The 108,429-nt window shown below is 49.0% G+C and overlaps 2 protein-coding genes across 3 annotated transcripts; one reads left to right on the forward strand and one right to left on the reverse strand.

Moving 5' to 3' along the window:
* Positions 1-2,845: 2,845 nt before the first annotated feature.
* SPACA9 (sperm acrosome associated 9) lies at positions 2,846-9,564 on the reverse strand. Of its 2 annotated transcripts, XM_044440033.1 has the most exons (4): positions 9,421-9,564; positions 5,032-5,234; positions 4,031-4,178; positions 2,846-2,877 (listed from the first exon to the last, which is right to left on the reverse strand). In XM_044440033.1, the coding sequence occupies exons 1-4, from the start codon at positions 9,562-9,564 to the stop codon at positions 2,869-2,871; spliced, it is 504 nt and encodes a 167-aa protein (XP_044295968.1). In that variant the 3' UTR covers positions 2,846-2,868. The 2 variants fall into 2 exon arrangements, with proteins under 2 accessions (XP_044295968.1, XP_044295967.1); XM_044440032.1 differs by lacking the exon at positions 2,846-2,877 and having other exon boundaries at positions 3,785-4,178.
* Positions 9,565-11,773: 2,209 nt separating this feature from the next.
* On the forward strand, positions 11,774-101,664 carry AK8 (adenylate kinase 8). Its single transcript, XM_044439988.1, has 13 exons — positions 11,774-11,850; positions 13,603-13,687; positions 25,884-25,933; positions 27,163-27,276; positions 32,931-32,999; positions 49,507-49,588; positions 50,979-51,050; positions 51,439-51,639; positions 56,590-56,721; positions 57,580-57,669; positions 72,800-72,941; positions 99,528-99,608; positions 100,906-101,664. Exons 1-13 carry the CDS (start codon positions 11,806-11,808, stop codon positions 101,138-101,140), a joined length of 1,398 nt encoding a protein of 465 aa, XP_044295923.1. The 5' UTR covers positions 11,774-11,805; the 3' UTR covers positions 101,141-101,664.
* The last annotated feature ends 6,765 nt before the right edge of the window (positions 101,665-108,429 follow it).

The following is a 108,429-nucleotide window of genomic DNA, read 5'->3' on the forward strand; positions in this document are numbered from 1 at the left end:
AGGTAGTCAGTGTGACCTCGTGGACAGAAGATTGAACTTGGGCCTGAGGAGCACCCAGTTCTAGCCCCCACTTGGCCATGAAACACTCTGGGTGACTCGGGGTCAGTCACGGATGCTCAGCCTGGCAGTGGGTGCTGTGAGGATAAAAGGGAGAGGAGGACCACCACCTCGTCAGCTGCTTTGTGTTCCTTGTGACAGGAAAATGGTCAGCATCCACGCTGAGTAACACCCGCATGAGGGATAACCATCTGAAGGCTGGTTAGAATGGCTGGAAGTATCTCTGTGCTGTTGCGCAATTTCATAGAAACGGGGGGTCAGAAGGGGCTTCCCGGGCCATCTAGTCTGACCCCCGGCTCCAGCCGGCTCCGCTCACAACATGCCCACCATGTGGACGTCCAGCCTATCCTTGAACGCCCGCACCAATGGGGCCTCCACCACCTCTCGTGGATTTCCTATCCTGCCTTGTTTTGGGGTTTTCTGGGGCCATCTTTGGCTTAATCCCCATTGCCATTAGCTATACCCACCCCTGGAGTGCATCCCCCAGAGATCCTCTCCAAAACTGAATTCTGCTCTTGGGCTGAAAGAATTGTCTAGCTCCTAAGAAGGTGGCTTGCATACTTGACCCAGGAAGACTATTTTTGTAGCTGGCACGGGGCATCCTTTGAACAGTCTATAGATGCTCCTGTCTGGGCTCTTTCGGCTCAGGATTGAATTGCTTGGCTCAAAATGTGAGGCAGAACATAAAGGAATCCCACCTTTATACATATACTTTATCAGTGATTGTAACCAAATATTGGCTTCTCCGCTGCTAATCCAGACCGAAAGAGGGTAGGTGTGGACAGGTCCTCTGCAAATTGCACCCTTTGCCATCTCGTGTGCCCGTCTCAAAATTGCTTTCTGATTCTATACAGTGGTGGTCAGAATTCTAAATATCAGAAGTGGAGGACTTAGAAAATCAAGAGGGGTTTTTTCTTAGTACAATTCCAGATTGTACCTTTCTTCCGCTTGTCCCTCATCCATATTGGATTTTATCCAGGAAAAGAGCCCGATTTCTGTGTGTAAACATAACCCTTTCAAGATAGCCAAGGGCAAATTTCTTTTTTTACTTTCAAGTGTTTGAAATGCTGTTAAGATCAGCTTGTCCATATGGGGAATCAAAATCAATGCCAGTAATAGATGTTTTAATGTGCAAACTGCCATACACATTTGAAATCCCTTAAAATAGGGTGTAAGTGATCTGGTAATTGATTTTGACTATTTGAACCTTTTGCATAAAGGATTTGTGTATGGGGAGATAGTATAGCTGACTGAAAAATCTATTTAAAAATAGTTCAGTTCTGGTTTTAATATTCAAGGGGGTTGCTTTTGCACCTGGATCAAAATGATTAAATATGTATTATATCTGAGAAAGGAAGCCAGCAAGATAGAAAAAGAGAAAAATAAATTAACTTCCATGCTTTCTAGTACTAAGCTGAATGCCTCGGTAGCTCCATAAACACGGCCATAAATAATAAACATTTTATGCTGTAAGAGCTCGGGATGTAGGTTGAAAGGGCTCAATTATTCATTTATTTTACTTCCCGAATGTAGAGAAGAAACCCAAACCCCTCTGTGCATTTTGATTTACTATCTCACTACTAAGGTATTGGTAGAAAGGGCTGGCTTTCTTGAAAAAAAAAATCACAAAGCTGATCTGACATCAGAAGGCTGCCTAACCAGGGAACTTTGGAAACTGCAAAGTCTAGCACTGGTTTTGAGTCCTTTTGACTACACTCGGCTGGCCCCTGGGAAGGTGTTCCAGATACTAGGGGACGGGTGTGGAATGCCAGGCCAGGGGGCAAACCTTGGCCTGCCCAGGGTTGCAGTCTAGCCCAGGCAAACCTCTCTGTCCCCCACCTGTGTTGGTAGGGTGGTTCCCTGGCTTCTGTGCGACGCTCCCCTTCCGAAGGGCGTTGTGGCAGAAAAAGCTTTAAGCCGAACCATGCGGGTGCTTGGTACTTTGGCCTCAGTCCTTTGCTGAGATGTGGCCCCGAGAGCGTCTCACAGTGAGACTGGGCATTCAGGCTGGAAGAGGTTCTGTACCTGGACTACAAGTGTTGTTTGGATCCCCCTCTGAGGGTGGAGTCAGCCCCTGGACAGGGAGATCCACAGCTGGATGCCCCCAGCGAGCACCTTGCTTCCCCTGCCTCCCTCTAGCTTGAAAGAAAAAGGCTTCATTGTGGGAGGCTGCAGATCTATGGATCCAAAGCAATCCCAGTGGCCAGACCCTGGGAAGGGGGTGCTTTATATGTTGATCTTGGAGCTTGTGCATGGCAACAGGGAATCATTTAATAAAACTGCGAACGGCGGGGCCGGGGGGGGGGGGGGACGCCTCTTCCTACCATGGTAAGCCCAGCAGGGCCTAGCACTCTCTTTCCACCCCAAAGTTGGTCGGGTTGCTCTGCCCACTTCCTGTTCTTATCCGCAGTGGTGAGTGATCTTGAGCCAAACAAGTCCCTTCATTTTAAGTTGCCAAAGGGAATAATCACAGACTGGGAGCTCTTGAGATCAGTGGCTATTCTGCAGGCATTTAATTGTATTTGGGGGCCCTGCACTTCCAAGTCTCCTAACTTGAAAAAAGTGGCTTTCAAAAATAATTAAAAGCTGGGGTACCAAGTTGCACATGGGTGGCCTAACAGGGAAGAGGCAGGGACCCTTGATCAGAGAATCACAAGATCCTAATCTACCCCTGTTCTTCGCCCGTCTCATGATAGTTTTCCTTTCATCATCTGATCATAAGAGTGCCCCTATAATTCTAGCAACGAGCCATGCATGCAGGGGAAATGGCTTTATTCAGAAGCATCTTCCGATAGGCAAAAAAGACAGGAGCTAAGAAGCCTGCGGGGAGGGGAGAAAAGCAATCAGACAAAAGGAGGCGAGTTGTGCTGACAAGATCTAAAGTTACACGCTCAATTTCTTTAAAAAGCGTGGCTTTTCCCTCCTGACAAGTGTGAACATGAGGGTGTGTGAGTGAGAGCCGGGCTACTGTTTTTCCTTTTCTAGAGGTGCAGTTAAAAAGTACAATTTAGCCTTGTAATGGAGTCTTGAGGGGACAAGGAAGTTATATAAAAATAGCTCACTCCTTCCCTGGACTTCCCTCCTTCCTCCTCCTGCGACTTGAACTCTGCTGCCTTCTAATGCAGCTCTCATTTGTGCAGTGGCTTCCAGCATCTGGTCCAACCACTGCCAGAGGGTGGCGAGCTGCAACGGCCGGGGCAGTTTGCTGCCATCCGCAAAACCCCATCAGCGGGAAGGGGCTTCCTCCAGCAGCATGCTGCCCTGCTCACCTGAGGTCAGGCACCTGTGCTGGAGGTACACCCCAGGTATCGGACTGTGGGACGTATCGAGCCTCGGCAAAGCTCGTCACTGGCGAGGGGGGCATGCCTGGAGCTGTCCAGTCTCTCTGGCTGCTGTCCCAGCAGTGCTAAAACAAGTGAGCTCGTGACAAGCTGCCCAGTTTGCAGCTTGGACCAAGGGGGCAGGGGCGAGTGCCCCATTCCACAGACCCGGCTTGCTCTAAAGCCAGGATGAGAGGAACATGGCAGGGAGCTGGCCGAAATGTCTTCTCTGGAGGGGAGGGCTAGCATGGGAGGAGATAGCTCTGCTTTGATGCGGGCCGGCAAGGTCTCTTCCCCTGCTTTTTCTTTCTTGCACTGTCATCAGGAAAGGAAGCAAATATAGGGAGACTGTTTTAATTGCCAGATGTTGTGCAAGGGGGTGGGGTTTGGGGTCTCTCTCTCTCTCTCTAAAAAGCATTTTTACCAGGTGGTCTCCAGGGCCCGTCGAGAAACTTGCGAATGGCCCTCCCTAGGCCACCCATCTGTTTAATTTTAGCCGCCCGCCTATTCTCCCGCTCCCGAGCCTTCGCTGTCAAACTAAGAGAGGTCTGGGTTCCCGCGGTGACGAAGGGAGGCAGGCCTGGGCGAGCGCCCATCGCATTCCGATTCGGCAGTTCGGGCTGCTGATAGATGGCCGCCCTCCTCAAACTCACGCTCTGGAGCATGTTCCGAGGAAGCTTCTCGCTGTGGGCGACCCACTCCTTCATGCAGTCCAGGACAATCGGGATGAGGCTGACCACTCCGCCGTAGTGGTTCCGGGCCTCGTCGCAGCTGAGGTGGTTCACCACATCGTGGGGGTACCTGTAAGGCATGCGGAGTCAGAGCAAGAGGGCGGGTCTCTGGGTGCATCACGGGGGCCATTTCCCTTTCAGGGTTCCTAGCCTGGCTTCCAGACGGATGGGGCTGCCTCGCCGATCACATCACTACTCTGCTACCTTCAAGCAAAGCTAGGAAGGCTGTTGCATGTCAGATTCTTGGCAGCTTAGCTTTTCCTTCCTGCTTTGCAAGCAGCTGACTTGCAGCTGACCTCCTGCAAAGCACACCTTGCTTGTTTGAGCAGTTGGTAAGTTGGCTGAGAAGGCTCTACTGAATGACGCGAAGGCCCCCTCATGTCTTGCACCTCTGCTGAAAGTTGCAGTCCAGCCCATTCATGCTGGAGATGACCTGTGACCTTTTCCCAACTGTGTCCCCTCCATCATATTCCACTCCCAACTCCCATAATGCCTAGACAATACAGGCTTTGCTCATGGGGAACTCCTGGCTGTGGAAGGCTGAAAGAGAGGATGACTCTCCATAAGAGGACACACCTCAAGGGGCATTTTCAGGCTGACGGTCTGCACCCTCACCTAACACGTGGGACCGGCAACACGAACTTGCCATTTCAACAGTTGCTAATTTGGCTGATCAGGCTTCATGGCGTGAAAGGAAAACCCTTTATGTGCTGCGGGTGGGGTGGGGTGGGGGGTCCAAATCCTTAACAAATCTAATATTTGTGTAACTTAAATAATCTGCAGAATAAACAGTAAAAAAGTGGGTTTACTTTTGGGTTCTGCACAGCTGGGAAGTACAGACCTGGCATTTCATGAGCAAGCAACCCACCCACCCTGTTCCCTCCCCACCCCACCGGAAAAATGCTCCGTGAATCAAGACCTACTTGGCCCGGATTCCGCTGAGGTCATTGCTATGGCTGACTAATGTCTTGCACTTGTCCAAGAGCGCGTTGGTGGTCGGGTTGCCGGAATGCAGCGTTTCCAGCTTCTGGCAGAGCCTGTTCAAATCCGCACAGATGTTGAGGAACATGAGGAGGATGCGTTTGTCAGTGGAGTTGTTGCAGTGATGTTCCATGTAAGCCTGCACCTGTTGCCACAACAAGAGCAAGGAAGGGTGGGCTGGCTGGAGACCCAGGAGCAAAGCCAGCAGGGTGGAAGCGAAGGGATGCTCCATCTCTCAGTGTCATGGTTACAGGTTCCAAGCCCCACTGGGCTCCAAATGTCCCCCTGGGTCTCTGAATAACCTATGTCACAGGATGGTTGTGAAAGTAATACATCACCCGCACCTTTCTCCCAAGCAACCTATTGTATTTCAATGTATTTTATCGTGTTGTAAGCCGCCCCGAGGTTTCGGCAAGGGGTGGCATAGAAATGTTATAATAATAATAATAATAACAACAACAACAACAACAACAACCGGGGTTCGTGGATAGGTGTGGGAGTTTGAGAGGGGGCGGGGGCTGCTTTCACAAAATGGGCTGCCATGAACCAGTCAGAAAACACTCCCTTTGGAGAAGAAAACCGGCAAGACTCAAAAGTTGCTTGACCAAGACCAAGGCAGAGGTGGGAACCGAACTAGAAAACACAAACCCACTCTTTTGAACCTAAATAAGGTGGTGGTGTCAATTAAAACATTCAAAATGAGTTTGAGCGAGGAGATTGGCAGGTGTAAACAAGGGCAACGTGTTGGAGCATCACATGCTCCTCTGTCAAAAAAAAAAACATGCACATTTTTAGGTTAAAAGAATAGGTCACATTTCAGCTGGCTGAAGGTCTCGCTAAAGCGCTGCTCTTCCAGCTTGAATGGATGAAGTCTGAGCCAAGAAGTTCAGCCAAGTTTTCTCCCATGCAGAGGTCCTTTGGATTGTAGCCGTGTCTCAAAACATTTAATGCTGAGATGTGTTGAGTGTCTGTGCGTAGAAATAATAAAAAACAGAAGAATATCTCCACCTCCACGTGTGCATCAGGGGGAGCAGCCATCGCCCACCACCTCCTCCATGGATTTGTCTGTCACTCTTTTAAAACTATCCAAATTAGTGACCAACACAACATCTCAGGGAGGTAAACTCTGTAGTTTTAACTCTGCAGGCTTCCTTTGGTCTGTCCTGAATCTCCCACTGTTCAGCTTCATGGGATGACCTTTGGGTGCTACTATTGTAAGAGAAGGGGAAAAGTCTCCCTTTCCAGCAGAATTTTATACACCTCCATCATGTCTGCCTCTCTCTAAGCTAAAAAGCTGTTGTAACTTTTCCTCACAGGGGAGTCATTCCAGCTCTTGGATCATTTTTGCTGCCCTTGTTCTGCCCCTTTTACAACTTTGCCGTATCCTTTTTTCAGTGTGGTGACCTAAACTGGACAGGGGCATTCCATAGATGCGCATAAGGAGAGTGTGATATGGCTGTTTTCCTTTCCATTCTTTTCCCAACTCTGCCAAAATACGAAATTTGACTTTTCCACAGCACCTGCATGGTAGGTCGACACTTTCCTTGAACCCAATATTTTTCTTGGTTGCTCACCACTGACTTAAATCCCAGCAGGATCTTTTTTTGCCACAATGTATGCACACACGTGTGTGTCTCTGTGTTGCCTGGCTCGCACAATCTTACAGTGGCTTGCTTCTCTTATCACATGTACCAGCCGGATTTCCCTAATTACCCTTGTTGGGGTAGCCGGCTGTGTCATTTGAGGTTGTTTGAGGCTTGCTGTCCCCTCGAACAAGCCATGTCCGCCCGGGTTTCGACAGCCTGGCAAGCTGGACCCGGGAGGGTAATTAGGAAACCAGGTCAGCGTCAGCTGCAGCACTAACAAGCAGCTGAGGCGGAAGAACTGTGCCACAGCCTGTATTTGTAGCTCTTTATCACAGGATGGCAGCGGCTTGACTGTGGGTGTAATTAACTTTCTTCCCCTTCCGATCGTACTTTGTAGCTGAAGAATCTGGCTGCTTCCAAGGGGTGGCTTGGGTGAAACTGCTCTCGAAAAATGCCCCAGATTAACAGTTTTCTCTTTTGCAGCTCTAACTAAAACTTGAGGTAGCCAAAAGGAGAGACAGTTTGATCAGCAGGCATGCAAAAAGAGCTCTCTGGACCCAGTGAATCTAGGGGAAAAGCTGTCACTGTTCTGCATCCACTTTGCTTCTCCTACAAGAGGATGCGAACGGGGGAAGATGCGAGAGAAAGATGATAATGGGGTTCAGAGGTTGCCGGCTTGTATGCAGAGTTGGACAGTCCTGGCAGCAAATCTCTGTCTTCAGGTGGCTGCTTGGCGGTCTCGGGTCAGCTGTTATGGACAGGCATCCTCCCCGTGCAGCCGAAGTCACTCGCAGGTGATCCGCCTAATTGAGTCCCGCGATGACGGATTCAGCAGAAAAAGGCAAGGGTTGCGAAGACAGGACTGTGTGAACGTTCCTTCTCTTTTTTAAGTGGCCCCGCCGGCTTTCGAACTCGGCACACCGACGCAACGGCGCTCCAGCACCACATGCCTGCACCCATAATGGGAGGAATAGATCAAAACAGCAGCGTGTCCCTTAGGAAGAGGAGGAGAGGCTGTTCCGCGCACGGCGGTCTCCTTCCGGAAATGTGGAAGGAGCTTCTTGACCCATCAGCCGCTGGGGGCTGTTAAGCTGGGGGTGCAAGTCCAAATCTGAGTGGGAAGGGGGGAGCCTGCCTCCTCCCTCCATTCCTCACTGTTGGCCCTGTGGGCTGGGGTTGATGGGAGCTGCGATCCACCCACATCTGGCACGGTCACAGGCAGAGCTGGGAGGGCTGGACACCTGAGGACACATGCCTGGCTTCACCGTGGAAACCTGGCCCATTCCTCCGCTTTTCACTCTGGACCAAGGAAGGTGAGGAAGAGGAGCAGGACAAGCGAGCAAGTGGCAGCAATGAAGGGGCGGCAGCAAGATCGGCCAGTGACCACGGTGGCCGGGAGGCCTACGGAGGGCTTGGCCACACGTTCTCCACCCGTCGCTCACAAGAACAAGCATGTATCCCGAGTGCTTGAAGCAGCCCAGGGAGTCTGGCCATGTGCACTGTAGCTGCACTGCCAGGGCTGCGACAGAAGGTGAGCGCATGTGCTTCAGACGGCCTCCTAAGGCAGAGAGCCAGTGTGGCTAGCGGCTAGAGCACTGGGCAGGCTTCTGGTCCCCTCCTGGCCATGAACCTTTCTGGGCAACCTTGGGCCAGGCAGGGGCTCTCTGCCTAACCTGCCTATGAAATCAGGTGATTCGTGGGCTGATGCAAGATTTGGGTCCAATATTTGAAGACACCTTGGTATTTGTTTCTTAATTTGCATACATCGCTCTGAGAGAGCTTATGCAGCCTTTCTGTGGGCTGAGGGCCTGGATCTTCCAAAGCACAATCCTATGCAGCAGTTAAGTAGAAGCCTCTCTTTGAACAGTGGTGCTGGCTGGGAACCTCAGGGCTTTTTGTCTGTGTAAACATGCCTAGGGTTGCACCTTTGTCTATTAGTCACCTGGGTCTGCAGGAGTGTCCTTAGGAAGCAAAGGTCCTAACAGGGGGTGGGTGGGTCGGTCTGTCCGTCCATCCGTCTCGCTCTCTTTCTCTGGAGTAGATGTAATTAACACAGGCCATGTCTTCTCTGTGTACCTGATGGGTCTTGTTGTTTAACCCGCTTGGAGATTGGCTCCAAGATGGAGAAGGCTGAATGCACCAGCTATTGATACGCCGTCATTTAGAACACGCCTTTCTCAAGTGCAATGCTTAGTACATGAGTTCCTCCTCCTCAGGTCTAAACGTTTTTGCGAGCGGCAAGTGTGGAAACGGAGGATTATGTGTGTGTGTGTTTGCTTTTAAGAGGGTTATCCTGAGACTGATCACTTAAGAGCTGACACATTTTTCTATGCTAGTGCAGCCCCGAAAAATCCCACCTGTGTCCCCCATGGACCCTCGGCTGCCCCTTCATTCATCATTTTGTTTTGGCCACTCAGCCATTATTTTTAATAGGCGGCTTCCCAAGCTATAGTTATGCCATGGGGATGCAGAAGCCAGGCGGGGCAGAGCTGGAAGATACCACTGCTAAACAATGGCCAGAAATGGGCACTGGGGCCTTCAGACGTTGCCCCCCCCCCGGCTCAAGAGGCTGTGGGGGGCAGTTTGCTGGGGTCCCAAGACCAGTGCCACACCAGTCTCCCTTCCTACCTGTCCAGGTTGGAAAGAGAATCCCCTTTTTCTTCTTGCCACCTTCTTCCACCTCAGGAATCCCCCCTCCCACCGTAATGGGCTGGCCCTCCTTTGATCCCAAGAAAAGGCCTGCACCTGTCCAATGCTGGATATGGGCTTGATCTTGTCGTGGGCATTTTCTCGTGTGTGTTCTAAGGCGGCAATAAAGGTGAATTGTTGCTGTTGAAAAATCTTGTAGTTCTGTTCGATGCTCCGTAGGTTCTCCTTGATTTCATTCATTTTCCCCCCCCTCCTACAGATCTGGGGAGAGAAGAAAAGGCAAACCAGGTAGAACTGAGCATGAGTTTTTAAAAATGTAACAAAGTGACACTGTAGTGGAGAGAACACTGGGCTGGGTCTTGGGAGATCAGTTCTAGTCCCCCCTTGGCCATGGAGCCCACTGGGCCAGCCTCTCTCAGCCTAACCTACCTTGCAAGGTTGCTGTGTGAATATAAAAAGGAGGAGAGGAGAATTGTGTGCTGCTTTGTGCTCCTTGGAGAAAAAAGCAGGATATAAATGTCTTTTCCCAATCTGGTGCTCTTGAATTGCGCTGGGCTTCTACTCCCTTAATTTCCAGCCAGCTGCTGAGAATTATTACATTTCGGATTACTTGATTCTTTGGATTGTTAGTAGCTTTGCGTGCTTCAGAGGGCCCTAACGAGTGTCACCAAGTTGCTCTCTGAGAGGTGTGTGTGCGGCTTACAGGCGAGAAAGTGAGGGAGAAGCATTGCATTCAGACTCCGTGGTCCCCGTGCACCAAACACTAAGTCAATATGGTTGTAATGATGCTGCAGAAACAGCCAGACAACTCAGAGGGGACCACTGACAATCAGACGCTGTAAACCTGAGCGAGGCGATCGTAAACATAACGCAGCCATGCATCATCCCCGATGCCATGATAAGACCAAAGGGAGGGACGTCTCGTCCTGGCTGGAATAACAGCAGTTGCCCAAGTGGCTTAGATTTCCCTGCCACTCTCGTGATGGACCGTGCGGTGCGCGGAGGAGCGCTGGGGGCGGACGTTAACCTTTGCTCGCCTGCAGCGATGGGAGAGCTGCCGGCGGCAGTGTTGCTGGCCAGGACCACGCAGCGTGCTAACCGCGAACAGATGTGCGGGGCTGTGCAGGTATCAAGGCACTTGCCCAAGCTCGGGTGGAAGCAAGGTGGCCAACCCGCTTCCAGGTGTTGGAGGGTCCTGTGCGAGAACCCGCCACGAGCCTGTCCCGAGTGAGTCCATCTTCTCGCCTCCGGGGTCACCTGCGCCCCTGACGCCACGAGGCTTCCTCCCGTTTTTGCAGCCGCTCAGGATGCTTCCCCCGGAAAGTCCTGCCCGCCCGGGAGGCCCCAGGAGCGCGCTGTCGCCCGCCACAACCCGGGCGCTCCCGCTGCTGGCCTTCCCCGCCCGGGCCGCGGCCCCCTCACAACAGCCCGGAGGGGTCGCCCCACGAGCACCGCGCGCCCGCTCCGGCTGCCGCCTCGCACCTTTGCGCCTTGCCCTGATCCCGCATGTCCCGGACGTGCCGCCGCCGCTCGCAGCCCCCCGGATGGATCGCCGCGGCTCCCCGGCAGGCGCGCCGCGAGCCGCCCGGGCAATTGTTACAAGCGTCTCCCGGGCAACCGGGCCTCTCCCCGCGGGGCGGGGCCTCCGGCCACGCGGCGGGCCGGCCCCGGGGGCTCCGGGGGGGGGGGGGGGCCCCCGGCCCGGCGGCCCCTCAGGGCGGTGCTGGTCGCGCGCAGGGTCGCGCTTGCAGCCACAACAACCCCGCGAGGGAGGCCAGGCGCAGGTGGGCACGCGGGCTGCAGGAGCCGCGCGCTCGCGGCTTGTGCGTGCCGCCTCCCTTAGTCCTCTCTCCCCGAGGCGAGCGTGGCCCTTCCCGCCGCCCTGCGAGGGGCGCGGGGAGCTGCTGAGCAGGTGGAGACTCGGGCCGGCTCTGCCCGCAGGTGGGGCACCGGCGCCTACGCCTTGCAGGGTTATCTATGTGCGCCTGTTCATGTGTATCCCAGCGCGGTGAGGCTGCATCTCAGCGCTCGGAGGGGCTTCCCTGGGGGGGTTCCTCTGCCCTTACAACAACCCTGTGAGGTAGTCTAGGCTGAAAGCCAGCTTCATGGCCAAGCGGAACTAGAACTCAGATCTCCTCAGTCACATGCCAACCTCTAACCACTACACCACACAGCTTCTCTTACGCTGATGGACTCTGATAGCCCCCCCCCCCCATGCTGTTACCAGAGACCTGAGACTGGAGGACGTCGCTGGCCCTTTAATTGTAACTTAGCGGCCGGCGGGGGGAGAGAGGGGGCTGTCTCTGTTTGATGACGCACAGGCGGCTTCTAGGCTAGTCCTCCGAGAAGAGAAGGTAGGGGCGTGGCCAAAGCAGAAGGCGCTTGGTTTCGTCTCCCTTGATGACATCACTCCCCTAGAGACGAGCGGTTGCTAGGGGCGCCATGGATGCCACTTCGAGGCCTCTCTATATCCCTCCGCAGATGGGGCTATACGCGGAGAAACACCAACTTTACCAATTGATGCAGGTGAGGAGAATGGCCGGGTAGAGGCGCTCAGGCGGCCTGAGGAGAACAACTGCTCCCCCGAAGGCAGAATTTATGAGGGTCTTGTCGGAGTGAGATGGTGTGTATGAAGGAATGCGTGAGAACTCGCGGCAACCACAGCGGGCCACGGCACCTGCTGGAAGACTACAATACCCAGCATGCTCTAGTGTGATTCTGACCTAGTCTCTCACCAGCAGCGTGGACTACGGCTCCCAGCGTCCCCAGTCATCATGAAGATGGTGGGAGTTGCAGTCCATTGCAGCAGGGGAGAGCTGTCCTGGTTTAGAGCTGGTTCTAGCTGTTACCTAGCTGGAGGCAGTTTGAGAGGTGTTCTTTCTTATTTTGATTTCACTGAAAAGGAATGGAACGTAAAACATTTGGACTTGAGCTTCCTGCCCACTCATGGAATACTCCCCGCTCAGCCACCAAGTATTATTTCACGAGCAACTAGGAAGAGCCATGTTCAAGCAGACCGAGGGAGGACTTGCAGCCTTCTAAATGGCTGTGTGTGCTTCAGCATTCGCCTCAGTATTGAGGGGTTCCACAAGGTTTGCTGGGGGATACAACATGTCCAGTGCTCTTCCAGTCAGGGGCCAATCAGTTGCCTGTAGGGAAACCCACAGCAAAGATATTTGTTATGAATACTGTTAGCGGGACCAGAGCGCTTAGCCAGGATGTCATGATTAATGTACAATTACTCTATTAGTGGCATTCAGATATCACACTTCTACCAGGACACCTGCAGTATGCTAAGAGAGAGCACGAGGTTTACTTTTTACAATGTACAATGCAAGGAAGGGCTTCTTTTGTTCCATCCCGAATCTCTCACCATTAATTTTCATGGGATGACCCCTGCTGGATTCTGGTATTATAAGAAAGGGAGAAAAATGTTGCACCTAAGATTTATGTAAGGGGAAAATGATACTGGCAGTTCTGTTTTCAGTTTTTACCTGGTTATACCTAACATGAAGTTCGCCTTTTTGGATTAGATCACCTCACTCCTGCTTTGATCTATGAAATTGTATACAGCATTCCTCTCCTGTCCCTTCTTTCTCCAGGCAGCTGTATCTGAGCAATGAGAATCATAGAGTGGCCAGAGTGTATTGTCCATGCTAGTTTGGCAAGGGCCACAGTGGCCTCTGGTGGCCCTTAGACACAGCTGCAGCTAAGTCCATCTAGCGCATGAAAGAAGGGCTGGCGATGGTGTACAGTTTGATTCATGAATGCTTCCAGGCCACAGTGACCTCCTCCTGGTATTTGAGACATTACCAAAATGTAGAGACAGCAGAAGAATAAATCAAGATTTACTTAAATAACTCTCCCTATCATAGGCATGTATGTAAGCACACACTTCACATCCATAGTTTTCCATCTGCAAAGTAGCATACAATCCTTATTTTATTTGTCCACAGCAACACTCAGATAGGTCATGGCTAAATCCCATTCTCCACATAGGATACCAAGGGAAAGAGGATGGTTTGCCTAAACTGGAAAGTTCAAGGCAACCTTTTCAGGGTTCTTCTGAGGAAGGTAAAATAAAAGGACCAGAAATCTCCAAATGTACAGGCTGAGTGCAAACAGGGGAAAGCCGCTGTGTGTTCTGCTTAATGTTCTCAACTGGGTTTTGCGATTTTTGAAAAGAAGCACCAAAGAGTGCTACGGTTTTGCTTTGGGGACTGGGGACTGTTTCCTTCTGGGTCTATTTTGATCTTTCATTCTTTTCTTTATTTCTAGGGCATGCTGGAAGGACTGCTTATTCACAAGCCAGATGAGCCTGTAGAATTCTTGATAAAGCAGCTAAAGCTAGACAATTACGGCGGTGAGCAAACGGAAAGCTTTTTGGGAGGCGGACAGCAAGCAGGGCTGGCACCAAATTGGGTGTGGTTGACACCTGCCCAGGGCCCACTCCTAGGAGAGCTCCCCTGACAAGAGCCCCCTGGAGCTGCTGCTGCTCCCCACACCCTCGCATGGCATCTGGTGGTGAAACGGGAAAAGGAAAGAAGAGGGAAAGGGTGTGATCTGAGTCCGGGGGGACCTCAGCAGGGCCAGCCCGCGGGTGTGTGACTACTCTGGCTGAATTAACATGTTGCACTTCCCTGCCCCCCTAGCCTTTTCAGGGCCATCGCTCGCTTGCTGCTAGAGCACCTGCTTTGCAGGCAGAGTGTTCCAGCTCTGATCGCCAGCATCAGCTCCGGGCAGCACTAGAAATACCCCAGCCAGAAACCCTGGAGAGCCATTGCTGCCAGCCAGTGTTGGACCCCTGGCCTGACGCAGAATGCAGCAGCTTCCTCTGTTTCTAAATGCTGAACTGCATATCCGTAGCAGATGAAATGATCAGGAGCTGATGGGGCTGTGGTTTGCACTACTGTGTGTGCATATCTCAAGCAGCCCATGCCAGTTAATTGCTAGCTTCGCCTTACCATTGTAGCAGTGCTCTGGGCAGCCGGTGGAGAGCAGGAAGCTCTTAGTCATATCCCGTTGGAATGTGGGGTGTGTGTGTGGTTGGGAGGATTGATGCAGGGAAGGAGAAGCCAGGGTTCCTTTCCAGCCCCTTCTCAAAGTGCAGGTGGTCTCTCTTCATTTCCCTCTTTTCTCCAGACAGTCATACACCTGAGGCACTCCATGTTGCTGCCCAGCCTGTCTCTCTGGTTGTGTTGGCTCTGGGGTTAAGACACTTGCTGGCAGGCCATACTGCAGCACGGTGGCTTATTTATTTACTTTATAGCATTTTTATCCAGCTTCTCGTCCAAAAAAGATTCCAAAGTAGCTTTCAGTAAAATAAGAAAATCAGTGAAACAAGACCATCTACAAAGACACAGCACACAAGGAAAAAGATATGGGAAGGGAGGAGGAAAAAATGACACAAGACATTCCATGTTCATGGTGGGATGACTCTTCTTCTCATTCCCCTCCAGTACTGCCTACTGTCATGAAGCGACTTCTTGCCAGTGCTACCTTCCCTGGCAAGCATAGTCTACAGACATCAACTGCAATGCAAAGATAAATTTGAGTTTCCACTTAGGAATGGCGCATGGAAAAGTCTTTATTTGGGACTATGCAGTTACTCTTCAGGAGCACCCATATATCTCTAGTGACTATGAAGTATTAAAACAGACACAACAAATGCTCCTAAGAAACAGCATTCCTGCACCAGGAGAAGCCCCTTGAACCATCCTGTGGACTGTACCCCTGAGTCTCTTCACCTCCCCTTGGCTGAAAGCCGGAACGACACCCTTGAGATAGCACTGGCTCCCATTACGGGATTGTTGCATGAGTTACTGTCAGTGTATCTGAAGGGCCTTCAAGGCACTAATTTGCTGCATGCATTAAATGGGTCATTTAACCCCAGCCAGCTGGGATTTGCAGGGCTTTTTCTGGCCAAACGCGCCCAGGGTTGTGTCCTTAAAGTATTTTTATCCCACTTACATGTAGTCTGGAAACAGAGAGGGCTCCTGCCAGCCAGCTTACAGTCTAGGAACATGTGACACAAAAGGAAAAAGGAATGAGGAGGGAAGAAGGAAAACACTGTACAAATAGCGTAATTCTGTGGGTTTGTTCTGATGCCTTCTGAATTGTTCCTGGGATTAAGAGAAGCCCTGTCTCCTCTGCAGTCCCTCCCCCCCGCCGACGCCCCACGTTATATCTGCATGCATACATCACATTTTTAGAGTGCTCAGGCACTTACACTATTACAGTTGCCAAGAGAAGTTATCCTTTCCTGTCTATTTAATTGTTTTATCTTGTGGCTTGAAAATCCATCTATTCCCCTCTCTGCGTCATCTGAATCCTTTTCACATACCATGGATGCTGTCGCTCAGTACTGTCAGCATGGTGGCCTGCTCATGAGTATCCCTGTGGTTCACTGGGCACTAATTTTTAGGGGTTTGGTGCCACATTAAATTTCCTTTTCCTAGGAAAACTTAACAGGAATACATGTTTTTAAAATCCAAACCAAAAAGAAAACCTTTCCAGAGATTGGCAGGAGCTTTTGTATATAGTCACCAGATTGTCGTTAAACTCGTTAATGACCCCTTTTGTCAGACATGCATTTGGATTCCTGGTTCTGTCTGGGTTGGCAGCTTTTATATGTCTGTTTTCTTTGTAATTAGTTATGTGCCACTGCTAATGAGTTCTGGGGCTCAATGGCATCTCAGCCTGAGCAGCAGCGTGTAGGCCTCTTACGGGTTTGTGCGTGTTTGTAAGTAACAAAGGCTGATGAATGGTTGCCACAATGAGAAGCCATGTATCCTCAATCAGAATTATTTGATTTACAAACTGTTTGCCCTTAGGCGGATTAGATTTGGCTATGCGCAACCACACTCTAATTTTTTGTTCTGCTTGAGCTGTCGGGGAAAGGCTGGTGTCGTGTTGCTTTGATGTTTCTTTAAAAACCTGGAGTAAACCATTACTGGAGTTCTGTTGCAATGTCAATAAAATCCTTGTCACTAGAGGCATCCAGGGCTCTTTTTATTTTAGGGTCGGATTTGAGACAGTTGTGGATTTGAGGCTAAATATCTTTGTGGAAGGAGTGCAGGGAAAGGGGAGCCGAGCAGATTTCCAGTTTGCATCCAGGAGATGTTTCAGTGGATATAACTTGTACACACTGATGATTTCTTTCTCTTTTGTACTGCCTTTCTTGAGACATTCAAGGCTGCCTGCAGTGATTTGGCAAAAATAAATCATAAGGAAGTAACGGCTCCATAAAATGTTAAAAAAGAACCTTAAATCTCGTAACAGCTTAAAAAGCCAAATTGAAAAGATTTGTCTTGTTGCTTCTCCCTGCACACTGAGAGCATGGAGACCAGGCCTGACACCAAAGGGGCGTATGCCAGCGTGTGGCGGCATCACATGAGGGCATCCTTTCCTATATGCCTGATAAGCAGGTGCCTGCAAGTGAAGGTGTCTTTCAAAGGGCCTTCTCCTTTGACTGTTAAGAACTGTCCCCCTCTTGGCAACCGAGGCAGGTGGACCCCTGGCTGTTCAGAGCTTGGAAGTTTAAAATTTAGCCTGGAAAAGGACTGGCAATTACAGCCTTTTTTCAGGGCTCATTCTCAAAAATGCAGAACAGACAAGTTTTCAGCTAGCCTTTCAGCTGTGAGGTTGGGGTACTATTTGAGTAAGCTTTGGTGCTTCTTAGAGTCATCAGGGAAGGAGATGGCCTTCTATTACTGTTGGTTTCCCTGCATCATTTCGGCCAGAAGCGTGGGCTCAATGAATGGACGAATGCGCACCTGCTCTCTATCTTTTGTGGGCATCGGTAGTTAGAAGGTACCTGTTCAAGCAATCATAAATAGAAGGGGGCTGCTACCCACTGCAGCAAGAGTGGGCAAGTTGTGGCCCTCCAAATGTTCTGGCCCGCCAGTGCCGTCGTCCCTCACCATTGGCTGGGCCAGCAAGTGCTGATGGGAATTGTCATCTACCCCTGCCGTGTAGACACTCCCCAGTTGGTTTTGAGGGAGAATGCAGCGAAGCAGTTTGGATGCTTCCAGCAAGGGAGACAAAAACATCAGGCTTGGAGGTGGTTCCCTGGATGGTGCACGTGTGCGCCTGAGAATTCCTTGCTTTCCCATGCTCAACTTGTGTCTTTTGTAAATAAATAGGGCAAAAATGCTTCAGTGCATAAGATTGTAGTGTTCTCTTCCCAGAAGGGATTAGATCCTGGAACTCTTCATTCCTCGAGGAAGTTTGGAGCACAAAATCCTTTTATTATTCTTGAATTCATTTATTTGCAGACATTAGAAGGCTCTCGTAGTTGATTTCAGGGTTTCTCTGTTGCTGCTGGGAGGAGTGAGGTCTTGCCTGTTTCTTGCAACATCTTGCCTTATGAACAGATCTGGAAAGCTTGCATATTTGTGGAAAGTCTCTCCCACACTGGAGACATTCAGAAAGAAATGGGGCAGTCAAACTGAGTGGGATGGGTTAACGTGGTGTCCTGCAATAGCAGAGGGTTGGACTCAATGGCCTGCATGGCCCCTTCCAGCTCTGCTCTTCTATGATGTTTTGGATAACCTTCGGGTTGGCGTAATCCAGCCATTACACTAATATGGATTTTATAGTTCAGTTTACGGGGACCATGGCTGCTGCTGCTTAGTCAGGGTACTTTAAAGGCAAATTCATGTAGGGCAGCAGACAATGGCTATCTGAAGCCCTCGCGCACAGGAGCACTCTGCCAGTCGATACGGAGGCCACCATGAGGGAGGGCTGTTGCCTTCATACTCACCTGAAGCATGGAGTTGACCACTGTGGGCACCAGTCAGATCATGGGTCCCCAGCTGTTTTGGGTCGATGGCTGCATTTGGATTTTGGGAGAGTGCCACAGGTACCTTCACAGCGGGGCTGCTGTGGAGACGCAGAGCGCCCATTCATTAAATGGTTCCCATTGCTGGCATGGACAGCCACAAAACACTCCTTTCCCAAGAGTCAAACTGGTGGGGCTAAAGGGATGCAACTGGCCAGAAAACTTAATTCCGAGGCAGAGGTGGGCTCTGAGCTGCAAAATGCAAAGGCACACTTTTGAACACAAAGATGGTTCAGGGGCGCAGCTCTTTGCTTTTCAGCATGTCAGCCTCTCCATTTTTACATGGTTATGTAAAATATGAAATAAACATCCAAAGTAGGGATCCTAGCAGGTGCTAAGGTAGGTGTCCATGGGCACCAGTTGGAGATGTCAGGATTAGATGGATTCACCATGCCTCATTTTAAGTTCTTCTGATGCTACTCAGAGATCTGTGGAGGAGGAACCAGATGCAAATACAGTAAGTGACCAAGGTACAATTTGTCCTTTATCTTTCTAATGCAACCGGAGGCTCACAGGATCAGACAGTATTTGTCAAATCAAGAACTACTGTAATTCACTGAATTTCAGATCATCTCTGATAAAGGATGGAAGGAATAATAAAAATTAAAGCTGTTGGAAGAAAGAGCAGCGGAAGATAAACTTCAGTTTATTTATTTTTTCTTGATCATGGAATAAGGTGCTGACTGTTTGAAAAGGCGAGTCCCCCTCCCCACCTTATTAAAGTCATCAGTTAAGCTATGAATTTTCATGATCTCTCCTTGCAAGACAGTTTTCGCCCCAGAGAAAATTTCAAACAGAGATGTGGAAGAAAGAAAAAGGATTGTATCTATCCCAGATGTGAAGTCTGAAAAGCTTTTAATTAATAATAGGCTCTAAAGTACTCCTTAAGAAAAAAAAACCTGTTCATAAAAGTGGTAATAATTCATAGCTGAACACAATAATAAAAACAGGAATGGGCCTGGCAAAGTGTTTAAAGGTGACAATCAGGGAGAAAATCACAGCAACAATCAAACTGTACCTTTTATCTGGGTCTAATCAGTGTTCACAAACTGCTGCTCTGAGCTTTTGATTAATGCAGAATTCTTTCCCATACTAGATCCAGAAACTGAAATGTTAGCAATGGTGTAGCTGGCTGGGGAGGAGGTTACGTTTTCACGCAGTGCATCATTAACTGGCCAAATGAACGACGCCCCGGGAGCTGGGGATGGCCGCTGTCCTACAGAAGGTGGCTGGGGTGGATGAGGGCGCACCGTGCAAGCAGATGAGTTACAGAGCCAGCTGATCCAATGCTTAGAGAGTTGAACGCAAAAGGTCTGGGTTTTCGTGCTTGCTTGGCTCAAGCAAGCACTTGACTCTCCGGCTACCTTACCTCTCAGGGTGGTTGTCAGGATACAATGGAGAAGGAGGGTTATGTCAACCACCTTGGGGGAAAAGGGGGGTATAAATATAATAAATAATAAGCATGGGAAAGGTTTAAAACATTACAGAAGCAACACAGGGGACTCACACAGGCGTGTTCCTGTGCACTCTTGTCAATAAACTCGCATGCCAAATCTGGTTTATGCACAGCTTCACTTTTAAGTGGCCTGGTCAACATGCACTATATATATATATATCACGCAGCACTTGGTATTTTCCTCTTCCGGAACCTAAGATGGGCATCTTCTTAGGCCCTGGCAGAGCAGCCCCAAAAGGGTGTCTTCAGTTTGCTCAGTGCCCCCAGTGCCTGCGCCCTCAGCTCCAGTGAGGTTTTTGGCTGACTGGATTGCAACTGAGGACTTGCAATGCTGCGTTCATCTAGTTCACCAGGACTATGCTTGCCTGCAATACAAAAGCTCCACGGTCAGAAAGCAACCTGTGCGAAGTGAGGGGGTTAAACATTCTCCTCAAACCAGGAACAAACCAGGATTTTTATTATTTATGTATTTAGTAAACTGATTTATTTATTTAGGTTCTGATTCTAGCCTTGGTGTTATGTGTGCACCAAGCATCAGAGCTTAGAATAAGTCAGTTAAACAATCCAGCATTTGCATTCAGCGTTTGTCTTTGTTTATTTTGTGTATTGCATTTCTGTACCATCCAGTCACTGAAGGTCAATGGGATGATCAGAAAACAGTCACAGTTCTAGGTCCACGTTTCCCAAGAAGCCAGGGATTGGGCAAAGTGAAATGGGATCCTGCTTTATTTCTCCAGGATGTGCAAGAGAAGGTGTGTGGGAAGCCAAGGCAGTGCTAAATGTTATTTTAGTGCCCTGAACATTAGTCCAAGTGCACAAGCCTTTGTCAGAGGAACATCAGAAGTAAAAGGGACTGTTCTTTCTGTTTTAATGAATTTGCTGGAGTTTTCAGGGGTCACAACCTGATGCCACAAGTGGAGCTGTTGGCTCTGGGTCTGCAAGGAGAGTTAATCATACAGAACTGCAGCAAGCATTATATTGCAATGGCAAACCGCAAAACACACTAAAAGTTCCACTTATACCATCTGAATTTCTGTATGTTATAACATACAGAAATTCACAAACATTTTGAAAACCATCCAGACAGTTAGCTAATTTGCGTTAAACTTGCCCCATAAGTTGTGAATAAAAGGCTAGCATGGTTACACTGTAATGTATAGAGCATGCATGTAGTGAATATTATACTGTTCTTTATATTAGCAAAGCCAGGTATTAAGTTCAAGAAATGCACAAAGGATGGAGAAGCTGAATCAGGTGTTGATGCCTACTGGTTGGACATTGCTTGCCTTTTTAGGATATTTCATCTCTGCAGGTAACAGAAAATTTGGAAGGAACATTCCTGACCCTCTTTTCATGCTCAGTTTTTTCTTTTGGAAATGGAAGTTGCACAGCTGTAGCACTCAGTGGCTGGTTCATTCCTTAGCCACAGTCCAGCAAGGAGTCAAGTTTTTTTAAGTCCCCCAAAATGGATTTGGACCATTTCAGTCTGTTGAATTGTGGTCTTTGGCTTTCGGATGGGAGCTGTCTGCATACTGGAAGGGTTAAGCAGTACATACAAGGTTGCCTTGGAAATGCTTTCCCCCACCATGTCATATGCTTAGGGACCGAGTGGGAGAAGATTCTTACTGGCGTGCAAATGAGTAAATCGGCGTGTTCTGCCTTGCCATGTCGGCTGCCAACTCCTAAGCAGAAGGAAAACCAGATTTAGTACAAAGTGAGCATTTACAGTAGCCCTGGGCAATATTAAAGCCTGATATGGTGTGTATAATGGTACGTTTCGTTTTTTATCAAACGTTTGTCCAAGAAAGCTGTGTATTAAAGCTTCAGTACCTCGGGGTTTTCTTGTGAATTTTAAATTGTGCTCCTACTTAAACCTCAAAAGGATCTGTAGATAGAAAGGCTCTTTTTTAAGGGGTTTTTTATTTTGCTTTGAAGCGGGTTGAAGAAGTTGATTAGGGTTGGCACCAGAGCACATTTCGATGGCTCTGTTTATAAATAATTCCTCACTACCAGGCTGGAGTTTCAAGGTGTTAAGCTTATAAAAAAATAAAAAAAAAGGGGGGGGGGATAAAAGAAAAAAAGAAAAAAAACCCTGTACATTTTAATCATGGCACATTTTGAAAGAAATTAGGTGATAAAAACAGCTTGATACTATCTTTTTAAAAGTATTATTTTCCCAAGATTTTGTAGCCTTGTCTGTCAAACTTACAAGAGCCAATAAATGCAAGAGTACTTTTTTAAACCACCCAAGTCAAATACCTTTATAAAAATGAATTTGTTCATACATGATTTAAAAATTGCAAGCTGCCCAGCACTGTCCTGAAAGGGGTTGCAAAGATTTGCGGGGCGGGGAGTGGGGAGTGCTTTCCTCACCCTTGGTTTTTTGGGAAGATCAGACAGCAGCGCTTACTTTTAGAAAGCGTGATATGGAAAGGATGGTCTTTTTTAAATTTTATATTTGGGTTGGCCAGAAATGGTGACTCAAATGAATATCCAGATCAGGGCACGGTCGGAAAAGATGTGCAGGTGGAGGGCAAATGAGCTGCAACAGGGGACTTCAGGTGGCCAGCTGCCATACTGCTCAGATGCGCAAAGTACAGTGCTGGGAAGGAACGTTCTCAGCCCCAAATGTCAGTGCAAAATCAGTAGGAGTCCCAGTCCTAGATTTCAGAGGGTGCAAAGGTTTGGGGGAGCAGAGACGGCAAGAGGGCAGGGCCAAATGTGTAACTGGGGTTACATTGCAAAACTAGCTTTCTTCCCATAAAAATGCAAGCTGTGTAATTGCAATGCAGGCTTGATTATCGATTTCAAGCATGTAATTGATTATTTTCTGGCCCAGTCATAACTAGTGCCTTCACTGGCACAAAGAATTTTGGTGCCTGAGCTGGGAAGTTTAAATGCCCCTTCCTTTCCCTATTTGGCTCTGGATCATCATCTCCTGGGGTGTTCTCCAGCCCAGGCCCTATGAATGGGAATGAATGGGAGCTGCCCCAAGGCGCTGCTGTACTCAGCCCTGTGCACCCAGTTGGTTTGCCTCCCATTCTGATGATCCTTACTGCCACCCACCCACACCGTGACAGCCAAGGCAGGCACGTCACACCCACTCTTGTGGTAAAACTGCCCCCTAACTGTTAGCATTTACGGATGAGCCTACAGTTTTCTCATTTCCCTGCACATGGGACCACCGTGTTGCTATTCACAGTCATTCTCCAATTGTGTGTGGAACAGCCCCCTCAAGTGCATTGTGAGTGAAGTGCTGACATGCCTTGGGAAGGATGGTGGGTGCTGGGGGGGGGCACCTTTCTGCATCCCTTCATTGAGGGAGGTGAGTGCAGCCCCTTCCCTGAATCTCTTCCTTGTGGGGAGGTGGCACAGGGGACTTTGCAGGCGGCTGGTCCCCCCCCCCCCCAGACCTAGCATAGCTTCTTGCCAGTGCTGCTTGATTACTTGTGCATTGCCAGGTAGAAGTGGTAGTGTTGAGACAGGTGACTGGCCTTGGCAGTGATGTTGGCCACTCACCTGGCCTGATATGGCACCTGCTCAACGGATGTTTTCTTTGTGATAAAGGAGAGGAGTGGCTAGCCAAGGCAGGATCCTGAATCTGATAAATATAGGATGCACCTCTGGCCCATCCCACCTGCTGTGTTACAAAGAGGAAGCACAGCGTGCATTCTGTTAAATCATGAAAGTCCCCTGGGTTCTGAGAGGAGAATCCTCTGTCTGTTCTTAGAGGAGGTGCCAACTGCATCTCTGCATGATTTACTAGTGTCTTACTTCCTTTGAACAGGCCTGGGCAACTTCCGGGAGTCTGGGGCCAATTTGCCACCCTTATCACCCACCATGAACTGTACCCTCTACTGAATTTGATAGCAGTGAAAAGGCCCCCCTTTATCTTTAAAACAGGTGCAGGGGGAGCTGGGGGGTGTTAATGCCTAATCCATCTCCCAGGAGCCCCAGGGGAGAATGGCTTTGCATGAAAGCAGGGCATGTGGTCCCTGTGTGCCTTGTTCTAAAGTGAAGAAGCCTTTTTCCTGGTCTCTGTGCTGCTGAAATCTGGTGGTGGCAGCAGCTCTTGAGGTGGCAGGGGTTGCGGGAAAGGCCAGGGTGGGACCAGGAGCTTCCAGCAGGCTATGCTTTGCCGGTCCTTGTGCTACAGGGTGTGAATGTGGATCTGCGCACATCTGTAGCTTTCCTGCGTCAGGTGCAAGCAGAACGTTTGTCCCCTCCTGAGTGGCGACACCTCAGAACTACCCAGTCTCAGAGGAGGCTGCTTGGCAAGTCTCTGTGTGTCTTCGCTTGCCTCCCCTTTTCTTGACAGGCACACTCAGAACAGTGATGCACGGAGAAATGCAAAGTGCCTGCATGTCCACTTGTGTACACATGCGCCAGCTTCTCTGAAGGCAGGTATTCTTGTTTCTTTCATGCTGCTAAAGCGAAATCCTCAGCGCGTGAAGCATCGGTTTTGTGCCTCCAATTTTAATTTGGAAGTAATACTTGGTGTGGTTCTCAGGAGTTTGGGAAAGAGTGGATTATACCAATAGCTACTCCGTAGCCTTTCCCAGACAGAGGTGCTTGCTCCTGCAGTAGAATCGCAAATACTGTCGTCTGAAACGCTGTGGCTAAATCTCAGCTCAGTGCTTTCCCAATATTTGTCTCCCCTTTCCTTTTTGGTTTGGTCTCCCCCTGATTAAATTATCCCCTTAATTAAATCATTATTTGTGTAATCCGCATTGGCTAGACTGTAGATTCACTGCGCCAAGGCCCTTCTCTCCCGTATTTAAATCATTAAAACGGCTATGGTGCTCAAGACAGAATAATGCATTAAAACTCTACACACGTCCATGTAGCGGAGAAGACGCAGGGACATGCTCGCACCGAGGGGGAAGGCGGCTGGTGTGCTGGGTTTTCTTGTTCTTTTTTAATCCCCTTTGCCTTTAATCTTGCTCCCAACCAAAAGGAGGTGGGCCAGACACACACATACGCACACGCACACAACAAGAGCAGGGAGAATTGGATATTAATGCCGGCCAGGGGGAAAAGAGGGCACCAGACAAAAGGACTGAGGAAAACGCAGAGTAACTTGTTTTTCTCTAGGGACTGGGGGAAAAGTTTTACTGTCTGCTCCTGAAGCAACCTCAAAAATGTGCACAATGTCTCATCTTTCCGGTTCTGCCCGGGAGGTAGCTGGTCTCAAGTCAAGACGACGTGAGAGGAAAGAGAAACGGAGGTGTCATCTTTCTTGATGAGCAAAATGCCCGTTGTAGGAGAGGCCAGTGTGTGGCCGCTGCCTTGTGCAGTGATCCAGAAGGGCTGCGATGCCACTGTGTCTGTGCACAGGGACGTGTTGTATCCCTCCCTGTAGGGGAAGCTGGGCCATGTTGTGTCTGGGCTCGGAGGCCATACAGGGACTCATGAGCAGGACATGAATGCCGCGGCACCATCTTGCCTCTGTTTCCCAGCCTATCCCGCTTCTGATCCTGGAGGAAGTACATAGCCGTAAGGATTAGTAGCCATCAATAGCCTTTTCCTCCAACCCCTTTTTCAAGCTGTCCAAATTGGTGTCCATTGCTACATCTTAATGGAAGTGAATTCCATAGTTTAACTCTGTACTGTGTGAATCTTTGATCTTCCCTGGATCTTTCACCGCTCATCTCCATGGGATGACTCCACTGGGTTCAGAGGGGGCTGAACACCCTTCCTCTTCGCGCTCTCCACACCGTGCATAATTTGGTGCATCTTTAGCATGTCTCCCCTCCCTTGCCTTTGTTATAACTTGAAAAGCCCCTGGCGTTGGAGCCTTTCCTGGTAGGAGACTTCCTCCAGCCTCCTAGTTATTAGGGTTGCCCTTTCCTACCTCTCCTCAGCTCTTTGCATATGAGCTGCACAGAGGAGTGAACAAATAGTTGCAGTGGCTTTGCCATATTGGGTGTCACCCCTCTCACTTCCTAGCATTCTGGGATATGTGGGGAGCATTCACAAAGGGAAAGAGGAATTTACCACTGTTTCTTAAAAATAACTTGACTATCTCTGCTTCAGACACAGAATGCAGCATTTCTCACTTCCCTGCCCCACCCCAGCAGCACTGAGATCACGTCTTTCAATCTGGATCTCTTCTCACTGATGTATGAATGATATTTCAAGAAAAAACACTAGTCATAGGGTCTGGGGTGGGAGGGAAAGAGCAGATGGTGTGCTGTGTAGTTCAGTGTGGAATTATACCACATAATGCAAAGATGTTTGTGTTTTTCCTTTGATCTGCAGTTCCAAGGATCCTTATACTTGGTCCTCCAGCCTCTGGAAAAACGACTATTGTAAGTGCTGTTGCTGTCCGTTTACATTTTGCAAATAGAACTGTTGCTTAAGGATACCTAGTCTAGAATTACTTAATTTTAGAGCTAATCAAAATGCTCATCTTTTGATCAACCCTGGAGGAACAGCACACAACTATTGGTACTTCTAGCCCAGTTTGGTCAGCACTGAGTGCTCCCTCCAGGGTTTTAGGCAGGAGCTTTTCCAGCTCTGCCTGGAGATGTTGCCAGGGTTCCAACTGAGCACCTTCTGTATGCAGCTGTGCCACTGAGCCACCATCCACCCCTTCCCCTTCCCCTTCCCACAGCCTCCCTCCCGTGCTCTTCTTGAAAAGGATATCGAGCACTGATCAGCACAAATTATCACAGGTAGCTTGCTATGCCAGGCTGCAGGACCAGACTTTGCAATGCCCAGTTCAAGCCCCACTAGAGCTGCTGACACTGAGCTAGCCTAGAAACGAAGACCTCGAATTTTCAGGCAAAGACTTTGCTGCTGCTGCTGCTTCTTTTGCCTTGAGCAAGAAACCACTGTGAGCAAGATCCTCATGCATCACCTCTGCAGCTTCATGCCACCCTGCTGTATGGGGCTGTATTGCTGAGAAAATGTCTGTAAAAACACTGGATCCCTTCCCTGGCCTGGTCCCTTCCCAGTGTGTTAGACTAAAACACCCAACAGCACCAGTTCACACATCAGGCGGGAACCAGGCGGGAGAAGGTGGTGGTAAGGCAGAAAAGATTATGATGATGAATAAAGCAGCCCTGAAACATTAATGCCTTCCAACCCTACCTCAGACTACATAACCTTTAATTAGCCAATGATTTGTATCCCACCTATCAGGTTACTAAAAGAGTCCCCAGGCAGCTCGCAGCAAATAAACTTTGTCAAAAAGGAACAATAGCTGGTTTGGGTGCTTTTGAATGCATGGGCTTGATAGTCTCTTACATTACACAGGAGGGGGCCTATAATTTTTTAAGTGATGCCATAAATGGAAGCATTCCAGTTTTCCATTGTGATGAATTTAAGAATGGCTGCTATATCCCCTCTTTAAGTATCTGGTAATGATTTTTCTCTCTGCTACTGAGGATTATGAACTGCACACTCAAACTGAGAACTCTGAAGAAGCTGGGATGTTTTTCTCTTCCTCAAATGTGCTTTCTTTTCCTTTGAAAATACATCATTCTCTCTTATCCCTTCTCTCCCTCTCTTTCCCTCCTCCTGCTCCCCTTTGCAGGCCATGTGGCTTTGCAAACAATTGGTGATCCCTCGGATCTCTCAAGAGACTTTGTTAACCACTGAATGGTCAGCCTTGGCAGCCAAAGCGCAGGAGTACCGAGAGAGCCAACAGGTACGTCGGCAGGGGTAACCGTGCCATCTCAGCGAGGAAGGGGAAGATAAATTGTGGCAGATGCCCGGTGAGCAATCCAATTATTGCAGTGGGTTTGGATCGACAGCGGTTCCTGCACAGGCTTGCAGAATCCATGCCAGGTGGGCTCCCTCGCTGGGGAAGAGCTGGCAGAAAAGAGCTTTCGTGTTCTGAGCTGAGAATACGTGTTTCACTTTTGAACCGACAGCCTGTAGCATTGAATTAAGGAGGGCCATCATTAAAATAACGTGATCTGCACTGTCTTCAGACCATTTCTGTCTGTAATGCTACGTGTTGGCATTACAGAGCCCTATATGGCTTGTGGCCAGGCTACCTGAGGGATTGTTTCCTTGCATATGTTCCAGCCCAGGCCCTAAGTTCACCTCCAGGCACATTCCTCGGGGTGTCCCCATTGAATGGAGTGAGATAGGTGGCTGCCAAGAACAGGGCCTTTTCGGTGGTGGCATTCTGGTTGAGGAACGTTCTTCCAAGAAAGACTTACCTGGCATGCGCACCATGATTTTTTCAGGACTGCGCAGAGCCCTTTACACATCCCTAGGCATTTTAGTCCAGTGTGAGCCAGTGTGGCGCAGTGGGCAAGAGCATGGGCCTGGGACTCAGGCGATCCGGGTTCGAGTCCCCACTGGGCCATGGAGCCAACTGGGTGACTCTGGGCCAGTCACAGACTCTCGGCCCAGCCCACCTCACAGGGTTGTTGTTGTAGGGATAAGATGGAGGAGGAGATGTAAGCTGCCTTGAGCCCTTTGTAGGAAAAAGGCAGGATATAAATCGAAATAATAAATAAATAAATAATAGTCCTTCAGTTTTTGTTGTTTTAAAATGTGTTCTTGTATTTTTAGTTCTTCACACCGCAAACACTTTTGTGCCACTGTTTTAAACTTCTAAGAGCTTTGTCATGCCTGTAGCTTTCTATGGTTTTAATTTAATGAGCTGCCCAGGAAGCTTTGGCTATTGAGTGATGTAGAAATATAATGCACGAATGAACAAACAAACGCCAACTTAAGGGGGCAAATACTTGGTCTCGCCTGGTAGACAGGGGCCAAAAGTAGGGAGTCACATCTGGATGCAAGTGGGGGGGCCACAGATGAGTTGAAAAGTATGGTGGGGAAAATGTCATGGCTGATGCGTCCCAAGTTCCAGATCATCCCAGAACCAGAGATGTCCTTCCCAGCTCCACTGCCAGCCTCAGCACATGTGGAGGAGAAAGACTCTAAAAAGTATTCCAAGGCTCCTGCCTGGAACAGCCTTTGGTTACCCATTCTCCTGTTCGCTGCAGGCCACCAGAAATCCCGGACAGGTGAGTGGGCAGGCTGGCAGAGGATGGACAGGTCGCTTCCTCCGCTCGCCACTGTTGTGCGTGGCTCTCCCATGCATCAAAAATAAAAAAGCCCCTACTGGCAGTCAAGCGGGAGCTTGCAGCCAGCAAGAACACATGGGCTGCTGAACCAAAGAACGGTGGCTGTTGAACTTCTGTGGGCTTAGTCCCATGGCTGCCTTGGAAGGTACCTTGCCCATGAGTCGGCCTGGGGGCTTGGTACCCCCCACCTGGCCCCACTTCCCCCCAGCTCTTCCGAATGCCCCACGATCACTGCTTGGGCTCCAGGAGCAGAAGCCATGACAGGTCCAAGGCGGTGCCTGGAGCTGGAGGTACAACGCACAGCTGTGTGCATGCGCGCTTCCCTCTGTCGGTGCGCCACTTGAGGAGGGAGGGTGCACCTGGGCTCTCTGGATCAGGTCCCCAGGAATGCTCCATGGAGGGTCGAGGGAACAAGAGCAGGTGCCGGGTCTGAACCCCCTTTCTTGCTGTTGGCTGTCGCTGGTGCAGCGCTTCTTTCTGTTCAGCCCCTGTGCTTGTGCTGCAGCAGGGAGAGCTCCCCTGCTATCGCTTTTCTCTTGGACTCCTTTAATTTTGCCTTGACAAGAGCTATGATTCTAAACTTTGTTCCTCTTATCGGAGATCATTTTTATTCAATTGCTTGGCAAAACCACAATTAATTTGTAGGGAGAAAATAGAAAGCAACACACATGCACAAATCCCCCTCGGTTTAATTACTCTCATTATTAGCATATTCCAGGCTAATCAGCAGCACTTTCAAGGGTGCCCTGTAGGATTTCCTTGATTATTATGGGGTGGAACATGAAAGTCAAAGAGACCTGGCAAAAATCAGGCGGTGTGTGTGTGTGGCGATATGGAATTGACCTGGCACTTTACGTATCTGCTGGTGTTATTATAGAAAAGTACTTTGGGTAAAAACACAAGAACATTCTCCTGGTTTTCTAAGCAGAAGGGCACTGCACCTTCAGGAGTCCAAAAGCAAGTGACGGCAGGGCTCAAGCTAGTCCTGAAGTCTGCCATGTGGGCCAAAATGGTATAGAGGAGGCTGGAGAGGCAAGGAGTGAGTCTGGGCAGTGTTGAGAATGGCTTGCCCTTTGCAAAAGGATCTAGTCACGCACAGGAGGGCCGTCGAACGGGAATATACACAGCTGCCATCAGAGGCACATCTGGCGGCGATGGGAGATGCGGTCACACCAGCGGCTGTCCCCCAGCCCTGGGACTCCCTGCTGAGGGAAGCAAGGGCTTTGCCCTCTCTCTTGTCCTTCTGCCTGAAGGCAAAGAGTTCTCAGTTCAGGCACGGATCTGTTCTTGAAGGCTTTGTTTCAACTTGGTTGCTAATGGGGTGCTTATATTTATTGTTGGTGGTGTGCGGCATGGGCACATGTGGGTTTTTTCATGCTATATTTTAATTAACATTTAGTTTTTACCCTGAATTTTATTGTTAGCTGCCTTAAGCACCGTTTGTTGACAGAAAGACGGAATGTCGATAAAGATGGAGCCCTCTGGTGTTCCTCGACAGATGCCGAGCTACACGACATGATCCCTTTTGGCCAGCTGCATCAGTGGCCCAAGGATTCAGCAGATGGTTGCTCTGTCTTCTGGCAAGCGGCTAGGGCAGTTCTTCTGGGACGGGGGGTTGGGGGAACCGCACAGCTGAATGACTGGAGGTTAGAGAAAGAGGCTGTGGTCAGAGGAATGGGTCTGGTCACCTAGAGAACCCTCAGTGGCTTGAACTGGTAATGCACAACGGCGAGTTCTGGCACCCCTGATGTGCAGACTCAGGCAGCCCCTTGTCCACTGCACTGGCCCAATGGAGCAGAGCAGCGGACAAGTGCTGTGCACAGGTGAGGAGAGGACAGGAAGTGCTCACCTTCCGGCTGTTTTTGACTCTGTAGCCATCCATGCCCCTCTGGCAGGCGCATGGGGCAGCTGAGGTGCCCGGAGGGCTTCCAGCAGCATTAGTGGCAGCAAGCGGCCCATGAGGAACTGTCGGTGCTGTTGCCGCTCCACTGCGGCTCCCGTGGGCATCCCTGGTGCAGTCACTTTTTCCAGGTACAGCTTCCTTGTTGAGCTTCCCCCCTCATCTGTGTCATCAGGGCCTGAGTCTGGCTGGGGCCAAGATATCGTAGGGTGAAAGAGGAACACTCATGTGCCGCTGCCTCGGAAAAGGGGGCGCAGTCACTCCAGGGCCTCTGCGGGTGCCGTCTCTGGCTTTGCCGGAGCTCCGTTTGCGGGAGGAGGAAGGACAGGGCATGGCTCTCCTGGCACAACGAAGCTGCACCTGAGAGTTTTTATGAAGGCCGGGTAGTGTTGCCCTCAGGGCAGGACATGGTCTGGAGCTGTGTGGGCAGCATTCATTCAGGACAAATATCTGCCTGTGTTTTCTCAGCAAAAAGCTTGCATGCAAGTGTAAGAGCGAGAAGCTTTCTTACGATGGGGCCCCTGCTTTTTGAAGAAGCAGCTTTGCCTGACAGCCTTGTCCCCCTCCGCAGCCCCCTTTCTAAAAAAGCCCTTGGACTTTTTTTTCCCTATCCACAAACTCCGGTCAAAAGGAAGGAAGCAAGCCCATTCCGGCGCTGTTCAAGTTGCTGAGGACCACTCTAGTTTAAATTGGATCTGCAAGCCTGAGCAGGGCGGACCCCCTGGCAGCCTTTCTCCGGCTCTTGAAATGACACATCAAAGAGGGAAGAGGGAGGCTGGCTGTTTCTGATAGCAGCATGAGGCACCTTTGTAAAATGACAGCCTCAAAGCTGCGGATCCAGCTCCAGCCGCGAGAGGCTGCGGGAGGCTTTGACGCACCACCCTGTGGGACCTGCGGGCTACCAAGAAGCTCACCAGCTCCTTCCATCCCCGTCCCCCCCCTCCGCCTGTTACCTGTGTGAATGCATCTGCCTTCTGAATGGCTGCTTTGAGAGGACTGAGTCTCGGAGACATTGGGGACCTGGGAAAGGCCTAATTGTGTCAATTTGTCCATCTCTTGCCTGTCTGCCTTGCATTTGCTCTCTGGACAGTTTGTGTCCAGTTTCCTTTGAAGAGATGCTATTTGCCATTCCTCTTGGCAGCCCTTCTTCCATTGAATGCTCAAATTCTTTTCAAGACACTGTCAGGGATGTGATCCAGGAAGTTCATAACCTCCAGACAGGACCTAATCCAGAGGGGCTGACTTGGCTTGTGCAGACTGAGGCTTCAGAATGCCAAAGGAAATAGGGACGGGACATTGCCCATCGGGTCTCCTTTTTAGTCCATCCAAAGATGGTTTTAAAAAGTCCTTTACATCGCTCATTCAGAGGCTGGAGCCCCCCAGCTTATAAAGCGGAGCATGTTTTAATTGTTTGGATTGGTCAAATTAGGATGGCCACTTTTGAATTACCAAAACTAGAAAATGCATCACACACTCAAAAAGGGAGACAGGCATTGGTCTGAAATATGAATGTATTAATTTAACTGTACAGATGCATGTTTAGGAATCATCATGACTGAAATAGAAGTGTGTCTCATAGGAGGGTGGAAGGCTGACTGGCGACCTGTAGCTGGGCATGGCTTCCTAATTTTCTTCACCTTTAAACTGCAATTCAACAGGACAGCCCTTCCCCAAATTGGAACTCTAGATGTTTTAGCTGGTAATTCCCATAATTCCCAGCTGGCATCATCACTGGGAATTATGGGTGTTGCAGTCTAATGCATCAGGTTGGGGAAAGCTGAGATAGGCCTTCAAAATAGGAGGTTATAATACAGTGAACTGAAGACCTTACAGTGTTTGAACTGGTGGCATATAGAAGCCACCTTCAAAAGGATAATTCCATAGTTATCTAGTCCACTTCTGCTGATCTCTATGTGAAGTTGTATTTTTCAAATATGTGCATTTTATTTCCATTGCTGTGGATGCCTACAAATTATGTACATCAAAGAACAACAGTCAGCAAAACAAAAAACAGAGGTTGTCAAAGACTAGTAATTTCTTTTTCCTTCCCATGCAGTTCCAGAACTTTGGAGTAAATGTCCAGGGCCCCAGTCAGCAGAGACAGCAGGGCTTAGCACAACCTGTAGCAAGTGAGGGTGTATGCAAGAACATCCAAAGAATGGGTCCCCATCACACCATTGTTGGAATTGACCCAAGTACACTACCTTTTCTGTGTTATTTTTGGAAAGGATTTAATCCTTCCAGTCATTTGGGATTTTTCTGTTCAGATACTGAAGGTATAAATATTTGTTTGAACAGTGCTGTGGATCCTTATCCTCCCAATTTCTCTTCTCTTCTCCCTTGAATAATAATATGTAGGAAATTCCTGATGCGCTGTGGGCAGAACTGATTGAGGAACGCCTGAAGGTCGAGGACTGTCTTCACACTGTAAGTGTTGCTCCGCAGAAGACCACCTGGATGAAAGCACAGGCAGCGGTGGCATTATGCCAGGGTCCCAAAAATATTTTCCAGGGCCCCAGATATATTCTGAATGTCCCTTGATACCAATGGAAGTTTTTTGGTTCCTCCTCAGCTTAATTGCCTCATGGGGGAAGAAAGGATTAACTCTCCACACATGCTGCAGTCTTTCCCTGTACAGCAATTAGGTTTCGGGATGAAAATACTTGCTTTCCTTTGGTTTTGGATAATTTGAATCAGGGTGCAAATTAATTGAAGAACATATTTTATCTCAGATAATTTGGAGGAGAAGTTAATTGGCCAGCTTTGCCTGCTGTGACATTTAAAGAAATCTTCATCTTATTTCTACCTTTGCACAGATAGCCATATATTTGCATATGCAGACTTGACACTACTTTGCACCCTGTGGACCTGAATTTCAGATCTTTTAAGTGTCCAGCAACCTGTCTTTGCTTACAGGTGACAGGGAACTTTCAGAATCTAAATGCAAAAGAAGGAATGGGGTGGACAGGTGGGCACCAGGGGACAGCTGGGGTGCTGGCACAATTGACCCCTTGAACATCCCCATAGGGAGTGTGGACTGTTATGAACAGAAGAAAAGGGAGGAAGAGAGTGTGCATATGCTAATCTGTTGGCACTGAGACGATCAAAGGGGGAGCATGGTGTAGCTCTGTTGACTGCCTGGGGCAGCTGGCACGGTGCCCATACAGTGGGCAAACTGAACAAACAGGAAGCATTAAAAAGAACCAGTGTGTGGCACTGGTGGTTAACTGGTACTGAACAAAGAAGCAGAAATATTCTTTACTGCTTACTGTTATCTCTGGCTCTGCTGTTATTAGCAGAATCTCTGCATTCTAAATGCCTGCCTCCCCGGGTAATAATTCATAAGTAGGTCTGGCTTCGCCTCTAGGTGCCTGAGGGTCTTTGCTAGGAGCTCTTCTGCACACTTATTTGTGCTTGACTTTTTCCTAAAAAGCAATTGAAATAGAGAATGGTTAAGGCAGACTAGCACCAGCTGGTAGAAACTACTTGAGCCTGCAGACATTTATTTATTTATTTATTTATTTATTTATTAAAACATTTCTGTGCCGCCCCTTGCCGAAGCCTTGGGGTGGATCACAACACACAATAAAATGCAATAAAATACAAAAATAACTATATAAAATTAACAATATAAAATAAATAACAATATAAAAGAAGTCGCCCTGAATTCAGTGAGCTGGACTTGTGAGTTGACAGGTTGGGGATTCTCCTGTTGGCTTTGCATCCTGAAAAAGAAGGAGCAGTCTTTCAATTTGGCCAAGTTTTTCTCCCCAGGAGGGGTCAGGTCAACCTGGAGTGGCAGTAGGGGGCTTGCCCGCATTAAATAGCTCTAGGATGTTTTCTTCAGTATCTGACCGGTTGCCTGCCCATCCTCCCCTTCTTCCTCCCCTTTCACTTCTGTTCTATTACATTGATACCCCACCTTTTCCCTTTTAAAGGAACCCAAGGTTGGTTATGTGGCCCTACTCCTTTGCCATTGTATCCTCACAACAACGTTGTGATGTAGGTTAAGCTGAGAGGCAGTGACTGGCCCCAAGGCACCCGCTGAATTTCATGGCCAAGTTGGGACTAGAACCCAGGCCTCCCAAGCCCCAGTTCAGCACTCTAACCTGTGCACCACACTGGTTTTTACTGTGTCTTCTGGGTTTTGCCTTAGAAACTGACCAACCACATGGCCTATTTGGACTGCACCTTTCCTTCCAAGCCTGCTAGCCCCCAGCACTCTTGGTCAGCTTGTCCACACTGCTGTGAGCGATTGAGTGAGTGAGTGACAAGTTTTCTAAGGTCTGGCTGCAGCAAAAGAGCAAGTTCCTCAGGCTGAGGTCACATACGCTGGGTGGGGGCCTTATAGAGCCAGTTGGGACCCTACTGGCTCCTCAGACCACTTGAGTCAGGCTTGGCTTGGCAGCTGGCGAGCGACCTTGTGGTCACCCACAGCGGTGCCACTGGCGTGCAGGGCGCACCAGCTCCCTCCTCTGGCAAGGTCCACTCCATCCGTCGGGGAATCGGTGGTCTGCTTTAGGTCAGGAGGCACAGAGTGCAACAGATGGCTGGATCAAAGCCAGGACCTGAGTTAGCTTCAGGGGAGCTGAGATGTTCCTCCAGCACTGGCCCACAGCAGCTGACACGGTTTTGTACTCCAGCCCAGAAAGTCCTGAGAATTCCACCCCTTGAGTCCTGTGTGCAGCTGTTAAAGGGCCGGTAGCCTTTTGCTGTAGGCGCCAGCTTCTCCTGGGGCACGAAGGTGAACGGGTGGTTGACGACAGCCGCTCTGGCTTCCCCTGTCCACTAGTGGAACCTGATACCTGCTCCTTGGAGAGGGTAGCCAGTGGCACCGCCAGGGGTTGCATGGGCCCCAGTCCAGAAGCAGCAGGGACTGGTTTTACTTCCTGTGCATCACTGTTGCCCGAGGCCCCAGGCACTGAGGGCCTTCCACTGCGGCACCATAACAGGCAGGCTTCTGCAGCGGCTGGCGCACAAGAAGTTCCATGGACCCCCTAGTTCAAGGCACCGCAGCCTGATGCCAACTCGTGGAGAAGGAAGGCAAAGTCGGAGGGATGATGGAGCTGCAGGGAGGACAGTATCCCGCCCTGTCTCTGCGGCAAGGGTGCTCTCTGTGCGGAGTTGCCCCTGGCCCTTTGGTGTCCACCAGAGAAAGCCCAAATCCTGGCCGCAAGGGGGCACAGTCTGCCAGGGCCTTCCCTGGTGCCCTTATGCAGGTTCTGCTTGTTGCTCTTGGGTCTGTTCAGGGGCATGTCCTGGTAGATTCATTCTGCCCCACCGAACAGACCCCCATTGTGAGGGAGGCCACTGTCCTTGCCCTGTGGTAGAAGCAGCCCCCTCTCCTTCCTGAAGCAGTCCTATTTAAATCAGTGTCAGTGGTTTTTTTGAAGGTATTTTTATGTAACATGGTATGAATTAATAAAGATGTTTAAAAATACCTTAATGCATATTTAACTAAAGGTATGTTAATCTCAGAGGCAGGTTTTGTGCCCCTAAAAGTAAATAAAAAAGAGGAATATGAAGTTAATCAAAGTGTTCATTATTAGTTCTCACAAGGACATTTTTTAAAGAAGAAATGATTGTTATAAAGTGAATCCCAAATGAAGGAAGTCACCTTACAAAGGGAACTAGTTATTTACCAGTATGCCTGGTAGGCACAGCTGTCTGGCATTCCCATCACAGTTTGGTATGCTTGCTGAAACCCACTGATGAGGAGGGCACCAAAATATGCTTTGCCCCGGGCCCCCCTGAATCTGGCATGGGCCCTGGGAGTCAAACGTGATGTCTCAGGCAACCTCAAGGAGTTTTGGGGTTTGGGGAAAGCTGCCACTGAAAGAGCTCTGGGGATTGTTTGTAGTGACTGTCATAAGCATCCAAGGAGTTAAGGAAACAATCAAGAAGCAGCCTGAGTGATGGATCCCTGCAGAAGTTGGATGGGAGGCTGAGGCAAGGGATGACCTCTCATGTGGGTTGGGAGCAGAAGCAGGACTTGCGGGGGCCCCGCGCTGGCACTTCTGTATTAGCAGCAATGCTGACACCCTTTGCCAGCTTCGCAGTCCCTCTGAGCTCATTGGCAGCTCTCCGCGTAGCTGTGGAGGCAACCGATTTACCCCCAAGTGTGTTGCTTCTTGCTGTGATACAGAGTATTTTGTGATGGATTGGCCTGGAATGGAAATTAAGTCCCGTGTGCTTTCTCCTGGAAGATGCAAACCGCCGGAGCTGGTCTGTTGTTCTGGATCAGCACCACTGCCTGCATTTTTGGATGCACCCTGTGGGGCAGGGGGCACAGGCATGGGGACTGTGCGTCAACATTGGTTGAAGGGTTGTTAAAAAAGCCGATTGTGGGGGCAGCATAGGAGCGATCTTCCCTTTGTGTAGAAGTCGAGAAAAGAGTTTTCTGGGTTCTTCTTTGTACAGTTTTTCCGCAGCTGGTGGTGTTGAACAGGGGTTGTGCAGGCATGAAGGGCAGGGCTTGACGTCTGGATCGCAGCACCGGGGAGACCCCAGCGCTGCTTCCAAAGTGCACGAGATGGAGTGAAGGGAGAATGGGATGTGAGTTGCAAAAAGGCATCGGTTGGGGTAATGAGGAGGAGGAGAGGGGCATTAAAATGGCTGGAGAACAGGATGGGGCGGCAGAGGAGAAAGAACAAAAGGAGGCAGCGGCAGAGTGATTTCATGCTGCCGAGAAGGAAGTTCAGGGAGAGGCGAAGTGGGGAATGGAGCCATCTTTAATCATGCAGGGATGGCATGACTCTGGAGCAAAGGCCAGCCACGGGAGTCCGAGGCACGGGGAAAAGCACCGGCCACCATCTCATTAGCAGCTGCACGATGTTTGCTGCTAGCAGGCAGACCCATCCTCACCCGGGCTGGAACAGCCCTTGCTGTGGCAGAAGGAAGCTTTCAAGTATCCCTTTATTATATATATTTTTTATCTGCCCAGGAACCACGGTTCAACAGTCAGAAGACCAACAGACCTTGTAAACAGGTTCTGTATACAGAGAACTAACGCAAATATTCGAAAGACTAGAGCGTAACAGGATAAAAGCGAAGTCACGCAGCTGTTGGGGTTTCGCGCATTGTCCTAGCCCTGTCTGAGCGAAGCCGCTTCGAGGGGCTCCTGGGCACGGCAGCTGGCCTGTTGCACTCCTCAGAGCGCCCTGGGGTGAGTGGGAGCCCCACAGCAGTGGGAAAGGGGGCGGTACGGCTCTTCCCCACTCCTGGCTCAGACCCTGCCAGCTGCAAAGCTATGCAGTTAGAGAATGTCGGCCGCCTAGTGCCTGGAGGTGGTACTGCAGGCTTCAAGCCCATGGGCCCCTGCATGGTAATTAGAATTAAAGTATTTGGAAATCCAAATAACCTGACGAATGTATCCCTAGGGTCTCCCTAATATACATGCCAAGCTTCAAGGGTCTGGGGGTTTTTTTGGGGCGGGTGCATTTTGGAGCTATGGTGCTCATGGATAAGTAGAAGTCCTTTCTTATTATAGAGTAGCTGCGGGTTAAAGTTAGGACGGTTTGCATTTGGTTAATGCAGTTCTGTGTGTTGCAGTTCTCTAAAAATCTAAAAGTTCAGTAAATATTGTCATATAGGTACTCCTATGTCTCCTGAGCGATGGCGGTCTGCCCCTTTTCATCCTGGTCATAGAAACCCGAAGTCGTACTTTCCCATACAGTATATTTTATTACACGTATAGCTGACTGTAGCAATCCCCAGGGATCTGGCCCAGCCAAGACACCTCACTTTGAATTCAAGGATACTTAGGAAGAAAAAAAACGGCTTGGGACCGGGGTACCTGAAGGAGCGCCTCCATCCATACTTGCCCTCCCGCCCTCTAAGATCGGCGGCCGAGGCCCTTCTCCGGGAACCCTCCATGAAGGAAATTAGGAGGGTGAGCACCTGGAGGAGGGCCTTCTCTGCGGTGGCGCCCCATCTGTGGAATGCGCTCCCCAGAGAGGTCCACCTGGCGCCGTCATTATTTGCTTTTCGGCGCCAGGCCAAGACCTTTTTATTTAAATGTTATTTTAATTGATTGTTAAATTATTTATTGCTTTTATCTAACTCCGGGATGTTTCCAATTCTGTATATTTTTGTATATTGTTATTTATGTGTTGGAAGCCGCCCCGAGGGTTATGCGAATGGGGTGGCATACAAGCACTCCAAACAAACAAACAAACAAACAAACAAACAAACAAACAAACAAACTCATCTCTGTTTAAGATGATATACAGTATATTGAATACAGTGTAGAAATATGGGTGCAGGATTGGAACAAGCAAAAGAAAGAGTACCTTGGCTTCCCCTAAACAAGCCTGAGGTTGCTCCACAGGCTACAAAGTTGCACGGGCAAGAGGCACATCAATTCCTCTCCACAAGCTGAGAGTAAAAGGCAGTGCCTCTTGCCATGGATTTCCTAAAGTTCCTCTCTGCTACAGTTTCAGAGGCTACTACTACACACAGACTTTATTCCTCTTTTCTAGAAGTTGGGGGAGTGGGAACAGAAACAGTTTCAGTTCTCATGGCAAAAGCAATTCCTACCTTAGGAATATTCTTCAGGGCAATTATCTGTGGTGCTTTTCCCTAACAAGCTGAAGGCCATAAAGGCTTGGCGTGCCTCCAAGAAACTGCCCTGGCTTTTGGATGCTGGGAAAGTTTCCTGCAATACCTGTTGAGCCTTAATAGCTTCCTTGCCATTCTTCCAGTTCAGTGCACTCACCTTTCATCTGAAGAGATTAAGGGTGCAATCCTATGCATGTTTAAACAGAACTCACAACTGTCAGCATTTCTCAGCTGGCTGCAAGCACGCTGAGAATTGTACGCCATATTTCTGCCTGAATTTGCAAATGATTCCACCATAAGTGAGTTTATGTGGCTCCTCCCCTCATTCTGTGCACATGACAGCCCTGTAAGGTGAGAAAAAGAAGCTTGACCAAAAGTGTGCAGTGAAGTTCAGAACCAATTGCAGATTTGAACCACTAACCACTGCAGTGTGCTGGCTCTGAAGTAATTCCTAATTCCTTTACCAAGTTCTTTCATAATAGTCTGCATCAAAGAGCTGCTGGGGCAGGGAGATGATAGGGTGTTTTTGTGTGTGTTCATTAACTATTAAAAGCCCCCTTTCATGTTTTCTTTTCCTGTTTTAAAGGGCTAATAATTGCATTTTAGGGTGTCTCTTTCTCTCTGTCCCTCCCTCTTCCTCAGCCTCTAGAAAATTGCTACTGTCTTTTTAAATTGTTCAAGGAAAAGGGAGGTGAGAGATTTGAAGGCAAATCTAAATGACTGGAAAGTGGTTGTCAGTTTTCCTGTACAAAATACCATGTGCCTTAATCCATAATTTATCCACTCATTTTGAATTTGCAAAGTAGAATTAAACTTTTGCATTGCAAATCACTTTCACTTGAATTATTTGGGTCTGCCTGATTTCTCTTAGAGCTCTTTAAAGCTGAACTGCTTCAGTAATTTATCTATTTATCTCTCTCCCCAACCCCTCAACTGAAGAGCAATATTTATCCCACTGGGTCAAATATCTGGTGCAGTTTTCCTATATTTCCATAAATGTATGTAAACTCACCTAGGAATAAGACCTCTGTCCAGACATCATGTCACACCATGCTTTGGGAGGGCTTAACAATGATGTGATATAATGTCCAGAAGGTTTGTGATTGGCTGACAAGGCAGAATTAGAAACCATGGTTTGTTCTTGCCTGAATAGACCAATGGTGTTATGGCCTTTACTTCATTTCCCAGTGGCTGCTGCACCTGGAGATGGATGTGCTGAATAGATGGAAAAGATAGATGGATTGTTGTGAGCCGCCCCGAGGCTTTGTTGCCATGGGGGCGGCATAAAAATGTTTTAAATAAATAAATACATAAATAAAAGGGAAAGCCAGACTGCTGTTCCAAATTGTGGGAAGTTTTTGTTAGCTTTGTCTTTCACTTTCTCTGAAATTCATCTTGTCACTGTGTTCATACCAAGGACCGTTTTAACATTAACCATGGTTTGTTCCAACAAGCCATCATAATAAGCCACGGTTTGTAGTTGGCTTGTTTTTTAGACTAAGAATTGTTAGTACTAAACTACAAATCCTGATTTGGACAGAACAAAAAGCTCAGTTCAAGGGAAGGTGAAAGTAAATTCTCCTGAAATCATCTTGCAAGTTGTGCAGGAGAGAAGATCATATCATGCTAAGCCCATTCTGTTGCTGTAAGCTATGACGTCTGGACACAGCATGTGGCTTGGCTAAGCATCAATAGTCAGCATGAGCAGGCATCTGCCAAGGGTCCCAACCCCTTGGCAAATAGGGGTCCAGTGACAAGACCCCCCCCCCCCGCCAGAGGTTTTCTTCCACTTTATCAATGGAGCCTGCTTGTTCAACTTCCTGTTAGGCTACTGTGTTCACAGGGAAGAGGAGGAGATACTGTAGTCTTCTTTCTCACTGAACACATTTCTCACCCATACCTGCACATACCTAGGTGTAGGTTGCTTGCTAAGCTAGGCCTCAGACTTTTTCAAGTCCTAGAGTCCCTTTGGATGCTTTTGGTGACATCATGGCTGGCTCATGTGGCCACTTTTGTCAAGGGGATGACAACCATAAAATGTTACACTGAAATTGGATGGGTCATTAACAGCTATTAAGTGCAAGGCTGCTATAGCTCTTTTAGGGAGCACACTTACCATTTCTATAGGAACGGAAACACTCTACATCCTGCATGCCCCATTAGAACTGCAAGCAGCCTCCCCTCCGCCTCCCGAACTTGCCGTGGCTGTAGGTTTTTGCTTCTTGAGCCAGATTTATGTTCTGTGGTTCATAACATGAGTCGGTATTTTATACTGGAAAAAATGTTAATAGATTGCAAGAAGACAGTTGCTGGGCCAGTCTTCCCCCAGCTGTTTGTTTTATTTCTCCTGATGGTACCATTCGGCGGGCATTAATTGCCCGGCTTTCATCCTGCCGATGGTAGGAACGCTGGATTTTCTGTGCCGTTGTTTTGACACTCTCGGGTTTATAGATGTCGCTTGTATCCTCGACGGAGTATGTTTTTATTGATAGATGGCTCTGCCGGGACACTGTCAGGCCTGTTCTACTAATATAAATGCAGTTAGGATAGTGAGGGATCACAGAAGGGGGTCTGGCAGCACAGTGGCAGGCATTATGCTCTAGAACTGGCAATGCTTGGGGACGGGTTTTGGAGTCTTTGCGCCTTATGGGGTTTACAAAAGGTCCTCACAGCCCCACTGGCTGTTGGATCCTTGGATGTGGTGGCAGCAAAAGGAATTTATGGACCCTGAAAAAAACTGACAAGAAGGCCTGTACACACACAAACACACACGCACGCACGCATGTACACACACAGAGCTCCTGCCCATCGCACCAGTGTAATCATTTTTTATTTATGTATACATGTATTTCTAGGCCGCCTATAACAGGAAGGCCTGGAGGAATGTCGTCCTTGGGGTCCCGACGGGTCGGACACGACTTCACAACTAACAGCAACGAATAACTGCTGAGGCCTTCCAAGCTGGCTGGCTCAAAACTGTATGCTATGAGAAGCAAATTAAATAGTTGAATGCAGGGTAGCACCAAGATCAGGCATGGTTAGGCAGCCGCTGAGGGCCCACACCCAAGCAGGACAACAACCTCCTGGAGTTCTCCTCCCCTGCCCCATTAGTGCAGGAGCCGCTGGCAACCATGGCGGTAAGAAAGGCGAGAGTCTGAGGGAGGGGGCTCTTGGTAAGGGCACAGGCGAGGCGTCGCATGAGTCCAGAGGGCCAGCAGTAGAAGGAGGGTGCACTATTCGGAGCTCGAGGTAACTCTGCCATGTCTCTGCACTGGAGAACAGTGTAATTAGCAGTAAATGGAGCTACCAGTGGGCACGATTCTTTCCAAAGTAACCCCAAATTTCCAAGTGATGGAGGTGAAAATTCTCAAAATCAGCAAACACAGCCACCTGCACATTCTTCAGCTGTGCAGCTTGCATGCAAATGTCACCACTGTATTCGGAGACCTTGCCTGAATAGATGGCACTGCTTCATTAAGTCAGTGATCCCTCCAAGAGCAATCTCAGTTCCTTCGTGTCTGCAGGATTGGAGCTGATGGAGGGCCACTGAGAAATAAGGAAGAGGGAGGTATGCATGTGTGCAGGTGAGGTGAAGTGCAGAAGTACAAACATACCAAAAGGGGTGGGCTGCTTCTGAGCATGCATGATCACTGAATTTCAGAATTAGAGAAGGTCATCTAGTCCAACCCCCTGCTCAGTGCAGAGGGATACCTTCGAATGAAGGTGATTTCTGCAAAGCTCTTTGGAAAGCCCCTACCTACCAGGCACCCCTCTTGAGGACAGTTCTCCCCGCTGAAACTACAAGAACTGGAGCCAAGAACATCCCCTCCCTTTCCACAACACCTTGTTCCAGTTTTGCACGGCAAGGCAGGTATCTCTTCGGCACCAGGTTAAGACACAGAGGTCTCTTTGTAGAGACCTTTAAAGTTGTCCGTGGTCACCCAATGGTCTGCTGGGTTTATTCAAGTGCCTGCCTGCCTGCCTCCCCCGCCCCCACTGCACCTCTCTTTTTGGCCAGGTCTTTTTCATTTTATTTAAAGTATTTTAATGCTATTTTGTTTAAATTTTAAATGCTTTGAACACTGTGTTATGTATTACTGTTTTTATATCCTGTTGTGAACTGCCCAGAGAGCGTTGGCTACCAGTGGTACAGAAATGTAATAAATAAACAGATAAAATATCACCGTAGGCCCCAAGTCTAGGATTGTCCTTCCCTCACTGAGCCTCCCTTACTCTCTGGTTCTGGGTTGTGGAGATACAAGGAAAGGAGCATCACATGCATTTTTAGCTGAGTCTTTTTGTTAGGGATGAGACCCCCCCCCCCCCCCCCCTAGTCTGCTGCCCCCGGGTTACCAAATGCTGCCTGGCTACCGAGGTCAGTGCTGGGTCCAGGTTTTGGAGGGCCCATGGGCCCCTCCCTCAGCCAGCCCCCCTTCTCACCACCACCGTCCCCAGCTGCTCTTGCATGCCTGCCACCTTGACAGGCAGAGATCCAGCGGGGAGCGGTGGTCCCTGTTGGCCGTTCCTTGCCCTTCTCTGCCTGGGGCCCGCTGGCCTAAACCTCGGCCTGCCTTGATGGCGCTTACCCAGCAGGATATTGGCACTTCCTTGCTGTCTAGAAACAGGGAGGTGCTGCAACATTGTGTTGCTGGCCCCACTTCTTTTTATCAGAGAACCTGAATGTAGATGACATGCCTTCCTGGGTTTCCCGGATGGCAGGTCCATTGCACTTGTTACGTTTCTACACCACCCAATAGCCAACCTTCTCTGGGCAGTCTGCAGAGATTAGACAAATGCTGTATTATGCATAATATAATGACAGTTTGATTTGTCTCATTTCATTTCTGTACTACCCAGAGCCAGTGCTCTCTGGGTGGTTTACAACAAAGCATAGAAAGAGTAAAATATAACAGATAAAATATTAACAAGTGTTAAAATTAATTTAAAATAGCATAAAACATTTTCTAAAACAAAAAGACAATAAGAAATCCAGTCAAGGATAAAAGAAAGGGACTTGGCTAATGGTGAACAACCAGGGAGGTCTTTAAAGGCCTCCTCAAAGAAGACTGTCTTTAACTGGTGACAAAAAGATGGCCGATTTGGTGCCAGGCGGGCCTCAGCGGGGAGGTTGTTCCGGAGATAGGGGGGCCACTACAGAAAAGACCCTCTTCCTGGTTGCCACCCTCCAGCTACAAACATATACACCTGTAGGTACCAGGTGAGTCTTGCTTGCCATAACTGACAGCCCACCACCCAGAAGGCCTTTTCCCTTGGAGCCTCCCTTGGCGGACACACCTGGAGGGGGGCTTTAGACAATGAGTGTAGAGTACAGAATAAGGAGAAGAATGTGGTATATCAAACCTTATACCAAGCATTCCTAGAAAAGACACACACACAGCCCTGGACATTCTCTGTCCCTGTGCTCAGGTCGGGGGCGGGGGAGCTGGACCCTGAAGAATGATGATTCTTGCAACTGAGACTAACAAGCATTTTAACAAGGCATTTTCCCCACAAGGCCCAAACAGAGCAACATCTGGACAGTGATTTATCAGGGATAGAAACCAGAAGGCTTGCAATTGAGCCTGGTAAACAGGGACCATGTGGAGTCTATGAAATGGTGCTTCGCAGAGTGACATTAGCACTGATGTGTTTTGATGTTTTATTGTTGCTCGGTTAGGTTTTTCAAAGCTTTTTAAAATTAATGTTAGCTACTTTGTGCATCTCTGTTTTGGAGAGAGAAAGCAAGACATACTGTTTAAGATGAAGGAAGGAAGGAAGGCATGTCCCTGCCTCAGTCCATGTTCAAAACCTAAATTTTGACAGCAGAGGCCTGAATCTCACAAGTCTAGCTGCACAGCTTTCCTTGCTGTGAAGGGAAAGTGTCAACAGCCCCATCCACATGCAAACCCCTCGGCCCAGCTACGTCAAAGGCCTCTGACCTCTCCGTTAGCTCTGGCTGCTGGATGGGGGGCTTCTTTCTTGTCTTCCTCCAGCAGGAAAGCTGTGTGTTCTGGAAGTAGCTTTTCAGGTGGATCCCAAAGAGGATATGCCATCCATTTTAGACGACTGGGACGTCTCCCTGAGGTGGCCCATTTCAAAGCACATCAAGTGGGAGAAAAATGGAGACATGAGAAACAAACAATGCGGATCTTTAATTCCATTTAGGCATGGCACGGTAAGCCCCCCAACTTCGGCATCTGGGGATTATTTGTCCGTGAGGGGATGCTGCCGCCTCTCTCTAGGATGACTTCTTAAAGAAGCAAATCTTCTGCATATGAAGATAGTAATTAGACTTTAATGCTAGTTGGGAGGACAGAAAAGATCAACACTTGCACCAAGTGTGATTAGCCTGGCTTTGCTCTGCATTTTTTCTTCGTGCCATGCTTCCATTCACTTCTTATGCTCTTTCTCTTTTTGTTGATGTGCCTTTCCTTCTCTCTCTCTCTCTCTCTCGCTCTCTCTCTTTCTTTCTTATTTCCTAAATCTCTGACATCTGTTTGGAGCGTGTCCCTTCTGTGATACCACCCTCCTTGCAGCTGTTCCAGACCTCCAGCTCTGAGCCATGCATGTTTTTTTTTTGTGGGGGGGGGGGCTGCCCTGAGCATACGGCCCTTTTGATGTGTGATAAAACAGAACTGAGCCACAGGGGGCAAGGCGAAGGGAACACGGTGGAATATCAATAAACCCGCACCGAGCAGAGCTGCTTCTCGGCGGTGGACTAGACATTTCACTGAAGTGTCAGGCCGACAGATAATGTATTCTAATTAGGCATTGGCTGGGGCCTTGGAACTGGGAGACCTTTGAGGGGGTGAATTGGGAGGCAGAATGACCCATATATCTGTTTTAGAGAGGGCTTATTTATAATGCATTAGCATGGCGCCTTGAAATGCAGTTAATTACAAACAACTTGCTTGTTTGAGCCACCTTCATCTCTTCACTGTTGTATTGCTTAGAACCAGGTGGGCAAAATTGCACACTTTAAATAGTGACCATGAAGCTGGACTGACACATTCTGCTCATGGGCAGGAGCTGCACATTTGAGCTGGTAGTTTAGTGGCCTCAACTGTAGGCATTTAAAAAAATCATTTTGATGGAAGAATCGTTGAGCCAGGCCAAAGTCCTTACCTCCGCATTTATGGTTGTGAGAAATGGTTAGGCAGATGCCTTAGAAATAGAGGTCAAGGGGCACTAACCCCTCCAGTTCTGTGGTCTGGCCTCCAATATTCATAGGTACATGCAGGACCTACATCAAAATGTTGCTGCTAAGAATGCAGCTATTCAGGCTTCCGGTGTACTTTCTTTGGCCCAATTTGCACCCTTGAAAACATCACTCTATTTCAAGTCTTCTGAGCACGATCAGTCCTGACTGGACAATGTTTGCCTCCCATTCTCTGATAAATTTTCCTAAAATTTTGGTACTTCTGCAAAATTCAGGAGTCCCCCCAAGCTTGTCAGGACCTTCCTCTCATGTGTGGATGGTGCCATGTTCACTGCATTAGGACCAAAACTCAAAGCTCGAAGACTGAAATAGAGGGTATGGCACTGCTTCTGAACTCTGGAGGGTTTTGTTTAGCTGTCTGCCATGAATTTGTCTAACCCCCCTGAGAAAACATCTAGGCTAGCAGAGTAGTGGGAGGGCATGGTTCACAGGCTGTCCTTTGGTGTCTGGAGAAGCATATTTATAATGATCTCATCCTCACGATCATCTCTGCAGGAGCACCTGGAGACCGGTGAGTGCCCCTGTTGCAGAACAGAGGCAGGGGAGAAGGCCGAGCCTGGGAGGGAGGGGCTTGCTGACATACCCAGTGGGTTCAGGAAATGAACAGGAAAAGCTGGTTGTTGTGTCTCTCAGAACTAAAAAGGGCTGCCTTACGATTAATTCCTCTGGATCTGGGTTGCTGGCTCTGGAGCCGCCTGCGTCTCCAGCTGAGGGGCACTGATATCCGTCCCATCTCCTCAGCTGGGATCTCGGGCAGCCGTCTGGGGTGAGTCAAAACCGTCCAGCAACGTGAGGGCACACCAGCGACCGAGACAAGGCTCAGAACCAGGGAGCAAGACCAGAGCTCCGGCCAACCTTGCATCTTAAGCAAAATTCTGCCCAGGCCGGGATGTATACTTACATTCCTTCTTGTCGAGGAGGAGCCTTCAGGAAGGGCCCTCCTGAAGAAGCGGCAATATTGGGACTCACCACACGGGGCAGTGGTCAGCGCCACTGACCCTCCCCTGGGAGGCTGCAGTGCTGTGGCTCACCACACGAGGCAGTCAGGAGTCACCGACCGATGCCAAGGGTGGCACTTGGGGCCCTCCCCAGGCGCTAGGGGCCGTCTCTCTGATGCCCACGGACGCCACCACGTACTGGGCGCCGTTGCTCATCCATCTGGCCCAGCTCTCCATCGCCTCTTTTCAACACCCACTTTCCCTTAACAATGCTCCCATCCCAGCTATGAGACGATGGGGATGGTGGGCAGGGCGGTGGCTGAAGCAAACAATTCCTTGAGTCTGTTTTTGATTTCCTGCAGAAAACGGTAGCATGGCATGTTAGTAAAACTGGGCTAATTAGGGAGTTGCAAGTCGATGGTTGTATTTTCCGGTGTAATTAGAATGTCCTGGTTTTCGCCTCGCTGGGATACATCTCCCTCGAACAGTTCTGCCGTGTCTTGGATCCCCTACCGATTATGGCTTCAAGTTGATGCAGGCGCCTGTAATTATCGATGGCTTAATGCAGTATTAAAATGCTTTGTGTGTGCAAGTGCGCACCCAAATGAAATTTCCCCCCGTGTCCCTCTGGAAGTTATTGGTAGTAACGCAACAGTCAGGGTAAGCGACTGGCAGAGAAAAATTTCAACCAGAGCTTTAGCGTGTTTCAGCATTGGCTTCATGCTCTGTGTGATGACCAAAGCGAGCTTCCTTTCAGGGAGTCCAGTGTGGCTGGCACCTGGTTGAAGTGGGCCTTTTGGGAGAGTGTCATTGGTGAGCCCTCTGCCCCCCATACTGATTCACCCCACATTCATTTTCTGGGCACTGACTACTAACCTGGAGTCAAACCATGAACTTGAGCTCCACGTTGATTGGTTTGAATTTCAGCTAATACAGGTTTGGTAAGCAGGGCAGAGGACCTCCAGAACTGCTGAGTCCTGTGCCCAGTTCCGGGTGGAGTCAAGGAAGTTTTAGAATTGCTTTGAGCCAGTAATCGGATTGGTGTTTTTTCCCGAGCGGAGACTGGACAACCATCTGTCACGGACGCTTTCATCTGGATTCCTGTGCGAAGCGGGGGGTTGGACTCGGTGGCCTAAAGGCTCCCTTCCAATTTGATGATGGAAGTTCTGTTCCAAATCACATCCAGCAGAGAGTTACAAAGTGATTCAAATTAATTTTTCTTTTGAGGGAGGTAGTGGGGAGAACCAGAAGTTCGGTTCAGTATTTGAACTGGGTTCAGTTTGGCCCCAGAGTATTGGTATTGCGCAGATCTTTTAAGTGCTTGCATTTGGGGGTGGGGGGGTGCTTCATCCTTTAAAAAAAAAATTAAAAAATGTGTTCAATCCAACACTTAGCTGGCTATAACAAGGACTTTAGGGAGCAAACGGCCCTTTCTGCATAGATCTCTTCAGCTCTGCTGCTTCATTAGCTCTGGGAGTTGGGAGGGTTCCATTACAGCAAATTTTCCTGTATAATTTAGGAAAAAGAATGAAACGTGTATATTTTTCCTTTGTGCTCTCTGCTCTTTAGCTTTGTTTAGCTTTTTCATCTGCTGCGTGGGTTGCTATCCTCTTGAATATTTCAAAATTGGAAGCTTCCCCACTGACCCACCCACCCTCTTGGAAAGAGTCTTGCTTACTACAAAACTTTATTGGAGAATAGGAAAAAAAATAGAACTCCTGGTTTATAAAACGGATCACCGTATTGGCCAAAATGCACCTGAACTCTAGAAAGGTTTGTGATGCTCCCATTAATTTCAGGGGGGCTTACCCAAGTGAGACTTGTCAAGGCACAGAGAAGGTTATATATTTTACCCCATCACGAGCAATTCAGCTTGTGTATGCCAGAGGTGGGCAGCATGCATTTTAAACTCTTAAACCATAATGACAGTGTTAATCTGATGGAGCTTCATGAGTGATGCCTTCAAATACAAGCTTTAAGCAAAAACACAGGGATATTTATGCTATTTTGGCTCCACCCCTTCTGTCTTTGGCCCCTCCCACCACTGGAATATGACCTCCAAGAGCTTCTCCAAAATGAAATCAGGCCTGTGGATTAAAAGAGGTTCTGCAGCTCTGCCCTGCACAATCCTCCATAAATGTCCCACCATGTTTTATGGCTGTGCCTGAGCTGCACCCTTCATTCAACTGACCGACCGTCACGTGTCTTATTCCAACAGGGCTGGGTTATGGAAGGCATCCCTGAGACCCGAGAACTGACACGGCTCTTGCAGGCAATGGGCATCATTCCCAGGCACGTTGGTAAGAATGGATCTGATGAGATTTCACGCAACAGCAGCAGCACATCTTTCCAATCTGTTTCTGAGGAATTGTGGGGAAGGAGAAGCCCCAGACAGTGAGGTTGGGGGTGTGCAAGGGCCATGAGATGAGAAAGGGGCCCCTTGCCAGAGCTGAGCTGTGGGTGGACCTGGAGCAGGCGCGAGAGACGCAGGCGGGCCTGGGAGCGAACCAGGGTCAGGAAGCCTGCGCCTGCCTAGCCCCAAACCCCTTGTGTCAGAGGCCCTGAGAGACCTCGCAGGGCTGCACGGGCCAGCCGTGGCTTCTGAGGCAGGGTGCTCCATCTTTCCACTGCTGGCGCTCCCTCGGTGCAACACCCTTCCCGGAGAGGCTCACCTGGTGCCCCTCATTTTTCTGCACCACTGATCATCTGGCGGCTGCCTGGATGCTTCCCCCACCACTTCCAAACCGAAATGGCTTTCCTGAAGATCACTCAGTGGCGGTGAATGCTGAAAGAGAAAATGCGCTGGTATTTTCGACCCAGCCCCCTTCTTCTTCTGCTCTGCCCACCACCAGAATTATTATTATTATTAGAACATTTCTATGCCGCCCCTTGCCGAAGCCTCGGGGCGGCTTACAAACACAATAAAATAAAAAAATAACAGTATAAAATTAAAATTAACAATATAAAATAAATAAAAATATAAAATATAAAATAGGCCCTGAGAGCTGCTCTAAAATGGAATCTGGCCCTCGGGCTGAAAGAGGTTCAGCTGCATCTGGCAGCATCTCGGGTGAGAAGCGAGGAAAGGTGCAAAGTAGTGGAACATTTTAAAGGCAGTTCCATGCCTGTTCTAGGGGTGCAGCTAGATAATTCCATATCCTTTAGATGCCTGTGTATGTTACTTCTGCTGTGAAGCACTCGTCCACTTTTTCTGCTTTCCTCCTTCCATGGCTTTGCAACAGTTTCCCCATTCCTGGATTCTTCCGGAGAACAACAGAATTGTTTGCCAGCCTGATAGCTAAAAAATGCTCCCAAACCCTCTGAGTATTTGCAGTTTGCATTTTAAACTGATTTCAAGATGGCTCCGTGGCCTTTGCTACAGGAGTAAAACAGTCTCTGGGCACTCATCCGGCTCCCATCCTGCTCCTGGGCTGTGGAATCCTGAACTCGGCAGCAGCGCCTGAGCAACGCATGGTTCAATTGTTAGACTGGAACTTGGGAGATCTGGGCTCTAGACCCCACTCCTCCCTGAAGCCTGCTGGTCCCATGACCTACTCCCAGAGGGCTGCTGTAAGGATAAAATGGAGAGGAGGAAGACACTGGAAGATGGCTTGGGTTACTCCTGAGAAGAAAGAAGGCGGGGCAAATTCGTAAATGGCAGCGCTGATCTTTTTCCTTTTGCTTTGCCAGTCGTGCTTCACGCTCCCGACATGGTGCTGATTGAGAGGAACCTTGGGAAACGCGTGGACGTTGTTACTGGAGGTGAGGCGTGCTTTTGTTTTCTCGGCCACCGATCCTTCGGTGCTCTTCTGACTCTTGTGCCTTCCCCCTCCTGTGTTCTAAATGGCCTTCCCAGCAGTGGTGGGGACAGGGAAGGGCTCTGGAGCAACTGTACCTGCTGCTTCCCGCACTCCCTGTCAGTTGTAGCCCAGTGCCTCGGGAGGGTGCCAGGCTGGGGCTGGCTGCTCTGGCAGTGCAGGGACAGAAGGCAGCCCCTCTCTGTGCTTGCTTCCACTGCTGCGCTTCCCGCTGTGCTCAGTGGCCCTGGGAGAGTCTGCCTCTGTGGCTCAGGCTCGTCTTGCAAGTGGTTCCGAGTCTTGCTGACCAGGGCATTATTCAAACGGGCCTTTCTGTTCTGACTGCTTCCTAGAGGTATACCATACGACGTTCGACTGGCCATCCGACGAGTCTGTGTGCCTGAATTTGGAGGTGCCTCCAGACATCTCTGAAGTGGCGACATCGAGGAGGCTGCTGAAATACCACCAAAATTACCCTGGAATTCTCCAGTCCTTTGGGAAAGTCATGAAACTGGTCAACGCTGACCAGCCATGTGCAGATGTCTTCTCACAAGGTAGGAAGCACATGTACAGCCCTTGGGATCCGTGGCTGGTGCCGGGCTTGGGCGCAGGCCCCTCTGGGAAAGGAGTAGATTTGAACATTCATTTGCCTCATTTAGTGTGAAGTCTGGTCATTGGGAAAAGCGAGGAGCTAAGAAAGCATTGACTGGGTTCAGACATTGTGATAACTCTCAATATTCACTGTGAGTTGTCATTGAACCATGGGTTGCTGCTGGCATGTTCGCTATTGTGCTGTCCGAACCCAGCTAAGATAACAAACCATGGTGAACAATCCACAGTTCACAACCCAACAAGAAATCTGCATTTTCAGCAACAACCTACAATTCAGTGTCAACCCATGCTCAACCCTTGAATGTGGGTTCTTGTGTGGTCTGAGCCCAGTATTGACTCCATGGCCCCAGCTAACTAGAAGTCTTCTAGGGTGGGGTGCAGAACTTCAGACCAGGAGCCAAACATGGCCCTCCACCAGGTAGCCCCACTCCAGGTCCCCAGCTGCATATCCCTTGGCTGCCTCCTGACTTTTATGTAGTGCTTTCCCCGGTCTGAGAGTTTGAACAGGCTCTCCTGAGGCATCCTGGCTGGCTGGCTGGCTGGCTGGCTGGCAGGTTTCAAAGGCAGCAGGGTCCCTGTGGCAAGCCCCCCTTTCAGCTGCTTCTTGTCTTCCCCTTGCAGCCTGCCTGATCCCTGCCTCTTGTTCTGACTCAGACAGTGGTGGTGGCAGGAAGGAGGTGCCATAGCTGACCTGTTCTGTGGGGCTGCTGCTCCCAAGCAACCGAGTGGCGGAACGGGTGCGAGAAAGGTTGAGGAGCAGGAGCAGCTGGTGACAATGGCAGTTAGCAGGTGGGCCCTCTGAGAGAGGGGCCCCATGTGGGGTGCATTGCCCCAAGACCCTCAAAGCCTCCGAGCTGGCGATGGCTCATGGCAGGAAGAGCTTTAAGTAAGATCCAGCCACCCCTTTTGCCTCTGCCCTGGTCACCACGTGCATGTTGCCCCCGAGTACAACTCCACAACTGAGGAGCAGGTACTCCGGATCCAAAAGGATCTGGACGGACTATGGAAGTGGGCAGGAGACAACAGGATGGCGTTCAGTGTGGATAAGGGCAAGGTCTTGCCCTTGGGGCATAGGAATAAGCGTCATAAGTACAGGTTAGGGGACAAGTGGCTGGAAAGCAGCACTTGTGAAAGGGACCTTGGGGTGCTGGTTGACTGCAGGCTGAACATGAGCCAGCCGTGTGATGCGGTGGCCAAGAGGGCGAACGCCACCCTTGGTTGCATAGCCAGAAGCGTGGCTTCTAGAGCGAGAGAGGTATTACTACCACTCTACATGACTCTGGTGCGCCCGCAGCTGGAGCATTGTGCTCAGTTTTGGGCCCCTCATTACAGAAAGGATATAGCCAGGTTGGAGTCAGTGCAGTGTAGGGCCACAAGGTTGGTGGCCGGTTTGCAGGGGATGCCGTATGAGGCGGGACTGAGGGAACTGGGTCTCTTCAGCCTGGAGAAGAGGAGACTCAGAGGGGATCTGTTGGTGACATGCAGGTATGTGAGGGGGTGTCACACGGAGGTGGGCTGAGACCTGTTCTCCCCTGCAGAGGAAGGCAGAACGCGCTCCAACGGAGCCAAGCTCAGGGAGCCAAGGTTCCATTTAGGTACCTGGAAGCACTTTCTGCCAGTTAGGACCCCGAGGGTGTGGAATGGGCTTCCCTGGGAGGTGGTTGAGGCCCCATCGGTGCGGGTGTTCAAGGATAGGCTGGACGTCCACATGGTGGGCATGTTGTGAGCGGAGCCGGCTGGTGCCGGAGGTCAGACTAGATGGCTTGGGATGCCCCTTTTGACTCACTCTGTTTCTATGTTTCTATGAGTAGCCCTCTGCCCTTGGCTGGAAGAGGATCAGCCCCTTGTCGTGTGTCTGCCCTCTAACAGACAGTGCATCACCACCTACTGGACACACTTGCATGAGAATCTCGTCTCTGTCTCCATCCCCATCTCCTATCCTGCCAAATTCCAGAGATTTTGACCCTGGGGATAGGCAGAATAGGCATAAACTAATAATAATTATTAGTCTTTCAGCTCTTTTTTCCAAGACAATGACTTTTATGCTCAATGTGACATCTGACACTATGGCTTCTGTAATAGCCCTTTCCTTGGGCTTTGTCTCCCTGGAAGCCAGTCCAAGAAGCCAGAACGAAACGGACATGCCGGCATGGGCGTTCTTTCTTTATGGGAAAGAGTCCTTAAACTTCCTCAAAAGGAGTGTGATGGAGTGGAATGCCATGCCTAAATGAACCCTAATCTCGTTTTTTAAGGCACGTCTTGCTGTACTTGTACATGACGCTCCCCAGTTTGCTTTGGTTCGCTGTCTTAACTTTGTATTTCAATCACCTCTTTCATTTGGGCTCTTCATAGGGAAAAGGCAGGAATCAATGACTCTAAGGCACGCTTTTTGTTTGCCTCCTCCTTTTTTTAAAATAGCCCCTTTCCTAACAATCTGCTGTTGGGTCTGATATATATGGCTTGGATCTATTTTGCATTTCGAAAAAGGCCTGCCTCTAATTACAAGCACTGCACTTTAAGGTAAACAAGTTGGAAGTTTATATTTGGAATTTACAAATTAATTACCTCTAAATTACTTAATTAAATTTAAAAGTTCACATCATCATTCATAAACAATTCATGCCTTGAATTGTAAATATATGTGTGCAGGCTGAATATTAATTATTATTAATTAATAATGTGGTGAGATAAATTGAAAATTGGAACGGAAAAAAAACCCCTCTCTAGATCGCTCTCCCTCTGTCTCTCCCTTTTTTTCTTAGTGGATGCATCAACCAGCCAGCATTTTTTTAAAAGAATAATTAGATGTGGAGACTGTCTGGGGGATCATTACTCCTAATTAACTTGGTTATTTACTGCAAATTAAGCATCATTTGTAAGCAGGCTGGTTGGCCTGTTATGTTTGTGCTGTGGATATGCTTGGGCTGGGAGGAACAGCTTAGTGCTGTCTCTGGTTAGCTGATATTTATTTGGGGATAAATTATGTGCAAATAGATCATTTTCTGCTGTGAGCAAGGCCGGCTTCTGGCTTTGTGGGGAACGGAGGTTAAACCAGGAAATACCAGTGGACCTCCGCCGGCAGTGAAGGATGAAGTACAGAAGGCCCCTTTCCAGGGTCCTCTGCCCCGGGGACTCACACAAGCCCATGCCTGTTTCCTTTAAACAAAGCTTCCTGAACCTTCCTGCCACCTTGCTGCAGTTTCACTAAGCCGCCAGCTCCATCCGGCCACCAGGGTGGGCGTGAAGGTCAGGCCTGATGGGGTGTCTCCCAAGGGCCCTCGCTGCAGCCAGTGCCTGCTGACGCTGGATCGTGTATGTCAAGGAAGCAAAGGACAGCCATGACGAGGAAGAGCAGCCGGGGACCATGGCAGCGAGAAAGAAGGAGGACCCGCTGAGTGAGGGGGCCCACAGCAGGGGCCTTGCCCTAGAGCCTTCAAAACTGGAGTCAGCACTACCAAACATGTTCCACCACCTCCACAGGATCCCTTCATTTCCTGATCAGCCCCATTTCTTTTGAAAAGACCTTTTGGTCATCCTAACGCATGATCATCCTCAAGCCTTTTGGTCATCCTCAAGCCAAGTTAAGTCAGCAACAGTGCGAAGGGCTGGAGGTACAGCTGTGATCCTGCCTGCAGGCTTTTGGGCTCCGTGGGCCATGGAGCACCGACATTGGTTCCCAAGGCCCCCGAGAAGGTTGGGATTTCAGCCTGAATTCGTTCTTGGAAAGAGGAAGGAAGGAAGGAAATGAATACTGATTGGCAGCGACTCCAATGTAGCGTAAAAATATGAAATGGGTTGTATTGTAGTTGGGGAGACTCCTCCAACCAGGTGCCTTCCAGATGCATCGGACTACAACTCCTGCACGCAGGCAGAATTTGGCTGAGGGTGATGGTAAATGTAGTCCCGCACATTTGAGGCTGCCATACAGGAATGGTTTGGGAGGCGTTTGGCCAATCCACAGTGTTTGTTTCCAAGGAGGCTTCCAAAATCACTCTCTGGTCTCTTTGCTCTTGAACTTTCACCATCAATTCAACACCTCTTTGGCGAAAATCATAATAGTAGTGATGGTGGTGGTGGTGGTGATGATAGTGGTTATACTAGAAGTTGACTCTGCCTCAACACAAATATTTGTTATTTATTGTTCATTAAATATTGCACCTTTCTACAAGTGGTGCCAAGGTGGCTGAAAGCCTTTAAAAATCAGATATAGTGCAAAATAGCAGCAAACCCCACATTAAAAAGGGCAGAATAAACATTATCCTTAAAAACAATAAAAACAGCAGCTAGTTGAACAAATTGCAACATTTACAGTGGCCAAGAACAGATCAGCTCATCTGGGAAAAACTTGTCTGAATAACAGTAACACCATGGGCTGTTTAAATGAGAATTTTCTGCCTACTAGAATAGAACAACTTGAACATGCTGGGTTTTGATTCCACCACCTCATTTATTAGGATCTAACTGAACTTTGTGCCATATTAGTGAAATTCCCAAATAGAACAAAAGCCAAACCAAACCCCAAACATAGTAGGCAGTGGGGAGTTGAAATGCCATATGACAAAGGCAGAGTCGTACTGATTTCAGGGGAGTTATTTCCAGGTAACTTTGCATGCAGTTGCAGCTGGTATCCTTTTATTGTACGGCATGCGAAAGATGACATGGCACAAATCAGAGGAGAAAGGTGGGTGGATGTTGATTCATCTTCTGGACCAGTTATGACTCAGATGTATCGTGACATGTGTTTAATTTCTGTGTGCTTCCTGGCCACTAACTTTGCTTGCTTTGTAGCCTGTATGTCTACATGGGGTCTGATACAACAGGCCTTAAGTGGGGATATAAATCTGTACTTAGATTTCGACAGTTTAACCTCCTGCCACTTCTCTCTCTCTTAGTTCTGACCCATGTCCAATTTCCGCCTTGGACACCTGCTCCATTTTCACCTCGTATTCTCCTCTGTGGTCCCCCCGGCTCTGGGAAAAGTCTGCAGGCAGCGTTACTGGTGCAGAAATATGGAGTCATCAATGGTTCGTCTTCAGTAAATGTTTCTCCTTCCTCTCTTGTTTATTCATCCTAGGCTGCCTTTCCTGGTTGTCCCCATGATGCCAACCACAGACTTGGGACTAAAGCCAGTAAGCCACCAAAACTTAGATCTTGGACCAACATAATTTCAAGTTTGCTTTGAAATTATGCAGTGCTATGCATAATTACCTTATGTTTGCAGACCCTTCAGATTGGCAGCTGCGAGTCCTCTACTGTCCATTGCAGTACTGGATCCATGGATCTGTGGTCCCCCAGGCAATGCATCCTCCATGCCCCCCCGCCCTGCTCTGTATGCATTTCCTGGATGGGAGAAGTGAGCAGCATTTGGATACAGACAGATAGCTGGACTTCAGATGAGGGGCAGGACTGGAGGAGCTTTTGCATCCATTCAGGGATCATCAGCATGCTGACACAGTCATTCAGTAATCTTTTAAGATAATGTGCCATGTGAGCAAGCCAGGAGAACCCTGGACCTCTGGCAGAAGAACGTGGACGCTGTAGCTTCCTTTGGCATTCATAAGTTTGTAACCAGTGAGGAGCCCATCGACTCTCCCTTGACATATGATTTCCATCCCATATTCCTCTCTCTCTGTCAAATGTATTCCCTTTTATTCCATATGCCTTCCTGCTTTTGCTTGGTTAGGCTGAGAGAAAGAGAGATGGAGAAAACATCTTGAGCCCTGTTCTTTTTAGCTCATTCAGTGACCGTTTCCAGTCTGTGGATTCTTTGCCATCCCGTCCCCCCGCCCCCCCCCCGCACACTTTGCCTCTTCTCCCTTTTTATCTCTTGCTTTCTTTTTAAAAATTAACCTGGCATCTTTTTGTTTCCTCCTTCCTCTCAGTTTGCTGCGGGCAACTGCTAAAGGAAGCTGTAGCCGACGAGACAAAACTCGGGGAACTCATTAAGCCATACTTCGACAATGGAAGGCCAGGTAGGTCGCGTTCCTTACTTCCCAGGCAGTGGGTGCAGATCCGGGGGCTGAAATGCCCTCCAGGTTTATGGGGGCTTTGGAGGGATCCTCATGCTGTGTTCACACCTGAGGTTGCACCCACACGTGGCTGGCTTGCTTTCCTGGTACTCCTAGCACACACAGGCAATGTTGCACGGGTGGGGATGGCCCGTAGTCCCGTTCTGGGAAGGCTGCGAGTGAATGCACACCACTGTTGGAGTCGAGTCCTGCTCCATCTGAGTAAGGCCGTACGTTCTGAAACCCCTCGGCACGGAGCACCTGTATGGCCCTTGGAGGGGGGTGTATGTTCACACCGTTCCCCTGGGGGATGCTGCCCCACAACAGAATGGAGGGGGCAGTGCCAAATCTCTGTCTCTCAGCCTCACCTGTGCCCCTCCATGCCTTCCCTTAACTATCAGTGACATAATTAAGGATACAACCCTGTGCATATTTAGACAGAAAAGACTCTGTTCCCAATATTGGAGGACAGGCAGGATAATGATGATAATAATAACAGTAACTCCCGGGCTCCCCAGCAGAAGCTAACGCAAATGTTAACAGTGCAATTCCATGTATTCTTGTGAGGAAGCAGGGCCCACATACCTTTGGGTAGACACACTTAGAATGGAATTGCCCTGGTTGCTTTCTGCTGCCCTCAGCAACCTCTGACCTTAGACCATTTTGGCTATTACCTAGGAAGCCAAACCCATTCACCAACCATTCTGCTCTTTCAGCTTTTCAATCCCAGCATCAAACCTGGATCTCTCCAGTCCCAGTCCAGCTCTCCAAGCACTGTGTTGTCACCATCACTGTTGTCAGGAGAAACGGGGGCTCAAAGGAGGGGTTGCAGGTGCTGTAGCACCTGCAGGCACCTCATTTGGCTCTCCCGTGCAAAGAGGCAACCAGGGAAGAAGGAAAGCCAAAAAAAGGCAAACTTCCAGTTCTGGATCAGATAGGGATATTAAAAGGGCAGATCAAGTTAAGTTTTAGCTGCTGCTAAAAAGAAACACTGGCACACTAGCTCTTTTAATTAGGATTCTGAGTTAGAAAGGGTGGGTTTCGGTAAACATTATTGCGACAAATTCTGAGAACACTCCCAGAAGTGACACCATACCCCACCCACGTTACCTATAAATTTTCCATGGCTTTTTTTGCATTTGCGTGGCTATGTAGCTTAAGTGAGGCATAACTTCCAGAAAAAGGCATGCCAATATTTGTATTGCAAGAGCAGAAAATAATAAGTCCGATAATTTCACTAATCCTTCTCTCCAAGGGATAACAAAGAATGAATTTGCATGAGTAAACACTAACAAGAATTCATTAGTGGGCTCGCAAAAGGCCTTGGGGAAAATGAAATGGTATTGACTACTTCTGAGGGGTGGTGGTGGAGAAACAATCCTGTTTGTCATGCAGGCTTACTTGGAAGTAAGTTCACCTGAATTCGAGGCTCTTTCTGCCATTCCTTCTTCATTAGAGCTCTCTCTGTCTCTCAGATTTTGCTTGCTGCCCTAGCTGCCATAGAGAAGGTCATCCATAGGCCAGCCTGCTTGGCAGAGGGCGGCAACAAGGAGTAGGGCTTTTCCGGTGGTGGCCCCACTAGCTCTGGAATGCTCCTCCAGCCTGACGCTGATATGGCTCTCTATCCACCATCAGTCGAAGATGTTCCTTTGCTGCTAGGTTTTTCAAATATATTGCATTTTTTCCATTTTATTATTTTAGTTACTGCGGTGTGGTTTTACCCTTGATCCCCGGAATTGGCCTGGTTTAAGCGAAATGACTGTGCAGGAGTTTTTTTTAACCCGGGGTCAGCACGAACAAGCGAGCGTGCTGCTTCATGGCAGTCATTCCCACTGAGCAGCACAGGAATGTTTTGGGTCATTTCCTGCAATGCGCAGAGCAGTCTGGCCTGTTTTGGCCCCCACAAGCTAGTTACTTCACTGATTTGTTAGGGAACTGAAGTGCTAGAGTTCCTTGTTCATGCGTCTTGGCAAACGACTATTGTTCCTGCTCACAATAGGCAACATGCTAGGTATGTCTGCTCTGGGCAATAGGCCAGAACTTAAAGAAGAAATAAGAATTCTGGGTTATTGTGATGCTGGAACTGGGTCATGATCTTTTACGGCACGTTTATTGGCTTTATTCTGTTGATTCTTCCCTTGTAGGGGTTTCATATGCATCATTTTTATTATTAGGTTTTAAACTGTTAAACACCCTGATAAATCTGTTTTCAGGGGAGTTCAATAAATTAAATAAATAAATAGCCTCCGGTTGGCAGAGGGAACCACACAGCCTTGTTTCTCAAGCTCAGTTTTCCCAAGCCATGTGCTCTTTAGATGCGTCGGACTGCATCTCCCATAATTCCTAGCTGGCATGGCCATTGGCCCTTCAACAGCCATCGGCCAAGCAGGCTGGGAAGTATGGGAGCTGCAGGCAGGCTGCTCACGTTGAGCAGAAGGTGAAGTGTTTTGTGAGATGGGAGGGGGGTTCTTGCTGGTTTCACAGAAGGCCTTGAAGGTCCTCAGAAAGGTGCAGCCAGTGCTACTGCACTGGCGGTTTCATGCCAGAGATGAGACCCGGCACCATCCCCTGTGCCAGCGCTACCAAGGCCAAGACTGGGTCAAAGTTTTTGAGGGCCCTTGAGCAAGCCCCCCTGACTGGGCCCGCTCCTGCAGTGGGTCTCTGTTCCCACCACCGTTTTCCCAGTGGCTCTTGCTCCTCCCCTTCTCCCTCAGCACAGTAGCCTCTTGCTTGCTTGGCAAGCACAGGGCCAGTGAACAAATGGGCTGTGGCATCTTCTGCACCTTCTTCTCACTACCACCGTTGGCTGGATCTCAGCAAGAGGCACTCGATCCAGCAGGTGGCAGTGGGGAACAGGCGGAGCTTCCCCAGGGGTTTGCAGCAGTGGACCCCCGCAGGGATGTGGACCCACAGCAGGAGCCCGACTATGCTGGCCTTTGGCGCCTGCACTGGTCTGCCCAAGGAACTCCAGCCAGAGAGGACCTATGGGGTCCTCAACCCCAACCCAGCCATTGGTTCAGTTTTCCTGCTCCCATAAGAAGAGCCCTGCCGGATAGTCTGGCATTCTCTTCACAGGGAGCCAGCGTGCTGCCCATGGGAAACCCACAAGCCGGGTAGGAGTGCAACAGTACCCTCCAGCCCATGTTCCCCAGCAGCTGGAGTGCAGAGGCACACTTCCTCCGATCCTGGAGTTTGCCCGCAGGAGTCTTCTCCATGAATCGGTCCATTCCTTTTCACAGCCTTCTAAGTTGCTGGCCATCACTCAGTCTTGTGGAAGAGAATTCCACAGTTTAACTCAGGACTTTCTTTGATCTGTCCCGAACCTCTTCAGCCCACTTCATGGGATGATCCTGGGTCTTAGTATGATGAGAGAGAGACAAAAGCCTATCCCTCCCTCCCTCCCTTTTCCACACCTTGGGTATTCTGTGCACCTTCTCATATCTCCACTTACTCGCCTTTTATTCCAAGCAAAATATTTCCAGACATTGCCCCTTTTCCTGGTAAGGGCTTTGCTCAACCACCTTGGTTCTCCTTTTCCGGATCTTTTCCTATCACACAATATCTTTTTTAGGTGCAGTGACCAGACTATGTACAGTATCTCGGCAGCTTTAATTTCAGTCTCATCACGCCTAGCACAGCAGCTGCTGCACATGGGGTTGACCTTTTCACAAGGCAGTTCATGACAATCCCAAGATCTTTCTTGCTTGGATTGCCACGAGCTTGGCCCGAACCATGAAGCTGGGACCCGGGGCCTCAGCATCTATTGCTAGGTGAGCTTTCCAGTTGCTCCTTTACTTGGCTTTTGAACTACAATCCCTCTTGCACTGGTGCAGCCAAGTCCACCCCCAACCTCAAGCAAGGACAGGTGAGGCTGAGCGCAATGAATGCGCAAGGCAAATGGCCTGCGGTGCATCAGCCGTCAGGTAACTTACCTTGCACGACCCCCACTGCACTGGCTGAAGGCGGCCAGAGGTTCAGGGGCACCTTGCAAAAGAATGTGCCTTTAGAGCAAGCCGTTATTTTGTGAGCGGAGGCAAAGGCAAGGCAAGGCAAGGCATGGCTCCGCTCTTGTTTTGCTTCCTCTTTGCCGAGGCTTTTTACACTGAAACGGAAAAAACTGCAAGGAAAATAGAGTGGCTCCTGCCTGCTAGCCCAGCAAAGCCAGAAACGAACCCGCCACGTCGGAGTTATGCCCACCCTCTATTTATAAAGTAGTAACATTTGAATGATGTCCCAGCAGCCTCCTCTTGTCTGGTTGGCTGGGGGAGGGGGAGTGCAGTGGGAATTTGGGAATCTCTTAATTTGTGCTATTACTAACAAGAAAAGTCTTTCTTGGAGTGGCATAACTTTGCCTTATTTTTTCTAAAATTGGGGTATCTTTTTTCAAGTGGCTTTTATTATTTTCCATTAGGCATGGCTTCTGCGAGATTAGATCCCACAGTGGCCAGGATCGCAGCTCATCTATACAGACAGTGAAATTAACATTCTCCTCTCTAAAAGAACCAGCTAAAGATTTAACAATAGAACCACTTTCTCTCCCTCTTATTTGGGCAGACGGAGGGTGGTGGAGAGGAAAAATCCATAACTTGCAAAGAATGTCTGAGTTGAAAGGCTAGGTAAATCTTTCTATCTGAGGAGGTAAGCTGGTTTTATTTCTTATTTTTTTCCTTAAAAAACAAAACCCAAAACAGCCAGCCGCAAGCTGGCTGAACATTGCAGATAGAGAGAGAGAGGGAGAGATCCTTTGGGGGATCTCCACTGGTTTTTCCAGCCAGTCTTCTCATGCCGTGTGTTTGTACTAGCTGAAGACAGCGCATGACTCTCTAAATAATTTACAAGTTGATTAATAAACTCACAGGGGTATAATTAGAAGAGGGAGAGAGACAGCGGCTACGGTAACGGGCACAGCACTTGGGGGAACTGGAGACTTTCTCCTTTTCCTGTCTCTCATTTTTCTTTCTCTCCCCCCCCCCTGGTTTTTTTTTCAAGAAACTTTCTAGGGTGCTGGGCGTTTGAAGATAAGTTGGGAAGAGCTCAGTGCGTCTTCTCGTTTGATGTGGAAATAGGACAGTTTGAATCCGTCGAGTTTAATTTTTCACAAGCTGTAGGGGCCCTGCAGTGCTACTTTTGCTTTTTATTATGGGGGGTGAGGTGGTGATGGTGGAAAAGATCCCTCTACATTTTCCCTTTCTTTCTTTCTTTCTTTCTTTTCTTTCTTTCTTTCTTTCTTTCTTTCTTTCTTTCTTTCTTTCTTTCTTTCTTTCTTTCTTTCTTTCTTTCTGTGCGCATTGCGCATCTGGTGCACAAATAGGAACTAATAAACACATTATTTTTCTCTTTTGGTAGAAATCCTGTTGATTCACACACTGGATGGTCCTCCTCTCCATCACACCCATGCGCTAAGCCTTAGTTGAGAAATTGGCCGGCTGTTTATATATTTAAATCATCATTTTGCATATACATTTTAAAAGGAGCCCTCAACTTGTTTAAGAAAGCTTTTGAAGTAGCTCTGCAGTGATTCCTCCCCACTCTCTCCAGTCAAAACTTTTGCCAGTTTTTGCCTGGGATTGCTGATTTTCTTTGTTGCAAAGAAGTGAGAGCTACCTTCACCCCCAGACTGGTCATAAATGTTGAGGCCCAGAAGAACAACGTTGACTTTTCCGGATCGCTGTCCTTGTTTCTCTTTTTTTCTCTTACTGATGATCTTATCCAGATATGTTAGGTGCTAATCTTTAAGTAGAAGCTGAGAAAATTTACCAGCTTCTGACTTGGTACAGCCAGTTAGCCATGTATGACAGGGCGTTTACTTAGTTTTGTGGGTTTACGGAATGGAGAAATTCTTTTTTTTCCCCTTCATGTGGCTCTTTTTGGACTTTATATTTAATTCACCCCCATCCCTTCTCATGATGCTCCCCATGACTTCGTGCAGAAGAGGGAATTTTGAGCAGGCTTGCAGGGCTGTGAGAAGCCGCTGCTTCCAGAATTTCCTCTCTTCTACAAACGGGTGGAAAGCAGTTCTCCTCCGACCAGAGCATCTCAGGGGACGGCTGCATTTTTCTCAAGAAGCAAGTTCAAACCATCCACTTACATGTAAGGCTGCAACATTTAATCAGCAACCCAGTTAATAAGGAAACCCCTTTAATCCAAGTAAAAAGGCATCCCAGCTTAGTTGGTGAACACCTTATTTTCAAGGGAACCCTGATTATTATTTTTATTTTTAATGCAAGTGACGGCAGCTGGCAGGCAGGACCATGGAAGCTGCTTTCCCACCCAATGACAGTGAAAGGGGGCAGAGGTGGACAGTTGCGCCTTCTAGGCAGGTGTCACGAGGCTACGGACTGCAGGCGCCGCTCGGAGCTTTGTAGGAGCTGTCCGTGGTGCTGAACACCCCCCCCCCCCCGCAAAGGTGCCACTGTGACCTCTGCCCCTGGTAGCACCAACCGCTGGGAACTGAACCAGCTCCTAGCTGCGCAGAACAGCCTTTGCCAATCTGGTGATCACTCATCCTTCCCAGGAAATGGGGAGAACCATGGGGAAGGCACCCTAGCCAGGCTGACTCGGGGTGATGGGAGGTCTTGTCTGACACACCTGGACAGCACCAGGTTGGAGAAGGCCATGGATTCTGACCCCCACCCCCCTCACATTATTGTGAGGAACTAGTAAAATCACAGCAGCCTGGCTTTCTTTTCACAAATATTCTTTCAGTGTTTGTGTGTGTGTGGGGGGGAATTCGTCCATTATTTCCCCCACAAGCCTTACCATTAAGCCCCAGCTCCAGACAACAAACTCCATAGAGCCATATGCAAATAGCGCCCCAACTCCTCCAGTTATCTGATTATCGAGGGCCCCTCCCTCATCACCATAAAAATGAAGCCATACCAGCAATTTTGCTTGGACTTCCCTCTTTCAGAAACAGGAAGCATTTTGTTCATTTCACAGGCAGATTCAGGTGTGTGTGTGTATGTTACTCCCATCTGCCCTTGCCTCTGTACTTATACCTCAATCACAGCCAGAGACAGTAAACACTGATACTCAGTAACCCGTGTTTACACCCACGGCTAAGAAGCCAATCGAGCATCCCTGCAGGTAGCCAAGAGAAAGCTCCATCTTCTCATAGTGAAACTGGACTGGTTTGTTGTCTTAGCAACCCAACAATATGTCTGAGTTTCTGACTTGGTCAGAAACTGACTGGCCCTGGCTTACAGTGATGCATTTCTGAGCACAGAAGTTCTTTAGGCTGCCATGTTATTTACAACAAGTCCTTCATTACTGTTGGTGTGCAAATTTTCCCTCCATTGACTTTCCAGCCATTTCATTTCTGCATATTTCTGGGGGTTTGGTTTGGTTTCGGTTCTTTTTCTTTTTCAAGACCTGTTAGTGATTGACAGTAACTCATTGGAAAGGGGCCATGAAAAGGTGGTGGGAAGTTGATTTCTGCTTTTCCTGGAGTAGCTGGAGAGTCAGGGATGTGTTGACAAGGTGGAGTGCACTGAGAACAGTTGCTTCAGCCCTTAAAATAAAGAGCATCACCTTGCTAAGGGGAGATACTGTCCCTCCCCTCTGCTTGTGTTTCTCCTTTTGCCATCTTCTCCTCTTTATCAGTGCATTTCAGTGGGCAATTTAGCAACTGGTTCCTGTCCACGGTGCCCAAATTAGCCCATATTCTTTCTCAGTTACCTACTCCCCTTTGCTGCTCTCTTTGGCAGTTGAATCAGACAAGGACGTTGACCAGGAAGGACTGCTCATATCAGTGATCCAGAAGCACACCCTTCCGAAAGCGTGTCAGAGTAGTTTGTAGAAAGAAAACATGAGCGTAGTTGTGTCATTTTCAGGGGATGGAAAGAGCGGAACCCTGATTTGCTTTTTTGCAGCTGTGAGGAAGAAAGCCCCCCCCCCCAAAGGCAGAGCACAAAACAGAGTAGCAATTGGTGTGGGAAGGGGGAGACAAGGCAGACAGTGTCAGGAAGGGCACTGGGGGTGTGCTGGAGCCACCCGGAGGACCGAGGGGGAAGGCGGGGGGACCACCCATGGTATGCCTGACCATCCGTTGAGCGCACTGTGTTGTTCAGCCACAGCCAGCCTGCTGTGTCTAATTCACAGAGTTGCTTAGCATGATGTAGAAATGTGTCTGGCTATTGGCCATGCTGACTGGGGCAGATGGGAGTTGACATCCAAAGCACCTGGAGGGGCCCCTGCCAGGGAAGGCTGGCCAGAGCCCCTCTTGTGGATAGACTGTTGTTCCCGGGCTGGCTGTGGTCACTGCTCCCGTCTAGGGGGATTTGTTGCCTCCCTGGGCCAGGTTTTTTTCAAAAAAAATTTGGTGCGGAGGGGCATTATCTGCAAAACCTGTTCAGCCAGATGACCAAACACGCGAGTGGACCGCAAGGACTCGGTTCTGGCGTAGCAAACTGTTCTGCGCATCCCCAGTCTGGGCGAGCTCAGCCCGGTACCTTGGCATCTGGAGAAAAGAGTTGCTCTCGCTTCCGCTGGCCCGGCCCCGTGTTGCAGGACGCTCGCCTTGCCGGCGGGTGGCAGTGCATCATAAACAAAGACGCTCTCCCAAGCGCTTTTGCTGTGGCCGCTGCTGCTCTGTTTATTAGTACATCACAGGCGAAGTGTGGGAAGCGTGAGCGAGCCGCATACCCGAGCGGTAGTTGGCAGGACTCAAACGCCGTAAAAACAGCGGCGGCGTTAAGGAATAATGAATGTCTTAGACGTCGCTGTGCTGATTATGTTAGCCACACTTTGAAGGGCCTGCACTTCAGTTTCCCATGGAAAACGTAGTTTGCGTGCCTGCTTGTGATGTGGACTTTGGACTAGATGTAGCTTTAGAAGTCCTCTTCAAAGCAGGAGCCTAGCAGAATCTTCAGAAGAAAACGCCACAGAGAAGAGAGAGAGGAAACACAGAATAAAAGGCAGCTCGGCAAAAGTGGGGGGAGGGGAATGTTGCTGACCAAAGGACAGTATTTTTATTAAAGGGAAATAAAACCCCTGCACTTGGAAAACCGGGTAGGGGAAGAAAGGACACGCCACTGAGATCGTCGCAGCCCAAAGAATAACCTGGACTCCTATATGTCGTAAGTCTCTTTTGGTTGAGAACAGGAATGGAACTTTCCTGCCCAAATTCTCTCTCGAACAAGAGTGGCAGGTGACCTACAACCCCAAACAGACTTTCTTTCTGCCCTCTGAAAACCCTGCAAATATTACAAAAATGGCTTCCATTTCACTGGTAAGGAAGAGACACAGAGAGATTAGTTCCACCCACCCACACCCGCACACACACACCCAAGGCGCGCGCACACACACACACACACACACACACACACACACACCCAAGGCCAGTTGCACTCCTAACCGCTACCACACACACATCCCAGCTCCCACATGGCTTTGACAAGCCTTAACCATCTTGTGACCCCCCCCTCCCCCCAGCAATCCCTACTTTGACTCCCAATGATGTGAATCTTCATCCAGCCGATTTGGAAGGCCCCAGCTTGGGAGAATCTGTCCCAGAGGTCCCTCTTGCCTGTGAGGCAGGGGGATTTGGGTCCACCTTTCAATGAGGACAGTGATAAAAGCAAAATACAGAAGGTAAGCAGGAGAGGGCACAGAGATGAAAGGGGAGACCAAATAGGAGAGGGACCGAGTCCATAAAGGAAGCTGCAGCCTTGAACTCAGAAGAGCTGGGTGGAACTGTCATGGATGGGACATTTTGGAGGGCTGTCATTCTCAGGGTCTCCCAAGGTTGAAGACGACTTGACAGCTCATCACAGCAACAAGCAGAAGAGGCCAAAATCAAGCAGGAAACACAGGGAAAGAAAGCCACTGAAGCAGGGTCTTGAGTTGCAGATTGGGATTGAATAGGGGCTCCCCACCCACCCAGTCCTGTTTCCACACAGCTGCCTTCGGGTTTTGTCTCAGTCGAATTAGAGAAGGCTCAAAGAGATGTTTAACTCATTCCAGGAAGCCTGCAGACTAAAGGTGTTTCATGCAAGAGCTAGCTGACCTGTAGAATTCACAGTTACATGATGCAGTGGTCACTAGTATTTATGGAGGACTGGGCTGATCCATGGAGGAGAATTGGCCATGAGCACAGCTATCAGTTACGGTGACTTTCCGCAGCCTCCAGGAACCAGATCAGCATGCCTCTAAATGCCAGTTGCCAGAGGAAAACTGGAGGCGCAAACTGCCCTTGTGTTCTGCACGTGGTATCGCCAAGAGGCACTGGGCTGGCCACTGTGTGAAGCCGGCAAACAGCCTTTACGCCCATCAGGGTTCTTCTCATGCACCCAAGACACAGAATCTGCTGTGCCAGAGACACAGAGTTGTGCTTTCAAACTAGCTCACTCCCTAGTGACCATCCCTGTGCACCCTTTGGAGCCTGGGAGTCAAGCAAAACATTCTTTTGCTGGGCTTCCGCCACAGCATCTACCACTGAAGTTCAGCCACTGCCACGCTCTCAGAAGTCTTAGTTTGTTGAGATTTATGGCGGCATGTTTCATAGCCCAAATCCCAGCTGTTGTGCCTCTGCTCTGGGTTGCCCACAGAGATTTGGGCAAAATGGGGTGGGGATAAGACTGGGAAGGAGCCCTAAGGAGCAAGAACCCACTTGGTGGTAGTGAGCCAATTCCAGGTCTGGGACAGCTCCTGTGGAGTGCCAGCCTTGCTCTGACAGAGGCCAGAGGCTAGTGCTTGACGTGTTTAGTCTCCCTGGATTGGGCACAGACACTCACCAAGAGATTGTCTCCCCGCATTCATTTGCTAACATGTTTTACAAAAGAAATAACTCCTCCAAAGTTTGTGGTCAGCAGGAAAACTGACGGTTTCCCTGGAGGACTCAAATAGTATTAAACCAATTTGACCTTTGTGGCATAATCATGTATTCTGCTCTCACATTTTGCTGAATTTAGGGATGACAGGCCAAGCCAGGGAAAGTAGCCCTTGGCGGTAGCTGATAAACAGGGCAAGATGTTAACTGTCAAACTCTGAGATCAACCCTCAGGCATCTGGATTTATGGTGGAAAGCTTTCGACTGACTGCTAGAAGGAGAGAGAGAGAGAGAGAAATCTACGGTGATTTTGGGGGAAAAGCTGAATGGACATAACTATCAAAGAGACATCTAACTTTCAGCATCATAGAACTAAGCGCTTCCCCACCCTGTTTTGCAAGAATGAGTCTTAGATATCAAGGATTTATAGGTTTAGAGAGTAGGTCAATATATATCAGAAGATTTTTTTAAGGCAACGATATTGGGCAATAAAGAGTCCTATCTTAGAGGGGCTGAGCATGAACTGTGTGAATTTTGTAAGAGTTACACTGGCATTTATTGCAGATGCAATAAACCTGTTTTGGAGCTTTAGAACATTCTGAGGTTTTCTATTTTTATTTTTTTAAGAGTGCATTGACTGAAAAATCTTTCCTATTCCTAGAAGAGTTCTACACGCAGTTTGAAAAATAGCTGAAAAGCTATGTGTGTTTTGCAGGGCTTACTGCTTATGCATGTGGCAGGGCTGTGAGCATTTTTCTGTCGCACCAGGTGGAGGACTTGAGAGAGTGCAGCATGATGGTTAGAACATTGGGCTGGAACTTGGGAGGTCCAGATTCTCGTCTCTCCTTGGCCAGGCAACTCACTGTGTGACTTCGGGTCACTCCTTGACTCTCAGCCTGATCTACTTTGTAGGGTGGCTATGAAAGTAAAAGTGGAGAGCAGGACATTATGTAAGCCAACTCCGGTTCTTTGAAAGAGGTACACAAGGCAGGATTGAAATGTACGACTAATATTGGATGAATGATGTCACATCCTGAGACACACAATGTGTAGTTTTAAAACAGATTTCTAGTCCTCAAAGAGATGTGAAGTTATTAGCGAGGGTCAGATTCTATCTTCAGGTTTCTGTCCCGCTCCATCAAGGGAGACTTATATTTATTTATTTATTTGTTTGTTTGTTTGTTTAATTTAAAGTGTTTATATGCCGTCCTATACTAGAGTTTCTGGACGGCTTGTATATAATGCACATTTTAGTGGCCTCATTTGTACTTCCTGGAGTACAGTGTGGATCAGAGCACACACATCCTTGGGAGTGTGTGTTTCTGGTGATTGTGCTGTGCAGATCTCTAGAATTATGTAGAAAAATGCATATATTCGAGAAAGCTGTATATGGAAATTAGTGCACCAGGACACAGATTTCGGTACGCTAAAATATCTACCTGTCCATGCATCCATTGTGGGCCAGTTGGATGGGATGGGCTTGTGAGTGATATACACGATAGACACAATCCAGATTATTATTTTGGTTGAGCTTGTGGTCTTGGGGTGGGGAAGGGGAACCAGTGGTCACCTGGCTAGCGAGTGGACGGCCCCACAGGGCTCAGCTGCTTTGGCATCCTTGCCTTTGGATCAGACTGGGAGCAGGGCTTGCTTCAGGACGATGGGCTGATCTGTGGTGGGCCAGGCTCAGTGCACACAGCAGGCCCAGACTTGGTCGTGGGTCATGGTCACCTCCCGGCACAGCCAGGTCAAGCTCCCCAGCGTCCTCCGAATGCCCTCTCTTGGCTTGTTCACACTGGTCTTACCAGGGGCCACGCTTTCTTGCTTTCTCCTTTTCCGCATGAAAAGCCGGGTGCATTTATGTGGTGGCCATACTGAGCTTGATCAATGGCTGCTCGGCTCAGGAAAGGGCTGCTGTCTGTGTCGCTTGGCTTTACTGGAGCGGGTGACCATATTCCACTGCTCCCTGTCCATGAAGACCCATGGCCCAAGCCTGGCTATGCGAGGTCACACAACACTGCCCAGGCAGAGACTCGGTGGCCCACTGCATGGAGTGGCCACAGAAACCAAGCGGCTGAGTCCAAGCCCCCGCGGTTCCCAGTGCTAAGAAAGGGAGCTGGCGGGTCCCTTCGGGCATGCCTCTGCCCCTGATTTGCCGAATGAGCTCAGAAGAGTCACCCGTCCCTCTCCCCCAGCTCTCCGGTGTTGCGCCTGGTCGGTGTGCAGATGGTCCTAGCAGTGGCCAAGCCAGTATGTTTGCTTTGAAATGGGCAAGTGCCAATCCGCTCTTTAGCATAATAAGACTCAAGCATTTGAGGACCGCCCCCCTTGCCGTGACTCCAGCTCAGACTGATACCGCTGCGTGGATCAACGTATTATATTTCTGCCCCACCTTTTTCCTGCAAGGAGCCCAAAGCAGCTGACTCCCCCTGCCCACCATGTTATCCCGGCCTCACCCTGTGAGGGAGTTTTGCCTAGGAGTCCATGACAGGCACAAGGTCACCAAGTGAGCTTTATGGCTAAGCAGGGATTTGAACCTGCATCTTCCAAGACACAGCCAAGTATTCTAACCAATGCCTGATGGATGAATGCCCCTCACCTTTCTTTCCCCAAATATTCACAACCTTTGGACTCTCTTCTGGAAAGTTATCTTTGGATACCTTCTCTAAAGCTTTCTCTGTTGAGAATTTTTCTGCCCACCTCCCACTTTGCAGCTCTGAGACAGGGTTGAAACTCACACACATTTAGGATGAAAGGGAATTGATAGGTTGAAATCCTTGTGCATCATAATCCTCTTAAAGCATATGGATTGACGACTTCATCAGAAGGATTCCGAACTCAACTTTGCTAGCTAGTTGTACACTAGAGGCCAAGAGATTTGGGGCTAGTTTTTGAGTCTGCTCCACCAGTAATTATAGAGACTAGCCAATTTTCCTGACAACCCTGAGGAAGTCCCAGATGAACAAGGACGTCTACAGTGCATTTTGCTACCTCCTCATTGGTTTTAATCACAGAGAAAGTGGAGTAATGCAGATTTCTTCACTTCCTCCCTTGCCTCATCTCAGTTTCTTGAAAGCCTGGTGAGATGCTGCAGCTTTAATGCACCGTTCTCTCTCTCCGGTGCTGCAACGGCTTTGCGTATTCGCCACTGGGCTAGAGTTCGGGTTTTGGCAATAGTGTATAAAGCCCTAGGCAACTTGGAACTGGGATCCATGCGAGGGCACCTGCTTCCTGGACTGGCCCGGTCACTGAGGTCAGCAGTGGGCACTTTCCTGGAGACGCATTAACCCGCAGTCAAATCGGAGTTCGCCCGAAGAAGCGTCTTCGGCGTGGTGCCCCTTTCTGGGGAACTCTGCCCAGGAGGTCGGTCAGGCCACAGCTTAGAATTGCTTCTGGTGCCTCATGAAAGCATCCTAATTTCCAGAAGCCTTGTTTGGTTGACCCGCCTCTGCTTTTATTGGTATTCTGCTTTCTTAATTGTGTGTTGTATAATTTTCTGTCACTTTTAGCTTTTTATTGTGTTTTAAGCTGCATAACATCTTGATGGCATTTTAGCAGAAGATGTCATAGAGAATGCTAATAAAATGTAGCTAAGAATAAATAAATAATTCAGGAAGCAGTGCCTCCTTCAGCTGCAGACCAAATTCCCATGTTGGTGATGCTCTGAGCAGCCTCCCTCCAGTGCTGGATGGGACCGAAGGCCGGAAAGGGTGGAGACCCCAGATGCCGGCATGTTACCTGAACCTCTTACTGTCTTTGGAAAGGTGTTTCAAGCTTTTCAGCTGTGATGGGCCGACAGGCAGGCAGCGGAGGAGGGTGCACAAAACCTAAACAAAGACCCAGTGAGGTATAACTGTTTGGCAGGATCCAGGGGATCTGGGTTCTAGTTGACGCTTGGGTAGGAAGCAGTGATCCATGAAGGGGGTAGGAAGCACCCCGGTTGACTTTGCTTCAGTCACGAAGCAAACTCAGCTTTGCTAACTTCACGGGTTGTTCTGGGTTGTGGAGAGGAACAGAGGAGGAGGACTATGTCACCTGTCTTGGGTTCCTTGCAGGGGAAACAGAGAGATATAAATATGCTAATTAAAACAACAAGAACAAAGGAAACAACTAAGTGACTGGTGATTGGGAAAAAGGTGTGGCCATCTGGGGGTCAGCCCTGGCCAGCCTGAGGTTCTGCACCCCTGAGCTAGGGAAAGACCTGCCAGCTTGCCTATCAGTTCTGCTAACCACAATCTGTGCCCTCAGAAAATTAAATTAGGACTGGGTGGTTTCCAAAATCCTGGTACTGGCTGATGGTACGTGTTTTGAAAACCTTTCTTCCAGTTGCTGACAACATTGTCATGAAGCTGCTGTCGCAGCGGCTGAACCAGCTCGACTGCCACATCCGGGGCTGGGTGCTGCATGGGTTCCCGAGGGACCAGGATCAGGCCAAGCTGATGAGGCAGGCAGAGATTCACCCAAACAGGTAAGGAAAGCCCTTGCCTCAGCAATCCGTTGGGCAGGACTAGAGCTTTGTTTCATAAAATGGGGAGGCAACCAGCCTTTTGTGTGCCCTGCATCTCCTCTCTGTCTCCCACGTCCCCGTATAATGATTTGAACAGCACACACTTAAGCTGCGGTGTTCAAGAGCAGAAGGCATAGTGGTGGCCACCCACTGAGATGGCCTGGGAAGGGGCTCGGACCAGTTCCTGGAGGAGAAAAAGTCCACCTGTGGCTCCTGGCCCTGCCTGCTGTTTGCTGCCTCCAGTAGCAGAGGCAGTAGGACTGCATGGCCCGGTTGCTGGGGAACGTGGGTGGGGGGGCGCAGTGGCCCTCTGTCCTGCTGGTGGGATCTTGTGGGCAGGTGGTTGGCCACTGCGTGAACGGCCCGCTCCAAGGACTCTTGGAGAGCTTACTGTACAGACTGGGCATGGTGGTAGGCAAATTCCCTGAAATTGCGTGGAAGAGATCTTGCCTGAGTGGAGCTTTCCCTCCTGTGGAAGGCACATTCCGGATCCATCTGAACCGGCAGTGCCTCGTTGGAAAAGAGATCATGGCACTGTGATCGGGAGCTCGACAAAGTCAGGCTGTGTGTGGCTGCTGCGAGAAAGGCCAAGTCTGTGCTAGGGATTGTTAGGAACAGGGCTGAAACGAAATGGCCATCTGCTCTACTATTCTGTGCTGTGGCAATGTTCAGAATCATACACAAGGTTCCAATCACCTCACCCTGAAGAAGGTGATTGTAGAGTTGCAAAAAGTGTGGAAAGGGGCAACAAAGATGCTTGAGGCAGAGCAATGCCCCCATGTGGCAGCATTACACGGGGAGCGGGGGGGGGGGGGGTTAAAATCTTTACTTTTGAAAAATAGGTGACTAAAGAGGGACTTGTCAGTAATCAGTCCTCAGTTCCGCAGACCAGAGCAATTCCCCAGGTCGCCACGACCCACTTCCTGCAACAGCCGATCTTTTGGTAGTTTCCTTGCTCTTGTGTGGAATCTCCTCCATCCACTTTAAAAGGTTGAAATAACTCTTCGTAGGTTACTAAGTGTTTGAAGCTAATCTATGTCCATAATTTGGCTCCCGCTTTTTTGCCCTTAGCTCTTGCTCCACCCTGGAATGCAATTCCCAGGAGCCTCTCTGGAAGAGAATTGGGTCTTTGGGCTGAAAGGGCTTCCCTGCCTTTGGAGCAGAGGCTTGTAAAGTGATCTGTGGTGAGGGGAGCGTGGCCTGGGGTTGTTTTCAGGTGCAAAATCAGGAAAGTTGCCCTCCACGTTCTTCTCACCATGCATAATTTTATAAACCGGTAATTCAGGGGTGGGGAATGAAATTGACTGGCAGCGTGAGAGCTAACCTTGCGGAGGACAGCAAGTGAGGTAGAAGCCGTGTTAGAAGAAGAATGCATTGCCAAAAATCTGTGTCTTGAGATTCAGAGATTCCCTCTGATGCAGGCCATGCTGGTTGGGGGATGATGGGACTTGCCATCTAACACACTGGGTAGGCACTAAGCTGGGGAAGCAATCACCCCAAAGTAGCTGCCAAAATCTGTTACAGGAACAGAAGCAGAAGGGGAATCATGCTGTGCATCTTCCTCCTATGCATTTTATTTTGGGCACGTTTTCACCAAAACTGGGCTTAACCCAAAGTAATTCTGCAAGGAGCTCCAGAAAGCTTCTGCAGCTTCTTTTAAGACACTCTCTAGCCCTTGCCCCTTGGTAACAGAAACGTCTAGAAAGGGAAGCCGGCTGAGGTAAGCCAGAGGGCCCAGGATATTTCAGATTAAATATTCATATTAAATATCAAAGAGGATAGATGGCTCAGTCATTTCAAATATTTAAAGGAATGTTAGAAAGAAGAGATAACAATTGTCTTCTCATTCTGCTAAAGGTCGAGGCCAAGTGGACTAGCTTTAAATTACAGTAGGGTAATTCAGAGGATGGCAGGTTCTGATGAATAAGGCAAGAGCGAGAGTTGGATGGGGGCATTTCCATGCTCCTGATGCTTTTGAGTCTGACCTGCAGCCTAAACAGGAGACAAGAGAGAACTAGAAACTCGGTAGCCATTTGACTCGACTGTCTTGTAGTGCACAGCAACAAGATAAAGCACTCTCTAGGCAAAGCGTTTATCGAGCCGTCACCCTGCTCGACTTGTGGAATTTTACAATATCTCTGTGAGTGCACATTTCTCATTTGTAACCCTCCATTGTTCCTCCATTTCTTTTTAATCACAAAACATCCATGGAGGAGGGAAAGAAAGAACAGCTGCACAATGGTTGGATCAGTAGTGTCAGGAGTGCTCCTTGCCTTCCCAGGCCCACCTGGAGATGGCGGGGACAGGCTTGGGACCTTCCCTGTGCAAAGTGGGGGCTGCATCGCTGAGCTACGTGGGAGACTGGGCTCAAGGCGGCGGCTGCTGAGCCACGATTCACGGTTGAAAAGGGAGTTACTCTGTTTCCTGAATGAATAAACCATGACAAACAACCTGCAGTTCATAAGCTAACAGCAGACTGTGGGTTCCCTTCATGCATTGTTCACGGCTAATGGATCGTGGCTTCTTAGTTCAGACCACTTGATAAACCATGTTGCAACAGCAACTCCTGGTTCAAGAGCCGCCCACAGTCAACCCATACTCAATCCCTGAGCATGTTGTTTGAATCCAGGCCAGGAGTCACACCTCTGGCACACCTGACACTGACTGGCAGCAACTGCTTTCCAGGGTCTCCGGTGCAGAGGGGGTCTTCTCCGTCACGTGCTCTCAAGTCAGCTTATTGCTGGCGATTGAACTTGGAGGAGCCCTACATGCAAAGCACAGGAAGAAATGTGGGAAGTTGCTTTGGGCCGAGTATTTTGGCCCATCCTGTTCAGTTCCAAGGGCCTTGGGGTGTCATGTGGGAGCCTCTGAAAACAGAAAATGGTTCTCTGTAGCAGAACATGTTCTGATGCCCTACAAAACCCTAACAGTCAAGGGAAACTGCTGGTCGTTGCAGGCATCCTTCTGCCAGAAGGTACGGGCAGTGTGAGAAACCGTGAGCTATAGAGACTGCAAAAGCTGAAAGCATGGAACTGCCAGTTGGTTCTAATAGGAGAAGGTGTGTGTGTGTGTGTGTGTGTGTGTCTGAGAGCTAGATGTGGCTTTCATTAGGGTGCAATTTTAGGGGCTTGTGGATCTGATTGATTCCGGGGCCAACGGCTTCTGCACAAGGCAGCTGTCAGCATGCACTTGGTGCGAAAGAAATGCGCCACGACAGCGCATGGAGCTTGCCTGGTGGAAGCCGGGCTGTAAATCCTTTGCTGGCAGCCCAGGTTATAAAGCATGTGGCCCGAAGTGAAGTGTGTTTCTGACACAGGGAGGAAAAACCCAGATAGAATTAGCACTTGGAAATCAATCTGGGAATAGGAGCGGAAAGGTATAAATCAGAAGCTGCAAACCAATCGCAGCTCCCCCCTCTCATTTTTAGGTGGGCTCCGGTTGATGAAATTAGATTAAAATAAATTTACATATATATCAAGTTTATTATTAAAATCCCGTCACATCAGTAAACAAAGTTATTGGTGGAAAAGGTCTGTTACTTGTGGCTGTAACTCCAAGTAGGCCTCTCTTGCTGATCAAAAAGTAGAATTATTGTCAGGACATCAACTTGTAAGTCTGTTTCTTAGAAGTAATAAATGGTTTAGTGTTCAAATGCAATGTTTTATCTGACTTTCATCTCATAAACCTGGTGCAAATAATACTAAATTATATACCATTGAGCAGTATCAGTCTCTCAGCTCCTCCATCTTATGGAAAGGGAGAGAAAACAAACCCAGTAATTGATGGCCGGGAAGAATGAAAAATAAAGTTATTTGAGGGGGGAAATCCCCCCAACAACAACAAGAAACAAATTGGGCTATAAAGTTTCTTAATACGTAATAATAAAAAAGAAGAGATCCCTCGTAGCCTCAGCCATAGCATCCAGACATCTGCCCCCAAGCAAAGAGGAAAATAATTTATTTCACACCGCCAATAGAAGGTATTAGATTTTTTCTTAAATTAACATTGGCCACAAAGCATGGAAAGAACCGCAGCTTGGCACAAGATGTACTGCCAGGCAAAAGGAAGTACTTTTTCACCCAACATATAATTAACTTACAAAATCCACTGCAATATGTACTTGATGGCTGTCTGCCTGCAGGGCAAGGGTAGTAAAGCTGGTACAATCCACATGTTTTGGATGACAAGTCCCATAATCCCCAGCCAGCATAGCCTATGGTCAGGGATTTTTCGTCCACAGTATCTAGATAGTACCAGCTGCTCTACACCTGCTATATGGCTTTTTAAAAATTAGGGAGAGTTGTGGAGAATAGAGTTATTGACCATGAAGTGGAGTGTCTATAAACAGAGGCAGTATATCTGTGAATGCCCAAATGCTGGGGACAAAGAACAGGGGGAGGGCTGTTGCCTTCAAGTCTCGCTTGTGGGTTTCCTGGGACAAGCATCTGGCTGGCTGCCCGACTGGATGGATCTTGCTCCGATGCAGCTGGGCTTCGTTCACGGAAAAGCGGAGAACACACTATTGAACGGACTTACCTTTTCCATAAGGAAATGCAGGGTCTCTCTTTAATTCAATACATTTGTTAGTGCGCTTTTCCACCCTGCTCTCCAGCCACTGGTTTCCCAGCACCGCTTGTATCAGTTAGCATCAAAATCAACAATAATGCATGATAAAACAGTGGCTTGCAGGTATTGTGCTCAGCCACAAGGATCTTAATCATCTCTTCTCCGCCTGGCGAGGCAGGCTTTCGCTCTTGCGAGAGTCGGAGGTGGCATGGCAGGGCCAATGTTGCTGTTGGTGCACAGATTCATTTCCTTTGTCCCACAAACATTTCTGTATGCTCAAAACACAACGGCAGTGACATGAAAGGACTGGAAAGAAGAGAGTACCATCAAAACCACACTGTGCCCTTGTCGCTGCCTCTTATTTCCAATTAAGAGAGGATAGGCAGAGAAATCAAAACTGTGGGAAGTACAGAGAAGCTATTTCTTGAGGTATTCTGTTCATTTAATGGTTCAGGTGAAGCAGTGCTCAGCATGCAGGCCCCAATCCAGAGAAAGTAATGCTGCAGTCCTACTCACTCAGTTGGGAATTAGCCCTGTCAGTCAATGGGATTTTCTTCTGAGTAGGCAAGTATAGGATGGGTTTGATTGCTTTTAAAATCCAGGTCTAAAAAGGCAGTCGGGCGCCATGTTGGTAGCAGGAACTGTACGCTTTCAGAGTATACTGGAGATGCCACATTGGTTGCCTCTTTGGATAGCAGGGAGATACTACTTCTGAACGTTCTCTCTGATTTCTGTCTGAAATCGCTATGAATAGGAAGGTAGCGCATCGGAGGGACCCCTACCCCAACCTCAGTGTTCTGCCTGATGTCCCGGCTTTCAAGGGCTAGCTTTCTGCCCCACCTGCCATCTGAACAGGCTCCATCCACTCTGTACCCCACACACATAGACCCATCCTCGCCCATGGAAGACATTTGTTGTTTTCAGTGTGACTGGCAGGGCTTGCCTCGCCATAAAGGCAAACCAGGCAACTCCCTGAGGTGTGAACATTCCGGGGGTGGAAACATACAAACAGAGAAACAGAGCAAGTCAGAAGGGGCCTCCTGGGCCATCTAGTCTGACCCCCAGCTCTAGCTGGCTCCACTCATGACATGCCCACCACGTGCATGTCCAGCCTATCCTTGAACCCCTCACCAGTGGGGCCTCCACCACCTCCCATGGAAGCCCATTCCACACCCTTGGGGTCCTAACTGTCAGGAAGTGCTTCCTGGCATCTAAATGGAACCTTGGTTCCCTGAGCTTTGCTCCGTTGGAGCACATCCTGCCCTCCTCTTCAGGAGAGAACAGGTCTCTACCCACCTCTGTGTGACACCCCTCACATACCTGCATGTTGCTAACAGATCCCCTCTGAGTCTCCTCTTCTCCAGGCTGGAGAGACCCAGTTCCCTCAGTCTCGCCTCATACGGCATCCCCTGCAAACAGGCCACCAGCCTTGTGGCCCTATGCTGCACTGACTCGAACCTGGCTATACCCTTCCTGTAATGAGGGGTAGCTGCTTCAGCTGTTTGTGCAAAGAGAGCTTAGCTTCTGGGAAGAGAGTTTCCATCCTGCAGGCCAAGTCTGGCCCATGGACGCTCCCCATGTGGCCTGCAGAGGGGCTGGTTCCTCCCATCAACCCTGCTTGGGTCCTGGCTCCCTAGTCTACCTGCTAGGTGATATCCCTGCATCCTCAGAGAGGAATACAGGTGAGAACCTTTCGATATCTGCTGGTGCTCTCTGGGGCCCTGATCAGGGAAGGAGAAAAGACAAGAAGCAAGACACTTTTTGAGGCCACTGGGGAGCACTCTGAAGCTCTGTCGGGGTGGTGCCTAAGAATCCAGCCGTATTTAGCCTCGATTCATCTCCTGCAGAACGCAAAATTACAACGCTGGCTGACATCCCATCCACACTTACCTGGGTGGAAGTCTCACTGAATCTAGTAGACCTTACTTTAGAGGAGACATTCCAGGAGTACACTGTCAAAGTGGAAGTAGTCCAGCCAACTCTCCATAACTGTGGTGCTTGTGGGCAAGTTTTAATTTGGCTGGGGTAGCACAAAACTTTGATGGGCTTATAGTGCAGTTCCTTGCATATTTACTTGGAGGAAAGTCCAGGGGGGCTTTTGCTAGGCTGCAGTGATGAGCATTGCAGACTAAGTCCCTAGTTTATGCTGATAAGAGCCAAACATTATTAAAAAGAAGAAATGGAAAACAGACTCACAGGTGTCCAAATTGGAAAACTCTCATAATATTTAAAATGTGTATATTTAAACTTGTAAAAAGCTGAGATTTTTGAGGTCGTGTGAAAAGAAGGTGGTGGTTTTTTCAAGTGTCATCGCTCGGTTTGCATTTTTCCTTCCTGGCCGAGGAAGAAAACATTATACCATTTCCCTAAAAACAAATGCAAGATGAGCATTTAAATTTCAGGATTTAAAAAAGGGGTGTTGCTGGAAAAGTGGGAATTGGGTTTTTATTGCATACCCCTTCCTGTTCTAGCATCTGATTTTCAGGGTGGATTAGGGATAATAAACAGCCCATTAATGGAGGCCTGAACCAGAGATGGAGTTTGAACCAGCAGCAAAATTCAATGGCTGAGAGAGGTTAATAACTCCATTACTACCAGCTCTATTCTTTAGACATTTGAAGAGCTGGGTATTAGCCTTTTCTTACTCCTCTATTAATTGAGCTAATAGAACCTCTGTGACCTTCACATGGTGCCATTATCTGTGAGTTTGCTAGACGTGGGCCAGAATACTCATCGCTGCATATGTATTCCACGGATGCTCTGTTTTCTGTTGGAAGAAAGATTTTGGTTAAAGATCACCCAACTTCAAATCCTCCTTTCTTTCCCCCTCTTAACATTTACCTGCCGCCTTCGATGGCCAAATCGAAATCAGTGCAGGGACGAATGTACGTGACTTAATTAAGGTCCCGTCAAGTAAGCGAGGGAAGTTTCCAAGTCATTGGCATGTTGAGAAGTCAAAAGGCCACCTATATTCCAGGAACCTCTGTGACTGTTTTTGATGGCTGGATTAATTAATACTTGAATAAAACTAAACATTGGACTGTTTTCTCCCCATACCATCAGTTTGCTTTGTAAATGGCAGTTTGCAGGGAAAGCAGGCAATGAATGCGAGCTATCTCGGAAGGGAGAAAGCCGGCTGTTTAAAGACCAGACCATCTCCCAGTGTAGGCGTGGAATTCTGCAATGTGTTCATGGACATTCTGGCTTTGGGGTCTCCTTTTGCTTCTTGCCTGCCAGGTTTCCTGCTGTTCCTCGGTTTTAATTTCATCTCTTAGGATTTTTGTTAATTATTTTTTAACTGGAAAACTGTAAAGTGAAGGGCTACCCTTTGTTGGCAGTTTTATTTGGGTTCCAAAGAATGGTTCTGTATCCTGGAGCTGAGATCTCCCTCTGCCTGATAGATGGGGTTCCTGGGCAGGCTGCTTTTCTTTTTGGTCCAATACTTCGCTTTGTGGAATGGCGTGGCCTGTGAGTGGCCACAGTCATCCAAGCAGCTGTTCTTGGGATGGGCATGGGCCATCCGGGCACCGGTGGCCCTCTCTCAAAATTCCAGATGTGCCCACCAGTCCCAGAAGGTTGGGGATTGTAATCTGGCCTGCTGTGGTTACGAGACTTCCTTTGCTGGTCCTTCTCCTCCTGTCTCTTTGGCCCCAAGCCTTCAACACCTCCCTCACTGCCAGAGGCAGGACTGAGCAGTCATCTTGCCCTGCCCTGCCCTGCCCTGCATTTTCTGGGTGACTGTATTCGTTTTTAACTGAAACTAAGTACACCAGTTCCAGGGTCTCAAGGCTTGTGCGATCATCTCCACTGGAAGCAGGCCAACCCCATGCCTCTTGCCTCCATACAGACCACTGCTCGCTCCATTCAGGTTTTCCAGACTCTCTGATGCCCTTTTCAGTGGGTTGCAGGGGAGGAAGCGGCGGCAAGGAAGGGCACTTTCCTCAGCACTGTAGACCCAGCAGCAATCTGGATCCAACCCAGTGTATTCTATCAGTCAAATGTCCCCTAATGCCCTTTGTGAGCAGAAATGCACTAGAGCAGTAAAAAAAAGCAAACGATTTCACCAGCACAAGCAGCAACCATTTCCCTCCTCCTCTTGCTTCTAAGGTGCTTGACAGCTTTAGCAAACTTATTGCTATCCTTCTCTGCATTTTACATAGGCATCTATTTCCAGAGGGGTTGGTACTTATATCCGAGGGGGATATACATCTGTGTCCGTGAGAAGACAGGTTATCTGGGCCTCTGTGTGATAATTTGGTTGCAAGTTCATGAATAAATCTCTCTCTCAGCTCTCTCTACAGTGGGCAGTAATAGAGATAATGCACCAGATCTTTTATGCCCCATGTTTTTTGCTTTTTTGAAATTCATTTTACCATACAATGCCTTTCAGGCATAATGGCTTTCAAAGTGGGTCACAATAATAAAATTAGAGTTATATTATACACAGGTGGTACTGCCCTCACTGTAACAGATTTCTGAAACATCTGATAGAGTTGATGGTATTATTCTTTGACACCATCAACACCATCAGATGTTTCCGAACATGCTATGCCCATTCACTGGCATTTATGTGCGGCATTTGTTGTTTGGCTGGTGTGGCAGGGGTGTCTTTTTCATTTGTTTTGCTGTTAGCATTATGGGAAACTGGCCAGAGAACTTTGGTATAAATGCTTGCCACTAAATTTAAAAAAAAGCAAAAACCAAGACACTCTGGTTCTCCTTTTGGAAAGGCAGTGGCAGCATGAAGGGGAGCGAGAACAGGTGATCCCGTCCTCTCTATAGCCCATGGAGGGCTCTTTGCTCTCGGCAGATGACACTGGTGGCCCCTTGTAATGCTCAGGTCAGTGCGATGCTGTTGCAGTGGCCATGGGGTGCTGCCTTGCCGAGCTCAGCTCCCGCTTCCCAGGAGAGCCAGTACGAAGCAGTGACCCTCCCGTAGATGAGGCAGAGTTAAATCCAGCTATGCAGAATGGCTGGACCTTTCAGGACCCTGGAGAGGTCTGTGCTGGCTGGAACTCATTCCAGAAGGGAAGCCTTCTGAAGGGTGGCAGGTCTACACCTGCTGTTCACTTCCCCACTTTCTGAGGAGCCTAAGCCTCTGTGGGAAGGATGCCCATGGGATCTGGTAATGCCCCATGCTCCAGGCTGGGGTTTCCTGTAGTTGGAGGAGGATGAAGACAGAGGGGAGGGGAGGGATTGCGGGAGGAGAACAGAACGACGCAAACCCTGCTCTTGCTCGAATGCTTTCGGGCTCTTTGGAAGGGGACCTTTTCATCAACTCTTGGTCGTCTTTCCCTCAGAGGGGTTGGGGGGGGGGGGAGAAGGTCCTGGGGGAAGGGACGGGCATCTGCAGCACCATCCCCCTGGTGTCCCTGCTGCTATTATGTCACTACATTGAGCAGATGGCATCTGATGGTAGGGCTGCTGTGCCACATTTGAGAAGCATTTCCTGTGGCTGCTTAGCGGTTCAGAACTGCCATGAACCTACACCCTGATCCATCATCCTCAGAGGATCCCAACCCCTTTGAGAAGGCTCTGAAATGAACAGTTCAGCAAGAGGATTCAGCCACAGAAGCTATTCAGAGACTTTCACCTCCCTGAGACTTCACTCCCCAGAAGGACCCCCAGAGTCAGCTGCTCTGCACCCACAAAAGGTTGCACCTTTGCAATGCAGACAATGGCTTTGGGAGAAACAATAGCAGTAGTTTAGTCTTTGAAATGCCGCTCTCCTGGACTAGGAAGCTCAGAGACTAGTCAGAGACTAGGAAGCTCTGGGGATTTTTGCACGCAGAGCAGAAGTGCAGGTAGCTCAGGCATCAAGGCCAAGTGATGCAAGTCGGGGCGCACCGGCCTGCTGCCTCCCTTTCCTGCCCTCCTCTTCCCTGGGCTGCTGATCACTGTGCAGCTTCCCGGCTTCTCTGCAGCTTTTGCCCCATCCAGAAAGGTTGTAATGCCCCTCCTAAAGACTTGCTACTGGCACCAAGAGCTTTAAGTCATGCTGCACTGGTGGTTTTTGAATCCCCCCACATACCTTTTGTCTTTGGTTCCTCCCACTTTGCCTTTCACAGGAATGTGGCCCTGAGAGCTTCTCTCAAGTGACATTTGGCCTCTGGGCTGAGAGGGGCTCCCCACCTGGATATTAATGGACTGAGCTATGAATTGAGGGAGGGAGGGAGGAGAAAGAAAGTAAAGCTGACCTATTATTTCCAAGCTATTGGCATTTAGACTATTTATTTCCAGTGTTTGTGCTTCTGCAAGGAGGGGAAAAACTGGTGAATATTATTATTCTGTGTAAATGTGGAAAGGTCATTCTTGCTTCTTGAAGGGTTAAAACTTAGTTTAAGAAAGTCTTTTATTGCCTTCGCCATCTGCCATTTGGGGACTCTGAAGCAATTACTTTTTAAGCAAAAATGTACATTACCTTTGAACCTACAGTTGCTAGCTCCTGGCAACTTTGGGAATAAAAACACCAAGCTAGATGCTGTCAACCATGAGGGACCCCAATCCCCAGAAGAGGTTCTCTTATACAGATGGGACCTTGCTGGAATAAGGTGGGGTAGTCAAGTTGTGGTTGGATCGTTTATTTGGTGAAGCAAATCAGTGGGAGCTGAAAACTCACACTAAATGGGTAAACTCATTTTATTTATTCATTTCATGCATTTTTTTCAAAGTCTCCTCCTCCATGTCAGATTCCTGGAGTGGCTTACCTGGCCTAAGAGGAAACAAGGCAGTCTCTGCTCACAATTTTGCAGGCTGTGACAGGCAAGGAAAAAGGGATGGGGAAGGAACCGCAAAACATGAAGCAGCTTGCCAGTAGGGCTGCTAGAACAGCCCGGGTTTTGCTCGTATATCCCTCTGCGACAGCCTGATGGAATGGCTGCTGGGAGCGACAGTTGAGGAAGGAGGATTCTTCACGGGAGGTCTTTCAGTGCATGTTGTTAGGGTTGTGCATCAGCTTTGCGCAAAGCCTGAATGCCAAAATGAAGCAGGCCACGTTGGCAGTCTTTGGATTTCCCTGAAACAAAGCAGATCTTTCCTGAGGCTGTCCAAGGTGAAGCTTCCTGAGCTGAAGCTTCAAATCCAGACTAGGATTTGGCTGTTGGTACCCCGGAGAGGTCGGACTTGTCTCTCAGACTTGACAGCCTACACAACCTGTTTTCGCAGCTGCAGTGTGGATACGCCGCTACAGTTTATTGCAACTCACCCTTGTGTGTCTGCCTGTGAATACATACGCGCGCACGCTCGTGCGTGGCAAAACGTGTCTGCGTGGTGGCTTGTTCTTAGGGATTAAAGAGATTCCTGCAGTCGAGTTTTCTACTCTCACAAGGTTTGGGATGACTCCACAGCCCCTGGCACGGTTCCTTTTCCCTCTCCCACCTTGTACCTGACCCCGCTATAGATCTCGGTGCTTGTTTTACCTTGTCAATGTTTTGTCTATATTTGTTTTAACCCTATGCCCGCTCTTTGCTTGCAGCCGAGGGACCTGGTCCCCTCTCTCCCATCAACAATAATTAGACTTGTAAGACTAATGGAAGAAATCGTGTCTAATTACCTTGCTGAAGGCCCAATTATGCTATTAACATTCGCAGGCTAGAAGCTAACGAGGAGGAGAGCCTCTCATTTGCATAGCATTAAGTTAATTGAGCTGGAAGCTATAGGGCACAGGATGGGAGGGGGAATGCTAGTGGGTAGGGTTACAGAATGGATAAGGATGTCCGGACCGGGACAATTAATCTGACAGTTTTATTAATTAACAGCTATCTGATTACCTAGAAGGAATAGCATTTGGCAGCCCTTTAGAAAGGGAAAAGGGAAAAAGCAACAACAAAACCCAGCTCACCTCCCTCTCCTAGTGCAAGATTCTGCAGTTTCGTGTATTTATCCTGGTGAAATTTATGGCATCAGGGCTACTTCTTTGCAGAGGGCTTGTCTGTAAACCCTTTTCTCATTTGGATTTTCATTTCTGTCACAGGGATGGGGTGGGGGGGCAGCTCATATAACACAGATTTTCATTTTCTTTGGTGGCAAGGATTGCATTTAGATTTGATAATGCAGCACTCTTGAATTTATTTTACTTTGAATCCAAATCCTTGCTCCTGGGGATCATTCTTGCTGCTTATAATGTTGCTGACCATTTGCAGGGATGTGGTGGAGCCAGGGCCTGCAAAGATACTGCTACAATAACACTGCTTTTGTAGCAGCGATGCTGAGGTCATCTCTTCCACCACCCAGAATCCCCTACTCCTTCTGCCTGCAGTCCTCACAGTGGCTGGATGGGAAATGACTTTTTCCAGTATGCAGTGTTCCAGAACAGAATGCCAAGTCGTTCAGCCTGGCTTAGTCCTGCATGGGCCATTAAGCCTAATTCATTTTACGAAGGGCCTGCTCTGGTTAGAAAAGACCTCTGCCAGAACTGTTCCGTTGATCTGGGTCGATGCAGCTTCTAGTATCTATGATGATCCTGGGTGACCTTGAGGATGTGTGGCTACATTTCTGAACTGATGGCTGCACCACCAGCTGTTTGTCCCGCTTTATTTACACAGGACAATCCTGTGTTGGAAGGCTGCTAACGAATACATTGTACCTTCGAAGGGTTTTCCTATCCAGTTCTGATTTAAAGAACCGGTGATTCAGTGGCTTTCCATTCATGTAAATGGGACTCCTCTTCTGCACCCTTTTTGGTGATGCGTTTCCTCATCCCCCCGCCACCCCCGGCAAACCTCCAAGTGGCCACACACCAAAGAACACTGTGTTCTAGCTTCAGATGTAGGACTGGCATTGCGTTTTCGCAACCCCACTAAGCCTTGTCACTGGCTGAGATGAAGAATTTGGCAAGCAAATCCTGTTGTAAGACATGTTGAGACTGACTGGTGTAACAGAGAGAAATGCCGCATCAAGCTGAGGTTTGATAGATCAAGAATTATGTTTTTTAATTCAGAGTTGTATACAGAGTGCTCGTAAAACTTTGATCATGATGGAGGGCTCAATAAACATTGGGGGGCCATAAATATTTCTCTGGGAAATGGCTTTGTGAAAGATTCAGTTGTTGGGTAATAAGTAGATCAGAGGAAATTGGTTGAGTTGGAGTCTCAGGGTGCTAATTTTGATGGTTCGTGTGTGCGTGTGCGTGTGTGCGCGTGTGTGCTGCAGCGCTAAGAGTATTAGGGGAGTACCTTTTGAATGCAACCAACACTCCATTTCGACCCACTGGAAAGGAGAGGTGCTAAGTTTCAGATAACTTTTGCAACAATTAAAATCTGAATAGTTGAACGATTCATAACTTTGCATTCCTAGTTTTAGCCCCAGATCAGGCACTTTTGACCATGTTTTTCAATATTTCATTATCCGAAAAGGCCAAAGAACTAGTCTTTCTGGTCATGGAACGGAAGCAAGGAAGACAAATGTATGTATGCATGTCTTCTTCACCTGCCCCTCTCTCTGTTGGGGTGAGAAGGAGCAGCACAGCTTTCCAGTCAGTAGTAGCCATGGGGGGGGCGGGGGGAGCAGCAGCTGGGGATGGCAGGGAGCCAGCTGACCACTGAAGGAGAGAACTTTGAGGGTGTCTTTCCAAAGGGCCCCCCAAAACTAGGAGGCAGCACTGCTTTACACCCCTTCCAAATTTGGGACTTCAAAGCAGAGACCTGTTGGTCATGTCTGCGTCCGGCAGGCTCTTGTCTGGGGACTCGGCCTGGGTGGGGTCCTTCACATGTGCCCCACATCCTTACCTTTAATGGCAGTGCTGCTGCTTTGGTCAGCCAAAGGTCTCAAAGCAGCCCCCTTCTGAGACAGCACCCGAGCCGTGCGGCAAAGAACGGCGGTTCGATGGAGGAAAGAGAGCTGCAAGTGTGACCTTTTGCGATGGAAATTTCACACGCAGAAAAACAACAACTCCAACCCCACAGAGCACCTTTTGATAATTTGCCTCTTCAATCCAGAATGGGAGACATCTTGGTCCCGTTTCATCATTTGCATGCTGTCTGATCTCATCTGAAAAGGCACTCATTCAGAAATATCAGGAAGGGAAACGTTCCAGGCAAAAGGGAGCTGTTTTGTCTGAAAAGTCTGCAGGGTGAGATTGCTTGTTTCCTCTGCTTCAGAAAGCTGCTCATGGCTCTTTGTGCTGCAGTGTTTCTAATAATAATAATAATAATAGTAATAGTGTTGTAAGCTGCCCCGAGGTTTCGGCAAGGGGCAGCATAGAAATGTTATAATAATAATAATAATAATAATAATAATAATAATAATAATAATATTTTCAGAGGTGCTGGGATACAAGCTGCCATTTCCATGCTCCGCTGATGTAGGTACTTTCTTAACCTCACGGTCTATTACATTTGCAGAACTTAAGGATTTCTATCTTATTCCTCAGCCTCAGAGATTTCTGAAGCAGTTTATATTCGGTTTAATAAGCCAGCCTTTGCTGCTCACAGGCTTCCAGGTTTTTTTTTAAAGGGCATGACTCACAAGGAAAAAGGGATGGGAAGGGAAGAGAAAAAATGAGGCTGTTTCTTGAGCCGGGCAGGCAGAACGAAGGCCCTGCTGCGCTGTGTCTTCCCCCTCTTTCTGTTCCTCCCTGCAGGAATCGCTGGAAGTGGAGGCGGGGGAGAGGGCTTTCAGCAGGGTGCGGGCATGTTTCCCCTTCTCCCCTGGAGCAGCCCAAGAAGCGCTCCCCGCTGTGCCTCGCATACAGGCGTCTTTGTGCTGTTTCCCCTCCGCCGCGATCCGTTTCAGGCGGCAAGCACGTACTGTGCCCGAGCTGGGCGTCCCTTGCAGCCTGCTGTTGGCCAGAGGTCTGCGGGGGAGCTGTGCTGATCATGCTCTGGGGGGGGGTCCAGCCCCGCTGCGGTGCCCAGTTGGCCACTCCCTCCGGCCTTGCCCTCTTTCTCCCCGGGCACGGATTGTTCGATGATTTCCCGGCTTTTGCGTGATTTCCCACTAGTCCAAATGGTGAAAATCCTTCTCCTGAGGATGAATTACTGGCCGGGAGGGCTTTAGGCTGCATTCCGTGGTTTGGGACATTGGACAGCTTCGTAAGGGGAGCTGAGGGCCCTGTCTCAAGCAGCCTGGTGTGTCTGTGCTACGATTCACGGCCAGACCAGCTGCTGCTCGCCTGCCTGTTTGGAATGAGGCATTTCGACCCCCCCATCCTCTGGAGTTTCTGTCTTACAAAGGCAGGGAGTATTTGCACATGTGAACCAGTCCATTTCCATCAAGTCCAAAAATCCATCTTGGAGCTGGAGAGAATGGGATTCTGAGGCAGAACTACCCACTGCTCTTGCAGACGTGATCAAGAGTGCTAAACGAAGGAGGGGGTTCTTTGTGCAAACCGTGGGTTAGCTCCCCAGTCACACCTGATCAGCTGTGCTGACAGAAGTGAACTTCCAAGCCTGCCCTGCGTGCCAGTCCCTCCAGGGTCCTGGAAATGTTACGCAGACAAGGTCCTTTCTTCTTATGAAAGGTACATCCTGGAACCAAGTCGTTGTCAACGGTGTTTAGAAACACATGTCCCATCCAGGGGGATTTTGTTTAGCACTTCTGAAAAAATGCTGATATTTGCTTAAACGGCCAGTTGTTGCGCTTGCTCTTGATGGGTCCTTATTGTCCTCAGTGATGTTCGCGCATAGCCAGATCGAATCAGTTACGGGATTTTGAAACCAGTGTCTGGTTCTAATCCGTGCTGTGACTTGTTGATTTCTGTGGACTCCACTGTGCTAAGAAACCATGATTTGTTAACCATAAACAACCCAGAAAGAGAAGCTGTGGTAAACTCTTGTTTGTTTAAGCCATGGGTTGTTATGCATCAGCAAGTGGTTGCCAACATATGGTGACCCTGTGAGTGAATGCTCTCTAATATGTTCTGTTCCTCATGGCTTGTAGCTCCCTTTGTGGAATCAATCCATCCCAAAGGTGCTTTCCTCTTCTTCTGCCTTTGACTTGGCCTAGCAGGATCGCCTTCGCCAGTGAGCCTTGCCTTCTCATGCAGTGCCCAAAGTATGACGGCTCCGGTTTTGCCGTTGCTTCCAGGGAAAGGTTTGGCTTGAACTGATCCACTTCCTGCGTGTTCATCTTTCTGTCAGTCCAGGCTGTTTGCGAAGCTTTCCTCCAGCACGATTCTCAAATGCAAACTTTTTCCTCCTGTCGGCTTTCTTCACTGTTCAGCCTTCACACCTGTACATAGTGATCTGGAATACAATAGCGTGGATGGACGTGGCCTTGGTCTCCAGTGAAATGTCCTCACACATGTGGTTCTTTTATTGCTGCCCTTCCAAGGTTCAGACTTCTTCAAATTTCTTGGCTGCATTCACCTTTTGAATTGCTGTTGGAGCTAAGCTGTGCAAAATCTTTCAGAATTTCAGTTTCTTTATTGTTGACAGTAAAGTTGCATGATTCTTTTGTAGTCATGATTTTTGTTTTTCTGAACTCAGAATTATGGGTTGTTCCTGGATTGCTTTGCCAGCATAACCGCCACCACCCAAGCCACTCTACCTGCCATCACTAGAGTGCCATAGTGGCATGAGGAAGCAGGCACAGGAGTAGGGAAATAAACAACCCAAAGACTGAGAAAACAAACCATGGTTTGGTTGGTTTTCTACCTGAAAAACACTGACTAGGGCAAAAAGCCATGGGTGAAATAAACCATGTTTTAGCATTATGTGTGAACTAGGGCTATGTCACTGAACGGGGCAATTTAAAAAGTAAGCATTTGCTCAGTCTTAGTCCCCCACTCCCAAGAAATTCTTAGCCTACTGAACTTTTTGGAAAAGAAGGAAATCCAACAGGATGCCTACAGAGGGGCTGCTCCCAAAATGCACACAGAGTGCCTCTTCTTTTTCTGTATCTAAAACTCGACACCCTTCTTCTGAGATTTCTTGCTCTTTTCATTCCCGTTAAGAGCATTCTTTTTCAGCCAGGACTCTAAATGCAGCGCTGAGCCAGGCTAGAAGTATTTTACCCCACTTAGCCACTTGCTCAGCGTCTCCTGCACGGCCCTTAAAATTGGACACAACAAACGCATGAATTTCCATCATAAAAGTGCACCTTTCTGGACCCCTCTTTCTCAGTAACTCTTCCAGTCCTCGGTTTGCATTTTGTTCTCTATTCATCTCTGTGGGTGTTCTTAAGGGGGGCATGTGCGGAAACATTTACTGGACACTCATCTATCTGAGTGCGTGAGCTGGAGCTGCCCACGCAAGACACTGTCTGACCAAGTCCCTGCCAAAAAGAGGGCTGCGCTATTTTAATCACGTAATTGCCGCAGTGACATTCAATTCGTCGGCGTTAAGTTTCTCCTCCGCCAGGCGCCTGCCTCACTTCTCTCTACCTTGTGCACCCCACATCCGCAACTCCGGCCCTCGAAGCGGGGAGCACTTTAACTACACTGAAGTTTGGCCAAGCTTCTACATATTACAGCAGAGACACGGATGCAAACAATTGAAGTATTTGAGAACAATGAAATATGCATGGCTATCCAAGACAGCCCTATAAAGCAGAGCAATTAGCCGCGTAATCCGAGAGAGCCGAGGCAGTCCGGCGGCCCACGGTTCCCTATTAGTTAAATGCTTTTTGTATTTGCGCTTCCCATCAAATCAACTAACACTTCCTTTAATTGGCTCATGAATTATACAGCTCGGGCTGCATTATAATTTAATCACCAGTAAACATTCCTAGGGCCCCACTGCAAAATGTATCGCGCTCATTAATTCGTTAATTTCAGCAGATGGAAGGGGAGCTCGGATGAACGGCGGCATTTCAGGCCGCCTCCAGCAATGGAAGGAGGCGAGGATGGGGATGGGGGGGGGGCGTTTAGGGGTGTGTGTGTGTGTGTGTGTTTTTTTAAAGGGCTGTCAGAAACTCAATCTGTGAGCTGTCAACAGCCCGGACCGTTTCTTCCCACCACTCTCTTCTGTCCCCCCACTTTTGCTTTTTTCCTTCCCTCCCTGCACCCCACCCACTGGCTGGAAGTGACTGACGGATTCATGCGGAAGCTTGTCAAACCCGTCTTTTAAACATCAAGCCGGCGGGTAAACCAAACCCAATGTAAATTATTTCTTGTCTTAACGGGGGCCCCCTTTCTCAGTTCCCCATGAATATTTCATGGCGGGCAGCATAAATATTAATTCTAATAGCTCTGCACGGTGGTTATTATTTCTGTCTTATGACAAATATTCATAAAATATTCAGCACCCCTTTTTGGAACACTTACACACTTGATTGTGAAATTTCTTTCCCGGCTTCCTGGGGACACGCTGAACATATTGGGGTTCTCTTGATGGACTGCTTCCCCCATATGCAGAAACTGCCCCCCCCACTCTTCCTCCCCTTAATTAATACGAGGAAATATCAATATTTAATCAGATTTATTTTCCATTTCCCCCAAACCCCTCCCCCCGCAAGCGAACCCTATTAGACTGGAGAGGTTCTATTTGACAGTATTTAAATAGGGGAAATTTATTCCCTATTAGGAAATTGGTTACTTTTGACACGTGTGCAAAGTGACACATCATCGCCTCTTTTCTTTCTCTCACATTTGCATTTTTGGTGTGTCTATTTTTTAATATATTATTCAAGGACAGAAATCTGACCCTGACAAAAGTTTCCACCTGAACTGTTTGGACGCAGTGTGGGGCAAGGAGCTTGACAGCACTGCATGTGTGTGACGGTGGCAGAGTCACCCCACAATATTAAAAGCCCTGCCTGTGTATTGTTAATTCTGGAATTTGCCCCACTGGTCAGTGTTCTGCCCCAGTCACCCGTGAAGTGGCTGTAAAAACACTGACTTGAAGAAGGCCACCTGGGGAGATGTATTTCTTGCTGGCTGGAAGCTGTATTTTTTTGCTCCTCGGCTAAAACAGGCTCCGCAGAAGTGGCTTACGGAGATTCGTAATAAGACAGTTTCTGCTCTCCGGCTTCCCATTTAAAGACATGACACAAAAGGAAAAGGGGCTGGGGGAGAGGAGGAAAGAAGCAGCCTCAGGTACTGGCTCTTACGGGTGGTTTCCCTTTGGGGGGCGTGTTGCTTCTGCTCTGGTTGGCGTGTGGCACCACATCGCCCCCCTCGCCATGATGCTCCTCCCCGGCAGCCCAGTCGCAGCCCTTGCCCCCGAGGCCTGGGTGTGCTCGCCCTCTGCCGCAGAGCTGCAGCCCCTGCCTCTCCACTGGAGGGGGGAGGAGTGAGGCAAGCCCCCCTCAGCGGTTCCTCCTCCGACTGGGTCTCCTCTGACCATGAAGGGTGTGCAACCTCCCGGTCGCCCATGGATTTGAACCTGGGATTTCTCCATCCTTGGCTCATGTTCTGCTATGCTAAAAATTATAATTTTGACGCCCACGTAGAAATCCACATATTAGACGGAGGAAAAGCAAATGGCACCCAAGGCCCCCCTGCCTTCCTTTGCCCTCCTTGGATTGCCTGTGCTGCTGCGTGTCCTTCCTGGACATGGATGCCCTTGTGGTGTCCACGCATTCTGGGCCACGCCATGGGGCCTTTGTCAAGGCACTGCACCCCCCGCCCCCAAAACTGCCCCCGCTTGCTCTGCAGGGAATGCAGGAAGACACGGGGCGTAACTGCACTGATGCCTTGTGATACTGTGAAGGAAGGCCGTGCCGGTTTTGTTGGCTCGAGGGCCACACGGCATCTGTGGGCAAGACCAAGGGCAGAGTAGATGAGCCCCTTGTTGACACTCACTTGGAGCGCCCAGAAGTAAGCAGGCCAAGTCCTGGTACAAGCACACGGAAGGAGTGGGTTTTCAAATAACCAGCATAATACCTCCCTCCTCACCCAGCTCTTGAGAAGTAAGCAGAACATGCTTCTAACTGCCTGTTCAGAAGTAAGCAGGCTGAATTCCTCAACTTCTTTCTCCTTCCCCTTCTCTCTGGCAAGGAAAAGTTCTTATCTCTAATCAGCAGCTTATGGGAGATAAGAGCTTTGCTGTACTATGGGGCAAGAAAAGAGCCATTCTTAGGAACTATCAGCTGCTGATGAGGGCCGAGAGCTTTTCCCTGATGGGTCGGGGGCAAGGCCTGGGGAGAAGGCTGGCCAGCCAGGTGAGAAACCCGCTTTTATAAGGGGGAGGCCCCAGTCTCCCCAGTCTCCCCCACAACCCACACAGGCTGCACCCTCCCTGAGCAGTGCTGTGGTTAAGATCGCAATTAAGGGAAGTGGGCCCAGCTCCACAGCACGTCCAACGAGCTCCTGCCATCTTTTCCCTGATCCGTGAAGCGCTATTGGAATGAACTCCAGGGGGAATCCGACAATGATGGAATAACAAATGAGGGTAAGGAGGAGGCAAAGAATAAAAAATGAGGGAGGCGGGGGAGATCTGATGCCGTTTCAGAAGCAGATGCTGATAACCGCCAGCTCCCAGCTGGCTGCGTCGAAGAGGAAGGGAAAGAAAGGGGGGTGATGAATGATTTCTCTAAAGGGGCTTTTCAGAGGCTTTAAAAAGCCCTTAAAACATTTTCACAGTATGGGTGAGGAGGAGGAGGAGGAGCGGCAGCAGCAGCCGCCACCGCCCACCGCACCCCACCCCACCCTCTCCCATTCCTAGCAGGCTTATGTAACATTCACATGGTGGATAAACTTCCTAGCTATGCTTGGATCAGGCTCTGGGAGAAGGGATGCACCTCTCTTGCAGATGCCGCTCGCCAGAAAGCTATGCCCCCCTTTCTCCTTGACTTGTGTCCATTCAGTGCCACACGCCTCCCACCATCCCTTCTTGAATGGAACAGAAATGAAACATGTTGTATAAGAAGAGAGAAATACCTCTGTGCAGGTGCAGAGTGCTTTTCACTGACTCGAGCCTATTTTCACCCTGGGAGGGTTGCTAGTTGATCTGTCATCTGCCCTTGAAACAGTGCCTCCATTAACCAGATGATGACATTTCGATCCACATGCTTTTTGCCAAAATACCAGGTGTTTCATTGAGGCAGCGGAGCGACTGTAAGGTAGGTAGCAATTTAGTGCACAGAAGCATTAAATGAGCTTGTTTTTGTTCTAATTTTGACCCTTTTGGAGCGTTGCAGTAGCTCAAGAGCACTCAAAGGATCTAAAGCCTGCATGTCGCCCACCCCAGTCTAAGCAATTGTTGTGACCGCGAGCAAGGGAGGCATCGGGGAATGTCCTGACACTCAGAGCCGTGGAGCAATGGCCTGGCTTGCACAGTGCGACGGCCCGCGGCGGTTCAAGGGTCACCCGACTCTCAGGCAGCTCCCTGCCGTTTAGTTTTGCGTGGCACGGCAAGCTGGGCACCTGTGGGCACCATGCAGAACCAGAACCTGCAGGCATGTGGCACGACACCGCAGCCCCTTGCCTGCAGGGCAGTTCCGTTGGCTGGTAACTGTGGACTCCGAGCGTTGTCCTGGAGCACAGCGTGGCCTGCCCTGGGGCAGGGGGTATGTCCCCGCGAGTGTGTGTATGAAATGCAGACAAGGATTTGGAACGCTTCTGTTCCCTAGATTTAGGAGCAGCTATGGCACAGGTGCTGAGTGACAACCAAGCGTGTGCACACACGATTTAGATAGTAATCTCGATTTAGGTTATCCTTCAAATGTTGGTTTATGTCTATATCTCTAACGGCAATCTCAGGTGGAGAGGGGCGATGGGATTGCAGCAAAACAGCACCTCTGGGAAAGAAGGGCTTGGGCACGCTTGAGGCCAGGCTGCGGAAGGACACAGGCACTCTGCATGCAGACTGGCCCCTGGCCCATGTGGCTCTCTGGTGTAGGCGGAAGGCTGGCGCTTGCCCTTCTCCTGCCCAGGTTCCTTGCCATGGATGCGGAGCCACGGGGTGACAAAGGTAGGCAAGGAGGATCTGGCCATTTAGCAGTGAAGCAGCGGCAAGCGTCGGGGCTGGATTCCTTCCTCTGCTTCCCCTCTCTGGAGAACGCCTGACACAGCTGGTGAAGTTTGGGCATGATCAATTACGCTCCTTTTTAAATGAGGGATCCTCTCTTTAGGAGAGAAGGGAAGGACTGCGGAGCATGCTGAATAGGAAGGGAGCAGCTGGTCCCCGCATACCGTGGGAAGATGCATAGGCCATTTTAGCAAAGGAGAGCAAGATGAATGGCTTTCTATTTTAGAAAGTTGCAGGCTCACCATAAAAAGAAAAAGGTTCAAACAGCATGTTAAAAGTAGCTTTTAAGAATCCTGGACAGAAGAGAACGTCCCTGTTATGTCCAAAGACTGTTCCAATCTTGGAACTTCAAATTCAGCAAGCCGCTCTCCCGCATGTCAGGGCCAAACCCGGCCCTGGTGCTGACCTGACATTTCTGAGGGCCGTTGCTCTCTCCCTCTTTGAAGATGCTGCACTGGGACTGGGAGGCCCCACTGAGTGGATTGAAGGGTGGGCTGTGATGAATTCAACCTGCTCAGGTGAAAAGTTAGCTCCTCGGGGGGGCCCTGAGGTCACCTTTTAAAGCAAGTCGCGATACAGAGAAGCAAAAACAGAAAACCATCATGGGGGCCTCGCTAAGTGGTGCCCCGAAGCCTGCTAAATCAGGCCATCTGTGATGCTTGAGCAACAGAGAAGCAGTGATGAGCAGACTGTTTTTATCAGCTGGGATGCTAACATCATCTGCCCCGCCCCCGCCCTCCGGCCTCCCATCTCCGGTTCCTTCTGAGCTGAGCTGAGCTGAGCTGCAAGTGGCTGGATGGATTATTCCAGCACTGATCCATTTTGTTCCTGCTCTCATGTAAAGAGTCTCTTTGGCCAGTCTGGTTTTGATTGGGCCATCAAGAAGAGCCATTGGCTTGAGAGAAGACCTGCAGCTGGTCTGGGGCTGGCTTGCTGCTCTGGATCGACAGCACTGCCTGCATCTGGGGGCTCTTCTTGGGGCGGTGGCTATGGGGACTACCCTCCGGTGCGAGGGGACTGGCGGTCCTCCCTGGAATGATGCGATGCCTTCTTCCTTCACCAGGCGATCCCAGGAGGGACTAGCCACTTGCTGACAGTTTTCCACCGTCTTTTCCACACCTGCATCATTTTAGACAGTCTGTGCACCAGGCTTGCTTTCTGCAACATCCCCCACTTTCTGTCTGTCTTTAATGCTGACACCAGACTGAATAATAAGACAAGTCTCTTCTAAAAAAAACCCACAACATATATAAAGAGGACTTCCGACAAGGCGCTTCTAAGGTTCATTTTGCTGGCAGCTTAAGTGAAGTGGGTGTTTTCAGCTCTTCCATCTCAGCCTCGTGCAACACCTCCTCCCCACACACACCCCTTTTCTCAAGTTAGTGACTATGAGTTGCGACAAGCCTTCTTGATATGCCAGGTTATAATCCTTTAGCTTTTTTTGTTTATTTTGGAATATAATAGCAGGAGCCGTATCAATTATCAGGGCTGTATAAGGAGGCTCTGCTTTTTCTCCCCTGCCTCTGCTAGAATATTCATCTCAAGACACATCATCACCATCACAAGTTACCTGTTCTGACAATCACGTTTCCAAACGGTTGTTGGGCAACGGAAACAAAGCTGAAACAAAATGTTTGGAGTGTAAGGGATAAAAGACTGTTGAAAACTGTTATATTCTCCTCCTGTCTTTGGAATCATTGAGATCTTCAGCTTTTTTAATGCTGGGCTGAGTTTTTTTTTTATTTTATTTAAAAAACAGAACACATACAACCTGCAATGCGAATGGAAGTCATTATCTGTAAACATTTGAAGAGCGACTGGGATGATTTTCATAACTTTAAGTTCTACAAAGGAGCCTCGTAATCTGTTATGCGCAATGCCACGGGAAAACCTCAGGCTTTCATCTGATCTGATCCCTCCTCAGTAAATGTAAAATGTTCCCTTTGGTGAACGTCTAAAGCTTACACTAACTGGTCTGAGAGGCACACGTGCCAAAAAATAAAATAAAAATAATATATGAAAAGCCAGGCAGCAAAGACTGGAAGAGAAAATGTGCTGGGAAAGAAAATATCCCGTTTCTCCTCCTGCCCCTCACCAGCTCCGGATGCAACTCTTCTTCACATTTGGAATGGATTTGCTCATTTGGCCGAGCATGCATTCCAAACAGGGCAGAAGGCTAAACCTCTGGCAGAGATCACCCACTGTCACGTCATGCCTTGCCCCCCTCTCTGTTTATATCCCACCCTATGTGGTCTGGTGATTGCAGCTCTTCCTGCCCCACAGCCTCCGCCATCCAGGCTTCCGCTTTCCTTCGCTGCCCCTTCGGCCCAGAATTGCTTTACTTACAGGAAGTCCCTCCTCAAAACTCAGCATTCCTGGGAGCTTTTGGGTCATCTGCCTCCTCCTCCATCTTTATTGTAGCTACAGCAGACTGTGTGTCACAAAAGCGCAACTAAGCCAAAGTGTTTGTAGTTGCGATACTCATATGGCCATCCCCTTGGGGCAGGGACCTTTCACACCCACCTGTTGTGAAGCGTTGTGTGTGCTGATTAATTTTAATTAATTTTTCAATTTATATCCTGCCTTTTTCCTACAAAGGGCTCAAGGCAGCTTATATCTCCTCCTCCTCCATCTTATCCCCACAACAACAACCCTGTGAGGTAGGCTGGGCTGAGAGTCTGTGACTGGCCCAAAGACACCCAGTGGGCTCCACGGCTGAGTGGGGACTCGAACCCAGATCGTCTGAGTCCCAATCCCATCCTCTTCACCACTACACCACACTGGCTCTCCTCATCCCACGTATTCATTTATGCACTGCTTTTTTATGCCGCCAAAAAGGCAGAGCAGTCCGGGCAGTTCACAACCATTAAAACCATAAAATTAAACGCGAAACCCATAGAGTTTCTCGAGCAGAAAAGGAAGAGTAAAAGCCAGCAGTGAGGTACACACGTAAAAATCCAGTCGGAGTGCAATCCTGTGCATGTTCAGGCAGAAAAAGGGCCAGCGGTTCCCAACGTTCCCCAGCCAGCTGCGCTGTCATCCCTAGAATTGCACCTTTGCAGATCTAAAGCAGCAGAACAGAAAGATCAGAAAGGTCTGGGCAAACAAGGAGGTCTTCAGCTGGTGCTGAAAGGAGCCCTGGTGGGTGCCAGGTGAGCCTCTCTGGGGACACATCCCATAAGCAAAGTGCCTCCACAGAGAAGGCCCTGTCTGCACCCAGAAAAGAAGAACGGCCTGCCAAGTCCCGCGATTGTGCCGTGGAGCCATCCTCAATATTGCACAGACAAAGGCGGGAGAGTCCTGAGGCTGGATCTGCCACGCACAAGAGGAATGGCTTCATTTGCGGAGGGTCCCTCAGCCAAAGCCTGCCTGGCAGGGTTGGGGAAAGCTGACAGAAATAATCATTCATTCATTCATTCATTCATTCATTCATTCATTCATTCATTCATTCAAAGTTTTTATATGCCGTCCCCTTGCTATATAGCCTTGGGACGGCTCACAGAAATAAATAAATACCATATAAATAACAATTACAATTAAAACCCGGAAACACCCTGGCTGCACAATTAAAACCTATAAATATTAAACATTGTTAAAATATTGTTTGAATAAAAAGGTCTTGGCCTGGCGCCGAAAAACAAATGACGACGGCGCCAGGTGGACCTCTCTGGGGAGCGCATTCCATAGTCTGGGTGCCACCGCAGAGAAGGCCCTCCTCCGGGTACTCACCCTCCTAATATTTTTCACAGAGGGTTCCCGGAGGAGGACCTCTGCTGCCGATCTCAAGGGGCGGGAGGGCAAATATGGAAAAAGGCATTCCCTTAGGTATCCTGGTCCCAAGCTGTTTAGGGCTTTATAGGTAATAACCAGCACTTTGAATTGAGCCCGGACTTCGATGGGAAGCCAGTGAAGCTGGTAGAGGACTGGGGTTATGTGAGAGTAACGCCCAGTCCCCGTCAGCAACCTGGCTGCTCTATTTTGCACCATCTGAAGTATCCAGACTGTCTTCAAGGGCAGCCCCACGTAGAGCGCGTGGAAGAAGGCAGTTGTTCTCCAAGTCACCCTGCATGCTACCTGTTAAAGATATTGACCATGTCCCCCTTCTCTCTCTTCCTCCCTCCCCCAACAACAGGGTGTTTTTCCTGAATGTCACAACTCAAACCATTTTGGAGCGTCTGTGTTACCGTACGCTGGACCCAGTCACTGGGGAAAGGTGGGTAGCACTAACTTACCATGACGAAGGGTGCAGTTTCATGGATTTGTTAGCTTGATCCATAGCGAGCTAGACTGGAAGGAAGCCAAGAGAGAGCTGGCAGCATTGTGGTGCCACGCTGGGGCCCAGGCGGAACACGAAGCCCACCGCTCTGCCCCCGAGCCTGTCTTCCAGCCACAGGGATACAGGTCAGGAGAGGCATGGGTGGGCACCCCAGCAGAGGCCTGCTGAGAGCATGGGCCTGCTAACAAGACCACCCCCACCGGACTTCCCTCTTCTCTTTTGCATTCCACTCTGCTTGTCTAGCTTCCTGCTGGCCTGGCCCAAGCAACAGTGGTGGCAAGAGGAAGAGCCGGAGACACCAAGCTCCCCGTGTCCCCTGGCCCACAGAGGCTGTCTTGCCCAACAGCCGTCCAAACCCCAGAGCTGGTGGTGATCCTGATGCAACCTTTCCTTCCCAGGGCAGTTCTGTTTAGCTCCTGTGGCTGCTGGCTGTCGATAGACTTCCCCTCCTGCACGCATTTGCTAAATCCCCCTTTCTAACTGCTGAAGGCAGTGGCTGCCAGTGCATCATCTGCCCTGAGTTAATTCCATTCCAGCTTATGGAGTTAAATCCGTAAGTTAGTTATCCATTGGCCATGTTTGCATGTGAGGTAACACACCTGAGCAGGATCCCTAGCTAGGTGTACCTAAGCTTTTGCTAACCAAGGTTTGTTATGTCTCCCAGTGTGACAAACACTGGTTAATACTCAACTATGCTTAACATTCAATAAGCCAACTTCAAAGCATGGTTTAAAGCTGGCTTGTGAAAATGAACCAGAACCTCTGGGCCCAGACAATGTGGCAACGTGTGGTTGATGAAATGGAAGCAAATGTTTCTGAACTCTTCCTCTTGATCCCATGGAGGGAGTGAGGAGAGCCCATACCTGACGCGCACGACAGCTCAAGCGACATTGTGCTAAACCATGGTTTAAATACATGGATGTGGAGTCTTTTCCAGTTCTAGAAAAGCTCTCAGGGGCCACGTTCCATTGGTGGAGGGGGGCAAAAGCGGGAAAGGCAGTGGGAGCAGACAGGGCTGTTCTTCAGCTTAAGTTTCTCTTAATTAAATCTGTGCTGTGCTGGCTCTGGGAGCAGCATTAGTTTTCTGGGGCATGGTGCTAATGTAATGATTGATTTGAGACACATTTTACACAGTCATGTTCCTGTTGTTAGGCTGTACTGGAAGCCACTGGAGCACCTCCAGAAGCAGGAGAGCATCCTTCAGGGCCGTTCCTCTGTTTTGTCTGGTTTCCAGGTATCACACCCTGTACAAACCATCTGCCTTGAAAGAAACAAATGACCGCCTCCTGATGCACCCAAGGGACGTTGAAGAGACGGTGATGCTCAAGGTGGAAGCCTACTTCCGGCTTTCCAGTAGCCTGGAGAGCTTCTTCGAAGAGGCTTTTTTCATCAATGGCGATCAAGATCCCCAGACGGTCTTTGAGTACATAGAGAGCTATATCGTCAATCCACTGCCAACCAAGTATTAAGGATTCTGAGTATACGGTAACTTGGCCCCAGTGGTTGGAGGTCTAAGCAAACACTAAATCTAAGATGGGCTGGCAGTCTGTTCTTGTTCCCTCCTAGGCAATAGGTTGGTTTTTCTTTAAGTCTTCCCCCTGCCCAAAGCATATTGTAAACTATAAAGAGGGCAATAAAACTCAAGCAGGCCCTTCAAAAAACCCTAGAAGGACCCTCCCTAAACCAAGGAGCAGTGGGGAGCTGTCAGCTTATACATTCTGGGAGTTAGAGCTGAGACTGTCTAGAGAGAAGCAGCTTCTGGTGAGTCTGATTTCATTTATCCCATTGATTGTCACAACAGAAATGAAAAGTTTTGTCCCAGCAATCCCAAGTAGATCAGTGACCGAGGGAAGGGAGGGAAATATTTCCCTCTGTTTGATCCTCTCCCATCTTGGTGATTATCCAGGGTACAATGTAATTCTGATCACCCCACGATTTAACTGTTACCGCTTGGTTTGATTAGTGTGAATGATTAAAAAGAGTTTCACTGCAAGCACTGCTTTTCAAGATGCTAGCTGTTCTCGCGGCATGTACTAACCTGCACCAGGAAAAAAACTAGAGGAGGTGATCAGAAGCACTTGGAAGCGGGTAGCAAAAAATCTCAATCCTGTGCTTATTTAGACAGAATAAATGTCTGTTTACAATCTCCTAAAACTCCCTGCGTTCCCCAGCCAGGACATTTTTCCGTGTAAACATTGCACTAGATTGTACCTTACGCTACTCTTTAAGGATGTGATAAATAACCACTTATTGCCGTCGTCGTCATTATTAAGGGCATTATGAATAGTGATTTTAAAAATAGCACGGATGGAACATGTCCAGCTACCTCGAGGGTTGGCCAGACAAACGTTCCGCACCAAGCTCTGGATTCCAGAGGGGAGGCCCCAGGAGCTGGTGGCGCTGCTGCGCCTCACGGAGCACTTCCTGCTTGCCACGCTCTGGTCGGGCCCTGCTGAGTCAGCAGGCCGTCAGGTGATACGGAGAAGCCAGGCTGCGGCTCTTCATGCTGGCACCTCCCCTTGGCCCTTTTCAAGCCAGCCTGCAAATATCAAGGAAGTAACTGTGTGTACCACGCCCGGCTCTGGCCAAAGAAAAGACCAACACGGAGCAACGTCCCGGAAGCCTCTGTGCACTAATAGGCTGGGGAGAACCCATGTATACTCCTACCCACGAAGTTTGTAAGAGTTTCTGGCTCGGGCCTGGTCACTGGGCCAAGGGACAGAGCGCCCCGTTCTCATTTGCCAAAGGACCGGCCTTTGCCATGTCCCCAGTGGTGTAAGAACCAGCGAGGAGGTCCTCCCTCCGGCGATGCCGAAGTCGCTGCCCTTGCCAGGCCCTGCCGCCCACGTGTCACTTCCTTGCTTGGACCCGCAGCCTGGCCTTTTGGGGCCCGTGCTTCCCTTCGCTGCCGGGACCTGCTGTGCCATGCTGGCGTGCACCTGCTTGCCCTCCTGCGCAAGGCCCTCCAGATCAGTCCTGCACAACGGGGCTCCATTCCCTGCTGCCCAACAGGTGGGCTCCTGAATGAGTCACACGGCCCGCCAGGGCCTGCACACCTGTGTTTGCAGCCGAGGGTAGCCCTGGGACCGCAGTCAGCCTGTGGCCTGGTGGCAGGGTGTTGGGATGTCCCCAGCAAGGGTCGGTCTGGCTCGAGCTGGGGGTGTTTGTGCCCGGTCTCCCCTTACTCGCGCGTTGTGTGGCTGCTCACCTGAGCAGCTGCTCCCCCCCCCCCCCAATGCACACAGTTGTAAAGATACACTGCCGCGCCCGTGCATAATTGGAAGGGCTGCTATTAATAATAAATGGAGAGTACATCTTGCTAATATCACCTCCATCAGAGAGTGTTCCTACTAAATATTGATAGGCGAAACGGTTCGGCCGCGCATTTAAATACTGTTTGCCCTGCAAGTGAGGGTACAAAGGGGACAGCAGCTCTTTAATTAGACAGGTACATCTGCTTAATTAATATAGCCATAAAGCCATTCCTCCCCCCACCATTACAATTCTTTCATCTGTATGCAGCCGCAATATTAGTTCCGCTCAGACGGTCGCACAGAAACCAGAGCAAAGGAGCCCATCTCATTGAGATGCAGCCGGCGAGTCCGCCCAGAGAGTCTCGGGTCAGCGGTCAACCCCCCAAGGGCTTTCGCCGGGCCTGGAGTGCAGGCTGTCTGGGTTAGCAGAACACGCTAATACTCTTGTAGGACTCTCCCTCAGAAACAACCAAAACAATTGACATTCATTTAATTACTGGGAAATGAAAGAGGCCTTCGCATCCACTTTGCATAGTAAGAGGGCCCTGTTAATGCTGGAAAGGTTCAGTGGGTGAAAGAAGGAATTAGATTTTTATAATTGGAAGGCAACGCTTCAAAACCAATTTGGGACCTGGGCTGGATTTGATTAGCTTCTGATTCGGCCAAATAAACATTAGGCCAGGAGATCACTAGGATCACCAGCAGGCAGGCTGGGGACAGAGGCGACCACAACAACATGAGGGACGCCTGCATGGCACTTCCAACCACCCTCCTCCTCTGTTCCGACTCACCGCAGTCCCAAGAGTGGCGTTTCCCAAATTCGGGTGGCTGGCACAGCCGTTCTCTCCGCTGCAGAACTGGAAGGACGTTTGTGGGAGGAGAAGGGCCACCCAATGAACCTCATGGCCGAGTGGTCTCCCTGGTCCCAGCTTGATGCTCTTGGCTGCCCTGGTGCCATCCAAAAGTGTTGGACTAAAACTCGTATTTCTCTCAGCCGGCACAGCTGACTCTTGCGTTCACCATATTGGCTGGTGTAGCCCTTCTACAAGGGCGCAGTGGAAATGTGGGGAGGGAGGAGCCCCACCTGGGTCAGAAATCTTCAGCTACTGATTCTGAAGCTCTTGAATGTCAGGATGCCATTTGAGGTGCAGCTGTCCTCGGACTATCCCTAAGGCAGCTGAATGCGAACCTTGCCTTTCCTGTGCACTGTTCCCGCCTCCGGTTGGAGGAATCTCGGAAGCAGCCAGCTCGGGCACACACTTCATTTCGTGGAGTGCCGGAAGGATACTGTTCCCCTGAAGACCATTTAGGGAAAGCTGGAACGGTCAGTGAGCAGGCTCGCGGAGACGCAGGAGCCACCAGCGGTCCTCTTCACCCCTTCGTATCCAATGTACCTTGTTTCTCTTTTAGTAGCTAGCTGTCCCTAAGGGTTCAGAAGAGGAAGCGCAGGAGAACTGCCTGCTAAAAGGAGAGAGGTGGGCAGGGATGGCAAAAGCTATGGTACGACAGCAGCTAAGCCCTGTTCTGCCCCCCAGTCATGCTGCTGAAAGTACAGGGTGCTGCTTTGAGTTTTATTCCCCTTCTTACAAGGCGAACAGCTATCCCAGACAGTACAGGAATCAGAACGAGGCTTGCAGAACTGTGTCACCACCCAGCACGGAGGCTGTGCCCAGAACAGGGGATGCAGGAATCCTTGTGGCAAGGAATGGGTCTCCGTCCTGGGAACAGGCAGAATAATATCAATGTCAATAATACTAATGACGTAAATGCTACCAGCAGGGAGGGGATTTTAACAGGGAGGGGAGTAAAGTGTACACCTGGGGGTGGGGCACTCAACAGGTCCCTGCAGCTGGGGACTCTGTGCTGAATCCTCCTTTCAGCAGAGCACAGCCTGCGTGCTGGTTTTCACTCGAGATGCCTATAGCTGCTCTCGTCTTTCCTGCTGCTGGTCCTTCTGCTTGTGGCTGAAGAGCCATGCTGATGCCATTTGTGTGGGCATCTGCAGGTCGGAAAGCAAGGCGGGTCACCATCTCAGCAACCAGGAGAGGAGAAAGGTTCAGAGAAGCCAGCAAGAATGCTGACCTCGGACCTGTCAGAATTCTGTTAAGTCTCACTGCACTGGGCTTGAAGGTGGAGGGCACAGACAAGTAAGGTAAGGTACTATGTAATCACACTCGGTGCTCTGTCCATTGGGCTTGTTGCCAAACAGAAAGCACTGTTTTCCTGGATCACCAAAAAACCAGGTGCTTTCATAATCTTCTCTCTCCCGCTTCGTTAAAGTACGTGTTGACACCAATACACATGTTGTGCATCTCTTTATTTAGAAAGGGGTTCATGTAACAAGTGCTACTGTTGCAGTATACAAATCACATTCTCCAGATAATGTTTCACGTTTACAAAAGAAGTCAACCATATATACAGAATTAATATTCACAGTAATGTACCATCCCAAAGAGGACTGGAAAATACTAGCAACCACCGTGTTTTGTCACTGCTGTTGAGTTTGGTCATATTGGTGATGGAAAAGCTGACGAGTTTAACATTCCTTCTCTACAACACACTGATTTTATTTTGTTTATTAAACAAGATACAAAAGGGCTAACTAAATTAAGGAAATAAACCTCAATCATACTCCTTTTTTGCATCACAGTGTTTTAAAGGATGCAGAAGACCACGTCTCTGCTTTTACTTAAATTTGGCAGTCAGCAGTAAATGTACATAACAAAATTTGATCTTTATGCTGAGCTCGCGGGTAAACTCATACCTTTTCGGATTACAGGTCCTAACTTTCAACGAGTTTTCTCCTTGAGAATGATGGTTTGCTATGTTAACTCTCTTGCTATGCCAATTTAGTTGTTTTATAAAATGGGCCAGAAGAGGAAGTCAACTTAAGTCAGCATGGAATTTCAATCCACCCATAGTTTTTCACTTAGACTTCAATCTTTTATGGGATCAGTATGAAAACAATATCTCCAGAACCATTGGAAACACCCCTGGTCTAGTCCCCTAAGAATACTACACAGCATAAATGGTGTGAGCTATGGAGTCTGTGGGGATTCCCAAAACCATCTGGAGAGGTCTTCTGTGCACAGAGTCCTGCCTATCCAGGAAAGTCCCTTGCTCACAAAGAAGCAGGTCCGAGATCCAGCATCGTATTTCCAGTTTTCCCTCTGGCTCCTTCTTGTGTCATCTTCCACAGAATCCCACACACCAATCATGTAGAAATGCTACAAGTCACCCCCGCTCCAGTATGCAGCTTGCACACACACACCAAGAGCCAAGCTCTTGGTACATCAGAGGTGCTGAATCTGTTATGTACGAGACAGTTCCAAAGGCTCTGTGCCACTGTTTTATTCTGGCCAGCAAACAAAACCAGAATGTGGCTCCACAAATTGAAACAGGTGAGGTCTGCAAAGGATGGGATGGGCTTAGTAGGGTCCCCAGCGGCTTGGGTCAGATTCAGCCCTTACTGCCTTAGTGACTCTCTTTAACTATATACAGTACATCACAGAAGTGAGTACACCCCTCACATTTGGTAAATATTTTATTATATCTTTTCATGTGACAACCCTGAAGAAATGACACTTTGCTACAATGTAAAGTAGTGAGTATACAGCTTGTACAACAGTGAAAATTTGCTGTCCCCTCAAAATTACTCAACACACAGCCATTAATGTCTAAACCGCTGGCAACAAAAGTGAGTACACCCCTAAGTGAAACTGTCCAAACTGGGCATTATTAGCCATTTTCCCTCCCCGGTGTCATGTGACTCGTTAGTGTTAAAAGGTCTCAGGTGTGAATGGGGAGCAGGTGTGTTAAATTTGGTGTTATCGCTCTCTCTCACACTGGTCACTGGAAGTTCAACATGGCACCTCATGGCAAAGAACTCTCTGAGGATCTGAAAAAAAGAATTGTTGCTCTACATAAAGATGGCCTAGGCTATAAGAAGATTGCCAAGACCCTGAAACTGAGCGGCAGCACGGTGGCCAAGACCATACAGCGGTTTAACAGGGCAGGTTCCACTCAGAACAGGCCTCGCCATGGTCGACCAAAGAAGTTGAGTGCACGTGCTCAGCGTCATATCCAGAGGCTGGCTTTGGGAAATAGACGTATGAGTGCTGCCAGCACTGCTGCAGAGGTTGAAGGGGTGGTGGGTCAGCCTGTCAGTGCTCAGACCATACGCCGCACACTGCATCAAATTGGTCTGCAGGGCTGTCATCCCAGAAGGAAGCCTCTTCTAAAGATGATGCACAAGAAAGCCCGCAAACAGTTTGCTGAAGACAAGCAGACTAAGGGCATGGATTAGTGGACCCATGTCCTTTGATGAGACCAAAATAAACCTATTTGGTTCAGATGGTGTCAAGCGTGTGTGGTGACAACCAGGTGAGGAGTACAAAGACAAGTGTGTCTTGCCTACAGTCAAGCACGGTGGTGGGAGTGTCATGGCCTGGGGCTGCATGAGTGCTGCCGGCCCTGGGGAGCTACAGTTCACTGAGGGAACCATGAATGCCAACATGTCCTGTGACATACTGAAGCAGAGCACGATCCCCTCCCTTCGGAGACTGGGCCGCAGGGCAGTATTCCAACATGATAATGACCCCAAACACACCTCCAAGAGGACCACTACCTTGCTAAAGAAGCTGATGGACTGGCCAAGCATGTCTCCAGACCTAAACCCTATCGAGCATCTGTGGGGCATCCTGAAATGGAAATGGAGGAGCGCAAGGTCTCTAACATCCAGCAGCTCCGTGATGTCGTTCGTCATGGAGGAGTGGAAGAGGACTCCAGTGGCAACCTGTGAAGCTCTGATGAACTCCATGCCCAAGAGGGTTAAGGCAGTGCTGGAAAATAATGGTGGCCACACAAAATATTGATACTTTGGGCCCAATTTGGACAGTTTCACTTAGGGGTGTACTCACTTTTGTTGCCAGCAGTTTAGACATTAATGGCTGTGTGTTGAGTAATTTTGAGGGGACAGCAAATTTTCACTGTTGTACAAGCTGTATACTCACTACTTTACACTGTAGCAAAGTGTCATTTCTTCAGGGTTGTCACATGAAAAGATATAATAAAATATTTACAAAAGGTGAGGGGTGTACTCACTTCTGTGATATACTGTAAAGTATGACATGCTATTTGCTCCCATGAACAAAAGCAAAATACTGCATTTGAATGACTCTGAGGTGATTGGAAACCTGTCCCCCACCCCAACGCGGGGGAACCTGCCTCTAACTGAAAGAAATCCCACAGGGAAGAAATACGCCCCCGCACAGAGATGCCCTGTGGCTTGCCAGCATCCTTCCGACATGCAAGCCCCCGTCCCCAAACGCACACCATCCATCAGGACAGCAGACACGGGGCAGCATCCGACGGCTATTTCTCACACTGAAATGATGACAAGATCTCCCCACTGCACAAACACTTGCACGCTACACTTGCATGACGAGGTGTACAGCTACTTGTGCAAATTTTAACTTTAGTTGGATTCTCCTCTTGTGCACTGC

This window comes from Varanus komodoensis, unplaced genomic scaffold (genome assembly GCF_004798865.1).
Source record: "Varanus komodoensis strain SLA01 unplaced genomic scaffold, ASM479886v1 scaffold36, whole genome shotgun sequence".
Classification (NCBI taxonomy): Eukaryota; Metazoa; Chordata; class Lepidosauria; order Squamata; family Varanidae; genus Varanus; species Varanus komodoensis.

What these genes read in the sequence shown, in the direction of transcription:
- SPACA9 (XM_044440032.1), bottom strand. Translation starts at nt 9,564, where the DNA reads ATGAATGAAATCAAGGAGAACCTACGGAGCATCGAACAGAACTACAAG. An exon ending in CCATATCCAGCATTGGACAG is followed by an intron (nt 5,235 to 9,420) that starts GTGCAGGCCTTT and finishes TTGTGGCAACAG; the next exon opens with GTGCAGGCTTACATGGAACA. An exon ending in CTCAGCGGAATCCGGGCCAA is followed by an intron (nt 4,179 to 5,031) that starts GTAGGTCTTGAT and finishes CATGCCTTACAG; the next exon opens with GTACCCCCACGATGTGGTGA.
- AK8 (XM_044439988.1), top strand. Translation starts at nt 11,806, where the DNA reads ATGGGGCTATACGCGGAGAAACACCAACTTTACCAATTGATGCAG. An exon ending in AGTACCGAGAGAGCCAACAG is followed by an intron (nt 27,277 to 32,930) that starts GTACGTCGGCAG and finishes AATAATATGTAG; the next exon opens with GAAATTCCTGATGCGCTGTG. An exon ending in CATCATTCCCAGGCACGTTG is followed by an intron (nt 49,589 to 50,978) that starts GTAAGAATGGAT and finishes TTGCTTTGCCAG; the next exon opens with TCGTGCTTCACGCTCCCGAC.